This window comes from Lithobates pipiens, unplaced genomic scaffold (assembly GCF_037356315.1).
Source record: "Lithobates pipiens isolate NorthernLeopardFrog02 unplaced genomic scaffold, aLitPip1_a1.2 Scaffold_16, whole genome shotgun sequence".
Lineage (NCBI taxonomy): Eukaryota > Metazoa > Chordata > Amphibia > Anura > Ranidae > Lithobates > Lithobates pipiens.
This window is the reverse complement of record NW_027507748.1, coordinates 441,531,176-441,653,071: the sequence shown is the minus strand read 5'-3', so window position 1 is coordinate 441,653,071 and position 121,896 is coordinate 441,531,176. Positions and strand designations below refer to the sequence as shown.

Genomic DNA, 121,896 nt, shown 5'->3' with positions numbered 1-121,896 from the left:
AACTCCAACCCCACCCCTGAAAACCTAGACAAGGTGAAACTACAGTCCAGCATTGTAATGCAACTATGCACTGAAAAGCTTCTTTGAATACTTTTGGCACCAGCTATCTTCTTCAGGGAAGGGAGACCGTGCTACTCTGTACAGAAACCTGCATGAAAGGAACCTCTGCTTGTTAAAAGTAGGTAAATCCTAAATGTGTGATGGAATAGAAATACAAACTATACGAAGCTAAGCCTAGGGTTATCTTTGCACCCCTTGTTTGTCGTGTATAGAAGTTTCCACCATTTAGATAGTAAATACTGCTGTCAATACCTACTGATACTTTCTCAGCAAAAGTCTTATCATATGTTTGGTGGATACTTTTAAATACCGCATGCACTTTGCGGTGTAGTTGAGCATCATGGAAAATGTAGTTCCAAAACTTCTGGGGCGTCAAGGCTCGCCATCACTGGAGTGATGTAACTGTTCTTTTAGTTGTAAAAAGCTGCTTACCCTGAACTCTTTGAAGTAAGCATAGTTGCCAAGTTTCCATAATGTCCCAGGTTTTGAAGGTTTGTCTCTGAGATTGTTTCTGATATTGTATTTGTTTTGTGTGTTTGTTTTTTTGCATTCTTTATTATATTCAATTGTAAATTGAAAGCAGGATCAATAAACAGTATATTAATAAACATTTTACACAGTGGAATGAACAGAAACATACCACATTAGTGGATTGGGTCAGATGTGGATTATATTAGATGCCCTAAAAGAGTGTACATAAAATGTCAGCAGTGGATGCCTGCCAGGTTTATAGGCGCCACTTGAGGATTTGTGGATGAAAAGTATGTGTCCTTGTCTAGGACATACAGCCTGGTCCTGTATACAGGAGGTTAAAGGAAGTAAAGGCAAATATTTTTTATTTTTTTTTAAAAGCACACCCTGTAAGGCAAAGGCATAATGAGCTAGTATGCATAGCATACTAGCTCATTATGAATAACTTACCTGAGAATGAAGCCCCCGAAGCGGTCCTCCATCTTCCTCTTCGCCGCTGCCATGTATCCCGGAGCGACTTCCGGGTCTTACTGCTCCGGCGCTGTGATTCGCTGGAGACGTGATGACGTCACTCCCGCGCATGCGCATGGGAGCCGACACTCGCGGCATATCGCCTCGATCTGCGGCCTACCCCAGTGCACCGCAGACAGCGGTGGCTGTCTTCAGGTAAATATCTCCTAAACTATATAGGTTTAGGAGATATTTCTTGGACCTACAGGTAAGCCTTAATCTAGGCTTACCTGTAGGTCAAAGTTGGTTGTAAGGGTTTACAACCACTTTAAAGTGATTGCAAAGCCTTAGGGATTTTATGCAGAAAAACTTCTGTGCTGCTGTTCAACCAATTAATGCCTTTTTTTTTTGTGTATTTAACCCAAAATTCAGTTTTCCATGTCATCACTGTATAGTTTTTTTAAACAAATATTTTTTGTAAATCTCTGTGCTTGTTGCAAAGTTGTTTACCTTGAGATCCTGCCACTATACTGCAAGCTATAAAAAAAAAAAATGGGAACCACCCCAATTTATTAAAGTATGCATGGAATGGCCTTGCTCATCAAAAACAAACAAACGAAAAAAATCAAACCAAAACATTTTCCAGTACACTTACCAGTAGTGTCCCTGTGCATTTAGGGAGGGTTGGTTTCCCTCCAGGTATGCCTGCCCTTAATTTATCTACTTCTATATTTGCTCCAACTTGGAGACTCTCAAAAATATAGTTCGGACCACACTATGCAGAGGGGCCTTGTTGAGGCAGTGCGTATTCCATATATATCTGCAAATGTTTGCAACTAAACCCCCTGCTTTTAACATGAATTGTTAGGACCAATATGGGTTTTTGACTACCTATGTAACAGTGATACCCGGGTAATCGATATAGGGAAAGCCACCTTATGAAACAACGTAAACAAAAGAATTTTCCTGATCGGTTTAAAGGGAAGCTTCTGAAGTGCCGAAAGGACCAAATTCAGATCCCATGGTTCAGCAAGGTAAGTGACTCCCTGGACCAAAGTACGAACCAAGGAATGGCTAGCCAGATGCTACTTGAAGAGACTAAATACTGCACAGCATTGGTAGAGGGTAACACAGTGAGATATTATAAAGAAGAAGCTAAAGTATTTAGGTACAAAGAGGCTAATAGTCCATTAGGGTTAAACAATAAGAATGAATTAAATGATTTTCCATAGTAGAAATTGTACCCCTTTACCTAACAAATTAAACAGATATGAACCAAGTTGTGAGCTATCCAAACACCTTTAGAAAGCATCATAGGTGAGAGCAGGGGGTATGCCAGGTGTGCCTAGGCATACCCAAATCGCTCTGTATGGTGCCAATTCCCCCTAATGCCCTGGCTTCCTCCCATGTTGACCCCTCCCCCTGCCCTCCAGTGCTGCTGATTTCCCTCCTTTCCCCCCGACTGCTGTGGGGGGGATGTTTCAGAATGGAGAGTGGGGAAAGGGCTAGTCAATATGTCATGTAAGTGAACACACTCACTGTGTTCATTCATAACGGAAGCATAGTAACAGCCGCTCGGCATAGATCGCTTCCCATTCGTTCCCTGTCCAGTGCAGAGAAAGGCATGTGTGTGTGAGCTTTGGAGTGCACACACCTATGGAAAGCATACTAACTGCCCCATAATCAGTCATTGGCCAGGTAGATTTTAAATGTTTTTAGAATATGTATGCTGCCAATGAAGAGAGTGAAATGCTCACAGTGTTCCTGGATTCTACCATTACTTGGATAACTGGCCACTGAAAAGAAATAGTCAAGGCCTAAGGCTAAATTCACACTAATGTGTTTTTTCATGCTTTTTACAGAAACGCAGGACATTATTTTTTAACATTGGTTCCTATGGACCACACATCAATGCATATTGTGCCTCTGAGTTCATGGAAAGGGTCAGTGACTTTTTTCCCCACAGCATGCAGCATTTTTCATGTAAAAGACTTCAATGGACCTGCATCAAAATGCAAGTACTTAGTTTTTACTGAGATTTTGCCACGTTTTGTGTTTTTTTGTTTTTTCTTTACATGCACTATAGGCGGTCTCTAAGGAGTGGGCCAGGAAGCTGGCCACCACTGTCAGGACTCCCCACTGACAGCTGAATGTAAAAAATAAAAAGAATTTAAAAAAAATGTGAAAAAAACTATGTGTGGTCTCCCCCAGGTCAATACCAGGCCCTTAGGGTCTGGTATGGATTTGGAGGGGACATCCCCACTCCAAATTTTTTCAAAAAAATAGTGTGGGCCCCCCCAAAATCCATACCAGACAATATCTGAGCATGCAGCCCAGCAGGTAGGAAAGGGAGGAGACAAGTAGCGCCCCTCATCCCACCCCAAAGCATCTTTTCCCTGGTTGATGGGGACAAGGGCCTCTTCCCGACAACCCTGGGCGGTGGTTGTGGGGGTCTGCAAACAGGGGGCTTATCAGAATCTGGAAGCCCCCTTTAACAAGGAAACCCCCAGATCCCCCCCCCCCCCCCATGTAAATGAGTATGGAGTACATTATACTCCTATCCATTCACCAAAAAAAACAAGTATAGTGTTACAAAACACGAGATGGTTTTTGACAAGTCCTTTATTAAAAATTGTGTTTTCTTCCTTCTTCTTCTGCCTCTTCTATGGGTGACATCACCAAATGGCTATATAAGAAATGGCAGAGAGAGGGAGCCAGCCAGCGTCGGAGGAAGACCGTGCTTTTTATTTTTAGCGGGCAGAGGCGGCAGAGGAGCAAGACATCACCGGAGAGCTAAGAGGGAGAAGAAACCACCGGAGAGGTTAGAGGGAGAAGAAACACTGGAGAGGTTAGAGGGAGAAGAAACACTGGAGGAAGAAGACAGCGTAGGGAGAAGAAACCACTGGAGAAAGAAGTGGGGGAAGAAACACTGGCGGAAGAAGACAGTGTAGGGAGAAGAAACCACTGGAGGGAGAAGTGTGAACCAGGCCTGACAGGTCTTCCATCTTCTCCCGGTCTTCCTCAGGCTCTGGCCATTTAACTGGCGATGACGTCACGCCTGCACATGCGCACAGGAGTCATGGCCCCAGCACAGGGCTCTGAACAGACAGTACACTTGAGATTGCCATCCATACAGGGCACATGCGCCAGTGACATCACTGGCTGCTACAGATACGAATATCCTAAACGGTGTACATTTAAGATATATTCACTGTACTTACAGGTAAGCCTTATTATTGGCTTACCTGTAGGTACTACTGAAAAAGCAGAGTTTACTATTACTTTAAGCACTTGCTGACTGTCCTGGGGCGAAATCCCGTACAGGTACATCCTGTTCCACTCTGAGCACTGCTGTCTCTCTGTACGCCAGCTCATACTTGATCTCAATTACCTCCAGTTTCCTAATCTATGAACTGGGGGTAATTCTTTAGGAACCTGTTGCAACCCGGGAGACTGACAACAGGGAACGGTGGGGTGGGTTTATTCCGCCGGCTGACCAATCCCGGGGTTAGGGTGTTTTTTTGCCAAAAAAGACACCAGCCGCCACTGGATATGTCTACAGAAAGTAGAAACGATTGAGGGGAGGTTAAAAAAAAACCCAGCAGTAATCAAATACCACCAAACGAAAGCTCTATTTGTGTGAAAAAATGATCTACATTTGTGTGTAGTGTTGCATGACTGCGCAGTTTCCAGTTGGAGTAGTGCAGTGCTTAATAGCAAAGAATACCCTGGTCATGAACGGGGGTAAAATCTTCTGGAGCTGAAGTGGTTGAATCTCCACTTTAACCACTTCCCGCCCGCAATATAAGAGAATGATGGTGGGAAAGTGGTTGCGATATCCTCACCGGACGTCATACGACGTCATCAGGATGATGCAGCCGGCGCGGGGGGCATGCAGCGCGGCGGTCAGAAGTGTTGTGTGTCAGTCTGACACACCGCAACTCCAATCATGGTTTGAAGCCTCTGACAGATCATGTGATCAGCTGTGACCAATCACAGCTGATCATCGCGTGAACCAGGAAATGCCGGTAAACGGCTTTTTTCAGGCTTCACGCTGACAGGGAGAGACGATCGACGGCTTTCCCTGTGGGGGGGGGGGGGGGGGAGTCTGTGCTGATAATCAGCACATTGATTATCAGCACAGCCCCCATCAAAAGGTGCCCATCACCTGCCAATCAGTGCCCAAGACCTGCCAGCCTGTCCCCATAATAAACGCTTGTCAGTGCCAATCAATGCCCAAAAAAGTGCCCCATCAAAATGCCACTCAGTAATGCCTGTCAGTAGCTGCTCATCAGTGCTGCCTATCCAGTGCCACCTATCAGTGCCCATTTTTTCATTTATAGCGCAAAAATTAAAAACCGCAGAGGTTATCAAATACCACCAAAAGAAAGCTCTATTTGTGGGAAGAAAATGATGAAAATGTAGTTGGGTTCAGTGTTGCATGACCTCACAATCAAAGTGTGAAAGCTAAAAATTGCCCTGGGCAGGAGGGGGGCGAAGTGCCTGGTATGGAAGTGGTTAAGAAAACGATTGCAATGACAATAAGTTAGTAAAGCTTCTAAGAGATTGTGTTGCTTTGGTGTTCCATGGAGAGAATTTCAGGGTCCTTGCCATAGGAAGTGAAGGGGTACTGGAGATCCCCTCCCCCATACAGGGGGTTCTCGGATCAGTGCACCTCACTTCTATCACAGAAGTATGAGGGAGCGCGCACCGGCGGCTACACGGGAGCGCGCACAAGCTTGTCACACGGAGACGCGCACCGGGACAGCAGCCGCAGCATCTCTCGTTGTCGGCAGATGATGGGGATTTCGCTGGCGTAGACGGGGGCCCCTTTTACATGAGTGTGAACAGCAGATACCACAACGGGCAGCCGGTCGCAAACTAGGGGGGGTCGCATCCCGAATATGAGGAGCGAGCGGGAAACGCCGCCGTCCGTACTGAGGGGCAACCGGGAGAACCGGAGCAGTGACCGGAAGAGCAGGGAGGGGGAAGTGAGCGCCATGAAACAAAGGGAGGAGAGGAAGGCGGCCCTCAGCAAGGTGAGGTGACCGTGTTCATGTGGCCATCATCGCTATCATTGTGTACTACACCGTGCGTGTACACCGAGCCTCGCTGGGTACCAGGCTGTGATTGGACGGGGCGGTCACATGACTTGTCCCCATCTTCCCTCTGTGTGTGTGTGTTGTAGGTGATACATTGGAGTGCTGTGGGTACAGCTGAGGATGAGGGGGGAGCATCACATTCTAGTGATGTACACAAACCACTGTATTTATGTGCATGCAGGTTGGTGATAAGGAGGAGTAAGTGTCCAATTGCTGCTGTGTTTTCCTCAATTCCTTAGACATGAGGCAGCACCATGGACAGCGGCAGTTCATATACAGTAATAGGGCCTCATGTACACTGAGAGAAAAAAATGCTGCTATTATGGCCCGTTCACATCTGAGCGCTCTAGAATCACAGGGTTCTCCTGGAATATTCCAAAATCACTGCAAATGCAACAACCATTTATTATTAATAACACCTGAAACGCGGAAATAAATTAGCATTTTTTTCCCCCCACAAAACGCTCCAACCACGCTTTACAAAAGTGCACCAAAGACCTGTAGGATATATACCCTGTTCAATGATTATTTGTCCTTTACTGGAAAACAAATAAAGTACCTTTAATAAAAATAAAAGACAGCTCCAAAAATGCCACATTAGCTCAGGGGTGTGGACATTTTCTTAAAGAGGAACTGCAGTCTGCCCATATAATTTGTAATAAAACATCTTTGTCATTCTGAAGCTTCCCTCCAACCACTTTGCATATTATTTTATATATACTGTGATTCTGTGCTCGCCAAATATACTGCAGAAATCTCCCTCCACTGAGTCTGGCTGCAGCCATTTTAACTGTGGGCAGCTGAAGCCACTGCCTGTTCACTTCCTGGATTTACACAGAGGCACACCCACAGCTCTGCAACTCTCATTGACCCTCTTATGACTCATCCCCCCTCCCTTCCTGGCAACCTCTCAGGAGAGGAACTGCAGTCTGCTCACATAATTTGTAATAAAATCTTCTTTGCCATTCTGAAGCTTCCCTCCAACCACTTTGCATAGTATTTTATATATACTGTGATTCTGTATTTGCCAAATATACTGCAGAAACCTCCTTCCACTGAGTCTGGCTGCAGCCATTTTAACTGTGGGCAGCTGAAGCCACCGCCTGTTCACTTCCTGGATTTACACAGAGGCACACCCCCAGCTCCCTTCCTAGCAACCTCTCGGGAGAGAGAGAGCTGCGCATGATGTCATAATCCTAGGCTAACGACCAGACAAGAAACAGGAAGTGGGCTGTATAAGGAATTTACTGGGAGAAAAAAAATGTTTTACTATCCAAAGTTAAAACAACAAGGGGAGAAGATCTAATAGATGGAAAGATTAAATAAATGACTGAAGGTCCGCTTTAAAAATTACTTGTCAAAGGAACTAAATTGGAGTTCTAATCTACTTGTCCCTCATGACAATCTACTTGTTTTGATGAATTTTTTTTTTTTTTTTAACCATAACTGTATTTAAATCTGAGGTGAAGGGTTAAAGAGGAAGTAAACGTCCTCTGCTGACATTTACCTATAGGTAAGCTATAGTAATGCTTACCTATAGGTTGTGTAAATGTCTCCTAAACATGTACTGTGTAGGAGATATTTACATTACATACCTGCCGGTGACATCACTGGTGCATGAGCTCTGAAGGAATGGCCACGTGTGCCGTTCCTTCCAAGCCCTGTGCCATGAATGGCGGCTACCACGCACATTCGCAGGAGTGATGTAATCGCGGCTCTGGCCAATCACAGAGCTGGATCCCACAAACCCAGAAGCAAGACAGGTGAAAATGGAAGCAGCTGCAGTGCTGACATTGCGGCACTGGAACAGCTTAGTTTTAAGGTAGGTTTCACATTATGCTTTTTCCTTAGTCCACAACACAAAGCAAAACACCGCTCATGTCAACGAGGTACAATATCTCTCCAGATGCTCAACCGGCTCACCACCGTTGCTGAAGTGTGTAGAAGAAAGAAAGTGGCCGCACACTGGAACAAGAAGTTTGCTTGACTAAAATCGTTATTGTCACATGCCAGACAGATGACACAGGACCAAGGTTAACGTTTCACAGGGATATATCGTGCTTGTTCCGTGCCTTTACCTTGCAGAAAGAAAAAGAAATGAAAAATTCTAGCGGTATACAACCGCTTTAATGTTTTTTTAATAGGTAGAAGTGCTTTTCCACTTGAAGACCAAGCCTTTTCTGGAACCTTTTGATAAAGTGGTTACTAACCCACTCTGCTAACTTCATATAATCCTCTTTGTCTCTGTGATTTATAAAAAAAATGCAGTTTCCACCTGCTTTTAGAGCGCCAATAGGCAATCACGTGACCTGCCGCCTCTCTGCTCTCCCTGCCTGCCAGATGCAGTGGGCAGGGCTGAGATTCACCCGCCGACTCCAGCTGGGAGAGGAGCTATCTGCTGCCATAACCCCGTTATTTAACAACAAATTAATGACGTATTTTTACTATGGGCCAGTCGTCAAGTGGTTAAAAATTAAAGGGAATTCATGGCGACTTAAATTTTTTAAGTTTTTAACATTGCGCTGTTTATCTCCTACTCCCCTCCCCGCCTGTCTCCAGCACCTCGCCCGGGGACTAGCAGGGAGGGGAAGGATCTTGCAGTGTGACAAGCACCGATTGGGTGCTTGTCAGGAAAGGGGAGTGTCGGGCTTTCTTGACACTCAGCAGAAGCACATCTGAGCAAATAAATTTAGCGCTGGCCCAATGAGAAAAAAAAAACTTTATTCCTTCAGGTTACCCCTGCACACAGAAGCACAGTATCAAGCTCCAGTGTGCGCTCTGTTAAGGGCCAAAAAAGAAAGAGAAAAAAAGTAAACCCTGCTTCTTGCCCACAGTAGGGCTGAATGTAAAAAGAAAACACTTTTTCCGGCGCCCGTAACTGCTTGTCTCAGGTGATTTGATTTGTGCATCCCTGGAGCTACTTTGGCACATGTGTGGAGCAGAGAGCAGCCCACCAAATGTGTTAAAATCATGGTGCTCCTCCATTGCTAGATGTGAACGGGGCATTGGAGGTGCCTGGCATTGCTTTTTTATGTCGCTGAAATCATCTCTAGGTTATGTAATATGCATATGTACATTGTGTTGTTTACAGGTGTATTTTAGGGCAGCATTCAGCCAGTGGGTGCCAGCCACTGATCAGTGAAATTTGACAGTGGAGACTCCCCGATGCTAAAATACAATGTCTCGGAGGGGGGATTCCTCTTTTCACTTCAATTGTGTGGATGGAATACTCCATTCAAAACCGATCCATCTATGGCCAGCTTTAGACCCCCTAAAGCCTAGTACACACTGTTAGTTTTCTTTCATTCAACTCAACGGGCTGAACAAAAAAACTGACAGATCAGGTTGGAGCTGCTGTATTGACAATCCGATATTATTATTATTATTATTTTATTACTATTTCGAATTATATAGCGCCAACAGTATACACAGCGCTTTACAATGTATAAGGGGGACAACACAATTACAGTACAGTTTAATACAAAAGGTATATGAGGGCTCTGCTCGTAGAGCTTACATTCTAAAGGGAGGGGGTGGTACAAAAGGTAATAGATGCAGAGAATGATTTGATTGGGGTGGCTATCAATATTAGTACATCAATCTCCCCTGCTGTGCTTTTGTGTTCTGACAGGGGGGCGGCCCCTATGCCAGAACACTACGGTCAACGCTCTCAGCTATTGGCTGAGACCACTGATTGGGAGCTGGTCACCAGACCTTTTTCGGTCATGCCCCTTTGACAGAAGCTGGCCGAATGGCTGGCTTCTGTCGGACTGGCTGCAGTACACATGGGCCAAATGCCACCCGACATTCAGCCTGTGTGCAGCAGGGTTTAAATCTGGATTTCTGTTTTATGTACTTGTCAATTTTGTACCAATGTGTAAACAAAGAAAAAACTGTGAGTATGAGAGTATTACTGTATAACTATGCAGGCTTACCTGTGAACAATTTATATTTACTTCTTTTTTAGTTTTACATAAAGTGTATGTCCAACTAATTAGAATTTTTTTTTAGTTTTGGATAGAGTGAGAAAGGATAGGAACCCTGCAGTATTTCTCCTTCAATTCGGGACTCTGTAAGATTTCCCCTTACTGTCCCAGTTCAGCAGTGAGGGAAAGTCTCCAACAACCACACACAGAAGCTTGATTAGGTAGACCCTCGTATTACACGGTTTTTAGAAACCTAAAGGAGATTTTGCAGAAATTGCAGACCTCTCACCTCTAACTAATTAAGTTAAACTGAACATTTACTAAAATTTTGCACTGAATATACTTACCTTAAAAAAACGTTGCTGATTATCTTTAAATAAAAAAATACATTTCTTATTATCCCAGTGTCTTTTGTTAATCTTAACATCTCTTTAGGTTTATTGTCAACCCTGTATTTTTATGGTATTTTGTTATTTCAGGTGGTAATTCGTCGCCTTCCTCCCAGCATCAGTAAAGAACAACTAGAAGAACAACTGCATCCTTTGCCTGCACATGATTACTTTGAATTTTGTACTGCTGATCCAAGGTATACATTATATAAATGAAAGTACACTTAGGGGTCTATTTATAAAACATTTATTGCACAAATGTCAGAAACATTCACACAGTATGCATTCTAATATATGAATTCCTGTACCACCAGCTTCATCTAATGGCCAAATGCAGTATAATTTGTTGAAATATCTCAGCGAGAAAATATACCACATTTTGACCACTAGATGCAGCTAATGATACAGAAGTAAATTCTATTTGAAAAAAACTATTTTCATTTAGCCTGTAGAAATGTTTCTGACATTCTGCCAATAAATTTTTTTTTTTTTTTTTATATAGACCCCTTAAACTTTATTTTAAACCCCTGTTAAATTAAGTCATTCTGCTGAGTTGTTTGGGTGGTTCATATTGATTGAATAAAACGGAAATTAGAATGTTTGCTGTACACAATTTTCGGCATGCCGTAATTTCTTTTTTGGTAAGGATTGCTGTTGTAATACCAAACAATGAACTACAAACTGTCTGTCAAAACCTAAAGACCTGCACATGTTAAAGTTATAATCTAGCCTTATCATCAGTCTTGCTCAGTTGTATATAATATGTGTAGTCTCACAGGATACAAAATCATGAAAGCATTTGTTACCCCACAAATTTCATATTCCTGATATGTGCCTGCTGTACCATGTACTTGTATGAGAAAATATCCTGTTCTCTTTGTATTGCTTTCTTTATGTGAAATCCCTGGTGTTCCTGTCATTCCCTCTGCTTTCCTATTAAAAACTGACCATGCTAAGCAGGAGAGCACACCATGGTCAGTTCCCTAGCAATGCTGGGAAATCAGTGTGCTCTCCTACAATAATCAGACTTGTCCTGACTCGCCCCACTGCACAGCCATTCACTGGGAGGCTCAGTGTTCTGCTGCTTCTCCTCCCCCCAACTCCCCCTATGCAGCTGAGAACAGAGGGAATGTAGTCATTTATAAAAAGGTAAAAAAAAAAATTATATATATTTTTTTTATCCATACAAAATGTTTTACCTTTCATTTCAATTTTAAACTGAATGGGTGGTTTTACAAGGTGATCATTTAGACCCCTTTCACACCACACCGCACATTGCGTCGGCGGTAAAACACCGATATTTTTAGCGGCGTTTTACCGCTGGATTTGCGACGCATTTCGGCCGCTAGCAGGGCGCTTTTACCCCCCGCTAGCAGCCGCGAAAGGGTTAAAACCGCCGGCAATACGCCGCAATAGCGGCGTTTTGCAGGCGGCATTACAGTGCTGCCCCATTGGTTTCAATGGGCAGCAGCGGTGGAGGAGCGGTAAACACACCGCTCCTTCACCGCTCCAAAGAAGGTGCTGGCAGGACTTTTTTCTGACGTCCTGCCAGCGCACTGCTGTAGTGTGAAAGCCCTCAGGCTTTCACACTACAAACAATGGTGCAGCTTCTTTAGGGCGGATTGCAGGCGCTATTTCTAACGCTATAGCGCCTGCAAAACGCCCTGGTGTGAAAGTAATCAGTCTTACAGTCACTTTAAGTTTAAACTCTTTCTCCTCACTGGTAGAAACAAAATCTTTTCTTCTTTTCATATCACATTTGTTCACTTTACACTCCCATGCACTTACCACATGCAAAAACTGGGGGGACCCCAGTAGAGGAGGTTTAGGTCTACTTTGTGCAAAACTATTGCACAGAGCAGGTCAGTATGACATGTTGGTTGTTTAACCACTTGATGCCTGGCATATAAATGACGTCGGCAAAGTGGTTGTGTTATCCTGACAAGACGTCATATGATGTGGTCAGGATAACAAGCTGCTACGTGCCCCCGGCGGAGAGCATCATGGCGATCGTTGTTGTGGCATGTCAGTCTTACACACCACTACTCTGATCTAGGTAGAGAGTCTTTGACAGAGACTCTTTACCACGTGATCAGCTGTGTCCAATCACAGCTGATTACAATGTAAACAGGAAAAGCCGGTTATTGGCTTTTCTTCGCTCGCGTCTGACAGAGAGCTGGTTTAGGAGATATTTACCCGAAGACAGCCACCGCTGTCTATGGCGCATGCGCCGTAGACAGGGGCATGCAGGCGCACTGGGCAGGCCGCAGATCGTGGCGATATGCCGCAGGTGTCGGCTCCTGTGCGCATGCGCGGGAGGGACGTCATCGCTGCTCCGGCGAATCACAGCGCTGGAGCAGCAAGACCCACCAAGAAGATGGACGCTCGGAACTACAGGGGACAGAGGTGACTTCACTGGCTCCTGTGTCAGGTAAGTGACACATAATGGACTACTATGCGATGCATAGTAGTCCATTATGCTTTACCTTTGCAGGGAATCAAAGAGGAAGTAAACCCATCAGGGTTTACTTCCTCTTTAAGACCTTTTTTAACCACTACAGATCCGCGCTATTGCCAAATGACGGCATCAGCGCGGACCTACATTTCCGGGACTACGTCTATTGACGTCGTCCCGGATACGAGCGGCCTGCGCGCCCCCTGAGGGGCGCGCGCGGCGCGCTCTGTGATCGGCGAGTCCGTGAGACTCGCCTGATCACCGATCCGTGCAAGGGGTCGATCCCGACCCCTTATCACGTGATCAGCTGTCAGCCAATGACAGCTGATCATGTGATAGAACGGAGCCGGTAATCGGCTATTATTCCTCCTCGCGCTGACAGCGCGAGGAGAGAAAAAAAAAGCCGATCACCGGCGGCCGTGATCGGGACATCAGTCCCGATCACGGCCAGCAATACAGCTGACCACCTGCCCCCTGCCAGTGCCCACCTGCCCACCGCCGTGCCATCCTGAATAAAAGTAAGTGCCCCCCATCAGTGCCCCCCATCAGTGCCCATAGTGCCCACAGTGCCACCTACAGTGCCACCCACAGTGCCATCCAGCAGTGCCACCAACAGTGCCACCCACAGTGCCCACAATCTGCCTCAAAGGTGCTGCGACCCAGTGCCGCCCATCAGTGCCCAGCAGTGCCGCCCATCAGTGCCCAGCAGTGCCGCCCATCAGTGCCCAGCAGTGCCACCTATCAGAGCCACCTATCAGTGCCACCTATCAGTGCCCATCAGTCCCATCTATCAGTGGTACCTATCAGTGCCCATCCGTGCCACCCATCCGTGCCACTTATCCGTGCCACCCATCCATGCCATCTTATCTGTGCCCATCTTTGCCCATCAGTGCCGCCTTATCTGTGCCCATCGGTGCCGCCTTATCTGTGCCTATTAGTGCCGCCTTAACTATGCCTATCAGTGCCCACCAGTGCAGCCCATCAGTGCCCACCAATGCAGCCCATCAGTGCCCACCAATGCAGCCCATCAGTGCCCACCAATGCAGCCATCAGTGCCGCCTAATCAGCGCACTTCAATGAAGGAGAAAAATTACCCGTTTGCAAAATTTTATAACAAACTATTAAAACATGATTTTTTTTTTTTTTTTTTTTTGCATCTTTTTTTGTTTGTTTAGCAAAAAATAAAACTCCGAGCTGTAACTAAATACCACCAAAAGAAAGCTCTATTTGTGGGAAAAAAATGATAAAAATTTCATTTGGGTACAGTGTTGTATGCCCGCGCAATTGTCATTCAAAGTGCATCAGCGCTGAAAGCTGAAAATTGGTCTGGGACTGAGGGGGGTTTAAGTGCCCAGTAAGCAAGTGGTTAAAAATTGAATCCTCTAATTTCTGTACTTCCATGTCGCAATCATATGCACTGCACAGCAATCATAAGTTTAAATCAAGTGGTGAGGAGGTAACATATCGCCTCCTCACCACCTGTCAAACACACGGATTGCTTTTCAAAGGAGCAGCAGTGCCTGCTGCACGTGTGAACGAGCCCTTAGTTACATTTGGCGGCGTTCACATGTAAAGTTGGGGGTGGTAAAACCCTGTGGTTGAGTTGTGGCTTTTAAGACCCCCAATCCCTACCCCCTTTAGCTGCTGAGACAGCACCAAAGGTGTACACATGCTGCAGCAGGAATTAAGCACCCTGTTGCGTTTGATGGGTGCTACCACCTGCCATTCGCTACCCATTTAAGTAAATGGTGCCATTCTGCAAGTGCCCTGCAACTGCATGCTTCTGCAGGGTCCAAGGGCTTAAAGCAGTTGGTGAGAAAGCAACACAATTCTGCTATTATGCCCAGTGGCACCCCTGCCAAGCAGTCGATCTACTGTGTTCAGATTTCAAATAGAATGAATAAAGAAAAATATAAAAATCACTGTGTCATCACCTCAGTTGGAGATATAGAGGAGAGTATCCTATAAAGAATCAGATACCTCAAACTCTGTCTCATACACCATAGCCTCATACAAAGTCAAATCACCCCCATACAATTAATACAGGGAGTGGATGGTAGCCTGATCCTCTAGATATATAACCATATATTTAAGACTACAGGTCCACAAAGAAATCTTCAGAGAGGATCAACCAGTCAATTATAAACAGCTTTATGAAAGTATATTTGGCAAAAATAGAACATGAAAAATTGCAAAAACCTCAGACATAACAAAAAGTTAAAATGACAAAGTTGTCAAAACTAGACAAGAAAGCAGCTGCAGATACCCATACAACCATACATCCACCACACACTCATCCAATTCGATGGTTTAATCAAAGAGGCACTAATGCAAGTGGCTGCAGATGGAGTATGATGTGGATTTTACCCCCGATTGGCCAGTCTATTAATTCAAAGGTAGTACAGGGCCACACGTGATATGGAGTATACAAGAGATGAATAGATGGACCTGCTAAATCAAAGTCAATCAGTAGTGCATTTGCATAGTACAGTTGTAGGTACAGGTAAGGGCTGAATGGAGTCTACACACCAATCTACTGAATGGCTGTGTGAAGCTGGACTATGGGTGGGTGGACATGTGCAGATAGGAGCAGTGTGCGTGCAGTATCTTGTTAGGAGGCCAGCTACATGTGGGTGAGTAGGTGTCCTATGGACAGTATACACAAAGTAAGTCAGTGCGATCTCACCACTCCCCAGCCACTCTGAAGGTTCCTAATGCCTCATGGACAGAATGCACATAGAGGTGGTCCACCAGAGCACTCTTGGTTTGTGCCACTCCGTATGAGCAGTGTCAGTCCACAGGTAGATGACATGGGTGTGGGGGTCTCCAGGGTGTAGTTTAGGAATGGACATCACAAAGGTAATGATGCCATTCTGACATGTTTTGCTCATAGAACACAAGCTTCTGCAGAAGCTTTCAGAAAATACATTTTTACCCATGGACAAACCACAATTTTAAGCACCACGTCCCTTAATTTGAATAGGTACAAGGGGATTTATGTTTTTTTTAATGTGCAAGTATGATACAGTGATCACAATTTTTTTTTTATATAAAATGGTTTTATTAAACAGAGATAAAAAAAATGTCTAAAAACAATTATAGCAGGTACACAAAACATGGTTCTTGTGGATACAGCAGATAGATGGAATTTCCAACATATTTCACCCACATCCTGGGCTTCCTCAGGGGATGCTGTCCACTTGAGGTACAAGTCTTCTAATAAAAAAACTATATACAACAGTCATATACAAAACATATAATTATATAAGAAAAACATTCATTAATTTCATAAAAAGATAGTTATTGACATACATGTGCACATTCAACCCGAGAATATCCTTACCACGGTCTTTAAAGGCAGTGTATACTACAATCAGTAATAATTCAGGGGGTCTGTAGCCGTCACAGAGAACAAAAATCTACAGGTGACCATAGGGGGCATTTAAGGACCAGCTAAGAATAACATAAACAATATGAGTGTAATCGGGTTGTGTATCAAAAAATGGGAATTAATCTCCTATATCTCCTTCATCTACTAGGAAAATGCAACACCGATTGATTATGTTTCGGCAGATCCAGCCATCCACCCCTTGTATACTCCATATCACGTCTGACCCTGTACTACCTTTGAAGTCATAGACTGGCCAACTGGGGATAAAAAACACATTATTTACCAAAAGTGCAGCCACTTGCACTAGTGCCTCTTTGATTTAACCATTGGATTGGATGAGTGTGTGGTGAATGTACTGTTGTATGGGTGTCTGCAGCTGCTTTGTTGTCTAGTTTTGACAACATTGTCATTTTAACTTTTTGTTATTTCTGAGGTTTTTGCAATGTTTCATATTCTATTTTTAGCAAATATACCGTATATACTCGAGTATAAGCCGAGATTTTCAGCCTCTTTTTTGAGGCTGAAAGTGCCCCCTCGGCTTATACTTGAGTCACCGCTGTCTGACTGCTCGATCAGCGTATCGAGCAGACAGACAGCGGCCATTCTAAAATTCAAAAGCCGCGCCTCCGTCTCCGCCTCCGCCTGTGATAGGCGGAACACTGAATTTCCCAGCAGTCAGTGTTCCGCCTATCACGGACATCCGCTCATCCTCGTACTACGGACGAGTATGAGAGGATGTCCGTGATAGGCGGAACACAGGCTGCTGGGAAATTGAGTGTTCCGCCTATCACAGGCAGAGGCGGAGGCGCGGCTTTTGAATTGTAGAATGGCCGCCGAGAAGAGCGGCGATCCATCGGCACGACACGGGACGGAGGAGGCACGGGACGACGGCTCGGGACGACGGCTCGGGACGGAGGAGGCTCGGGACGACGGCTCGGGACGGAGGAGGCTCGGGACGGAGGCTCGGGACACAGGTAGGCTGGACACACACACAAGGCTGCACGGACACACACACAGGGATGGACACACACACACACACACACACACACAGGGATGGATGGATGGACACACACACACACACACACACACACAGGGATGGATGGATGGACACACACACACACACACAGGGATGGATGGATGGATGGACACACACACACACACAGGGATGGATGGATGGATGGATGGACACACACACACACACACAGGGATGGATGGATGGACGGACACACACACACACACACACACACACGCACGGATGGATGGATGGATGGATGGATACACACACACAGGGATGGATGGATGGACACACACACAGGGATGGACAGCCATGTCTCACCCTCGGCTTATACACGAGTCAATAAGTTTTCCCGTTTTTTGGGGGTAAATTGGGGGCCTCGGCTTATATTCGGGTCGGCCTATACTCGAGTATATACGGTACCTTCATACAGCTGTTTATAATTGACCGGTTGATTTTCTCTGAAGATTTCTATCAAGGTATATCCACAAGACTATATTAATTATAGTGACCCTTGGACCACTCACCACAGTCAGGCATTGTCAAAGTAGCCAAGCCAATTTAAGAATACAAAAAGGGACCCTGGTATGAATTACCCGAGAGGAAAGCGGCTACTATAAAGCAACAAAGGCTCATAATAGGGACTAGGTAAAAAGATACAAAAATGTATTGAGTTAAAAAAATAACAGCTAAAAATATGCGCAGTGTGGAAAGCAGTATTGTTGCAAATTCACCTATGCTAGATTAAAAACGAAAACACTACAATAGTGAAGTGAGAAAATAGACAAAAGACAAAAAGGACACACAAAACATTACACATAAACAAAAAGTCCAGATGCCAAATACCATTCATATCAAGGGTAGGCAACCTCGGCCCTTCAGCTGTGTTGAAACTACAAGTCCCATGAGACATTGCAAGACCCTGACAATCACAGATATGACTCCTAGAAGCAGAAGCATGATGGGATTCATAGTTTCACCACAGCTGGAGTGCCGAGGTTGCCTACCTCTGACATAGAGATTGTCATTTGATAATTATATAGTATGAAAAAAATGGTTGATATTTTCTGACAATCGGGATCTGTATGGCCCCCAGGGAAGTGGGCCATTGACCTAGATTTCTTTATGGATCTGTAGTTCTCCTTAAATACACTATGTTACCAAAAGAATTGGGACTCCTGCCTTTACATGCACATGAACTCCCAGTCTTAGCTCATAGGGTTCATTATTGAGTTGGCCCACCCTTTGCAGCTATAACAGCTTCAAGTCTTCTGGGAAGTATGACCATTCTTCCAGAAGCGCATTTCAGGCACTGATGTGGACGAGAAGGCCGGACTCACAGTCTCTGCGTCTAATTCATCCCAAAGGTGTTCTATCAGGTTGAGGTTAGGACTCTGCTCAGGCCAGTCAAGTTCCTCCACCCCAAACTCGCTCATCCATGTCTTTATGGACCTTGTTTGTGCACTGGTGCGCAGTCATGTTGTAACAGGAAGAGACCATATCGAAACTGTTCCCACAAAGTTAGAAGCATTAAATTGTCCAAAATGTCTTGGTACGCTAACATCTTAAGAGTTCCCTTCACTGGAACTAAGGGACCAAGCCCAACTCTTGAAAAACAACCCCTCACAGTGATCCCCCTCCACCAAATGATTTGGACAAGTTCACATACAAAATGGCCATAAAGACGTGGATGAGTGAGTTTGGGGTGGAGGAACCTGACTGGCCTGCACAGTCCTAACCTCAACCCGATAGAACATCTTTGGAATGAATTAGAGCAGAGACTGCAAGCCAGGCCTTTCTGACCCACATCAGTGCCTGACCTCACAAATGCGCTTTTGGAAGAATGGTCAAACATTCCCATAGAAACACTCCTAAATCTTGTGGACAGCCTTCATAGAAAAGCTCAAGCTGTTTTAGCAGCAAAGGGTGGGCCAACTCAATATTAAACCCTATGGACTAAGACTGGGATGCCATTAAAGTTCATGTGCGTGTAAAGGCAGGCATCCCAATACTTTTGGTAATATAGTGTACAGTAAAACCTCAAATTGCGAGTAACATGGTTTACAAGCGTTTCGCAATACAGGCTGTTTTTTTTGTTTAATTCCCGACTCGAATTGCGAGCTTTGTCTCGCAAGACTAGCAGGATTCAAGACTCTAGGGTGTGCAGTACCACATGTGGCCAGAGGTGCGGGGGGCACTCTGAGACACTCGGCGACACCCCCCCCCCCCCCCCCCCCACCTCTGCCCACATGCGGCACTGCATTCACTAGCAGTGACACTGGAACAAATTATATGAGTTTCCATTGATTCCTATGGGGAAACAGGCTTTGATATACAAGTGCTTTGTATTACAAGCATTCTTCTGGAACAGATTATGGTCATAATCCAAGGTACTACTGTATATGCTTGTATATCTTAAATATAGATTTCAAATAGAGCAGGACAAAGGACACATTATATATGTCCCTTGTGCTGTTTTTTTTTATTTATTTTTTATTTTTTTTATTTACTTTCTTTTTACTAAACTTAGACTTAGATGCCAAACCATCAACTTCACATATTATTAAAAAAACATGCAAATTATATTTGACAGCTAAAATTGAACAATTGATATAAAAAAATCCCCAACGTTTGGCATCATACTGTACATGTGTCAATTGATCTAATTTTTTAGATCAATTGCTTTATTTCTAACTATCACATAACATTTGTGTGTTTTTTAAATTAATACATGAGGTTGATTGTTTGGCACCTTAAAAGTCCCCTGGGTGTAGACTACACAATTAAAGTACTTTTCTTAGTAGGGCTGGGATGTGGAGTCACAACCTATTTGTCAGTCCCATGTATCAGTATTCATACTTTTAGGATAAATATCGCATGAGTTTATCTCTGTGAATTGACTCTTGACTTTTTTTCTAATGTTTATGTTTTTCTTTTCCAGTTTATACCCGCATCTCTTTTCTAGAGCCTATATTAATTTTAGAAATCCAGATGACATCTTCCTGTTTAGAGACAGGTTTGATGGATTTATCTTTATTGACAACAAAGGTGAGAATAGTTGTTTAAATTCTTGCTTAGCTTTTAATTACTTTCCTTTTAGTTCTAATTATACAGTAACATGATTATAGATTTTATGTCATACTTATGCAGAAATGCTTGTCACGTTTTATGTTTAAATGGGTTGTTAATTATATTTTAATGTGTATATGGGAATTTTAAAAACAACATTGAAGGGGTTGTCCTTTATACTATTTCTCCAGAAGTTCCTTAGCAAATGCAGGTAATAGGACCAGGACATTTCTACTACATTTACAGATATCCAGACCACATGTGGCTACAAAATCAGCGAAAATGTTTTACCTTACTTTGTACTCAGGTTCAAAGTATGTCTTTAGAATATAGTTTGAGTTATCCACTATCAAGTCTGCCACAATGTAAAACGGTCTAAAGTGAAGCAAATCGTTTTCTGACCCTTAGGCCGCGTACACACGCGGGGATTGTTCGCTCAACTTTGTCCGCTGAACAGTGTTTCGGCGGACAGTCCGCTCGTGTGTGGGCTTCAGCGGACAGTTTCAGCGGACAGTCTGACGAACAAAGTTTTTCGGAAATTCTGAAAAACTGTCCGCTGAAACTTGGTTTGAGCGGACAGTCCGCCCGTGTGTAGGCTTGTTCGTCAAACTAAGTCTCGCGCATGCTCAGAAAGAATTTACACGCCGAAGGTTGCATTGCAGTGTATAGGACGTCGTTTTCTAGTCCCGTCGTACGTGCCGTTCACGTCATCGCGCACGGTTTCAGCGGACTGTTCGTTCGTCGTGTGTGGGCAAGTCCGTCCATGCTAATTTTGAGCGGACTGTCCGCTGAAACTGTTTGACGAACAAAGTTGAGCGAACAGTCCCCGCGTGTGTACGCGGCCTTAGGCTCCATGCTAGTTCTGATGTAGTGAAGGTGAAAGGATTGAATGATGCTAATTAAAAAGCCCAACTGCAGCAACAAAAAAAGTGTTATGTATTGGATAGGATGGAGGAGGGCCATAGCTCTTTTTATTGCTGTCTGCATTCCTACTGAGGAGATTTGCCATAATTTTAAGAGGGGAATTGATAGGAAATCTCTTCTATAAATAAAAGTGCATTTGTATTTTAGCATTGCAGGGTTGGAACTTCTGAAAGTGTTTTTTTTGTTTTTCTTTTTGCTGTTTGTGCCTTCCTGTCCAGGTAACAACTACCCCTTAATTTCTTGTCTTGGTGGCAGAGGGACAGGATAATCTACCCTATTGGGTCACAGGCAGCAGCCTAACAGAAATTTCCACTCTTAACAAAAATTGGTACAGCTTGTGGGAAATGGGCTTTTTAGTGCATTAGCATAGTGAGCATGGGGTGAGTATAGCAGTTGGAGCTGCTTTTGTATTTTTGGGAACTGGGGGGATCCTTCTGTTTAGCTTTTGCCCAAACTGGAATTGAGCTTAAAAATCTGTCTATGCGCTTGTATGTTTTTTTTTTCAGATATGCATGTGAATGTTATTAGCTTAAAGTTTAAAGCTTAAACAAAAACACAAATCTGGAAAATTGCAGTAATCAATGCATGTCAAAACAATAAGTCAATTCAGCTTCCAAACTTTGTATTGGACACTGGGGCTACCAATCATATTAAATAACTGAGTGAAGCACAGTTGGGATGAGGCTGAGAAGGAATTTTACAGGAACAGCATATCTGATCCACTGATCACTTTTGCATGTCATTTTCCCAAAAGTATATAGGCTTAGGCCGTGTACACACGGGCGGATTGTCTGCCCAACTTAGTCCGCTGAACCGTGTTTCAGCGGACAATCCACTCGTGTGTGGGCTTCAGCGGACTTTTTCAGCGGACAGTCTGACGGACTTAGTTTCGAATTTCCGTAATTTTGTCCGCTGAAACACGGTTCAGCGGACAATCCGCTCGTGAGTAGGCTAGTTCGACGGACTAAGTATGGCGCATGCTCAGAAAGGATTTACACGGCCGAAGGTTGCATTGCAGTGTATTGGACGTCGAATTTCTAGTCTTGTCGTACGTGCCGTACACGTCATCGCGCACGCTTTCAGCGGACTGTCTGTTCATCGTGTGTGGTCAAGTCCGTTCATTCGAAAGTTGAACGGACTGTCTGTCGGATTGTCTGACGAACTTAGTTGGGCAGACAATCCGCCCGTGTGTACGCGGCCTTAGTTATATATGTGTGTGTAAAAGCCATATTTGCTTATCACATATACAGATTGTGTTTCAATGCTCTGTGTATTTCCCTTGCAAGTGTATTGGCCCAAGTCACTTTATTCTGCATGCATTACAAGATGAAGTACAATGTTAAATAAAATAATATTTGGAGAACCAATAACTGACCCCCACGTGGGCTCTGTATAAATAGATATGTAGAGACAGTGAAAAACATATATATGTACTGTATATGTACACTTACAGGTGTAAAACCCTAAACTGTTAGAATGAACAATTGTAGCTAGTTTGGATCTCTAATTTGTAAATAATTTAGATTAGTTAGTTGTGGGGAAAAAACAGGCTAGACCACCTTGTTTAGTTTGTATTACATCAAATATAAAAACCTACTAAAAAGCTATACTTATATTTTAGAGAATAAAGACAAATTACATTTACTGACAACTTACATATAGTGAACTTGGTGTTGTAAAACAGGGAAAAAAGATCCTTTAGCATCTAGCTATTCACTCTGAAAATACAGAATCACAAAAGTAAAAAATATGGGAATCAAGATATGGCCCCAGAAAGTCAACCACCACATTAAGCATACGCATACTTGATTCGCAAATCATGTTCATAAGCATGGAATGCCCTAATATACAGGAGATGTGGTATAGGTGTTCTTGGCAATTGGGGGAGGTGAATGCTCCATGAGTACAACTGAATTTCACTCATACAGTTTGGAAACTGTGCAGTCATAAAATGCTGTTGATTATTTTTTTCCTGTTTTTCATCAAAACCAGGAAGTTCTACATATTGTCAGGACATGTCTCTCAGTGAGTGACCCTGTATGCTGCTATGTGAGAACTGTGAAAGGCCAAATGCTGAAAAATCCCAGTCTTTGGAAAGACCTGTTTGAAATAAACTGCAGACAGTTTAGACATGCCACACACAGAATGGCTCCCTACAGTTCTGAATTCTAAATATTGTCATAGCTCTTGATATAATGAGGTCCAGGCTATACTGTTTAGCTCTGTATAGTATGTGCATAACTTCTATATTCAACAAATGTCAAGGGTCAGGTTCTCCCTGAAGACACAAGACACCAGGAGTTACATCCTCAGATGTCTTTGGAGACAGTGAAACTCATCCAAAACACTTTAAAAAAAACTCCACGTTTGTGAGCAGTAAAATCACTTGATTTTCTCAGGAGAAACTGAGCTATCTAATTTTTACACATAAATACCCACTTTAACACCTGAAACGCAAACATGAATCAGTCATAATATGCGTATGAGGTATGTGCAGTTAACGCTTGCTAATTTACAACCTTTGTGGATCCACATTGCGCATACAAAAATAAAGTCCCATTTGCCATCATCAGAGGGCTTAAAAAGTTATGTAAAAATATACCTAAATAAGACATGCAGAAAAATTTCTTCCTTTAGTGAATCAGGCTGTAAAGGTCAAAACAGACTGATTGAAAATATCTAGGTGGCCTGTCCTTAGCAATTGCAATTGCGAGGCTCATACTTGACCTTGTAAGACATATACATTTAAAATACAATCATGAAAATACTGTATGTAACAGCAAGAAAGCAAGTAAACATTTAAAATATATATAAAAGATAATTTGAAGTTAAGTTTAAAACAGTAGATCAAAAAAAGACGTACTGAAAATACAGTTTACCAATAAGGAGACGTCTTTGCAATTGGAAACCTCTTTGGATTGGAGATAAGATGGTACTGACAGTACAGTGCATCTGGAAAGTATTTACAGCACTTCACTTTTTCCACATTTTGTTATGTCACAGCCTTATTCCAAAATTGATACATTTCATTATTCTCCTTAAAATTCTACAAACAATACCCCATAATGACAACGTGAAAGAAGTTTATTTAAAATCTTTGCAAATTTATTAAAAATAAAAAACGAAAAAAATCACATGTACTTAAGTATTCACAGCCTTTGCCATGACACTCAAAATTTAGCTTAGGTGCATCCTATTTCCACTGATCATCCTTGAAGTGTTTCTACAACTTGATTGGAGTCCACCTGTGTTAAATTCAGTTGATTGGACATGATTTGGAAAGGCACACACCTGTTTATATAAGGGCCCACAGTTAACAGTGCATGTCAGAGCACAAGCCACACAATTAAAGAGGAAGTAAACTCTCCCACTCTGATGCTTCTTTTCATTTAGTCCATTATAATAAGCAATTATCAAACTATAGTCATTGTAATCCAGCCCAAATCAAATATTACTTACTGTTTAAAGAAACTTTAAAAAACTTGTTTCCAGGGGTTAGGCAGCGCCATCTTAAGTATTGTTTTCTGAGTCCACAGTGGAGTGTATTTCCGCCTTTACAATGAGCACTTCCTGTACTGTTAACCAAGCCTCCTTCTCAATCCAACGTTTCTATGGCAACCCTGCTTCCATGTTCATAGCTGACTTGTTTTATTTCATAGTATTTACTTGTGCCGATTATGTAGTGTTTGCCTTTGTCAGTCTTATCAGCTTCAGCTGATAAGAATGCAGTAATGCTGTCAGATGCCCTGGTTTACACTGCATGTGATGTCACATGGTCACATGGGGTGTAGGAGGAAGCTCTGAGTGATTATGAAGTCTCCTGGGAATTCAGTGTTGTGTGCCGTAGGAAGTCCTGATAATAGATAGACAAAGTACACAGAGTGTGCCGTAAATCAGGGGAGATCTGGGCATGCTCAGTGACGTCATTCTAAAGAACAAAAAGGATTACAACAATACTAAGCAAGTAAGGAGGTATCTACAAGCAGTGTTCATTAGGGTTTTTTTATGCTGATTTACATGGGACAAAGTTGTGGGGGAGAGTTTACAACCACTTTATGTCCAAGGACATGTTTGTAGACCTCTGAGACAGGATTTTATTGAGGCACATGTTTGGGAAAGGGTACAGAAAAATTTCTGCAGCATTGAAGGTCCCAATGAGCACAGTGGACTCCATTATCCGTAAATGGAAGAAGTTTGGCACCACGAGGACTCTTCCTACAGCAGGCCGCCCAGTCAAACTGAGCGATCGGTGGAGAAGAGCCTTAGTCAGTAAGGTGACCAAGAACCCAATGGTCTCTCTGACAGAGCTCCAGCATTTCTCTGTGGAGAGAGGAGAACCTTCCAGAAGAACAACCATTTCTGCAGCACTTGACCAATCAGGCCTGTATGGTAGAGTGGCCAGACGGAAGCCACTCCTCAGTAAAAGGCATATGACAGCCCACCTGGAGTTTGCCAAAAGGCACCTGAAAGACTCTCAGACCATGAGAAACAAAATTCTCTGGTCTGATGAAACAAAAATTGAACTCTTTGGCCTGAATGGCAAGTGTCATGTCTGGAAGAAACCAGGCACCACTCATCCCCTGGCCAATACCATCCCTACAGTGAAGCGTGGTGGCAGCATCGTGCTGTGGGAATGATTTTCAGCAGCAGGAACTGGGAGACAAGTCAGAATCTAGTGAAAGATGAATGTGGCAATGTACAAAGACATCCTTGATGAAAACCTGCTCCAGAGTGCTCTGGACCTCAGACTGGAGCGAAGAATCATCCTCCAACAGGACAAAAGCACCCTAACCACACAGCCAAGATAACAAAGGAGTGGCTATGGGACAACTCTGTGAATGTCTTTGAGTGGCCCAGCCAAGGCCCAGACTTGAATATGATTTAACATCTCTAGAGAGATCTGAAAATGGCTGTGCACCGACACTCCCCATCCAACTCGATGGAGCTTGAGAGGTCTTGCAAAGAAGAATGGGAGAAACTGCCCAAAAATAGGTGTACCAGGCTTGTCGCATCATACTCAAAAAGACTTAAGGCTGTAATTGGTGCCAAAGGTGCATCAACAAAGTATTGAGCAAAGGCTGTGAATACTTATGTACACGTGATTTTTTTTTTATAAATTTGCAAACATTGTAAACAAATTTCTTTTGGGTTGTCATTATGGGGTTTGTAGAATTTTGAGGAAAATAATTAATTTAACCTATTGTGGAATAAGGCTGTGAATACTTTCCAGATGCACTGTATATTGACAACTTTTTGTTAGTGTTGAGTAGGGATGAGCCGAACACCCCCCTGTTCGGTTCGCACCAGAACCTGCGAACAGACCTAAACTTCGTGTGAACTTTAGAACCCTATTAAAGTCTATGGGACTCGAACGTTCACAATCTAAAGTGCTAATTTTAAAGGGTAATATGCAAGTTACTGTCCTAAAAAGTGTTTGGGGACCCGGGTCCTGCCCCAGGGGACATGGATCAATGCAAAAAAAAGTTTTAAAAACGGCCGTTTTTTCAGGAGCAGTGATTTTAATAATGATTAAAGTGAAACAATAAAAGTGTAATATTCCTTTAAATTTCGTAGCTGGGGGGTATCTATAGTATGCCTGTGAAGGGGCGCATGTTTCTGGTGCTTAGAACTGTCGCTGCACAAAGTGTCATTTGTGCAGGAAAAAAAGTCCTTTAAAATCACTTGCGGCTAAATTGTCGGGTCTCCGTAATACAGAGAACACTCAATGAGTGTTCTCTGTATTAGCCGACAATTCATTCATTCATTGATTAAAAAAAAAAAAAAAAAAAAAAAAAGCGTGGGGGTTCCCCTAAATTCAATTACCAGGCCCTTCAGGTCTGACATGGATATTAAGGGGAACCCAGTGTCAAATTAAAAAAAAAATTGACGTGGGGGTCCCCCCAAATATCCATACCAGACCCTTCAGGTCTGATATGGATATTAAGGGGAACCCCGCATCAAATTTAAAAAAAAAATTGACGTGGGGGTCCCCCTAAAAATCCATATCAGACCCTTTATCCGAGCACGCAACCTGGCAGGCCGCAGGAAAAGAGGGGGGGATGAGAGAGCGGCCCCCCCTCCCTCCTGAACCGTACCAGGCCACATACCCTCAACATTGGGAGGATGCTTTGGGGGTCTGTGACCCCTCAAAGCACCTTGTCCCCATGTTGATAAGGACAAGGGCCTCATCCTCACAACCCTGGCCGTTGGTTGTGAGGGTCTGCGGGCGGGGGGCTTATCAGAATCTGGAAGCCCCCTTTAACAAGGGGACCCCCAGATCCCGGCCCCCCCCTGTTTGAAATGGTAAGGGGGTACAAAAGTACCCCTACCATTTCACAAAGAAAGTGTCAAAATGGTTAAATAAGACAAACACACTTTTGAAAAATTCCTTTATTAAAAATGAAAAAAAAAAAAAAAAGATTCCAGCGGTGCTAATCCACTCTTGCTATCCAGCGACGGATCTCCGGGGTCCAGCGATGGATGATCATATCCAGCGACGGGGGAATCTCTCAGTCCAGCGCTGTCCATACATCCTTCTTCTGTCTCCTCTCCGGAGACACTGCAGAGAGCACAGCGCTGACGTTTCTTATATTGGGAGGGCGGGGCCACCCGTCACCTGACCCCGCCCCTCTGACGCTGCAGAGGGAAGCCAGGGGTTCCCCAGTGACGTGTGGGTGACCCCGCCCCCTCTGATGTAACGCAGGTTTCCGTTACATCAGAGGGGGCGGGGTCACCCACACGTCACTGGGGAACCCCTGGCTTCCCTCTGCAGCGTCAGAGGGGCGGGGTCAGGTGACGGGTGGCCCCGCCCTCCCAATATAAGAAACGTCAGCGCTGTGCTCTCTGCAGTGTCTCCGGAGAGGAGACAGAAGAAGGATGTATGGACAGCGCTGGACTGAGAGATTCCCCCGTCGCTGGATATGATCATCCATCGCTGGACCCCGGAGATCCGTCGCTGGATAGCAAGAGTGGATTAGCACCGCTGGAATCTTTTTTTTTTTTTTTTTTTCATTTTTAATAAAGGAATTTTTCAAAAGTGTGTTTGTCTTATTTAACCATTTTGACACTTTCTTTGTGAAATGGTAGGGGTACTTTTGTACCCCCTTACCATTTCAAACAGGGGGGGGCCGGGATCTGGGGGTCCCCTTGTTAAAGGGGGCTTCCAGATTCTGATAAGCCCCCCGCCCGCAGACCCTCACAACCAACGGCCAGGGTTGTGAGGATGAGGCCCTTGTCCTTATCAACATGGGGACAAGGTGCTTTGAGGGGTCACAGACCCCCAAAGCATCCTCCCAATGTTGAGGGTATGTGGCCTGGTACGGTTCAGGAGGGAGGGGGGGCGCTCTCTCGTCCCCCCCCTCTTTTCCTGCGGCCTGCCAGGTTGCGTGCTCGGATAAAGGGTCTGATATGGATTTTTAGGGGGACCCCCACGTCAATTTTTTTTTTTAATTTGATGCGGGGTTCCCCTTAATATCCATATCAGACCTGAAGGGTCTGGTATGGATATTTGGGGGGACCCCCACGTCAATTTTTTTTTTTAATTTGACACGGGGTTCCCCTTAATATCCATGTCAGACCTGAAGGGCCTGGTAATTGAATTTAGGGGAACCCCCACGCTTTTTTTTTTTTTTTTTTTTTTTTAATCAATGAATGAATGAATTGTCGGCTAATACAGAGAACACTGATTGAGTGTTCTCTGTATTACGGAGACCCGACAATTTAGCCGCAAGTGATTTTAAAGGACTTTTTTTCCTGCACAAATGACACTTTGTGCAGCGACAGTTCTAAGCACCAGAAACATGCGCCCCTTCACAGGCATACTATAGATACCCCCCAGCTACGAAATTTAAAGGAATATTACACTTTTATTGTTTCACTTTAATCATTATTAAAATCACTGCTCCTGAAAAAACGGCCGTTTTTAAAACTTTTTTTTGCATTGATCCATGTCCCCTGGGGCAGGACCCGGGTCCCCAAACACTTTTTAGGACAGTAATCTGCATATTACCCTTTAAAATGAGCACTTTAGATTTCTCCCATAGACTTGTATAGGGTGTTCCGGCTTTTCGAATTTGCTGCGAACAGCCCAAATTGTTCACTGTTCGCTGAACAGGCGAACAGGCAATGTTCGAGTAGAACATGAGTTCGACTCGAACTCGAAGCTCATCCCTAGTGTTGAGGGGTGACGTTCACAAGTTGGAACAGATGTTGGAATATTTTAATGATAATGACCTAAATCTGTATTTTTACTACAAAAAGGAAGACACTCAAATAGATTTTCTGGATTTACCTCTAGTAAGAAATAGTTCTACAATCACATTTTTGCAGGCAATACCTTACTGGGAATTTATTAGGATGAGACAAAACTGCTCTTCTGACAGTTTGTAGAGGAGGCAGAAATTGAGCGGATGAGGTTAAAGAAAGTTGTTGTCCTTAGTTTATTCATAGAGCAAGAAGGATAAATTCTGGTAGATCTAGACACAATTCATTCTCTCAAAAAAAAAAATACAGAAAGAAATCTTGAAGAAAGTGGAAGGATTAACCCCTTTTCTGTGAAGTATCCATATACTATTGATATAATTAGAAGAAATTTGCCCATTCTGTATGTGGACAAGCATTTGCATTAGATCTCTAAAGAGCATGTAATTTTTCCTGAAGCAAAGCATCTACTTTTGGTTCAATATTGTAACCTAGTTATTATGATGTAAAGAAGAGACATAAAACTTGCTTGTCCCTGTCATCAGTATTGCCCTGTTGTATGTGGGATGCAATATTCGCCCACTAATGCCGCATACACGCGATCGGATTTTCCACCAACAAAACCATGGATTTTTGTTCGAAGGTCGTTGGCTCGAACTTGTCTTGCATACACACGGTCACACAAATTTTGACCAACAATTACAAACATGGGAATGCAGTGACGTACGCGACCTACGACGAGCGGAGAAAAAGGTTCAAAAAGTTCAATAGCCTGCATGGCTCCTTCTGCTTGATTCTGAGCATGCGTGAACTTTTGTGCAACGGACTTGTGTACACACGATCGGACTTTCCCGACAACAAAGTTTTGTTGGCGGAAAATTTGAGAACCTGCTATCAAACATTTGTTGGCGGAAAGTCCTACAGCAAATGTTCGATGAAGCATACACACAGTCGGACTTTCCAACAACAAGCTCACATCCAATATTTCCCGTTGGAAAATCTGACCACGTGTACGCATCATTAGAGTCAGAACTGGGGGTAACTATTATGATGGTTTTAACCCAGATGCTTATCAGCTATCTAATGTGTCCAAGCGCTTCATAAAAGTACATAAAGGTGATATCAGTCGCTTTGTGTATTTTGGGATAAAATGGGTGAGTTTATCAGATAGAGGTGGTGACTTGCTCAACAAATTGTCAATTTGTCTAAAATGTTTTGGATGCATTGATTGAGCTTGAGAGCATCGGTTGGCCTCAACCATCATTTCAATATGGATTTCTGTCTAAAGTCCCATACACATTATCAGATTTTATGCTGATTTTTTGTCTTCAGAGTTACCAAAACCATGTAGTGCAAGGACCTGCCTGATTGCATACACATTGAAACTCCTAAGGTTTGACCTCATATTACCGTATATGGTTTCGGTAAATCTAAAGGAAAAAATCAGCAGAAAATCTGATAGTGTGTATGGGGCTTTAGATAGACTTCCCAGTTGCTCTGTTTTGTTTGCATGATACTTTATGTCTTAACTTGTTACATTTGGTTCAATATCTTATAGGCATATTTTATTGCCATGAACATATTAACGGCATTCCTGTTGTAAGAAAGCAGAAGTGCTATACTTGATGAAAAATGTGTCATAATTTAATTTTGTTATGTATTTTTTAGAATGATACGTACAGATGAATTAGGTTCATTTATCGGAGTCCCCCTTCCCCCTCTGTTTTTTGAATGGAGCATACATTTGAGCAACCTTGGATTATTCAAGTAAACTGATTGAGAATGATTAAGGCTATGTGTGGCCGAAATGCATTTGTGTTTTTATTGTTATCCCATGGAAGAGTAAACTTATAAATTTGGAATTTAGGACCGTGTGCACGATTATTCATCTGATACTATGATACAAGGCTTACAGGGCCTTTCTGTGCACTTTTGTTTATGTGGGGTTAAATAGGTAAACATGTATATTTAATTTACCAATAAAGAGCACCTGAACTCTAAAAACTATGCCAAAAAAAGCAGACAGAAGTCAAAGGGTTAGTTACCAGTATTATAGTATCCCTGCAGCTACTAATTTCCCCATTGACTTTCAATGCCTAATTTTGCACTGTGTCTCTGTGTAGAGGAAGCCATCCTGGTAGAGGCAGGGCTTTACGTTCTCATATTAGAACTGATGTGGTAATATTCAAAACAGCAGAAGAGATGGGTAAACACTGATCCACAGAATGAAGGGAGATCCTTGAAGTGGAAGTTCTCAGGTACAGCTTCACCTCCAGCAAGGAGACAGTTATCAGCACAGTAGTGGCATCATACTATATGTTTTGCTGGAGTGTCTAGCAAAATTGAAAAAGGAGGCCACACTACACGAAAGTCCAACTGGTAAGGTTATTGTGTATAGGTGGCTGTTGACACAGTCCCCACTCTTAGGCCAGTAGACTGTTTCAACCGCCAGCTGTACACATAAATTTACCAGTAGGATTTCCGTGGATTGTGGATCTGTTATTAGATTTTTTTTATAAGTATTGAGCTAGACAAGCTCTTGTGACCTGCACCTGGAGCAGTGGACTTTCTGAGAGACTGTTCTAGGAGCTTGTAGAGGTACAGTTTTTCTTTGGCTTTTTGCAGGCATGTCTAGGCACAGTCACATACCAGAAAGTGCCCTGCTACTTTTCAGGAGGAATTCAAGACAAAATGTACCGTAATTTATCGGCGTATAACACGCGCCGTGGTATAACACACACCCCAAGTTTAGGAGGGAAGTTTAAGGAAAAAAACGTTTAGGAGGGAATTTTAAGGAAAAAAAATGTAACATTTTAAATGCCCATCAATGCAGCCTTGCACACTGTCCACCTGCAGCCTTGCACACTGTCCACCTGCAGCCTTCGCCAGTGTCCATCTGCAGCCTTCCCAAAAATTGCAGCATGTTTTGGTTTTAAATTTAGCGCCGCTGCCACCGCCCCAGCCGCGACCCTGACAGCCGAGATCTTCGGCTCCTCTCGCCACCGACATAGACCCAGCTGAGTGTACTCGTGTACTCGGCTACTCGGCTCTGCTCGCAGTAACGCCCCCATCCCACCCCGTAAAGGCTAGGAGGCAGGACTGGGCGTGACTACGAGCGGAGCCGCGTACATGGCACACTCAGCTCGGCTCGGTCAATGTTGGCGGGGCTCCACAGACAGCGGGTATTGGTGTATAACACGCACCCACAATTTTCCCCTGATTATAAGGGGAAAAAAGTAAGTGTTATACGCCGATAAATACAGTAAATCTTATTACGCACAATGAACATTTATAGATATTTCCTCTATGATGGCAGAACTCCACTTTGTAAAACAGTTATCGATATATATTATATCATTTGGCTCTTGCATGAATTGAGGATACATTGCTCTCATAGCTAATCTATTCTGTGTACATGAAGTACAAATTCATATGTCTCTTCTATAACTATAGTTATGACAGTAAACTAGCACAATATAAAAAACTGCCCTAAAAAGGCTGAAATTTGTTCCCTCAGGTCAGGAGTATCCTGCTGTTGTTGAATATGCACCTTTTCAAAAAATTTCCAAAAAGAAACTGAAGAAAAAAGACACAAAGGCTGGAAGTATTTTTGAAGGCAAGTACTATTATAAAAGTGGTTCAGTTTTTTTTTACAAATAAGCAACTATATTTTATAGATTTCCTATAGCAAGCACCATACTTTTCTAACACTAACTTTGCAAACTGGCTCTTCTGCTTGTTTAATGTTTCATTGGGGGGTTATTTACGAAAGGCAAATCCACTTTACACTACAAGTGCACTGCAAGTGCACTTAAAAGTGAAGAGAAGTGAAGACTACAGTCAAGTGTCATGGTCTGGGGCTGCCTGATTGCTGCCGGCACTGGGGAGCTACAGTTAATTGAGGGAACCTGAATGCCAGCATGTACTGTGACATACTGAAGCAGAGCATGATTCCACCCCTTCGGAGACTGGGCTACAGGGCAGTATTTTAACACCCCAAACACACCTCCAAGATGACCACTGCCTTGCTAAAGAAGCTGAGGGTAAAGGTGATGGACTGGTAAAGCACATCTCCAGACCTAAACCCTATTGAGCATCCCAGCAAACCACCACATTCAAAGAGCCCCCTGGCAAGACATGCTCCTAATGTTGAGGGCATGTGGACTGGTATAGTTTGTAAGAACCCAAGCAAGAAATTAAAAAAAATGTGTGGGCCCCCCAAAATCTATACCAGATTTCTTATTAAAAATTACAAGATTCAGTTCCCATAAATTTGAATAGGGTTCAGATTTTTTCAAGTGTTTTTCAAATGTTCAGCAAACATCTAGCAAACCAAAGTTTGCTTGGCTCACTCATCACTGTTGGTGAGATTTCTGTCCTTCATTTCTTAAGTCTACACACCTGTTGGATCTTGTATTCATATTTTTATATAGAGAATACAATATATGATACACAGGTGGGTAGTAAAATTAAGGTGAACAGGAAGGTATAGCAAGTAGGTATCAATGGATGAGAACTAATGATATATACGACACCAGGATTCCACCTGACTCTACCTATAACTAAAATATCATGTTGGGTGAACTGATCATTTAGGTACTGACTTTGAAACAAAGTGTCAGTATTTTTATGGGCTTAATGTTTTATATCTTTAACATAATTCATTTGGTATTTATATATTTCACTGCTTTCTTTCTTTTGTAGACTTGGAGTACAAGAAGTTTTTGGAAAACTATTGTGCAGACGAGGAAAAAATCTGTGCAAACCCAGAGACCCTTTTGGGAGAGATTGAAGCAAAGACAAAGGAACTCATTGGTCTGTTCTGCATGCGTGCAGTAGGCTCTAGCTTCATAGTTAGTTGTGTCGTGTTTGTTAAAAAGGATGGTGTAGCGCTAATAGGAACTGTGTGATAGTCCAACATGAGCTGTATTGAACAGATTATACATCAACTTCACTGAAAAGTCCATAGTAACAGTAAGCCCTTGTACACACGGTTGGAGATTCCGATGGAATGTTTCCTATCAGACCGTTTTGTCGGATATTCCGACTGTGTGTGGTCTGCATCGGACTGTTTCCGTCAGAATATCCCACGGACCAAGTTTTCCAACTTGCCGGTAAAATTTTCCGACAAAATGCTCCTATCGGACATACTCCGATCATGTGTAGCCTACTCCGACGGACAAATCGCCACACATGCTCAGATCAAATTCCTAGACCAAAGCTATTGGCTACTAGCCTGAACGTAGTCCTGTCGTAACGAAATAACGTCATCACGTTATGTACAATTGGATTTTCCGACAACTTAGTCCGACCGTGTGTATGCAACATCATTTCCGGACCTCTTTCGGAATTAATCCGTCGGAATTACTAGGACGGATTTGGTTGTCGGAATCTCCGACCGTGTGTACAAGGGCTAATACATCTTGAAAAATCCACTTGTAAGGACACAGCCACCATCACCCAAACACACTGCTTCTTACCCTTAGGTAGATTAAACAAGCCTAGGTATTTTTTTCAATAACCGCTCCTCAGCAGCATGGAGGATAAAAAACTGCAGCTCCTTCAGATAGATACCAGCAAGCCTAGATTCCTCTCAATATCAGCTCCACAACCTCATGGGAATGAATATAACAGCTCCTCAGCCGCATGCAGTGCCCATATAAGTGCCTTATATAAAGGGGACCGGGTTGTCCTTTCCTTTAAATTATTGTTTATTATTGTCAGGTTTGCAATTCGCTCCTACCTGCAACTGGTAATTGACATTAGAATGAGCATATACTTGTCACATAATGGTCTGTCACATAAATTCTGAGCTCTATTGTGATTAACTAAGTGGAAAATATGGTACACTTTGCACACCTTGGAAAGCACTGTCATGACTTAGTAAAAATAGATATATGTGAATTTATAATTATATATATATTGTTATATGTTTTTACCAACACCAATCTGATTTACAGCAAGAAGAACGACTCCACTTCTTGAGTATATTAAAAATCGAAAGTTGGAAAAACAGGTGAGCCAATCCTTAAGCATGACTTCTAAATCAAGAATTATCTTTTTTGAAGATATAATAGTAATTGATTTAAATTGTGTTTTAGAGGATGAGAGAAGAAAAAAGGGAAGAAAGGAGGAGACGTGAGTTGGAAAAAAAGCGTTTAAGGGAAGAAGAAAAAAGAAAAAGGAGAGAAGAAGAAAGGCGTAAAAGAAAGGAGGCAGACAAGCAAAAGAAGCTGTGTGAAAAAGAAATTAGGATCAAGGTGAACATAACAATACGAACACTATAAGGCCTCATGCACATTACAGCTTAAAAACACCTGTCTTACAGGGAATTAACTTTTTTTTTTTCCTACCTCCTAATACCCATTCAATGTTAGCCTATGAGGATTATTTACTAAAAGAAAATCCACTTTGCACTGCAAGTGCACTTGAAAGTGCACTTGGAAGTAAAGTCGTTGTAGATCCGAGGGGGACATGCAAGGAAAATAAAAAACTGAATTTTAGCTTGCACATGATTGGATGATAAAATCAGCAGAGCTTCCAATCATTTCAGATCTACCCCTTATATTTAGAGAGACTGCACTTTCAAGTGCACTTGGAGTGCAAAGTGGAGTTGCCTTTCATAAATAACCCCCTATGTGTCCATGCACACATAGGCGTTTACAGGCAGGAGCGTTTAGAGGCAGAAAAAAAAAAACCCCATCACTTGAACGTTCAGTAAGGAGCATTTGGGCAGGGAAAAAAAACACGTAACTATGCATAAACCCACATAAACATGCGTGTTTGTGCGTTATTGCAAAATGTGTGCAGGCGCACATAAATGCTTGTAAAAAACATGGCTTTTACCAAGTATTTTTAAGCTGCTTTTCTCCTATCAGGAGAAAAGTTATCCAAAGGAGCACAGTGTGCACAAAGCCCTAAACTACTATTCTACCAATTCTGAAATGTAGTTAAATAATTTAAACACGGAAAACCAAGAACTGTGTTCTAGGAATGCCTGCTGATGAAGAGTAGAAAATTTTGTCCCTAAACCTAAATATCGTTTCTAGCACAATGGTTCCTTTAACAGATCGTATTATGAACTCACCTAAATGATCCCTGTTGATGCTGAATTTTTTTACAATAATATATTTCTGTTTATAGCTTCTAAAGAAACCTGAAAAGGGTGATGATGTCATTGGTGACAAACAAAAAGAGAAAATAGAAGGAATTGAAGTGGAAGAAACAAAATGGGAAAAGTCTACTTCTGGGTCCACTAAGAGTCGAGCCTTTGAAAGCTTTGCCAAGGACTTTAAAGAAAAGTAAGGACTGGTTATCTCGCTATTTAAATATTTACAAAGGTTTGTTGCAGAGAGATGTATTCTAACTATAGAACTTGATTTTGGTTCCATGAAACTGGCCTTTTTTGTTTTGGTTGTAGGAGTAATGGCACACAGGAAATTCTATGTTAGTTTGACACTGATACTGAACATAGTTACTTTCTTGTGATATAAATCAGGGGCATTTCTAGGCCATATGGCAAAACAGTGGCATATCATGCATTGTGCAATTGTATGTGGGACACAGGACCCTGAGGGAAGGAGGACCCACTGTGCCCTTTCACACACTGCACACAAGGAGTGATCAACCGATCCCCTTCATCACTGCCATTGATATCCGTTGAGTGCATGTCCCTGAACTTACACTGTTTGCATTCAGGGCCATGCACTCTCACCCACACGGATGTCAGATTGGGAGCAGTGACTGTGTCCGTGCAGCCGCTGCTTCCCAATTGACATGAATGGAACTGCCTGCACGGTGATGTACAGATCACTTGTGCATCTCCATGCTCATAAACGCAGCCTTCATATAGGTGTAGTATTTAGTATGGCACATGTGAACGAGGCCTTAGTAGGAATTTAACAGGAATTTTCTAAAAAAATTTTTTAGTGAAAACGGTGATTTTATATACATTTGCGCAACTATTCCAGGGCCTGAAAAAATAACTATTGCTGGGATTGTGCTGGGGGTCAGTCTGACTTGGTGGATTGTACTGGGGGACAGACTGGCCTGGGTGAATTATACAGGGGGGGGGCAGATTGACCTAGGGGGATTATACTAGGAAACAGACTGACCTGGGGGTGATTATACTGGGGGGCAGACTGGTTTAGGGGGATTTTATTGGGGATAGATTGACTTGGGGGGGGGGTTAAACTGAGGGACAAACTGACCTGGGAGGCATAATACTGAAAGACATATTGACCTGACCTATAGCCCCCCCTGATACTTACCCGAGCCCCATATTGATCCAGCGATGTTGCACGAGAGGCTTGGCTCCCGCTGCTGTCAGTCAAAGTCAGTGAGCCAATAAGGAGAGAGGGGGCGGGGCTGGGTAAGTGGGTCCATGTCTGAATGAACACACGGAGCTACGGTTCGGCTCAGGGGTCCCCATAGAAAGCTGCTTGCTGAGGAGGCACTCAACAGGAGGGAGGGGCCAGAAGTGCTGAAGAGGGACATGAGAAGAGGAGGATCTGGGCTATTCTGTGCAAAACCACTGCACAGAGCAGTTAAGTTTAACATGTTTGCTATTTTGAAACAAACAAAAAAAATACCTTAGTATCACTTTAGGCTCAGTTCAGACTGGAACCAGCTGTGGATCGCAGAGGAACGCTGCTCATCCCCGTTCTCTGTTTCAGGGATGCCGCCCCGAAGATATGTGAACCGGCTCCATAGAGAGCCGTTCACATTTTACTGCAATGCAAAGTGGATGCATCGAATTTGCATAGGTGTGAACCTAGCCGTAAAATTGATTGTAAAGTCTAGTTAAAAAAAAGAAAAATAAGAGCACAGAGCAGCTCGGATCCCCTTCTTTTTGGATCCCTCTATGCTGCTCCTGGCCGCTCCCTCCTAACAAGTACCCCCTCAGCCAGCAGCTTTCTATGGGGGCACCCGTTCTGAGTTAGAGCTCCGTTTATCCATTTAAAATTGCACTCACTTGTGGAATGGCAACAAACTTAAAAATATCCATTGGTGACATTTAAAAATTTCTACAGGTTATCAGTTTTGAGTTACAGAGGAGGTCGCTCTAACGATTGCGGCGATGCCTCATGTGTGGTTTGAACACCGGTTTCATATGCAGGCACAACTAACGTATGTGTTCGCTTCTGCACGCAACCTCGGCGGGACGATTTTATTTATTTATTTTTCTTATTTATTTTACCTTTATTTTACCTTTTATTTTTACACTGTCCTTTTAAAAAAAAATGTTGGGTCACTTTTATTCCTATTACAAGGAATGTAAACATCCCTTGTAATAGAAGAAAAGCATGAGAGGACCTCTTAAATGTGAGATCTGGGGTCAAAAAAAACTCAGATTTCATATTTACACTAAAATGCAATAAAAAAAACAACAAAAAAAAAGATATGTCATTTAAAAAAATAAAAATAAATTCCCCTTTAAGAGCATTGGGAAATGACGTTTGACGTCACTTCCGCCCTCCAATGCTATGGAGCCAAGTGGGGGCCATCTTTCCCTCACTCAGCATCCAGGCAGTGAAGGGAGCGGGCGCAATCGTCTCTCCCACTACCGACGGCTGCGGTAAGCGCCGGAGAAGACCAAAGCGTGGCGGGAGGGGCCCTCTCCCGCCACCGATAAAAGTGATCTTGCGGTGTCTCCCCCCCCCCCCACAGTTTCCCCGTGTGCTCTCCAACCCCACAGTGTCCCCCTTGTGCTTTCCCCCTCCCCCAGTGTCCCCCTGTGCCCTCTCCCCCTCTCAGGGTCTCCTTGTGTGCTCCCCCCAGTGTCCCCCTGTGTGCTTCCCCCCTCCCCAGTGTCCCATTGTGTGCTCTCCCCCCACAGTGTCCCCCTGTGTGCTGTGCTCCCCCCCCAAATGTCCCCCTGTGCAGGTGTGGCTTGGGACGCAGGGGGCCCCATGATCTTCTATGGCCCGGAGGCCCCATCAGTTGTCAGTCCGCCCCTGCACTTTAATTAATTTTAATGAACACAAACATAATATAATGTTCAAACCAAGATCGGTTTGATTGGCTGATTTACAAGCCGTTAACGGCTTGTAAACAAACAAACAAACAAACAAACCGAAACCGGAAGTGACAAAATCCTTGTTGCCTCCAGTTTCTGATGTCACAGTAGGGGGGAAGAAAATTCTATTCCTTCCAGTGTTTACAGTGCACCTGATGCCACTGATTGCATCAATCCCAGGCTCAACGTTAGGAAAGCAGAGCCCTGAAAAGGCAGCGGGAGGGTGAGATCCTCCTTCCACCACCTGTAAAAGTGGCTTCATAGCCATTTGGATCACTTTTAAAAGAAAGAGAATCGCTGGCTCTAAATATTGGTACCTAGATCATGGTTGTAGCTGTAACTATGATCCTGGTAAAACAAGTTCAATACAAGACCATATACTGTATATGTACCGCGGTATTAAGGTAGTTAACCCCCACCACGCTGGAAGATTACAGGGGGAGGTGGGGCTAAAGAGAGATTTCAAATAAAAGAAGAGGAATCAGCACAGGAGACACATCCTATTGACTGTAAGTTATTTCTCTTGTGCTGATTTTTCTGGTTTAATCTTAGCTACACTTTGGCTTTAAATGATGGGAGCCAGTGTCCCTTTAAAATATTGTTGCTCGGTGGTCATTGTCTTCTACAGCATTAGTGGTCATTGCCCACTATGGCATTGATGGTTAGTGGTTGGTTGTCAGTTTCCCCTTCAGTATTGGTGGTCAGTGTCCTCTGCAGCATTTGTGGTTTGTGTCCTCTGCAACACTGGTGGTCAATTCCCTATGTAGCATTGGTGGTCAGTGCTCACTGCCCTTCTCTATCAGAGCTCCTTTGGTGATCAGTGGGAGTTTAAAAATAATGCTCAGTGTTTACTTACCTGAGAGAAGCTGCAGGGGTGGATCACCACTGGCTCCCTGCTCATGTGGCTTTTCTGAGTGCCACATTTATGCAAGCAGTGCTGGGAGGAGTATAACTCCTCCTGGCGTGCATACATTTGACTAACTGTGCTCCTCAGCTCTATTTCACAATGTTTTTTACAGATTGTTAAAAAACAATCTGTGAAAAATATTATAGTATAGAGGCAGAGAGCACAGCTAGTGCCATGAACACAGTGCAGCCAGAATGAATCTGCGGAATCGGGCAGTAGGCAGGTGAATCTGAGCTTACACTCCAGGTTCTGTGGTCTACAGGGCCAATCCTGGGCAGGTGTGGGGGGTGCAACGCACCCGGGTGCCGCAGAGGTGGGGGCGCCGAAGTGCCAGAGTGATCCCCTCCCTCCTCCTTTCCTTGTCTGTGTCCAGAGGCAGCTCTCTCTGTCGGCAACTGACAGGAGCAGATCAGAAGAGGGGAGACTGTGCCGCCACCGCCACGGTTAGCAACGGGAAGAGGGCTCTCTGCCCAAGCCCATCCCCCCTCCCTCCTCCTGTCAGTAGAGGAGAGCAAGGCAGCCAGAGAACGGAGTGGCTGTCTCTGTGTGGAGAGAGACCAGCCGGCAGCTCTTCTCTCCCCCCCCCCCCTCCCTTGCGTTTCTGTACTAGTGAGCAGTGTTTGCCAGAACAGCTGCCCACTATGTTTCTTCCCCTGCCTTCATATCGGCCAGGGAAGAAATAGAATAAAAAAAAGGAGAAGAGAAGAGGATTGTAGGACATATAGTCCCGAGGTCCGCGGCCCCACTGTAACATGGAAACTGCAGCCCACACAGCATGCTCAGTTGATTGGGAGAGAGAGAGAGAGAGAAAAAGAGAGAGTGAGAGCCATGGGCCTGGGAAAGCTTTCAGGGAAGTGCACCCAGGACTCCAGAGGGAGAGCACAGTGCTGAGGGAACACCATAAGAGAGGGAACCCTGCTGCCCTGTGCCACCAGAGGGAAAGCCACACAGCCTAGTGCCATCCCTGGTGGAGAAAGGAATGGAGTCATTGCCAGAATACAGATCTGGGCGCTACCCAGCAGAGTCACCACAGGCAATTCAGAGTCCAAAGGAACTGCAGTCTCTAACCATCTCTTGTATCATATCTACAGTCTCTGACTATCTTTTGTATCATGTCTGCAGTCTCTGACCATCTCTTGTATAATGACTGCAGTCTCTGACCATCTCTTGTATCATGTCTGCAGTCTCTGACCATCACTTGTATAATGACTGCAGTCTCTGACCATCTTCTGTATCATGTCTGCAGTCTCTGACTATCTCCTGTACTATGTCTGGGGGCTCTTTCTAACAGACTAACAGAAGTCCATTCTGTGTGCATCAGAGAGACTCCCCTCCAGGTCTCATTAGTGTACGCTCTTCCTGTATTTTCTTTATTGCTAAAAGATCATGCGAGGATCCCAGGGTAACAAGGACTTCTTAGGGGAGCATCTCTGTGTTTGAGTCGTTGCTATAGAGGAGGGAGGAGTTGGTAAGATGACCAAGCCCATGTGAGGCCGCCAGACATATTTCTGCACCCAGGCGTCTGTGACCCTAGGATTGGCCCTGGTGGTCTAGCATTGCCTATGGTATTAATATTACTTTCACAATGGAAATTCTTTGCCAATCCTTAAAGATTTTCTTAAGTACTGTGGTAAAATTATTACTTTCACAGAAAAAAAACTGCTGCTGTTTTACTTTTGTTACCCATTGTCTGCTTGGTTGTACAAAGTTAGTTTCACTTTTAAAAGGTTTAAATGGTTTACAGTAATATTTCGTGCCACTTTTCCAAACCCAGTCAACATAAATAATACTTTAACTAATAACTGCTGCACTACCATATGGACTAAACTCCAAAACAACACAATGTCTATGCAGCTCTCTAACCCTGTAATACTGGGGTTGATTTACTAAAACTGGAGAGTGCAAGATCTAATGCACCTCTGCATAGAAATCAGCTTACAGTTTTGTTTTGTTTTTGTCAAAGTTTATTTGCACAAGCTGAAGTTAGAAGCTGATTGGCTATGCAGCACAACGATACCAGATTTTGCACTTTTTAGTTTTAGTAAATAAACCCTGATGTGACTAAATGTAGCAAATAGTTGTGTAAAAATAGATGTAACAAAATGTCATAAATTCTGTTAACAGTGTGCAGTTATTTCAGTTTTTTTATGCATTCAATTTACAAGTTTCCTTTCTTTCATGTCGCTCCACATCAGTGCATTTTCCAATTTATTCAACTACTGTGCTCTAATTGGCATTTTTTAGCAAATGTGCCTTTAGTGAGCCAGTCAGAATTGGACATTTGAAAGAATCATGAGTCTCAGTTTTCATTTACAGTGTAGCTTTACCTCTCAGGAATATGTATTTTCCTTGTTTTAAATTGTATTCTCTCCCTATAGATGCAGAAATCTCTGTATCTGACTGGTCATCCATCCCTTGCTGTAGCTCAGGGCTGATAACTGACACACTGGGCTTGATTTGCTAAAACTGGAGAGTGCAGAATCTGGTGCAGATGTACATGGTAGCCAATAAGCTTCTAACTTTAGCTTGTTCAATTAAGCTTTGACAAAAAACCTAGAAGATTCTATGCAGAGCTGCACCAAATTTTGCACTCCAGTTTTAGTAAATCAACCCCACTCTCTTTGCTGCTGGACCAAGGTAAAACTGTCAGTTTTCCTTCATGCAATCCTGACAACATCTTTGTTGTGTTTTAATAGGGGTCTGTTATCAGCACTGAGCTCAGGACAGCTTCTGTGTGGATCTTACAGATCAATATTTATGCTCTGATAGGAAAAGAGTACAAATATAGAAAGCAATCAGCCCCCCCCCCCCCTATAAAATAATCACATTTTGTTTCTTTGCAGTCTGAAATGAAGACAGACACAAAAAACTGTAGCTGTTAACTCTTAATAAACAGACACTGACCTGTCCCAAGATCCAGCTATGTGTTCACCGAGCTGTCCCTCCCTTCCCTCTGACTTCTGTCCCCGGCGCCGGCATCTGAACTGTGGCACCTGGCTGTGACAGCTTACAGCATCACAGCCAGGTACCCACTGCGTATTTACGAGCCAGGCTTTGCCTTGTGAATGGCCCCTCAGTCTTCTGGGACCTGTGATGTGTTCCAGAGGACTGTGGGCAGGGAGAGGGAGAGAAGAACTTCATATTAAACAGCATATCAATCCTGGAGTTATAACTGTGCTAAACCTAAAAAAAGCTTTCCTTTTTTTATTTTTTATTCTTTATTTGGAAAGAATCAGCATGACATTGCAAGAGTCAAATACATACATTCACAACAGAAAATACAATAAACGGGGCACTACATGACGCAACAAATAAGCGTAAGTATGATAAGGATCTGTGGGCCTATTGAACACCAAGTACGGTAGTTGGCCATACAGTGTATCTCTTCTACATACCAGGTTAATGTAATATTCCCTGCTTTTTGGGTATATGCACATGTAGAAGGGGGAAAGTGTCGAACCCCAAGTCAGTTCGGAAAAAAGAAAGATGTGGGGGGGAAAGGGGAAGGAGGGGAGGGGAGAGGGAGGAAGAGTAGAAAGTCCCTCCCAACCCACTGGGCCACACACCTCTACAATGAGGTGTTCACCAGAGACAAGAGGTTCTACTTTATTGCTGTTGGGAGGCAAGAGGTGTTTGATTTTTATAGAAGAAGTAATGAGTCCAGATTTAACAATATTTTCCAATATTTCTCCTCCTATTCTTCTAGTATCATAGTTAGGTTCTCCATTTGCTGGATCTCTATAATCTGGGCGAGCCATTTTTTTTATATCGCAGCAGAAAAGCAGCTGGATTTCCCCCAAGACAACCCTGTGAACATCTTAATCGTCTGCTCCACCATGGTCCAGAACTCTTTCAATTTGGGACATTAACAAAAAATATGAAACAGGGTCCCCTTGGATTTCATACATCTCCAACAGGAATTCAAAACCTGGGGAAACATCCAGTGTAGTGTCACAGGCATCTGGTACCAACGTGTAAGGAGTTTATATCCCCCCTCCTAAAATTTGCTGGTAGGAGAGGTCTTGTGGGCAAATAGTAGTATTCTATATTTCTGTTTAGGAGAAAAAGTTGTGTTCAAGTAGGAAAGAAAGTGCATGAGCGCTTAAGGTAGTATAGAATTATGACAACGAGTGTCGGATGGGTTCTCCTGTTAAACAAGCTTGCTCAAAAGAGGAGGGTTCCCTTACGGAGCAAAACTAATTAGGTAGTGAACGCTTAACTGAATGTTAGACGCTTAACTGATTGTGACAGAAGATGGCCAAGTCTTGTGAAGAGGTAAAATCCAGATCATGGGCTGACATGAGGCAATGATTAGTGGAAAAATGAAGGAGTCGTGAAGACCCTCCGCTGTTGCAGTGCCGAGAAACGCAGGTCCCTAATGCTTGGTTGAAAGAAAGTTGTACGATCCCAAAATAGGTGTCATGGGGCTTCGATGTGGGGATATATTAGTATGTTTAAACACCTGCTGTATGGTCCGTATAGTGGCTCCCACTAGTGAATGGTATTTAATAGTGAGAGGAAGCGTCTTATCCGATTGCCAGGGTAATCCCTCCAGGGAGGTTGATTTTTGCCTGTTCTAAGTGTACCCATAGCTTCTTGCCAGGTGGGTGGCTTCATGGTACTTCACCGGGTCGGGAAATCCCACACCTCCTTGTGCCTTGGGTAAGGAAAGAATGGGTCTCTGAAGCTGTGCAGGCTTACCTGACCAGATGAAGCACAAAAAGCTTTCGCTTTCAATTTTCCTTTGCTGCTCCTTTACATTTTATAACAAAGGAGGGTAAAAAAGTGTGCAAAAAAAAAAGCTACATGGTGCAGTCAGGGCCGGCGCTACCATTAGGCAAACTAGGCAGCTGCCAAGGACACACTAATGCCTGGGATGCAGTCCTAACAACACAGAGGTATGTACAGAAACCAATCCCCTGTAGCTGCTGATCGCTGACTTCTACTCCTCGCCCTCCCGCAGGCATTCAGCAGCTGCAGGAGGGAAATGGAGGGGATCGGTTTCTCTATACTATATACCGTCCCTCCTATCCAAGTCCTGCTGCCCCGCTGTGATCTCCCAGCCCTACTGTTTCCTCTCTCCCAGTCCCGCTGTACTCTCTTCTTGCCCCGCTGTCCTCTCTCCTGGCCCCACTTTGATTTCTTCTGGCCCCTCTGTACAGGGTTATTCCTGTTCATTCATTCTGTGCTGCTGAGGCTCCAGGCATGGAGATTGAGGGTCTCTGTCTCAAAGGTGAAACATCAGAGGTCTGTTTGGACCCCTGATATTTCATCAAAGCACCCCAACAGGGGTCCTAAGTAAATAATAAAAAATAAAATTGTAAACAAAATAAAAATAAAACAGCTGCCAATGTTTCCCAGATCTCCAGATCGAAGATGTGTATCCGCTCTCCAACTGTAAAGCCCCATACACACCATTAGATTTACTGATGATTTTTTCCTTCAGATTTACCAAAACCATATAATATGATATAATATGTCAAACCTTAGGAGTTTCAATGTGTATGCAATCAGGCAGGCCCTTGCACTACATGGTTTTGGTAAATCTGAAGACAAAAATCTGCAGAAAATCTGATAGTGTGTATGGGGCTGAAGTGAGATAAATACTGTATTTCTCCTATTCTCATTTGTTCACAAACTTTTTAAGCTGAGAGCATGCCTGTCCCTGCCACCAGCATGTGATCCACATAACCCAGCCAAAGGGTTACATGTGCACTGAATGCCTTCATATGTAACACCACCTTCTCCTCCAGCCATTCCGGTACATCCATAAACTGGTGCACATGCTGCCACCACTGCCAAGTCAAAACTTAATTATCAAACAAAAATTAATTATTTCTCAACACAAATTCAATCATCTTTACTGTAATCATTATGTTCTGCCAAATCCTTGTATTACTTCTTCAACATGTGCTTGCAGGCATCCAATCTCACCCTACATGAGATGGGCGTATACAAGGATTTCTATGCCCAATCCCACAAGGATAAAATCTCCTTCAGTTTCAACAAACTGCAATCTTTCTCATACTTGCTTCCAAATCTAAGTGACAACAGGCCGCAACTTCAAATACAGATACTTACAGTGCCTTGAAAAAGCATTCATACCCCTTGAAATGTTCCACATTTTGTCATGTTACAAGAAAAAATGCAAATTAATTTTATTGGGATTTTATGTAATAGACTTGTGCTCTGTACACACGATAGGATTTTCCGACAACAAAATCCATGTTTTTTTTCTGACGGATGTAGGCTCAAACTTGTCTTGCATACACACAGTCACTCAAAGTTGGTTGGAAATTCTGAATGTCAAGAACGCGGTGACGTACAACGAGCCCAGAAAAATGAAGTTCAATAGCCAGTGCTCTTCTGCTTGATTCCGAGCATGCATGAAACTTTGTGCTTCAGAATTGTGTACACACGATCAGAATTTACAACAAAGGATTTTGTTGTCGGAAAATTTGAGAACCACCTCTCAAATTTTGTATGGCGGAAATTACGATGGAAAATGTCCGATGGAGCCTACACACGGTCGGAATTTCCGACAACAAGCTCCAATCAAACATTTTTCTGTCGGAAAATCCTATCGTGTGTACGGGGCATAACACAAAGTGGCACATAATTGGGAAGTGGAAGGAAAATGATAAATGGTTTCAAAATATTTTACAAATAAATATGTGAAAAGTGTGGCATGCATTTGTATTCAGCCCCCTTTACTCTGATACCCCTAACTAAAATCTAGTGGAACCTAATTAGTAAATAGAGTCCACATGTGTGTAATTGAATCTCAGTATAAATACAGCTGTTCTGTGAAGCCCCCAGAGATTTGTTAGAGAACCTTAGTGAACAAGCAGCATCATGAAGGTCAAGGACCACACCAGACAGATCAGGGATAAAGTCGTGGAGAAGTTTAAAGCAGGATTAGGTTATAGAAAAAATATCCCCAGCTTTGAATATCTTATGAAGCACTATTCAATCCATCATCCAAAAATGGAAAGAGTATGGCACAATTGCAAACCTACCAAGACATGGCTGTCCATCTAAACTGACATGCAAGTAGAGCATTAATCAGAGAAGCAGCCAAGAGGCCCATGGGAATTCTGGAGGAGCTGCAGAGATCCACAGCTCAGGTGGGAGAATCTGTCCACAGGTCAACTGTTAGTCGTGCACTCCACAAATCTGGCCTTTATGGAAGAGGGGCAAGAAGAAAGCCATTGCTGAAAGAAAGCCATAAGAAGTCACCGTTTGCAGTTTCCGAGAATCCATGTGGGGGACACAGCAAACATGTGGAATAAGGTTCTCTGGTCAGATGAGACCAAAATTTTACTTTTTGGCCAAAAAGTAAAACGCTGTGTGTGGCAGAAAAATAACACCCTGAACACACCATCCTCACCATGAAACGTGATGGCAGCATCATGCTGTGGGGATGCTTTTCTTCAGCAGGGACAGGGAAGCTGGTCAGAGTTGATGGGAAGATGGATGGAGCCAAATACAGGGCAATCTTAGAAGAAAACCTGTTAGAGTCTGCAAAAAATTGAGACTGGGGTGGAGGTTCACCTTCTAGCATGACCACAGCCCTAAACATACAGCAAGAACTACAATGGAATGGTTTAGATCAAAACATATTCATGTGTTAGAATGGCCCAGTCAAAATCCAGACCCAAATCCAATTGAGAATCTGTGGTAAGACTTGAAAAATGTGGGTTGTATATAGAATAAGGGGGCGCTAAGCGAATAATCACAACATATTAAGAAAAAACTTGCTGCTTATAGTGATAGACTATACTCACTTTTGATTATCATATATGCACTTTGTTAATTTATTAAGCACTTTAATATTGTTGATTGCACAGCACTATTGCACTTTATGTTATGCTATTTAATCTTAATATGTTGTGATTATTCGCTTAGCGCCCCCTCATTCTATATACAACCTACATGTCACAAAGTCAGTTAAATTTGAGGGGAGCAGCTGACACTTGTATTTTTATTTAATTATTGCGTGGGCTTTTTTTTCTTCATTTTTTCAAGACTTGAAAATTGTTGTTCACAGACGCTCTCCATCCAATCTGACAGAGCTTGAGCTAGTTTTCAAAGAAAAATGGGAAAAAATGTCACTCTCTAGATATGCAAAGCTGGTAGAGCGATGTTTCTTGGAGCACTTATGAGCCGGCCACCTGCTCTCCTCTCTCTTCCCCTCGCTGATCGCTGGGAGAAGGGCTCTCATTCATCCCCGTCTACTGGCGGTGCTCGCCCCACCACTGTGAGGTAGCCCACGTTCGCCAGCCCTCGTTTTACCCTTAGGCGAGTGGAAAATTTGAGGGCTGGTTTAATATATGTTCCTTATTTACCTTGTGTTTTGTATATATTTTTCAAGATATTTAATTTCTCAATTTATACATGCTAGTAGATTTGCGTATTGAGTTTTCCAATATAATCATCAAATGGTGGTAAGTACAGACAGGTGGTGAGTTGAATATCACACGTTACTCATGTGTGTATTCACGGCGCTTTATGTGCTTGCCTATGAATATGTCTCCCTTATGCAGGCAGTTGGCTGCCCCTGCTGTGCCTCATTTTATCGGCTGAGGACATCCAAGTCTACTCTCTCCCACCCCTTTATTACATCATGCAAGGCTACCATCATTGGTCGAGACGGTATCCGCCCGCTCCTCTCTAGGCAAACTTTTGTGCTCAGCCCGGATTAGACAGCAATCTTTTTGACTTGATGCCATGGTGCCTACTATAGTGCCTGCTCTCCCCCCTGATGTTTTTGAGAATTATGTATGTAGTTCTTAGTGGGATTCTAAGTTATATGCTATCTGGATAGGTGGTGGAAGATTCTCCTTTTTAGATATAGAGTTTTGGAATACAAGTTTTTCTTCCCTCTCTTTATTTTGTACTTCCACCCTGTTGCACCTTATTTATGTATATACACTCCCTTTTTACTGAATAATAATGGCAATTTGTACATTTTTTTTTAGCTTTATGTGCATATTAAACTACGTGAGGTTTTAGACCATCTGGCTTATCCTGCTACTCTGGTGCCTGTCTGGGGAGATTCTATTTGTATGCATGTGTATTCACATTCAGGCAAGAATATATATCCAGCTGACTATACCACCTGTAATATATAGACTACACACCTCCCATATGTGATAAAAAATTACATTGAAATATGATTCATATGTTTGTTCCAATACAGTGAGACCTGTCTCCCTTTACATCATCCCTTTGTGTGTCCTGATGAAGCGAACCAGCGAAACGCATTGACGCACAGGGACTCACTCATCTAATACGGTGTAACACACATTTAACAGACCATTGTGGCCCATATCTTATCTTATATCATATCTCATATCTTAGCTTTGTGTTTTTCTTTTGCAAGTTTTTATGTATGTACAAATAAAATATATATTTTTCGATGAAATTCATGTGGTCCAAACTGCCTTTAAAGTCCGAATATCTAGTTATTTTCTTTCTGCTGTCAAAATTATGGAGTTGCAGTAGTCATAGTAGTGATATAGCCAAGGAGTGAATAAGTTATTTTGTGGTGTCGTTAGTTAGGAAAGGGTGAATTCTGGAAATATTGCAGATGTTAAGGTGGCAAGATTTAGCCAGTGATTGGATGTGGGGCCTGAAGGAGAGGTCCAAGTCTAGGAGGCAGTGGTGTGACATCCATACTGATATGTCACTTAGTAATTTTGTAAAACATGATCAGACCGAGGGGGTGAGCTGGGGAGTAGAGAGATAGATCTGGGCATCGTTGGCATAGAGGTTACATTCGATCCTATGAGAGGCTATTACTGGCCCAGGGAATAGGTGTAGAGAGAGAATAGGAGGGGCCCAAGGACAGAGCTCTGGGGCACCCCAACAGAAAGAGGAGCGGAAGAGGTGGTGTTGTATGTGACACTGAAAGTGCGCTGAGATAGGTAAGAGGACAACCAGGAAAGAAGAGAGTCATGGAGGCCAAGAATGTGGAGCTTTCTGAGGGCAGAGGAGGATGTCCGTGATAGGCGGAACACTAAACACTGAATCACTGCTGGAAAAGTGAGTGTTCCGCCTATCACGGACGAGGACAAGGAAGAGGCATGGCTTTTGTACACTGGATGGCCGCTGTCTGACTGCATGACATGGGCTGATCAGGTATGCAGATCGGCACAGTGAGGCTGCAATGGACACAGTGAGGCGTGCAATGGGCACAGTGAGGCGTGCAATGGGCACAGTGAGGCGTGCAATGGACACAGTGAGGTGTGCAATGGGCACAGTGAGGCATGCAATGGGCACAGTGAGGCATGCAATGGGCACCGTGAGGCTGCAGTGGGCACAGTGGGGCTGCAAATGGGCACAGTGAGACTGCAAATGGGCATTGTTGACCCTCTTTTCCACTTACAGTAGCTGCTGCATTTCCTACCCTAGGCTTATACTCGAGTTAATATGTTTTCCCAGTTTTTTGTGGTAAAATTAGGTGCCCCAGCTTATAGTCGAGTCGGCTTATACTGGAGTATATATATATATGGAACTTCTTGGGCTTCTCCTGTGTTCATTTTCTTTCTTCCTTGCTTTCCTGTTTTTCACTTTTTTTTTCTGTCTTGTGATCTGTCTCTTTCACTTCCTTAATCTAAAGAATTAGGCTACTTTCACACTGGGGCGGGAGCGGCGTCGGCGGTAAAGCGCCGCTATTTTTAGCGGCGCTTTACCGTCGTTTTAGCGGCGGTCTGCGGGCGCTAGCGGGGTGGTTTTAACCCCCGCTAGCGGCCGAAAAAGGGTTAAACCCGCCCGCAAAGCGCCGCTGCAGCGGCTCTTTGCCGGCGGTATTGCCGCGGTGTCCCATTGATTTCAATGGGTAGGAGCGGTATAGGAGCGGTGAATACACCGCTCCTTCACCGCTCCAAAGATGCGGCTAGCAGGACTTTTTTCACCGTCCTGCCAGCGCATTGCTCCAGTGTGAAAGCCCTCCGGCTTTCACACTGGAGGGAAAGGGGCCGTTTTTTTTCAGGCGCTACACAGGCGCTATTTTTAGCGCTGTAACGCCTGAATACCGCGTGAAAGTGGTAAAGCAGCTGTGAAAGCAGCCTTACAGAGTTGCTCCTTAAAGATCTTTTTAATATATATACATTATCCTGTTCCATTATTAACAGAATTATTTTATTACCATGTTCAGTTTCCTCTTCTTTCCATTTTTGCACAAATCGTTCACATCTTAACTGCTCGGCTGGAATTATGTTTCCACATAAACAATGCTGTATTGAACCTGCTTTTACATACTGCTGTAGACTCCCTATGTCCTATTTCTATCTTAGTTGTTTTATCACAAAATTTGTATGTTTCATAAACAAACTCTTTACATTTGGCTTAAAGCAGAACTTCAGTAATTGTTTTCATCATTCCATCTATTAAGGGCCGGTTCACACAGCGAGGCGCGGCGAGGCGTCTCCGACTTGCCTCGCCGCGACCTGCGGGGACCTCAGCGGCGACTTGCAGAGGACTTCTGTATAGAAGTCAATGCAAGTCGCCCCCGAAGTCGCCCAGAAGTAGTACAGGAACCTTTTTTCTGAGTCGGAGCGACTCGAGTCGCTCCTCTCAGAACGGTTCCATTGTACAGAACGGGGGCGACTTGCGGGAGCGAGGCGAGGCGAGCCGTGTCGCCTCGCATCGCCTCGCTGTGTGAACCGGCCCTAAATCTTCTGCCCTTGTTGTTTTAACTTTGGATAGTAAAACATTTTTTTTTTCTGCCAGTAAATACCTTATACAGCCCACTTCCTGTTTCTTGTCTGGTAAAAAGCCTAGGCTTATGACATCATGTACAGCTCTCTCTCTCACTCTTGTGAGAGTTTGCCAGGAAGGGAGGGAGGATGAGTCATACAACCATCAATGAGAGCTGCAGAGCTGGAGGTATGCCCCTGTGTGTCTGTGTAAATCCAGGAAGTGAACAGGCAGCAGCTTTAACTGCCCACAGTTAAAATGGATGCAGGGAGCCAGGAGATTTCTGCAGCATATTTGGCAATTGCAGTATCACAGTATATATAAAATAATATGCAAAGTGGTTAGAGGGAAGCTTCAGAATGGCAGATATTTTTATTACAAATTATGTGAGCAGACTGCAGTTCCTCTTTAACCTATCCAAATTTTTTATAGTAAAATTGTGGGAAATATAATTTTGTAAAATGTACATACTGCATGTTTCTAGGGTGTATCACTGAAGGGTTCCACAGCAAGAGGAAAGAGGTCTTGATTTCCCTATATACATCTTTAGTTAGACCTCAGTTAGAATAGTGGGGGAGATTTACTAAAACAAACTCTGGTGCACCTCTGCATAGAAACCAATCAGCTTCCAGGTTTTATTGTCAAAGCTTAACTTAACAAGCTGAAGTTAGAAGCTGATTGGCTACAATGCGCAGCTGCACCAGATTCTGTGTTGTCCTGTTTTAGTCAATCTCCCCAGTTTGTCCAGTTCTTGAGATCTTACTTTCAAAAAATATATTGATAAGCTGGAAAGAGTTCAGAGACGAGTAACAAAAATGGTGAAAGGTCTGAGGTAATAAACATATCAGGAGAGACTTCAGGAACATAATATGTACAGCCTTGCAGAAAGAGGGAAAAAAGTAGACGTGACTAAAACCTTTAATTAAACTAATTACAAAGTACTTACAGTACACGTTGGTACTTAGTCCCTACCATAATTGCAAAATTTGCTCCCAATTAGTCCTCATCTTGCTTTCGAGGCTGTACTGAACTTGGATTACATCTTAATATCTAGTGGACTATCCCAATTGTCAACAGATTTTGGAAAAATATATTCCACATGATTTCGACATTAATTGCAGTGTCAATCTTTCCTGATCCTTTGATAGCACTTTTGAATTTAAAACCGACAACTCTCTCCGGTAATCAGTTCAAACTCTTATTAACCACTTGCTGACCAGCGCACGACGATGTACGTCGACAGAATGGCACGGGCAGGCAAATGGGCGTACATGTACGTCCCTTTAAATTTGCCGCCCTCCCATCGGGAGCGCGCCGCCTGGTCGGGACCTCCGTGAGTCCGGTCGCGGGACCCGCGGACTCGATCGCCGCGGGCATCCCCGCGATCGTCTCACGGATAAACAACATTTCTCCATTCTGCCTAGCAACTAGTGATGCTGATCTCTGCTCCATGTGATTGGAGCAGAGATCAGTGTTCACTAAATGAAAGCCCAACCCCCCCACAGTTAGTAACACACCCCTAGGAACACTTAACCCCTACACTGCCACCCACTGGTTAACCCCTTCACTGCCAGTGTCATTTACACAGGAATCACTGCATTTATATAGCAGTGATTATGGTTTAAATGACAATGGTCCCAAAAATGTGTCAAAAATGTCCGATGGGTCCCCCACAATGTCGCAGTCACAATAAAAATCGCTGATCGCCGCCATTACTAGTAAAAAAAAAAATAATAAAAAATTATTAATAAAAATGCTATAAAACTATCCCTATTTTGTAAACGCTATAACTTTTGCGCAAACCAATCAATAATCGCTTATTGCGATTTTTTTTACCAAAAATATGTAGAAGAATACGTATCGGCCTAAACTGAGGGGAAAAAATGTTTTTTTATATATTTTTGGGGGATATTTATTATAACAAAAAGTAAAAAATAATGCGTTTTTTTCAAAATTGTCGCTCTATTTTTGTTTATAGCGCAAAAAATAAAAACCGCAGGGGTGATCAAATACCACCAAAAGAAAGCTCTATTTGTGGGAAAAAAAGGACGTCAATTTTGTTTGGGAGCCACGTCGCACGACCGCGCAATTGTCAGTTAAAGCGACGCAGTGCCGAATCGCAAAAAGTGGTCTGGTCTTTGACCAGCAAATTGGTCCGGTCTGAAAGTGGTTAAAGATTACTACAGCCACAAAACAAACAATCGCTAAATCCTGGAAATGCCCTACCCTGCTATTAACTGAAACTAAACATAGAATTAATCAAGCTATGATTCACGCCAAAATAGAGGCTAAAACCCAAGAAAAAATATCTAAATTTAAGAAAATATGGCTTCCTTGGATGACACACTATTTGCCTTCTAATTTCGATGAATCCTTGTTGTTGCCTTGGTACATTTTTCCTACATTTTCATTTTTTCCATGCCATTCCAATTCACACATTGCCCCGGAGATCCCTTCTCTTCCATTTCCTTTCTTCTCTTCTCCTTTCTAACTCCTTCTTTACTTTACCTTTCTTTTACCTTTTTCTTGTACCTCTTTTATCCCTTCATCAGGTTAAAGTAGTGTTACTTTTAATTTCATTCCTTGTTTCCTATGATACTACAAAATTACTGATATTTGCTCCTGCTTGAATTATAAGAGTGATAATCCTTTAACGCCTCCTTTAGTAAATACTCTAGATAATCTCAATTTATTGTTAACTTGAGACTTAGTTATGTTAACATTGTAAATGTTTACAATTTTTCTCTCTTGAATAGGAAATTGTCTGTTTTATCAATCTTTTGACTAAAGTATGAGACAAATTTTATCTTTAGTTATATTAAGAAATTATAATCTTCTATGGTATCCTAACATATTATATTCCTGTATCGCTTTGATATTTGTTTCCTGGATTATTAAATTTCTATAAAAAAAATTGCCAAGAAAAAAAAACTTTAATTACATGGTTGTGAATAAGGTCCAGTAGGTCAGTATTTTCAATATGAAGCCCTGACCTAAAACACAGAGACATGACCTTAAATTAGCAGGAAGAAAGTTCAAAACTAACCTTAGAATCTACCAAATATTATATCAAAAGAGAATAGACTTCCAGCAGAAGTAATGAGTCAGTCAAAAGTAACTGGATTTAAACATGCTTGAAAAAAACATAGATTTATATTGCCCAACCTCTTGCATGTCACTGTTACCCAGTCTTGATGAAAAGAAGTAGTAGAAGGTCAGTCAGAGCTGGTGATCACAGCAGCTGATTGGTATTTGCATATTAGAGCTCCCTTATGTCGCGTACACAGGGGTGGAATGTCTGACAGAAAAAGTTGAAAGGAGCATTTCATATATGTATATTCCGATCGTGTGTATGCCCCTTCTGACTTTTTACGTTGAAAATTCTGATGGACATAGAAAGAGAACATCTTCTACATATTTCTGACGGAACCAATTCCTATCTGGAAAACCGTTATGTCCGCCATAATGTCGCAGTCACAATAAAAATCGTAGATCCCCGCCATTACTAGTAAAAAAAAAATATGAATAAAAATGCCATAAAACGATCCCCTATTTTGTAAACACTATAACTTTTGCACAAATCAATCAATAAATGCTTATTGTGATTTTTTTTTTTACCAAAAATATGTAGAAGAATACGTATCGGCTTAAACTGAGGAAAAAAAATGTTTTTTTTATATATTTTTGGGGGATATTTATTGTAGCAAAATGTAAAAAATAATGCGTTTTTTTGTTTATAGCGCAAAAAATAAAAAACGAAACAAGTAGAGCGGCGCCTCTGGGTGCAGTAGTTAAAATACCAAATTTATTAGGCAACAAAATGTGCACTCACATGTAAAAGGAAATAGCAGGCATTGTATACAAGTTTCATGGACGTTTTCCCCCAAATGGAATCTAGCCATCTGATCAAGCTGGTCGTTAGTTGTTGTGCTTCCAAACGTTGGAAATGCCGGCTTGCGGAAGAACGGCCTCAGAATGAGGCTTGGGACACAGTGTTCAGTCGACTCCAGGGGATGTCATCATCAGTGAAGGACGCGTTTTGTGCCAGCTATTCTCCTTTTACATGTGAGTGCACATTTTGTTGCCTAATAAATTTGGTATTTTAACTACTGCACCCAGAGGCGCTTCTCTACTTGTTTAATTTTGCAGTTTCTCTGGAAACATGGTTTCATTCCTAATTTTACGGCTGCCCTGTCTGCATACCTCTGGATTCTAGTTCCGATTGGACTAAATCATTTATTATCAGAGACTTTTTATTCTATATTGTATTGGTCAATATATTGGAAGATATTTACAGTGTCGTTTCAGAATTGTGCGCCTATACTTGCTATGTTGCCACAAAATAAAAAACGCAGGGGTGATCAAATACCACCAAAATAAAGCTCTATTTGTGGGGAAAAAAGGGCGTCAATTTTGTTTGGTAGCCACGTCGCACTACCGCGCAATTGTCATACGTGTTGTACGTCACTTCTTTCTTGACGCTCGGACTTTGTCAGAGTTTATTCCGATGGGAAAACCGGTCGTGTGTACAGGGCATACGTTTGCAGGTCCCAAGGTGCTTTGAAGGAATCTGAAACGGACACGCAGGCACTTCTAGGTGACTATTCTATTGACTTAAATGTTCATTTGGTTTACTTTGAGATAAGGCAGCTGTCAGTAACCCAATGCATAGTGTACACAGGTTGCAAAGTGAGACTTGTTAGCCATATTGTTGTAATGCACTGTATTGCTGCACATTGCCAGTTGTAATGTTTTTTTATGTCTGTTAAAAGAACTTTACCTTTTTTTTACTTTTTTTTCTATTTGCTTTTTTGATTTTCAAAAAAATTATATGTGCATGCCATCTGTTTTGAGAAAGCAGTTCTGCACTGTTCTGAGACAAAATTTGAATGCATAATATTGTTTGTCTCTACTAGGACACAGAATGACAGTGACAAAGAACAAAGGGATATTGAACGCAGATTCCGGGATAAAGAACAAGAACGACAAAGGTATCATCGCATTGATGATAACAGAAAACCAAGGAACCATTATGAGTTTGAAAAGTATCTGAGGAGGAATGAAGAAGACCAGAAATGGGGAAAAGGATACAACCAAGATCGTGCAAAGAAAGGAGGCCACAACAACAGTTATACAGCGGATGCAGTAGACAAACTGGGTAAAGAGGACAAGTGTGATGACATGGCATCCAAAAAGGAGCGCATAAGAAATAAGGTTCTTTTATTCTTTTAGGATCATTTCTCATTTGCCAAAATGCCCCAGTAAAAATTACTGTTCTTTATGCGTTCACAAATAAAAAGGCATAAAGAAGCTCATTAGACATACTGTATATAAAACACTATGTATTTACTCAATATATTTTTTTCCCGAGTAGCATCTTTTCTGGATGTTGGTACTGTTATTTTAAATTGTGTTTGATATTGCTAAACACAATCAGCATAGCAATACATATGCATCAAAGCATTATCCTGCCATTGGAAGCAAATGATCCTAACTTGTACAATATTTGTAGGGGACCAAAACTTCCATTCAAAAGCATACATGCAGTATAATGAACTTATAGCACTTTTTAATTTAATACGTGCTCACAGTTTACAACTGCATGCTACCAGTGAGTCCCATGATACAGTAAGAGGTATTAATTCTGTACTGTGACATGGCCAGAAATTCTGTTAGGGAAATCTTTCAGCACAGACTCTAAGATATATGGATGACATCCAGTATATGAGTCACCATAGTGACAGAAAGCACATCTAGTATCAGTTAAAGTAGATTTAAAGCCAAATTGGTTTTTTTTATGTTGTATATAATAAATGATTAAAACCCCTGTCCATTTTTTTTTGTTCTCTGTCCCAGTGGGGAGGTTTCCCTTAATTTTATGTACACAACAGGTAATCAGAGGAAATCTTGCCAAAAATCCCATCCCCCTTTCACACATTGTTAATTTCATCAGTTCAGTCATGTTTTTTCAAAGAAAAGTTTATATCAGTTTCTGATCAGCATTTCATCAGTTTTTACATCAGTTTTTTAACATCCTCTACCAATGCAAAAACTGATGCAAAACTGACTGTCTATTTATATCAGTTTTTCCTCCAATACGTTTCTTTTAACGGAAGAAAAATAGGCCTTTGATCGGTTTCAAAAAATGGATGTTGAAGGAGGTGGACGTTAGCATATACAAATAGATGATCATCCATTTACATATGTTTTTTCCTAGAAATGCATTGTCCGTTTTTCATCTGTCAACAGATGGATGAAAAATTGACAAATGTTCCATATGTGTGAAAGGGGCCTAACAGTTGTAACTATAACAAATGCCCCCAGTAGAAAATTTTCCATCTGTTCCTGATTTGGGTCAGCCTCAACATTTTGGATTTTTCCTCACTTTTAATCCCTGTGACAACTGTCACCAACACAAATAGATTGAGTGCATCTCTACAGCAGTAACTCAGAAAGCAGTAAAAACCTGAATGGGGTTGTGGGTTGTAACCTTTCCATAATCTATGGTGTATAAACTACAAAAAGTTTGGGTTTTAGACACATTTTGTTTTTTTATTACTTATGTTAAAACTTTTACTTAGCACTTTAAATTTCACTGCAACAATAAATTGTAGTGCATTTTATATTTAAAGGAACTTATGTAAGAATCTGAATATTCAGTCTTGATTATACTTGTGAACTTATGCAAATATATATTTCTTCCTTTGATTTACTGTAACTTTACTTGTTTTGTCTGAATCGGGGATCAGAGATCACCTAAGTTCTGACAGTTGTTGCTGTTTACTGACATATCTTACAGCAAAACTTCATTAAAATTGAAGTACCGCTTCTCTCCCCCCAGCCTGTAACTGAAGTTCATATTTTGTGGGGAAGGATGAGAGAGTACTGTTTTTTGTTGGTACCAGCTTCCACTTCCTCAATCCTTGCCTAGGTAAGGATTGCTTCCCCCCGCCCCTGACACCCTGCAATCTAGCACATGCACAGTGGGGATCCAGCTGTGATTCATCAAGAAGTCACAGCTGGCTGCCAAATACAAGATTGCAGTGCTGGGAACCTGCAGCATTAAAAGAAATAGATAAAGAAAGACAGCACTGGAATGCATGGACTGGTAAGTACCTGCTGACTGTTAATTAAAAAAAAAAAAATGGGTGAAGTTCCTCTTTAAATACTATCTCTCAATTTTGATGTGCGCATAACAGTTTTAAACAGAGCCCTGTGGTTGTTTTGATTCATTTTAATCCCTTCCTCCCTGCCCTTTAAGAGCTTCTAAATGCCGGGTCATGTGACTGCTGTGATTGGCTGTCACAGCGGGCATGTTATTGGAAAGCTCCCGATCACAAGTATGCATTGATAGCTTTCCGATCCCCGTCAGCAACTGTGCAGCGAGAGTGCTCTCGGCAAAGAAAAGTGTTTTCATAGGGCCGCATATATGGGGCCTCTTGCTGTTAAAGCCCAACCCCCGAGAGGCGGCATATTTGCGTATCATCGGCGAGAAGAGGTTAACCATACATCTTTGTTATATGCCACTTATACACTGTTTTGGATAGGGAGACTTTTATGCTGGTTTACTAAAGTACTTTAAAATGTTCACTCAAAAAAAGTGAAGATTCACTTCAACTTATCCAATCATGTGGAAAGCAGATAACTGTTTTTTTTAAATCTGTATATGATTGGATAATAACGTAAATATTCACTTTTTTTGAGTGAACATTTTCAACTCCTTTAGTAAACCAACCTTGTGTATAAGTTTGGACAATTGATAGGGCAGCGAATTTCAAGCCTCTAATTCCCAACTACTCTTGAGCTAAAGTTTTTACACAATATGTAACGCTAAATGGGGGCATATGTAAATGCACAGTTTTAATTTAAAGTGTATATAATCCTTAACAAGTGACTTTCACTCGATTTCTTCCTCTTGGTCTGTATATATATATATATATATTGCACTTGTACGATAAGTACAAAAAGGAAAAAAAATTGTTAATCGTGCCAGAAATCATGTGAGCTAATAACTATCTGGGGAAGGTGTTCTGTAGTCCTACCACGTTACTGGTAGCTTCAGCAGGTAAAGAAGAAGGAGTAAAAATAGAAGCCTGGAAAAAAAGGTTTACATACATTTTAATATTGGGTATTGAGATTCTTGTAAACATTTGTACACAAGACGAATGCTACTTTGAAATCGTGCTACTGCACTTGAAGTGACACGATTTTAAAGTAGCAGGTCAGTGCGATTGCAGGTGCTACTTGGCTGACATCTGTGCCACTTCATGCACAGATGTCTATGCAAGCCACACCTGAAATTGCAAAAAATAGTGCAGGAACCTTTTTTCAAATTGGTGCGACACCACAGAGTTGGAGTTGCACCAATTTGAACGGTTTTATTGCAGACAATAGGGTGCGACTTGCCATGCTATTTGGAACTGTCAAATCACATGATAAGTTGCATCAGAGTGAACGGGGGCATGGCTGAAAAACATAGCAGTTGTGTTCTCCTGTTAACGTAAATACCTCAGTTTTTTTTAAGTAAAGCCAGTTTCATTTGCTCATTAGCAATAGTTGGCTGTTAGTAGTACTGGTTGTGGACCCTAATTGATTATCTTTGGCATACTAATGTTATGGCCACACCTGCAATTTATAATATACAGCAAGCAGAGTTTGATTTTATTTCCTTATACTGAGGATAAACAGTTAGTGTTAAATGTATATATAGGAAACAGTAGGTCATTCATCTAATATACAGTTATATAAATCTATATTCACAATACACTTTCCTGTGTGATTAGTAAGAATGAGCTCAGGCATGTTCGCAACTGGTACGTGCAGAGCCCCCAGGAAGTCGGCACTGCACAGCGCTAATCACAAGCAGTGAGACATTTCCCCGTTCTGCAGCTGCAGAGATCGAGAAATGTTTCACTGCCTGTGATTAGCGCTATGTAGTGCCGACTTCCTGGCGGGCTCTGCACGTGCAGGTTATGAACACGCCTGAGCTCATCCTTAGTGATGAGTATGTAGTTTGCTGCATGGCACTAACTCTGACTTCATCTGGCTAATTTATGAAATATTATAACCTTTAGTGAATAACTATTTATGTGGTCCTGAATGCCAAATGTCCAAAAATTGGCCTTGATAATGCCATGGTGTGCTTACGTTCAGGTACAACTGAAAGCATACAAATCATCTAGTGACCTTTCAAACCGCTTAGAAAATGCAGCCCAAAATAAATACACAAGTAAATTTAGTGTGAGCATACCTTCACACATTGTATCCAGACTCGGGGCTTCTCCTAATAGAATATACAACCCTAGATTCAGAGGTGATTTCTGAAACCAGTGGGCTAGTGTGCAAAATCATAAGTTGGGCATTTCTGCTGAGAAAAAGTAAGCGTGGAATGCACAGCACGCTGCAGCAAGAATTAGTTGTGGTTGTCATTGTGCTGAATATTGGGAGTGGCCTAAAAGGACACAGAGTGCAGGGGGCCAGTAGTAAGTGATGCAAAGGTTTGGTAGTAAGTGATGCAGAGCGCAGGGGTCAGTTGTACGTGAAACACAGGGGTTGATTTACTAAAGGCAAATAGACAGTTTGCTCCAGAGCTTAGTAAATGAGGTAAAGCTTCACTTTGTAAAGAGTACTCAATGACATGCAAGGAAAATAAAAAATAAAACAGCATTTTTGCTTGCACATGATTGGATAATGGAAGTCAGCAGAGCTTCTGCTCATTTACTGAGCTCTGGAGCTACTGCTCTTGTAGAGTGCAACTGTACTTTGCAAAGTGCACAGTCTATTTGCCTTTAGGAAATCAACTGTATATGTCAGAAGTAAGTGAGACGGAGTTCAGGGGTCAGTAGTAAGCATAGGTGTGCCCAGCCCATTGCTTTAGGGTATGTACCCCAAACCTCAAACACACTTGCCTTTCGCTGCAGCCTCAGCTGCACTGGACAGTGAATGAATGGAAAGTGCTCTGCACTGAGCGGCTTCCTGTTCATTCACAAACTGAAGCATAGTTCTGAATGGACACATTTAGAAAAGGAAAAGACTGGTAAATGACATATTTACTACCTCCTTCCCCCAATCTCCATTCTGAAACAATCCCTGCAGCATCTGGGAGGAGGTAAGCCAGCAGCACTGTGGCGAGGGTGGGGGCAACATGGGGAAGGAGGATAGCCCAGGATTAGGGGGAATCTGCACCACATGTAGTGATTAGGGTGTGCCCAAGCACACCTGGCACACCCCCTGCGCACACCTATGGTAGTAGGTGATGCATAGTTCAGGGCTCGGGTGTAAGTGACGCACAGTTCAGGGTTGGAAGAAAGCGATGCAGGGGTGAGTAGTAACTGACGCAGCATTTAGGAGTAAGTGGCGAAGAGTTCAGGGTCAGGAGTAAGGGATGCAGAGTTCAGGAGTAAGTGATGCAGAGTTCAGGGGTCAGGAGTAAGTGACGCAGCGTTCAGGGGTCAGGAGTAGGTGACGCAGCGTTTAGGGGTCAGGAGAAGGTGATGCAGAGTTCAGGGGTCGGGAGTAAATGATGCATAGTTCAGGGGTCAGGAGTAAGTGACACAGCATTCAGGGGTCAGGAGTATGTGGCGCAGAGTTCAGGGGTCAGGAGAAGGTGACACAGAGTTCAGGGGTCAGGAGAAGGTGACGCAGAGTTCAGGGGTCGGGAGTAAATGATGCAGAGTTCAGGGGTCGGGAGTAAATGATGCAGAGTTCAGACCTCAAAACTAAGTGACCCTCTACCCCACAATACAGCAAACTTTCCCTGCACAGCTTACAACCATTCTCCATGGACTTATAGTGGTTCCTTCTGTCTTCAGTGCAGGCTCTCATCCTCTTATGGCCAGGTTCTTAGCAATGACCAATCATAGTCCTCTCCCCAAAAAACAGCAATCTCTCTCTCCCCCAGAATTGGACCAGCACCCGATCTCCTCCCCATACACAGGCCCTGGATGGGTCTTTCCTGCAGCTGCGATTAACAATCGCAGCTGCAGCAAGGACACAGAACGGAACAGAATTTCCCCACACTTATTGCTGTGCAAAGTGTGATCAAACAGTGGGCCCCACCCCCATTGAGTCCGTGTGCCATGCACACATGCACCCATGGAGGATACACCACTGCTAAGACTGCTTTCTTTTATAAGAACTGGCTGTGACTCTACTACAGTTTTGTATTTATTTAATTCTTATTTTAGTATAAATAATTCAGCAACATTCATATAGTAAAGCTAAACACAGAGTACAATACAGTAAGAAACTAAGAAATATATTATTACACTGAGTACTGTGACAGTCTTTAGGAACCTCTTGATCTGTTTGAAAAAAAACAGAGCTAGAAAGAGTGTCATTGAGCATAGTCTATGATCCCCTAGTGCAGTGATGGCGAACCTTGGCACCCCAGATGTTTTGGAACTACATTTCCCATGATGCTCAACTACACTGCACAGTGCATGAGCATCATGGGAAATGTAGTTCCAAAACATCTGGAGTGCCAAGGTTCACCATCGCTGCCCTAGTGCTCTCAGACAGACATCTGATAATGCAGTCCTGCAAATAGTGATTGTTTGTTGAGCTAAATATATTCCCAGTGAACACAACAATCCCCACTTGAACATCAAATTGGTTCCCCATATCAGTACAAAGTTTGAGTTATTTATCCAAAATCGTGTATCTCATATGTACAATGTGCCGGTAATTCTCTGCATTATCATGGAGTAGTGCCAATTTCCTGATGTACATATGTCTGTGGAAATCTCCATTAAACTATGGCTTCTATTGCCTTTGGGATGTCATCTAACCTGTGACAGTTCAGGTTGTCTAGCTGTAGAAGTGCTATGGTATATTATATTTCAGAAACTGCCATGTTTTATGTCATCTTCATTCTGTTAACAGCTGGTTGTGGCTTACCTTGCGCAGGATCGCCCGGCCATGCAGCTGTACCAACCAGGAGCTCGCAGTCGCATAACTACAGGATTTACAAGTAAATATGTAGAAGAGGCTTATTGCAGAAAGAATGATGCAGACAATATATCAGGACGAAGCTCAGAGAAGAGTGAAGGTGCTGGGTAAAACATACATGCTAAGAAGAAACTTCTGTGTTCTAGTGCTCTGTCCTATATAAGACAGTGGGGGCCTTAAACTATGGACGATTCAAGCTTAAGCCAAACCACATCTTGCCTGCCTCATTCTTTCCCCAGAAAGAAAAGTGGAATAATCTTCCTTACAGTTTTGTTCACCCTCTTAGTGCCAAAGAGCTCCTAATAAATGTTACCACATACAATTTGTGAAGTCTGTGTTCTTTTCAGAGGTTTAAAATGTAACTTGGTTCAATTAAACTATTTTTTTATCAACATTATGTTATTTTACCCTAATCATAATTAGGACAATTCCCCTTGAGACTTTAGAGTGTAATTTCCTTTGAGGTCTGGGATTGAAGTGGGTGGTGCTATGTTGCCTGCCAAAGTGTTGTGGAATGTGTACAGCATTGGTGTGCACAGCCTACTGCATTAGTGTGCACCCCAGAATCCAAACGCACATGTGTGTATATCAACAGAGCAGTGGACGGTGTCAGTAGGTCAGAGATTGGTATCAGTAGGGCAGTGAACAGTGTCAGTAGTTTTTTATATTTTGTTTTTTAAATAATTTTTTTACAATTGTATTTTTTAATAATTGTTTACAATATTATTTTATATTACTTTTTTTTTTAATTAGGAGCTCCATTGGGGGGGGGGGGGCTTTGGTGAAAAATCAAGGGTCTACACAAACCCCTGATGTCTCACTTTTGAGACAGAGAAAGGGACTGAGGACAGAGATTCCCCAGACCTTTTCTCTGCAGCCTCAGCTGCACTGGGCAGTGAACGAATGGGAAATGCTCCACGCTGAGCCACTTCTTGTTCATTCACAAACTGAAGCATACTAAACATAGTTTAGTATGCTTCAGTTAAGACTGAACACAGGAGCAATCAGTACAGATCACTCACTGTGTTCATTCAGAAAAGTAAGGGGCCAGTAAATTAAACATTTACTGCCCCCATTTCCTGCTCTCCATCCTAAAACATCCCTGCAGCAGCTGGCCGTAGAGGAGAAAAGCTGGCAGCACTACAAGGGGGAGACAGGGGGTGCTAGAAAGCAGGGGGAATTGGCACCGTGTGAGGTGATTAGGGTATGTCCAGGCATATGGTGTACAGTAAGTGCAATATAAACCAGTAAAGTAAACACTAATCTTTGTGCTATTAATTGTTCTACTAATTGCACTTACAGAAAGTGAAGACATCTTTTACATGAACAGACTGATGCGGACAAGGGGCCCCACTGTGCACTGTGCTGTTGGTACAAATGTTGTTTAATACAAATGCCATACTTGTAGGTCTTATCTGTTACCCAGGAAGCCTGTCCCAATTACCCCTAGTGTTTATATCCCTATGACCTGGCTTATTTACCAGTTTAAACCTTTTTCTCACAGTATGTCTAAAATTTTACACAACACTTCATGCCTGCTGCATTGGGAGCTGACAATACATTGATGTATTCATAAGCAAACTTTATCCATCAATTCCTGGCTAGTTGACCATCATCAGTATAGTTTATAGAAACTATGGCTTCTTTGGATTAGGGCTGGTGGACCACCAGGTAGATTTATATGGCGTTGGACTTGGCATGGAGAAACCAAAGAGCCCTGCACTGAACCAGTGGAAGGAACAGCCATCATAAAGTGCACATTTGTCAACAGCAAGAAAAGAAAGGAAGTTTCCCTGAGCTTAGTGAATGCGGTGACATTTTACTTTGTAAAGAATACCCAATCACGTGCAAGCAAAGATTTTTTGTTATATTTTTATTTTCCTTTATTTCCCTAAGCTCAGGGAAAATCCCTTTCTTTTCTTACTATTGACATGGATACTAGGGAGTAAAGTGTTTTATGCTGATCGCACAGGTAGCATGGACACCGGAGAGTGGGAAGTGTGTGCTAGTATTCAAATCTCATTGTTGGCAATAGATAGAGCAACATTGTCCCAATGTTGGGAGCAACATTGGGATCATGCACAACTCCTGCTGGATATATCAATATGCGCTTTATGACTACCTGTAATAGGGGTCATGGAAATCTGGTGAGTAGGATGTGTGACAGGTGATGGTGGTGGAAGATATTTCAGTCAAATTTACCTACTGTCCAGCAGGGATTTGAAGATTGTGTACACTATCTGAAAAATTTGATACGTTGTTTGAAGACTTTGATACATTGCTTGAATATTCACTGTTTGCACTACTGAACTTATTTGGTGTTTGGACTTTTTACACACATATTATTATGATAGCATCATGTAGGTGCTCAGTTGAAATCACTTTTGCATGTTTGCACTTTATTATATTATCATGTTGGTGCTCAGTTGAATTTCCTTTAGCATGTTTGCACTTAATTAGGGAAGGAGCGCGATTTAATCAATTTAGTATTGATTTTTACTTATCCAGTTAAATATCTGTGACTTGGTAATGTAACTGTTGGTGCAGAATCAAAGGGTAGTCAGAAATTCCAAAAGGTCTCCTGCTCACTGGAAAGCCAAGACACATTACCTGCAGAATATCATTACAGAAAGTGATCATTTTCAATAACTTTTCCACATAAATATTTGATTTTAGCTGGTAATCCCAGATGAACAATATTTTTAGATTGATCTGAATGGCTGACTTGCATATTCCAATTGAGCTTTACACACAAATAGCAGTGTACAATACCACAAAAATAATGAAAAAGAACAAAAATACAAAAAAGGAAAATGAGCTTTCAGTGTCCACATTATGAATGTCAAACCCTAGGTGGATGAGGTGGCTGCACTACCAGTTCATACAGACTCAACATGGTATATGCATTGTAGGTAAGTAGTCTTCTAATTATATGTTTTTATAAGCTACATTTGCATACATATAGAGTCTTTTCCAATATAATTCATAATATTAGCTTTGCTTGGTCTTCTAAAACAAAGTGTTCCTCCTTCTGTGCATCCAGACAGGACGTCCAGTTTTCGGATTTACTTTGCTGGTCTTCACTGAAGCTGAACCACCTTTTCTTCTAACGGCACTAATATTTATCTCCGGCATTGGTTTGATTTTTTCCCAGAATTCCTCGCTGCTGCATAGCTGCATTAGAAATGTTTATACAAAACAATAAGCATTGTGCAGGAATCCCTACTGTGTATAAAATGATGTAAACGCTGCATTAAAAAGCTTTTCTGTTTCTGCATGTGTATAATGAACTAAGAAGCCTATAAAAAGTGACTATTTAGTAACAACGTATGATTGTTAAGATATTTGAAAATAAATAACATTCATTTGTATTAATTTGGTCAACACTTAGGGGCCTATAGATAACAGTTTTCAGTACCAATGTGACACACATCCACTCTGCTACAACAAAGGTATTTTATGTTATACATAATATAGAAGCGCCATCTAGTGGCTAAAATTCCTTTTTATCCAGACAGATTCTTAAAGCGGAGTTCCAGTCACCTGCGAAAAAAATAAGAGTCAGAAGCTATAAAAAAAACTGTAGCTGCTGGCTTTTAAAAAATAGCCACTCACCTGTCCCACAATCCAGCGGTGTGCTCACCCCAGTCAGTCTCATCCACTGTCTTCGGTCCTCAGTGCCGGCATCTGCACTATGGGCAACTGGCTGTGACAGCTTGTGGGTTCACAGTTATGTGTTGCCCATCATGAATGGTGGATATAGTCTTCTGGGATCTGTCAGTGTCCCAGAAGATTGCAGGGGGGAGGCAGGGAGGAGAACTTCAGTATGTGGCAGTCAGAACAGTAGTGGGAAGCGGGTACCTGTCACAGCCGGGCTCCCACAGTTACAATGCTGGCACCACCGAGTGGAGGGGGAGATGAGCGGGGCTTCGATCCCCCGCATCACTGGACCCTGGGGCAGGTAAGTGTCCGATTATTAAAAGTCAGCAGCTGCAGTATTTGTAGCTGCTGACTTTAATTTTTTTGTTTTTTGGCGGAACTCCGCTTTAAGTAACTCTATTACACCAGAAGGAGCTATTTAAAATAATGCATATATTGGTAAATTTGGGGGAATAAAGGCAAAATATTATAAATCCCATCAATATAGCTGTGTAGAGTTATTACATATGGGAAATAGACTGTTTGCCAGTAACTAGAATTTTAGTAATGTTTTACTTTTACCAGAAAATATAATAGGGTGAAAGTGGCTGTAAACCCTCACATACTGTTTATCCAGTAAAGTGAATAGCCCCAGATGATACACAGAGATGAAACAAATCTCCCTAGATACGTTTTACAGTGCCTTGAAAACGTATTCACACCCCTTGAAATTTTTCCACATTTTGCCATGTAATGCCGCGTACACACGATCAAATTGTCCGGCGCACTTAGTCCGCTGGACCACATTTCACCGGACAATCCGATCGTGTGTGGGCTTCAGCGGACTTTTTCAGTGTAAAGTCCAGCGGACTTAGAAAGTAGTTTTGCAGCCCAATCTTTCCGCTGGACTTGGGTTTCAGCAGACAATACGTTCGTGAGTATGCTAGTCCGGCGGACTAAGAATGACGCATGCTCAGAAGCAAGTACGAAAAGGAAGCTATTGGCTACTGGCTATTGAACTTCCCTTTTCTAGTCCCGTCGTACGTGCTGTACGTCATCGCGCTAGCAATCGCCAGACTTTCCGTGTGTCCGTGTGTGGCCAAGTCCGTTCGGTAGAAAGTCCGCTGGACTATCCGCCGGATTGTTTGCCGGACTAAGTACGCCGGACAGTTCGATCATGTGTATGCGGCATTACAAACAAAAACTTAAATGTATTTTATTGGGATTTTATGTGAGAGACAAATGCCATTTTTTTTTACAAATAAATATGTGAAAATTGTGGTGTGCATTTGTATTCAGGCCCCCTGAGTCAATACTTTGTAGAACCACCTTTCGCTGCAATTACAGCTGCAAGTCTTTTTGGGTATGTCTCTACCAGCTTTGCACATCTAGAGAGTGACATTTTTACCCATTCTTCTTTGTGAAATAGCTCAAGCTCTGTCAGATTGGACAGAGAGCGTTTGTGAAAAATAGGATTTTTTTACTTACCTTTAAAATCCGTTTCTCTGAGTTCATTGACAGACACAGCCTTATTTATTCAGAATGGTAGGGTTATATCATCTCCTCAGGAGTAGGACTAGGCAGAACAAAAAAACGACCCCTGGCTATGCCCATGGGCTGTCCTCCGTCAGTATATAACCCCCTCCCTGCTCTAGGTATTCAGTTTAGTAGCAAGCAGTAATAGAAGTATCAAAAAACTCCATAGAAGGGTGGGGGCTGTGTCTGTCAAAAGTAAAAAATCTTATTTTCCCATTCGTTCATTGACAGACACAGCCTTCTTTATTCAGAACGGTAGGGATGTCCCAAAGCAGTGCTGAACATGAGGGGTGGGACAGCGAAAAATCCCAAGGCTAACACAAAAGCCAACCAGGTAACAGGAACTTCACACAGGACAAGCTGGAACCCAACCTGAACGATACCCCTTCAAGGAGTGATTAGACCCTCTTAGCAGCCTGCAAAAATCTTGTGGCCAAAAAAGGTACCCGCAGATGCCAAGCCATCCGCTTTGTAGAACTTGTGAAAAATGCTCTACAGACGGCTGAAGACAGAAGGCCCAAGATGCACTAGAAGAAGAAGAATGTGCTGTACCAGGGAAAGCAGGAACCCGATTCCTGACAGAAGAGTCAGCCCGGAGTCATCATCTCAAGGGCCCAAGCAGATTTCAGATAGTATAGATGCCTACTGAAATCAGTCAAGGTCTGTATAGAAACTACATTGCCCCAGTAGCCGAGGAGTGGCAGATGAAGATTGTCCAGGCAGCCAGGACTGGAAACCCCCACACATGCAACCACGTCCGATCCGGGGCAAACACCTTGCGAATACCCGAGGAGTGGTGGCCAGACTATGCGCTGATCATGCACCACACCTACAGCAAAACGAAGGAAGTGCTGGAGTCGGGCACATAACGGAATGCGTAAACAAGCATTTGTGATGTTGATAGAAACCAGAAGGTCCTCATTAGGGATGAGCTTCGTGTTCGAGGCGAACCCATGTTCGACTCGAACATTGTCTGTTTGCCTGTTCGGCGAATTTCGAACATTATGGGCCGTTTGCGCCACATTCGAATGGCGCGTTGCGGCCCATAATTCATTGCAGCATCACAGTGCATTCCTGGCTGATGATTGGCCAAGTATGCACTATGACCCGTATGCTTGGATAATCACAGCGCCGTCTGTAGCCAGGGTGGCTTTGGCCAATTATGACTCAGGGGGTTTAGTACACGCCCCACACTATATAAGGCCACCTGCGTGTTGATAGAGAGAGAGATAGGCAGTTTCATTTCATTTCATTTGAGTTAGATAGAGCAGTCAGGAGGCGAGTCAGTTAGCTACAGCAAGTGTATTGTGTATATATATGCATCCTAGGTGTTGTATATATTTATATATACATATATATTTATATAAACACTGTATTCAGTTTAGCTAGATTCTTTCCTGTGTACGGTGTCCTTTGTACAGTGTGCACTTAAAGCTACCCCAATTGCTGGTGTTCTTCTGATCCTATACCACAGGCAGGCAGCTGCAGTAATTAAAGTTGGTGTACTGTGTACCCTGCACAGTGTGCACTTAAAGCTACCCCAATTGCTGGTGTTCTTCTGATCCTATACCACAGGCAGCTGCAGTAATTACAGTTGGTGTACTGTGTACTCTGCAAGCTTTTATCTTGTGTGACAGAGAGCTTGTCAGAAGTTATCATGCTGATAACAGGAACGGAGCAGCAGAAAGATACAGCACTTAGAGCTTTGGAGAGAGATAAGTAAACACTACAAATATATGTGCCCAGGTCGGATTTCATGAATGGGGTTTACAACCACTCTTATATAAGCAGTGGGGACTTCCCCTAAATAAGCCTGGAAACTTCATGTAATATTCAGATGCATTTGTATAGCATGCCTAGATTCACAATAGAGATGTATAATCGATAACGTTATTCATGGGGAACAAACAGCAAGCACAATACAATGCTAGTGCAACAAGCACACATATTAGTGCATTCAATCAGTGTTCATGTACTCGGTTTTAAAATAAGGTGTGTTTTTGGGTACCTTTCAGGAAAACTTTAGAGAGTAAACTCAATATGTGGCTGATCACTAGAACATGATCTTTAAAAAGGACTATACCTAATACACAACAGCGGAGTATTGCTTACCTTCTGGTATGTCTTGCATGTCTCTGACAGCTGCTTAATGTCTTGTGTATCAAGAAAGGATAAGATACGAATCTTAAGGCTATCAGGTATCCGAACAATGAAATCAAATTGCCCTCTGCACAAATTCAATACATATTCCATTGTGGCTTTGCCAAAGATCTTTTCTAATGGCTCTAGATGTTTGAGAAAGCAAAGTGGTTAATAATTTATTGTGAAACGGAGCAATGTTTTATAGTCTGAGACACAGGAAAATAATTCCATGAGATTCTGGAGGAAAGTTTCAATAGATTGAAAAATGCCTTCAGTAAACTATACCTAGCTAACGTACTGTAATTAAGTGAAAAAAATGCTAAGCTCTGTTTATATCTAAAATGATCATATAATTAATATTGTACTTTTAGTGAACTGACAACCTTCCTTGTAAATAACGTACCTTTGTTGGTGCCCCTTGGTTATGACAGACTATGTAAAAGTTCATTGCTTCTTATCAAGATCTCATATTTAAGTGAATATGTGCCCTTTCATACAAGCTCAATTCCACATTTCAGTGAAAGGTTTCAATGCGTTTGCTGTTATTTAAGTTGTATTTTTAATCTGTATGTATGTTTATGCTGGAAGAAGTAGTCAGAAGTACTCATCAATGTGTGCACTGTATATTGGTCTTGTATCTTGAACACATGTATTACTTTAAAAGAATTCGACAAAAATCAACTGCATTACATGTAGAATACATTTGCTAGATATTGTATCCAACCAGATAGAGGTTTATAAAGGCAGATGGTGGTATTTAATAAACAGAATTAGTCACCAGCTGAGCCTATACAAGAACAAGAATATTCAGACTAAAATGAGTTTAATTGTGCAAGCTTCTCTAATAAAGGTTTAAAGTGCATCGTTATTTAGCTTTACCTCTTCTGCCTGGGCCTGACTCTGAAAGTTATTGGTAATTGGCTGATGTAATGATCTGTGTCCTATCAGCTGCAGTAGGGTACAGGGGAGACATCTGAGGTATAATAGAAAAAGCAGGCAGGTAAAAGTGGTGAGGAGTAGGGGAAGGGTAGGGAGAGGAGCTGGGTAGGGTCAAGACCATTGTCATCTTCTGCCTCCAAACGCTCCACACAAATTATGTAAGGCTATTCTAGTACGCCATCAGCTGTGATTGGGGGGATTTGCTTGTGCCAATGATGAGAAATTACAGTTCTGACCACAATAATGAAATGATGCAAGACATATTTTTTGGCTCAGCTATTAGAGCTGGGTACCATTGAAAGTAAAGGTGACAGAAAAAGTATAGGGGATTGTCACTCAGTTCAGTTTATAAGGATATATGATATGGATATGGGTAGGATAGAGCTTGGGTATTGTAAGGACTCCCTACCATATGTTAGAAATTGTGCCTATGAGTGAAGCACCTCCACTTTTCTGTAGGGTAGGAGATGAAATTAGTGATCAATGTAGGGCAGCGATATCATTGGGTAAGGATTTTAATATTTTCTCCTGTGCTTTGTGGGTAAGAGATTACTTATGTGCAAGAAAAATGATTTTTCTAAATCTTTCCAGATGATTATGTTGCGTTCCCTTTACCAGTGTTTTTTTTTTTTTACTTTGGCATTTGTGGATGTTTATTAAGCAGGATCAAATTATACAGATATCAGACGACATGAGGTGGGTGGGTACCTTGGAAAAAGAGTTCTTCTAATGGAGTTTACGTTTTGTGGCGGACCTAGGTGGTAATAAAGAAATAAATGTGTGCATCTGACAGTATTCAAACTGTGAAAGAAAGTCAGTTGGATGTGCCTTTTATTAGGTGGGCAGGGAAGGCAAGTGGCTGTTTATCAATATTGTGGTGAGTCTAGGGTGGTCCATGTTGTTCCATGATAAGAATTGGTGTCTACCGAGGGTTGGGAAGTAAAGCAGGGTTGTCAAATAGTGGGGTCATAGGACTGGGCCAAGAGGAGATGTCACAATGCGTTAGCAGATTTTCCCATGTTGGCAGATGTTAAGAAGAGGGTAAGTGGACAGGGCATTTCTGCAGTTTTGATTCACTCAGATTAAAGCAAATAAGGGCTTTCTCAATGGACACCCAATGATTCACTTTTTCATTATGGAACCTGTCTACCAATCTGGTATGGAGGCTCTATGGTTTAGGATGATATCTGGAGATCCTACACCCCCTTTTTGGTTTTGGTAGGGTAAGAGTACAGTGGAATAGTTTGCAGAGTTTATACCAAAGCTCCAACCCCAGTTTTTGGTAGAATTGAGAACCAAGGGCATATTGATGATCGCAAACAATGACAATCTGATTATCAAAGCCTCATCAGCTCAGTGCCTACTACACACAGACTGTACTGCATCTCCTCGGATTGCTAATAAAATACCAGAAATTCTCCATTTGCATACAATGTCTAAAGCTTCTAATGGTATTACGTCAAAGGGGGGGCACACCTGAAGCAGATCTCATGGTGTCACATCACAGTGAAAGTTTTCAACCTTCATAGTCTGAATAAGTGATAGTTAACAGATGCAGCCAATGTTCTGGTAACCCCATGGACATAGTACTCTATAGACATGTGCGCCGTCAATAAATTTGTTTTGTTTTGTCCTGTTTCGTATTAGCCGTTAATTCTTATTTCGTAATTCGTGTCGGAAATTCTATTTGAATTCGTATGGTTTGTTAACTTTTCATAACAATTATGAACGTTCGTTATGATGATATTTAAAAAGCAAAAAATACCTTTCTCAATATGGCAGTCGGCGACTCATGCTCATTATGATGGGCTCCCACCATCCCTGTGCTGTGCTGACTTCCTCCTGGGGCTGTACCCCTGCTGTGCTCATTATGAGGGGCTCACACTACCCCTGTGCTGTGCTGACTTCCTAGGTTTGTACCCCTGATGTGCTCATTATGAGGGGCTCCCACCATCCCTGTGCTGTGCTGACTTCCTGGGTTTTTAACTTCATCATAAACGAATAATCGTAATTATTATGACAATAATAAAACGATAATGACCATTCTTATTTTGTCCGAATTCTGAATCTCTTATCGACTACCCGTACCAGTCTCCCACTCCTATATTAAAAAAGGTAATTTCCCCAACCCTCACTCAGCAGCAATAGAAAACCTCAACAAAACACCAGTCATGTTTCCGTTGTAATGGAATTTGGATCCGAAATTCGTCAACGGAATTTCGTATCTCGTATACAATTCGGAAGCATAGAAATTCGTATTTCTGATGCTTCCGAATGTACAAATTTTTGGAAATTCGTACGAATATTCAATTTGTACGAAACAAACCGCACATGTCTAGTATTCTATGATCTATGTGTTTTCCTTACTAAGGCTTGACTGCCCAAGAGAAGTCTGGTACTTACATATAGTTCAGAATCAGTTCATCTAGTTGTGAATTTTCCATGATTTCTTCCCAGTGGGCAAAACCTTCTGTTTCTAGGACCAGTATTCCTTCCTTGACTCTGGATTTAGTAGCACAGTTACAGTGATCTATCGAAAGTGGTAATCTCTACCATACTCTGGGATCATTAGCTCTTATCTCTCTGGGTGTGTCTCTGCACCTGGAAGGCCTTTTTCAGATGGTGTGAAGCTTTTCATTTTCCTTAAGTCTGGCATGGATCAGCTTGATGAAGACCATCAAGACCCAGGCATTGACTGTGCTAATTTCATTTCAAAGATTGGCTTCTAATTCCTTGGTTCACACCTTTGTCCAAGGTATCATTGACATTGTTCCACTTGTCAAAGCTTTCTTGTCCCCATGGGACCATGGCCTTGTGCATTCTGCACTTCACGGCCCTACTTTTAAATCACTGCATGAAGTCTCTTCTGTGACCTCATCCCAGATAGTTGGTATCCTCATTGCCATCATTACTAAGAGCATACTGGAACTGGCGACTTTGTTTTGTAAATATTTGCCAAAGGGAGAGTCTTCCTTCTACCTTAATGATAACAAGGTGATAGGCAGACATCTATTTTCCAAATGTGCAAGGAACCTACCTGGTCCTCTGTCTGCATTCACCAGGTTCTGTCCTGTGCACAGTACAACATTGGCTGGTGCCAGCTTTAGACGCAAGTTCCTTGATTCTGTAGAAGGTTTTCCTTTGAAAGTGCTGTTTTTTTTTTACTGCTTTACAACTGCCTAGAAGCAGCATCATATATTCAGAGGTTAAAGACTATGTCCCCAATGAACTACGGATAAAATTACGATGTATAAATTATTGTTTTTTGCTTTGATGTATCCTCTAGGACGTTGGGACCACTCAGTGTTCTACACCGGATGCTCTTCAGTATGCAAATGTTATTATAATCCCCATTATGTATTTATATAGTGGTTAACGCCATATTATTATTTTTGTTTCTTTAATTCAAGTACTCAGTCTGCTGGGCATTGTAGTCCCACATTACTCTCTCTATAAATTGAGGCTCTAGTTTCTTATTGGGCATCAGTTTGAAAAAGGGGCACATGCTCCAAAACGAATTACAGCCCTAACAATGTGATGCCACTTCCACTACTGTGCTTCTGGAAGCCAAGCCGCCATCTTCTCTGTGACAGGTCCCACAGCTGGTGGTTAGCTTGGATTATTGAGAACACAGCCAAGCCACTGACACTGAGCACACAGAGGGGTTTTACTTGATGATGAGCCTGTTGTCTCTACAAATATTGTGAGTATTTTTAACTCTTTCTCCACGCAATAAAATCAATACTGCACTTAGAGGCACTTTCTCTATTTGTTTTCTGTCATTCAGTAGTGCTGGCAGCAACAAAAAAAAGTGCACCAAGGCCAAAAACTAAATTCCCATGGGTAGGAATGTGTTAAGACCCAGTTCCCCTGCTGCTTGCACTGTTCTTCCCGGAGCGGAATGCTGTAGTTCTGGTGTCCACCAGCAGGTGTTTCCCAGCAGCCAGCAGATCTCATTATTCAGTTTCCACCTGAGCCTGACTGGTGGGAGAGTATTTAGTTCCTACTGTACATTTCCCTCTCACTCCAGTGTTTTGCTTTGCTGCCAGATACTAATAACTGTTTATCCTGTTCCTGCTTTTGATTGTGCACTTTGCCTTGTACCTATACCCGACTGTTGCTGACTGTAGGCGGGGTAGTAATGTTTGGGACAGGAGAATAAGGTTGATACGTGACAAAGTGTTGTGTGTGGAGGAGAAGCAAGAGTATTGCCTGACTTGGGGGTTAAGATGCCTCCAGGTGTCCGTTAGGTTAAATTAGTAAGAAGTCTGGAGAACCTCGTAGCTGAAGGAACCTCTATCGTTAAGTCTGAGGGCCTAAGTCTATCCATACTGGGATTAAGTGTTTCATTAAAGTCCCCCAACCATATCGCTTGGACCGCTGGGTACCTACACATAAACGTAAATCCCTCTACTATGATTGTAGTGAAAAAAGGAGGCGGGACGTAGGAGGCCAAGATCAAAAATGGTTCTCCATATAGTTTAACATGCAAAAAAATGTAACGCCCCTGTATATCTGATACAACATTGCAAACCTCAAATTGCAGTGCTTTGGATACCAAGATCAAGACTCCCTGGGCATGTGACGTATGGGTGGAGTGAAAGGTCCATCCAATCCAGGGCCTACAGAGTGCCAGCTGTAGCTGCCCCTCCACGTGTGTCTCAACCAGCACCACAATATCTGCCCCCTGTTTTTTAAGAAAGTGAAGGACTGCCGATCTCTTAACCCTATCATGGAGGCCCCTCACGTTACAAGTTAAAAGCTTTATATTGGCCATAGTCCAGGCATCCTCATATACAATACAGGAGTTTCCACATATCGCACTACTAAAACATACATATATAAGGCAGTGTTCAACATGGATATCTCACCCGCATAGACTGGTAGGTTATTAAAGATAACAGACGTAATAATTTCCCATGCCATTCGTATATGCCTACACATAACATAATATTGCCAAACCAACAAATACAAACACCCACCCCCACCCCCGCCCTGCGCTCTCCCAAACTGCCACGGGCATCAACCCAAAACAACTTGCTTCCATTCAACAGGTGGTAGTAAGGGCTGGAAACAGTTTTCGGTATAGGCAACACAGTCTCTTGCAATGCACATGTCAAGGAAAAAAAAAAAAGATGAGAGTGATAGAGCATGACTGATGTAAAGGGCACCAACGGGGCACCAACGCGCTTACCAGCAACAAACCATCTAGCTAGGTTCCATATCCAGCCCCCTGGGTGCAGTCCTGCGTATTGATGGAAGATCGAGCGAAGTCACGCTGCACTTTGCACTATTCTGGTATTTCTGCAGCAAAATCGGAGCCTCTGAAAAGGAGAGTGAAGGAGCCTTCGTGTGTTTAAGTGGTGGTACACCAAAAATAATAGAAAAATAAAAAAGAAGAGGGGGAAAAAGAGAAAAACATAGGTAACTGGACACTAATGAGTCTAGAGTAAGAGTGTCTTCTGTGAAACAAGAGCACGGTTCAGGAGGGAGTCATATCCCCACGGGATAAATTGCCCAGAGGGGCCGCTTATAAGAAGAATATTTAAGGATCCGCGGTCATGTCACAGAACCGTTGCAACAGTGCGGTACTCACATAAGGTGGCGGTTGACAAGTGACCCCATTTCTCACTCATTTAGTGGAAACTGATCTCAGGAGAGTGAGCGTGCCATTCATCGCTGTGCATCTCTCTGAGCCTCTCGACGTTCCAGTCAGGTAAGTACTTCCTCGGGGTCCTCAAAGAAAACGACGCGGCCATCCACCTCCACCCGCAATTTGGCTGGAAACAACATGGAGTATTTCAGATGTTTGACCCTCAGCCTGCGCTTTGCTTCCATGAAGCTCTGCCTCCGGCGTAGGACATCTGCGGAGAAATCAGGAAAGATAGCCACCTTCCCATTGCCATGGGGGATGTTCCCCTTCTCCCTGGCCAGGCAGAGGGCCACATCCCGATCCTTATAATTTAAGAACTTTGTAATAAATGTACATGGGGGAGCTCCCTGCGGGGGAGCTCTGGCCGGTATACGGTGAGCCCGCTCCACTGCCAGTGTGGCAGAAAACGCCTCCCTGCCATAAGTAGCAATAAGTAGCTGTTCCAAATAGGTGGTCGGGTCCTTACCCTCTGCACCCTCAGGAAGACCTATGAAACGAAGGTTGCATCTGCGCAACCTATTTTCCATATCTTCTTGTTTCATTATTAGCTGGTCTATTTGGCGCTGCATCCGGTTAGATCCCGTCTGCAGGGGCGGGATGGCATCCTCCACCAGGCCCAGCCGGGTCTCCGTCGTCGTGACTCTGTCGCGAAGCTTCTGAAAGTCCTGGCGGATTAATGAAATATCAACTTTGACTTCCTCGATCTGCGCCGTCAGCGATGTCCAGCAAAAGGTAATGGCTTCTAGGAGTGTAGCAGTGTCTCCCCTCACCGAGGGCGGGCTGGCACACGAGGCGCCGCCATCTTCCCTCGCGGTCTCCCCATCCATTCTGCGGAATTGAGACAGTTTAGCTGCGGCTGCCTTCTGAGCTTTAGACTGGGACATAGCATGATAAAACTGTGAGTGTTCCCCAAGTCCGCTGCCAGTGCCCAAGGTATTGTATTTGCGTAGGATAAGCTTGCCAGGATCAATGGACGGAACTCCTACCCAATGCGACCTACTTCATGCTGGTCCAGACCACGCCCCCAACCGTATTTACACAATTATTTTTCCCAGAAGGGGCGATCAAACTTGATACTCTTTGTAAGGCAATAGTTCAAACTTTCTCTCAATACTTCAGCTGGCACTAATCATTACTGTAAAATAAAGTGTTACTCGAGAAGTAAGTGCCCAGGCATGCCTTGACAATGTGAATCGTGCAAGGTGTTAGACCATTTGGATACAATAGACAGTAAACAAGAAGACTCTCATAGTTGTATAAACAATATGTGTCTGCACTTGTAAGTTATGAGCATATTCATTACAGTGCAGGGGTTGAAATACTTTGGAAGTAGCCTGAATCACTGATGTTGTAATGTCCTGCTTTCATTGCTGCACTATGGCAACTGATACATTACAGTTCTGTGGCTAATGTAATATACCAGGCTACATCATTTACGTGTCAAAAAATGCATTGAGAGTCTATCATGTTTGGCAATTAAATCATTATTATAATAGCTCAAACCTTGACAGTGTGGTTTGTAAGCAATATGTGTTAACATTTTCCAAATAACAGAATGACGTTTTAAATTCTGGCATAAAGAGCCAGTATTAAGGACATTTCTAAAAGTGAAGAAATTATGTTTTTTTAGCTAGGTTTAAGATAATTTTGCTATGGGTTCTATGGGGAAAGGGGAGTGGGTGGGGAATCTTTTCTTATACAATTCTGTTTATTTGTAGGGCTAATAGGCAAGCTATTAGCAAACAAAAGGCATGGGAAGCAGAGCACTGCCATGGAAGATATAAAAATGCCAACATTCAATATAAAAACAAAAAATAAAAAACGATATCTCTCCCTACACACAGCTCTCCCCACCAGTCCAAACACACACTGGCAATATGGCTTCCTTGAACCAGCCCTTTATAGAAAGGGGCTGAGTTATCCATTCTTTCAAATTATCTGCTCTTGTCACTCAGCTGACCAGGGGAAAGGCTATGCATTGCATTATAGGCTTTTGTTTATTTCTGGTGTTGAATCTTAAAAGATTTTGGCCAAGCGTTTGCAAACGTTGTGAATCCTGGAGATTCACAATGAACCCGTAATAGCAGTGAACCCAAACCTCATCCATAGTCCTGACTTTCCTTGATTTCATGGCTAGTCCTGCTCACTGCTATTCTGCTTTCCAGTAGAGTGTAGTTATTGGCCACCACAGCTGTCTCAGTGGACAGGGAAATGGCAGTTGTCAGGGCTTATCCAATCCAGAATCCAGACAGTAATAAAGTGAAATTAATAGGAACGGGGATAAAATTAGGCTTTCTGGCTAAAGGTAATATTAGCACACATCTTGTCGTGTCTGCCCTTAGGCAGGATTTTTGAAGTTTGGATTAAAGCACAGCAATATTTTAAGATATTAAAATAGAAATTAAAACATTTGTGTATAGCTATAAAAAACAAAAAACAAAGTGTTTGTAATTTTTTTTTTATAAGTGAGCACATTCCCTCTGTTCTCAGCTGCATAAGAGCTGGGGGAGGAAAATAATCATCACACTGATATTCACAATGAGCCCAGTGAAGAGCTGTGCGGGGGGGGAAGGGTTTCTGGACAAGTCTGATCATTGGAGGAGAGCACGTCGATCTTCCAGCACAGCTAGAGACCTGACCATGATGTGCTTAGTGTGGTCAGTTTTTCATAGGAAAGCAGAGGGACTGACAGGAACACTAGGGATTTCACACAAAAGGAAGAAATACAAAGACAAACAGGATACTTTCATACAAACACATAGTACAGCAGGCACAAATCAAGAATACAACATGTTGGGTTTACATACTCTTTAAAAATCTGCACTTTCTAGTCTTTTTACTTTCAAAACTTGGTGTCAGGCAATACGCAAGTGCTTAAGACTAAAAGGGACTTTCCATGTAATGGTATATGGAAATGAAACTTCCGCTTTCCAGATTCAGCCCCTATCCCCCTCCGGTGTCACATTTGGCACCTTTCAAATGTCCCTGAACATTCAAGTGTCCTTATTTTAAATATCAGCAGCTACAGTATTTGTAGCTGCTGACTTTAAATTTTTATTTTTCAGCCGGAACTCCGCTTTAAATTAATTGTAAAGTCTGTTTTTTTTATAGTTAACAATAACAAACATGTTGTATTTACTTGCCCTGTGTAATGATTTTACACAGAGCAGCCCCAATCCTCATCTTCTCTGGTCCCTCTTCAGTGCTCCTGGCCCCATCCCTTCGGTTGAGTGCCCCCACGGCAAGCAGCTAGCTATGGGCGCACCCGAGCTGAGCCACAGCTTCCTGTGTCCATTCAGACTTTGAGCAGCTGCCCGGCCCGAACCTGCCCCCTCCTTTCTCTCCTCATTTGCTGACTGGCTGATTGATTAACAGCAGTGGGAGCCAATTGCGTTACATGGCTGTCTCAGCCAATAAGGAGGGGAGTTCCCGGCAGCCGTGACACTCCTGCAATAATCGCTGGACCTAGAGGGACCTCAGGTTAGTATTATGCTGCGTACACACGATCGGATTATCCGGCGGACTTGGTCCAGTGGACTCAATCCGTCCGCATGTGGGCTCAGGCGGACTTTGTTCCCAAAAGTCCGGCGGACTTAGAAAGAAGTCTTGACTCAAAATTGTCTGCCAGACTCGCAAGTCCGGTGGACAATCTGCCCGTTTGTGTGCTAGTCTGCCGGACTTTTGAAATGAACGGACTTGCCCACACACCAAGTAAAGTCTGTTCATTTTGAACGTGGCTCCAGGTAGATGGGACTAGCGCAGGAAGTCAATGTTGCCGCCTCCATTGGCGAGATTGACACCTTGCGTTCCCCGTTGCCTTGTATGGATTTAAAGGGGAACCCCTACGCCGAAAAAAAAGGGCGTGGGGGTCTCCCCAAAGTCCATAGCAGACCCTTATCCGAGCACGTAGCCCGGCCGATCAGGAAAGGGGGTGAGGATGAGCACCCCTGTGGCCCCCCACCCCAAAGCACCTTGTCCCCATGTTGATGAGGACAAGGGCCTCTTCCCGACAACCCTGGCCGTTGGTTGTCGGGGTTTGCGGGCGAGGGGGCTTATCAGAATCCGGGAGCCCCCTTTAATAAGGGGGCCCCCGGATCCCGGCTCCCCACCCTATGTGAATGAGTATGGGGTACGATGTATCCCTACTCATTCACCCTGGGGAAAAAAGTGTTAATAAAAAAACACAACACAGGCTTTTAAAATACTTTATTAGACACCTCCGGGGGTCTTCTTCCTTCTTCTGGGGTCTTCTCGCTGGACTCCTCCGCTATCTTCTGCTCTTTTACTAGCTCTTTTACTAGCGGAGGAGCCGGCTTTCTCTTTCGTCGCTGCCGTCGTCCGGGAGTCTTCTTCCGACTTCTGGGGTCTTGTCCCGCTCTTCGGTTCTTCTTGCCAGGCCTCCGCTTTCTTCTTCCAGCTCTTTTACTAGCGTTGGCCCAGTCTTGTTGCTGTCGCCGCCGCTTTCTGCTTCTTCTTCTTCCTGCTTCTCCTTCTTGCTTCTTCTTCCGATGTTGACATGACGCTATCTGGCCGTAATGGCAGAGACGCGTTGTGCGGCGACTTATATATGGATAAGGGGTGGGGCTACCGGATGATGTCACGTGGTGACCCCACCCCTTATGATGTCACAGTTCTGGGGGATGCTGGGCCTGTGACTTCATAATGGGTGGGGTCACCATGTGACCTCACCCGGTGACCCCGCCCCTTATGCCTATATAAGTTGCCGCACAACGCGTCCCTGCCATTAGGCCAGAGAAAGCATCGTGTCAACCTCGGAAGAAGTGAAGAAGGAAGAAGCAAGAAGAAGAAGAAGAAGAAGAAGAAGAAGCAGCAGCAGCAGCAGAAGGCGGCAGCAACAGCGACAAGACCGGGCCAACGCTAGTAAAAGAGCTGGAAGAAGAAAGCGGAGGCCCGGCAAGAAGAACCGAAGAGCAGGACAAAAACCCCGAAGCCAGAAGAAGACCCCCGGACGGCTCCGGCGACGAAGGAGAAAGCCGGGCTCCTCCGCTAGTAAAAGAGCAGAAGATAGCGGAGGAGTCCAGCGAGAAGACCCCCGAAGACGGAAGAAAACCCCCGGAGTTGTCTAATAAAGTATTTTAAAAACCTGTGTTGTGTTTTTTTGTTAACACTTTTTTCCCCCAGGTGAATGGGTAGGGGTACATCATACCCCATACTCATTCACATAGGGTGGGGGTCTGGCATCTTATTAAAGGGGGCTCCTGGATTCTGAAAAGCCCCCCGCCGACAGACCCTGACAACCAATGGCCAGGGTTGTCGGGAAGAGGCCCTTGTCCTCATCAACATAGGGACAAGGTGCTTTGGGGTGGGGGGGGGCCAGGCGTGTGTGGGCCGGTCCGCTCGTTCAGAAAGTCCGGCGGACCTCCGCTGGATAGTCTGATCGTGTGTACTCGGCATTAGGGGGGCTAAGAGGGGTTGCTGCACACAGAAGGCTTTTTAACTTAATGCATAGAATGTATTAAGATAAAAAACCTTCTGACTTTACAACCCCTTTAAAGCATTTGTTATTCCAACACTTCATATTCCTGATATGTGGCTGCTGTACCATGTACCTGTATGAGAAAGTATCCTGCTCTCTTTATATTGCAACATTTGTGTGAAATCCCTGGTGTTTCTGCTAGTCCACTTGCTTTCCCATTAAAAACTGACCACACCAAGCAGGAGAACACACTGCTTGCTGGGAAGCTCTGTGTACTGTTGATTCTCCTCCTCCTCCCAGCTCCTATGCAGCTGAGAACAGAGGGAATGTGATCACTTGTAAAAAAGTATTTATAATTATTTTTTATATCTATACAAAAATGTTTTGCCTTTCATTTTTATTTTAAACTGAATAGATTGTTTTACAAGGTGATCGTTTACAATCACTTTAACCACTAGAGATCTATTGACGTCGTCCCGTGCGCGAGCGTCCTGCGCACCCCCTGAGGGCCGCGTGCGGCGTGCTCTGTGATCGGCGAGTCTATGAGACTCGCCTGATCACGAATCCGAGCAGGGGGTCGATCCCGACCCCTTATCACGTGATCAACTGTCAGCCAATGACAGCTGATCATGTGATACAACGGAGCCGGTAATCGGCTATTATTCCTCCTCGCGCTGACAGCGCAAGGAGAGAAAAAAAAAGCCAAGGAGATCACGGCCAACTTATCAGTGCCCACCTGCCCCCTGCCAGTATCAGCCAGTTATTAATAAAAGTGTCACCCAGCAGTGCCACCCATCAGTGCCATACATCAGTGCCCACAGTGCCATACATCAGTACCCACAGTGCCACCTATGAGTGCCCACAGTGCCACCTATCAGTGCCCACAATCTGCCTCAACAACAGTGCTGCACCTCAGTGCCACATATCCGTGCCCATCAGTGTCATCAACCAGTGCCCATCAGTGCCCATCAGTGACGCCCAGCAGTGCCACCTATCAGAGCCACCTATCAGTGCCACCTATCAGTGCCCATCAGTCCCATATATCAGTGGTACCTATCAGTGCCCCTTAGTGCCACCCATCCACACATCAGTCCCGATCATGGCAAACTTATCAGTGCCCACCTGCCCCCTGCCAGTATCAGCCAGTTATTAATAAAAGTGCCACCCAGCAGTGACACCCATCAGTGCCCACAGTGCCATACATCAGTGCCCACAGTGCCATACATCAGTACCCACAGTGCCACCTATGAGTGCCCACAGTGCCACCTATCAGTGCCCACAATCTGCCTCAACAACAGTGCTGCACCTCAGTGCCACATATCCGTGCCCATCAGTGTCAACTACCAGTGCCCATCAGTGACGCCCATCAGTGCCCAGCAGTGCCACCTATCAGTGCCCATCAGTCCCATCTATCAGTGGTACCTATCAGTGCCCCTTAGTGCCACGCATCCGTGCCACCCATCCGTGCCACCCATCAGTGCCACCTATCAGTGCCATCTTATCTGTGCCCATCTTTGCCCATCAGTGCCGCCTTATCTTTGCCCATCAGTACTGCCTTATCTGTGCCTATCGGTGCCACCTTATCTGTGCCTATTAGTGTCGCCTTAACTGTGCCTATCAGTGCCCACCAGTGCAGCCTATCAGTGCCCACCAATGCCGCCTATCAGTGCCCACCAGTGCCGCCTCATCAGCGCATTTCAATGAAGGAGAAAAATGACCTGTTTGCAAAATGTTATAACAAACTATTAAACATGATTTATTTTTATTTTTTTATTTTGCATCTTTTTTTGTTTGTTTAGCAAAAAATAAAACTCCCAGCTGTAATTAAATACCACCAAAAGAAAGCTCTATTTGTGGGAAAAAAATGATAAAAATTTCATTTGGGTACAGTGTTGTATGACCACGCAATTGTCATTCAAAGTGCATCAGTGCTGAAAGCTGAAAATTGGTCTGGGTAGGAAGGGGGTTTAAGTGCCCAGTAAGCAAGTGGTTAATATTGGAACATACTACAAGTCAATCTAATCTTGTCATGTACATTAGACTGCAATTTGACTCTTAAAGATGTTTATTTTCCAACATACTGTACATGCAGACATATATAGACATGCTGCCAAAAGATAATTTTTAATAGAAAAGTAACTGTAATAATATAAATATATATATGGGACTGTGCACTTTGTATTAGGGCACCTTTCTCCCTTCCAGTTAATGATATATTCAGTATAGTAGCCGTAGATAGGTTCTACATGTTAGCCATTTTATCAAAAGATCTTTATTTTGCCAATATAAATATAGACTTGATTTCTCTTATTTTCTCAGCATGCATGTTTATGTTTATGTAGCTCCATTGTTATTTTGATTGATAAAACCCCAAGAAAATATGACTTTAATGTCTACTGTATATGCAGTGACCTAGGCTAGCACATAAACAGGATGTTTATTGTCTGGTTCTATTACAAGTCCAGATATTGGACCATAGGAAACAGCCTCTATGAATACCATTAATCATAGAACAAATTAAGATTATACATTTCTGGTCACTGTAAAACTGCTACATTCATTTAGCCTTGTCCTTCTATGGCTTACTGTGCATTGTGGTCATTTCTAGGAATTCACTGTGTGTTTTCTTTATTTCCCAAGGCAGCATTTTTCTGTGCTCAGTCCGTGCTGAAATCTTCCAGGATCTTAAAATAATCTAGGAAAAATCAGAACAATTAAATAACAATTAAGAATTTACGTTTGTAGAAGTGAGAAGAGGGTACCCAAACACAATACGATGCTCCTTCTTTCAGAATATAAAATTACATCTCTTGGCAATACAGTTACTGAGCTATTTGCACTAATACCTAAGGACTTCCTTGTAATAATCTATGCACAACCAACTGGTACTCAGCTATAGTTTATGCCCTGTTTAAAATCAGCAGTTCACTATTTCCTCAGGTATCAGGAAGCCGTGGACAATTATGCCCCGTACACACGAGCAGATTTTCCGTCTGAAAAAACTTGGATGGTATTTCCGACGGAATTCCGCTCAAGCTTGCCTTGCATACACACGGTCACACGAAACTTCTCTGAACTTTTGACCATCAAGAACGTGGTGACGTACAACAGAGCCATGAAGATGAAGTTCAATGCTTCCTAGCATGCATAAAAAAAAATTCCAAGCATGCGTAGGAATTTTGCGCGTCGGAATTTGTACAGACGATTGGAATTTCTGGTCGGAACTTTTTCCGACCGAAAAATAGAGAACCTGCTCTTTAATCTTTTGCTGGCTGGAATTCTGCCAGCAAAAGTCAGATGGAGCATACACAAGGTCGGAATTTCTGACCAAAAGCTCACATCCGACTTTTGCTGGCAGAATTTCTGATTGTGTATATGGGGCTTTAGTCCTTAATTGGTCACCATCTGTGGAAATCTTTGACATATGTAGCATAAACCTATTTTTATGACATTCCGTCATCGGTGAACGCTGACAAGTTGGATTTCGAGGTTTTGGACGAGCCTAAAGACCATCTTTGGCCACGACCACACAGTCCTAAGGTGTATCCCCGTGACCAGGATTCCGTCATCATACCTAAAGAGAGCAATCTATGTGCATTTGACTCACTGCCATATGGTATGTGTGTCCACCATTGCTGGTAAGAGTACCTCATTGAGTGTTTTAAGTATCGATGTTCTCCGTGTCAAAAGTATTGGAATTCCCGCGCAGTCACCTATTCTGAGACATTATTGCCGATTTCCATCTGGATTTAAATCTTCCAGGCAGACTCTCACCTACCAGTTTTACACTGGACTCTAATTTGTACACTGTACACTATTGTTTATTTAAGTAGTTTTACTCATTATTGCACATGGTTATCAGATGCCTTAGCGCTATACATTTTTTGTTTATATACAGTATGTAGCATAAACCAGCCCAAAAGGGACAAGTATGCCTCTGTGTTCAGAATAAAATCCACTTACAGACCATTATGGCCCAGATATATAGAAATATATGTGATTCATGTATTATGTGATTATTTTACATGCTTACAGCCATGTCTTGGTTGTCCAATATTTTAGAATGACGATGTTGTCTCTTTAAAGAGGAAGTAAACCCTTCCAAACAACTTGGACCTACAGGTAAGCCTAGATTAAGGCTTACCTGTAGGTCCAAGCAATATCTCCTAAACCTATATGGTTTAGGAGATATTTGCCCGAAAATGGGCACCGCTGTCTACGGCGCATGCGCCGTAGACAGCGGCGCGCAGGCGCACTAAATGCGGCAAATCCATGAATGGATTTGCCTAATTTGTCGACTCCCGTGCGCATGCGCGGGAGTGACGTCATCGCGGCTTCGCCGAGTGGCAGCGGCGGAGCTGCGAGACGCGACTCCCGTGCGCATGCGCGGGAGTGACATCATCGCGGCTTCGCCGCTGTGATTCGTCGGAGCTGCGAGACGCCACCAGCAACATGGATGCGGCGGACTACAGGGATCAGCGGCGACTTCGCTGGCTCCTGTGTCAGGTAAGTGACACATAATGAGCTACTATGCGATGCATAGTAGTCCATTATGCTTTACCTTTGCAGGGAAAAAAAGAGGAAGTAAACCCATCAGGGTTTACTTCCTCTTTAACTGCTTGCTGCCCGCTCACTGTCAAATGACAGCGGGGTGGTGCAGCTCTTGTTCTGGGATGCCGTCATATGATGGCGGGCCAGAGAGGCCGCTCTCGCACGCCCATGGGGGCACGCAGTGCGGCGATTGCAGCCGGGCCATGTTGCTAGGACACGTTGTGACCCCGATCCGCATCTGCGGCCCTATAACCATGTGATCAGCTGTGTCCAATCACAGCCAGTCACATGTAACACAGAGATGCTGGTAATCGGCTCTCCTCGCCTCACACTGACAGAGTGTGAGGAGAGGAGAGCTGATCAGATCTCCTCACAGGGGGACATCTAGGGATGTAATCAGGGCACTGATCATCAGTGCCCTGATTACAACAAACAAATAAAGTGTAACAATACATTGTGCACCAATGCCAGCATACAGTACCCACCCATGGCAGCAATCAGTGCCCACCACTGCCCACAAGTGCCACAAATTAGTGCCTATTAGCCATGCCAGTCAGTGCTGGCAATCAGTGCTGCCCATCAATGCCCATCACTGCTGTCCATCAATGCCCATCAGTGTTGCCCATCAGTGCCACCCATCAATGCCCATCAGTGCCCATCTGTACCACCTATCCATGCCGCCTATCCGTGCCCACCAGTGCCGCCTATCAGTGCCCATAAGTGCTGCATATTAGTGCCTCCTCATCAGTGCCCATAAGTGCCACCTCATCAATGCCCACCAGTTCAGCCTATCAGTGTCCATCGGTGCCGCTTCATCAGTGCACATCATTGAAGGTGAAAAATGACTTTGTTACAAAATTTTCTGACAGAAAAAAGTAAAAAAAAAATTCCCAATATTTTTGGTCTTTTTTTGTAAAAAATAAAAAACCCAGCAGTGATTAAATACCACCAAAAGAAAGCTCTATTTGTGTAAAGAAAATGATAAAAATTTGTTTGGGTACAGTGTAGCATGACCGCACAATTGTCATTCAAAGTGCAACAGCGCTGAAAGCTGAAAAATGACTTGAGCAGGAAGGGGGTGTTAGTGCCTGGTAGGTTAATCTATTTTTAAACATAATTTTATGGTGCTTAGAGGGTATTTTTTCTATCTTTATATTTTTTGTTCTAATAAAGTTTATTTGGCATATGAATACCATGGTTTGGACCTCCATTCAATTACTTGCACCTTTCCCGTTCCTTTTCCCAATTTTTTTGAACGAATTACCTACGTTTTGGGGGTACACTGTCTACACTAGACAAATTGGTTTCTTTTTTGCTCCTTCTTTCAGAATATACAATTATATCTCTTGGCATCGATGGCTACTATGTTACCATGAATGCAATTGGTATACTGCAGTGTTAGTTATCATTTCAGATTGGCACAGGATTAAATGGTATGGTTGTGTGTTAGGCTGAAATCAGGTTTGCAATGGAAGTTGTTCTTCTGTAAACTGTTGAAGGAGAAATCTTTAAGTGGATTTACAGTAGAGAGAGAGTTTAAGGTAGGTATTACCAGTACATTGGTATTCACTAGTGGTCCAAAGAGAAGGTGGGAGGCAGAGCATTACAGAAAGCTATATCATTCATACAACCACATATTCATAAGGATTCATAAAGGCCATAAGTAAAAATTCATTACTTAAAAGTGTTTTTGTAGGCAAAATATTTGTGTTACATATTTATCTGTTCACTCTGCCCTTTAAAAGTTGATGTCAGAAAGCTGCATTAACATTAGTAATTACAAAAGGCAAATAATCTCTAAAGTTAAGTTTGCGTCATCTACCAAAGGACATACGTAGTATAAAACAAATATCTAGTCCTGTCTTAATAAGAACTAGTTTAGACTGTCCTGTACAAGAATATTTGTTGACTTTGCCTGTAAATGACTCTTCAGCTGACCTCACAAACTGTCTTCTACCTCCTGAGTGTACGTTGTGGTCAGCTACCAACCTTTAGATGACCCTCTACTGCCTGAGTAAAATGAATGAGTCAGACAGCAAGTATGGCTAAAGTTAAATATTTTATCATTAAGCCTGCACAGATATAATACATTGAATAAATCAAACATTTTACTTGTGTTATAGCTACAGAATATCTCATTGCCATTATAGGCAGCACTTTGCACCATTTAATTGCATGTTGCAGGTTAATTCAATACTGAGTTTGGCTAATACATATTATAAAATTAAGTAAAGCCCTTACCTCTTTTTTCGTTATGACAAAATGATGGAAATCTTTGCTAGGAGCAGGAGCCTGGCACTGAATTTCATACAAGGTTTCTTGTAGAAGAGATGCCATAGGAATAAATGTGTTATCTGCTGCAAATCTTTGTGGTTTATATAGGCTTGTGCACAATGTGTACTGAGATCTAGTACTTCAGACTGTTCTCTTCACGTGGTCTGGCAAATTGAAGTTGACTTGGGTGCGTTGTCTTCTTGGGTTCTGCCTGCTGAATACAAGTGCTAATCTTTTATTCACTAAGCAAAGCTTACTTTGTTTACAGAGAAACCTGCTCAGTTCCTGGCAAGGGGACAATAAATGGATATCCAGACCTTTATGAAAACCTAAAGACATATTAAACTTTATAATGTAACAGCTTTTAGCTTTATTGTAAATGGAGCATGATCCTTTGTCAAAAAGAACATGAATTTGCATAATGACTTACTAACACATAAGATCAGTCTAGTTTCATGACAGGTGTATTTGTACATGCTTTTACATGATCCCTATACACAAATGAAATTAGAATGATTCTTTATTTAACACATTTATATAGTGCAAATATGTTTTTCCCTAGCACTTTACAAAGAACTTCTGACCATTTACTTTAGTCCCTGCCCACAAAGGAGTTCACAGTTCAGGGTCAATACCAAAGTTATATAAAGGTAGGATCTTGCTAAAGGCAGGGCTCAAGTCCTGCGGGAACGCATGGGAACAGAGTTCCTGTACTTTTTCCACAACAGGAACTCCGTTCCCATTAGCAGCCGCGTCCTGCAAGAATTTGAAGCATGAGAGCTGTGTGGCAGGTGCTACACCAGCAGCCGCTGGCACAGCTCGCAATAGTAAGTGCCGCACACCAGGGGTGGACTGACCATTCAGGCATTTCCAGTAGGGGGCCCCATGACAGCTTCCTTTTCATCTACCTGTCAATCACAGCTAGCTGACGGGTAGACCATGTCCCTGCTGAGATTGTATTTAGTCAGACCTCTTGTGATGCGCTCCTCCCAGCTGGCCCCTCCTGATTTTCTGTCTCCTCACCCCTGTGCTTATTTCTCTCGACTGATGTCTTCAGCCGAGATGAATTATGACATTGGAAACAAGGAGCTGCTGGCAATTAAGGAAGCATTTTCTGAGTGGAGGCATCTGCTGGAAGGAGCTAAGCACCCTGTAACCGTTCTCACAGATCATAAAAAATTAGAATTTATTAGGTCTGCTAAAAGGTTGTCATCTAGACAAGCACGTTGGACCCTTTTCTTTTCCAGGTTTAATTTTGTTATTTCATACCGCCCTTGGTCAAAGAATGGTAAGGCTGATGCCCTATCACGGATGTTGTCTGGGCCTCTCCAGGAAAGCACCTCTGAATGTAGAATCCTGCCTCAAAAGAACTTTCTAGGGGCCATGAGTTCAAAGACATTTCTTAATCTTCTCAAGGAGGGGTATGAGAATGACCCACTTCTTAATAATCCTCCTAAGGACATTAACCTCAAGTACAACAATGGTTTTTGGACTCAAGCGCATTGCCTCTATGTACCTGAATCAGTTCGGGTAGAAGCCCTCAGGTTGGTACATGACTCTAAGCTTGCTGGTCATTTTGGGGTTTCTAAAACAGAAGAACTCTTATCACGTTCCTTTTGGTGGCCTGGGTACAAGAAAGATGTTAAGAGTTATGTGGCTTCATGTCTAACCTGTGCTCGCAATAAGACACCTCGATCTTCTCCTCTGGGGTTACTTCTACCACTACCTGTTCCATCAAGACCATGTGGGTCAATTTCTATGGACTTTTGGTTGACCTTCCTCTTTCAAAAAGGGATGACCACCATTCTGGTAGTCGTTGACCGTCTCACTAAGATGGCTCATTTTATTCCAGTTAAAGGGGTACCCTCCGCCGAACATACTGCTGAGGTAATGGTTAGAGAAGTTTTTAAACTTCATGGAATTCCTGATGATGTGGTGTCTGACAGAGGGGTACAGTTTACCTCAAAATTTTGGAGAAGTTTTTGCTCAGCTTTGGGTGTAACGGTTAATCTGTCCTCGGCTTTTCATCCGCAGTCTAATGGTCAGACCGAGAGGACCAATCAAACTCTGGAGCAATACCTTCGATGCTTCGTGAGTTATCTTCAGGATGACTGGGGGACTACCTTCCTACGGCAGAGTTTGCTTATAATAACTCTAAACATAGTTCCACATCCCAAAGCCCATTTTTCTTAAACACCGGGTATCATCCAGTTTTTATTCCTGATCTCCCCATCTCAACTTCAATTCCTGCTGTTACCAACAGACTAACTTCATTACATGAGATCCAGGAGAAATTGACTGATACATTGAAGGAGGCGCAGGAATATTACAATAAGGCTGCTGACAGACATCGTAGGTCTATTCCCACAAGTAGGTGAGAAAGTTTGGTTATCTACCAAAAATGTTAAAGTTCAAGTTCAATGTGCTAAGTTGGGTCAAAAGTTTATGGGACCTTTTGAGATTTCTGCTCAAATCAACCCGGTCACTTTTCGCCTAAAACTTCCTGACAATATGAAGATTCACCCTGTGTTTCATATATCACTACTCAAATCATTTCATGAAAATACTTTTTCTGGAAGAATTCATCCTCCTCCCCCACCTGTCGAGGTACAGGGTGAAGAAGAATTTGTGGTGGGAAAAATTCTTGACTCCAGGATCTCTAGGAACAAATTGCAATATTTGGTTCAATGGGAAGGATATGGGCCAGAAGAAAATTCTTGGGAGCCTGAGGAGTATGTTCATGCCCCTAGATTAACAAGGGAATTCCACCAGAGGTTTCCTCAGAAACCTGGCCCTAAGACGTCCAGGGGACATCCTGGGAGGAGGGGAGTACTGTTAGGACCTGGGCTTGAACCTGGGACCTCTGGTGTGTCTGGCAGTGACTCTTCTTGCTGAGCCACCCAGAATGCTGGACAGCTCCTTGGACAGCTCCTTGGACAGCTCCTTGGACAATTCCTTTAGTGATCTTGTCTTGAATCTTGTTTGTCTTGAACCTTGAACCCTTTGCTCCTCCCATGAACTTCCTGATATAAGCCATGTCTCTGCACTTCCTCCTTGCCAGAATATTGTGCCTTTACCAGCCAATATCTTGCTTCTATCTCTCCTGCTGCCGACCGTATCCTCGCTACCTTTCGTTACTGACATTTGGCTTGCTCCTGGACTACGCTTCTGCTGAATCCCAACCTGCAACTATTGGTTACCGACTTTTGGCTTGTTTCTCAACTACGCTTCTGCTTGATCTCTACCTGCTATATCTGCTACCAGACCCCGGCTTGCTCACCTCCTGGTGGGGCTATCCTGAGGACCGCGACCTGGCACTAACACGCAGCCAAGCCCATCTCCACCTTTGGGAGCTCTGGTGAATACCGGTTAGTGCTTAGACCCCGCACCTCAGGTGAACCCGTGCCATCAGCCAGGGTGACCTGTGTGAATATCTGCTCTGCTGCTATAGCTACTGGTCTCTGAGCCTGACTCCAGATCGTGACAGAGTGTGTGTTGGAGCTCTGCAGAGTTTGCAGCCCCCCCAAGCTAACATACATCTCCTAAGCAGGAACACATCACTATCTCCCCAAGCATTCTGTCCAGATAATGTGCAGTTAATTTATGACCTTTCCATTTAACCCTGTGTTATCCAAACTTTGTTCAATAAAAAGTGTAAACTCACCACATAAACACTCTATATACAAAATAACATTCCCCAATAAAGATCAGAACATGATGTTCACATTTGCATGGAAGCACAATTGAATGAATGCTGATTATTCAGAGAATTACTATATTTATGTTTATTGAGGATTGTTTTTTTTTTATGTACTAACAGTTAAGTTTCATACACACAATAAGAAAATTGGATGAAAATACCACTTTTGAAGTGTTCGTGCATATGAGCATATCATTTTTTTTTTTTTTTGCTGGGGAATGGATCTTGGGTGGGAGTTCCCACACTTTTTTCCCCAGGACTTGACCCCTGGCTAAAGGCAATGTAAAATTTAAAGATTTCAGATTAAATTAAAGATTTGGACTGCTGCCCAACCTTCCACGGCCATCCTGCCAGGTCCTCGTTGTAGATGTTTCTGCACAGTTCCCTTGGTGGAATAGTGCACTGTATACTTACAGGTTGCTCAGTCTGTGTTAGTTTACCTAGATCTGAGCCGCAGGGAGAATAGGGTGACAGTTTGTCCTGCTAATTAAGGAGCTAGGTGAGTATGAGAACTGTTTTTTTTAAGCCTCTCTCCCTCCAGCTCTGATGTGTAATTTTGGTGACTTTTCATGTTGTAGGTATTATACCAATGCTGGCGGGCTGAATTCAGCCAGTTCAGCAGCCATTCCCACATAGAGAAGTGGATCTAAGGTTCAGCTTCTCTCAAACAGGAATAGTTGACCATTTTCATTTGATCACCACTAATAGCGGAAGAATCCCCACTATCAAAATACAATAGCACAACATTCTTGTCTTTTTTTTTCTTTTTTCAGTAGGCTGGCTGAGAAAAAAAAAAAAAGTAGTTCATCAATGAGTTGTTTGCGGTGGGTGTGCAACAGAAAAGTTGACTTGGTGGATAAAAATTGCAATTTCTACATCACTATATTGAGAATGTGTATGAATCTTGTCAAAAGATTTTATTGAAGATACAATAGAGTATTTCACAATAGGTTAAGTACATAATATACAACAGAAGTAATGAAGCTCAGAGTTATATATTCAATACAATGTAAATGATATATTCAACTATAATTACTACTATAACAATAATGCATATTAATGGTATGGTTTATTAGAGGAATTCACTTCTGAAGTAGGAAAGAGCTTCAAAATCATAATAGGAATAGATAGAGAAGAAAGGAAAGATAGGAAGGGAAAAAACTAGGAAGGGAAGAAGAGAGGGTGTATGAATCTTATGTAGCAAGATCTCCAGCCTCCTTCAGTCTAATGAGAACCTCCAGAGCCAGAGATAGCTGACATCCTTCTGTATATGGTGGGTTGTGGGGCATAGTGTGTATAGTGAGGCTTGCTGCCTGTTCAGACCTCCTTTTATACAGGAGGCTACAGTTTTACTTTCCTACTTACTGGCTGACCATACTTTGATGGTAGTGGTACTTCAATCAATGGGAGTCCTTGCAGTTTAAATTTGGATCGCTCAGCCCCTGTCCTCCAAGCTATTTGTTTGGCTCCACATCATAGCCACATATTTTGTGGGCACTCATGGCAGTCTTGTGCGCTGGCTTTCACTTTCATTTTTTATTTTGACTGGACATATGAACTGCAAACATTGTACATCCAGAATTTTTGTTTTCTCCTTATTTGATTGATCATGTTTTATTCCATATTTTGAACTTTTGGATTATTCAATATCACATGTTTACCTATTTAGTAGCCAATAGCTTTAGTCTCGTAATTTATTCTGAGCATGCGTGGCACTTTGTCGGAATTGTCTACACACGATTGGAATTTAAACGATCAGTTTTTGTTGTCGGAAAATTTTAGATTCCGCTCTCAAACTTTGTCGGAATTTCCAACGGAAAAAGGCAGATGGAGCCCACACATGATCGGATTTTCTGACAACAAGATCCTATCACACATTTTCCATCCGAAAGTCCGACCGTGTGTACAGGGCATAACAGTTCTTTCACCTTCACTACAACTTCTTCTTGTAGTTCTTCAGTAAACTGAGCTTCTGGTCTCTCACTAGACCCCCTTATTCACAGCCAATGAATCCCTTGAGCTCTTCCAATCTTCCCAGTGTTATCTTCCTATTATATAATATATATTATATATATATATATATATATATATATGTGTTAAAAACATTCTGATTTATGAGATAACATAACAAGAGTCCATATTCTTGTAATGAGTTAAGAGGTCCAAGGACCCTATGGAGTGATGATGAGGGGTCCCACACTCAGGGCTGCCATCAGGGGGGAACAAAAACCATATTCCCAAACACTGGAAAGACACAAGGAGAGAGGCGCCCCTGGGTGCAGATATAAAACAAGTTTTAATAACACTTAATACAGGCAATTCACATTTGAGAAGTCATGAGTAGGCATAGATAAGTCCTAAACATGGGGGTAATCTGGTCATCAGTCATAGATTCCTGCAAGGCGCTCTGCTCGGTACAAACACTGCTGGATAATGAAAAAGCCGGCCGCTGTAAAAGTAGAATACTGTATACACCGCCTGCACTGTATTAGCAGCTGTACAACGGCTGCACTGTATTATATACTGTATACACACCAGAAGTTTATTAGAAACTGTACACATTACATTAGATACTGTGTAGTGCACCTGCACTGTATTAGAACCTGTACAATGGCTGCACTGTATTGTGTACTGTGTACACTAGCAGAAGTGTAGTAGAAACTGTACATACTGTATTAGATACCGTGTTCACCACCAGAAAAGTATTAGAAACTGTACACTCTGTATTAGATACTGTGAACACCACCTGCATTTTATTAGAAACTGTACAACGGCTGCACTGTATTTTATACTGTGTACACCACCAGAAGTGTAGTAGAAACTAACACTGTATTAGATACTGTGTAGAGCGCCAGCTCTGTACTGCGGCTGCACTGTATTGTGTGTGTATATATATACACATACATACATGAGACTGTATGGACATGATGAGTGGTGCCTGCTGCCTGACCACCATGATGGGATAAGTGTCGGGCAGACAGCGGCCAGGGGGGCGGGTCACAGTCGGCTGCATTCGCGCGGTACAGTGGCTGCATATGATGGGGCACAGAGGCTGAAATTGATGGGCACAAAAGCTGTATATGATGGGTACAGTGGCTGCAATTGATGTTTTTGTTTCAGTATTTTTCAGAATTTTTCAGTTCATTTGCTCCCCCCAAAGCATTTTGAGCAGCAGCTGCCCCTGAGTGGCGTGCAGTTATATTTCCCTGCCACACATACCGTTTTGCTTTAAGCCAAAAAGTTGAGTACTGTCCGTGATACTTTTTTTATTTGCACTAACATACAATTTTTCAGGACAAGCTTTCGGGTATGTCCCCTTCTTCAAGATCCAAGCAGTACTGATTTACAAATTTTTAAGCAGAATGTAAAAACACGGACATTACTCACAGACATTACTCACGGACAGTACTCAATTTTCTCTGTCACAATTGCACTAATACGGCTACAATCACATTAAGCCAAAAAGTAAAAATTTCGTCATATCTGACCAGAGCATATTCTTCCACATGTTTGCTGTGTCCTCCACATGTCTTCTTTCAAACTGCAAACAGGACTTCTTATGACTTTCTTTCAACAATGGCTTTCTTCTTGCCACTCTACAATAAATTCTGGATTTATGGAGTGCACCACTAATAGTTGTCCTGTGGATAGATTCTCCCACCTGAGCTGTGGATCTCTGCAGAGTCACCATGGGCCTTGCTGCTTCTCTGATTAATGCTCTCGTTCCCCGCCTGTCAATTTAAGTGGATGGCCATGTCTTGGTAAGTTTGCAGTTGTGCCATACTCTTTCCATTTTCAGAAGATGGAATTAAACAGTGCTCCATGAGATGTTCAAAGCTTGGGATATTTTTTTATAACCTAATACTGCTTTAAACTTCTCCCCTATTTTATCCCTGCCCTTTCTGGTGTGTTCCTTTGCCTTCATGGTGCTGTTTGATCGCAAAGGTTCTCTAACAAACCTCTGAGGGCTTTACAGAACAGCTGCATTTATACTGAGATTAAATTACACAAAGGTGGACTATTTAGCAGTTAGGTGACTCCTGAAGGCAATTGGTTCCACTGGATTTTAGTTAGGGTTATCAGGGACTGAATACAAATGGACACCACACTTTTCACATATTTATTTATAAACATTTGTGAAAACATTTTATAATTTTCCTTCCACTTCACAAGTATTTGCCACTTTGTGTAGGTCTATCACAACAAAAAAAAAATTTAAATACAACTACATTTTTGATTTTAACATGACAAAATGCGAACAATTTCAAGGGGTATGAATTATTTTTTCAAGGCACTGTAATTATTAATATAGAATGTATGTTCTTTGATAAAGAACATTATTTTTTAACAAGTTTTCATGGGTAAAGTTCTGCTTTAAGGCTTTAGTACCACTTTGTGCCTAACAATGTTTACTGTGTGTACTGTTTTACTGAGTGATGTAGCGGTGTTTACTCCCAGGGAGAATGAAAATGGCACATTGCTGCTCTCTGTAGAGAGCACTGTGTTGTTTACCTACACAAAGCTCTTTTCTGTCATTTGCACTTCTGTACATTGGCCGGAACCCACTGATTGGCTTGTGCTATAGTGAATGACAGCACAGATGGGGCGGCATGCATGCATATCACCTACCTGGAAGTACATGAACCAGCGCAGTGGGCCTGCTCTGCCTCATTCATTTTTAAGAAAGTGTATTTGGGCACACTATAACATACCTCCCAATGTTCTGAGATGAGAATGAGGGACACCTAGTAGCGAAAGTATGTTGGTGAAGGACACACCCCCCTGCCACACCCCTTTAAAGAGGAATTATAAAAAAAAAAAAAGAAGATTAGTTAAACCAACAAGTGCTTCTTTTTTTATAGCGCTACTATTCCTTTATACTGGCCTTTGACATTTTCAAAAGCAGCAATTTAGAAATTGGATGAAAGGTTTAGCACTGGGAAACCGGAAAATTGTATACTTACCTTTCCGTAATTTTCCTTTCCTGACGCATCTTCGTGGCAGCATACACTCTGGGTTGTGACTCCGCCTCCACAACCTGTTAGGACCACATATCTATAAGATGACGATACGGCCCCCGCCCCAGCATTCTCCGTATATATAAATCACCTCCAATGGGTGGGACGTTGTATGCAGCCATGAAGATGCGACAGGAGAGGAAAATTATGGAAAGGTAAGTATACAATTTTCCGGTTTCCTGTCACATCATGGCAGCATACACTCTGGGGAGTAACTCGCAGACTGGGTGGGAATGCAAGAAAATAAATGTATTAACAAGAAACAGAGGAGTTGGCCTGAATGACGCCCCTTCCAAAATCTACTGTTGAAAGCCGTGCAGAATCCACCCTATAATGTGATATAAAAGGTGTTTCTGGAAGACCAGGTGACCGCCTTACAGATAGTCTCCACTGAGACCCTACAATAGGCTGCCCAAGAAGTTGCCACTGCCCTGGTGGAATGTGCCTTTAAGCCCTCCGGAATTTGTAATTTACTCGGTAAGTAGATTGCCTTTACCAGCCATGAAACAATGGTATAAGCCGATGCCGTCTGACCTTTCCTACAGCCATATGGAACAATTAAGAGGTTCTCTGATCTCCTGATCGACTTGGTTGCTGAGAGATACTTTAGGATGTTGCCCCTGACAGCCAGAGGAGGAGGATCACCCTGATCTGTGATAAGGGCTGGGAGATTAATCTCTTGATTAAAGTGGAATGATGAGGAAACCTTAGGTACAAAACGATCTGTAGGTTTTAGTACTATCCTGTCTGGGTAGACAACCAGGTATGGTTCCTTGGCCATCAAGGCTTGCATCTCCAAGACTCTCTTTGCTGAAGTAATAGCAATCAGGAATGAGACTGAGCGTCAGGTCCCAAAGGGAGATGTTGTTGAGCGGAGAGAATGGTTCTTTAGACAGAATTTCCAGGACAACCGAGAGGTCCCATGCCGGGAATGAAGGTTTCCTAGGTGGCCTTCGTTTAAGGCAGGCTCTCTGAAACTAGATGACCAGAGGATCATGTGCCCATTTGACCCCGGTCAGAGCGGATAAGGCTGATACCTGGTTTTTCAGGGTACTGGAACGAAGCCCTTTCTCTAGGCCTGACTGCAGGAAATCCAGGATTTGAGGGGCTGTCAGAGAAGATATGTCCCAACCTCGAAAAGGTGGTAAACTTCTCCCAGGTCCTTCGGTAGGTGCTGTTGGTAGTCGGCTTCCTAGTCTGAAGTAATGTCTCCACTACCCTCTGAGAACAGCCCTGTTCTAGATACCTAGTCCTCGCAGCCTCCAGGCCATCAGGTTTAACCTTTCCGGGTTCGGATGTAAAAGCAGGTCCTGGGATAGCAGGTCTGCTGACAAGGGGAGAGGAAGCGGATCCGCTGTGTTCAATTGAAGGAAAGTAGTGAACCATGGTCTCCTCGACCAAAAGGGGATCACCGCCACTACTAGTGCTGCCGACCTCTCGAGCCTCAGAAGGAACCTCGCTATTAGGGGAGTCGGAGGGAAGATGTAGCCGAGGTTGAAGTACCAGGGATGTTGAAGACAATCTACTCCCTCCGCTGAAGGAAAGGGGATTCTTGATAGGAACCTCTGACATTTTGCATTTGCTGGTGTAGCTGCCAGATCTATTTCCGGTGAGCCCCAGGTCTGAGTTATGAGCATAAATGCTTGGGGACTTAGAGACCACTCGTTGTTGGAAACAAAACTTCTGCTTAATCGGCTAGGAGATTCTCGGCCCCTGGGATATAGGCCGCTCTCAGATCCAGTAGGTTCAATTGTGCCCACTCCATCACAGGACGAGTGTCATGAAAATCGCATGAAGAGACTGACCTCCAGGTCTTCTGATTTACGATCGTCGCAGGTACGCACGAACGTACGAACACGCATGCGTTCGTACGCAGGTGCGCGGGCACGTGCGCGGTCGCGTGCGTGCGTCCGTGTTGGCGCCAAACGGCCTATTTAAACTAGCCTCTGGCTAATGGTCTCTGCTGTCTGCTCTACAGCGTTATACCTGTGAGACCTGATCCGTAGTGTTTGTTCCTGTTTGACCCGGCCTGCCTGTGACCCATCTGCTATCCGCCTGCACCCGACCCCGGCTTGTTGTGACGATTCTCCTGCCTGTTCCCTTGTACTTCGTTTCCTGTCTGATATCCGACCCGGCTTGCTTTGACCATCCGTCTGCTAAAGGTGAACCTGCTTATATTGAACTGTGTCATCTGCTGCAAGTAACCTGCTTGTATTGAACTGTTCACCTGCTGCAAGTGCCTACTCCATTGAACTGTATTATCTGCTATAAACTACCTGCTGATCCATTCACTGTGATTACCTGCTCCACTGAACTTCACCTACCATCCTACCCATCTGTTGGTACTGCCAGGCACCTGTACCCCTCCTTACTCCTGTGTTCCCTGTTACATTGTCAGGAAACCGGTAGTGGGAGTCGTAAGGGAGGCCTCTCTCCGCAATCCGGGCTCGCTACTAGAAGGTACGTGACAATTGACGGCAACTTTTTTGTCCATCTTCAGAAGGACTCGTTTCCCCCTCAGGTAAGTACTGAAGGCCAGGAGGGCCTGAAAGGCTGCTTTCATCTCCAGCACATTTGAGACTGCATCCTGGATCCTGAATGGCCAGTGGCCCTGGGCTGCATGATGTTGGTAGTGTGCCCCCCCATCCCTCCAGGCTGGCATCTGAGGTTACCGTTTTCTGAGGAATTGGAACTATATGCTTGCATCTCGTCAGACTGCAGGGACGAGTCCACCACTACAAGGATTGTTTGACCTCCTCCGAGATGTAGATCGGTTGGGTCATGGATGAGCCGTCCCATTGAGGCTGAAAGGAAGTTTGAAGGGGTCTCGTGTTTCATTGGGCCCACTGGACCATAGAAATGGTCGCAGACAGAGAGCCTAGAAGACTGAGACATGCTCTGGCCAGCAGGGATGTTGCTGAGAATGCTCTTCTCACCCTCTGAATCAGTAGGGAAATCTTCTCTACCGGTAGTTCCACCGTGTTTGTCCGGGTATCCAACTCCGCACCCAAGAAGATCATCTTCTGGGTGGGATGAGCATTGCTTTTCTTCCAGTTTATCAACCAGCCCAGTCCTTGTAAAATGGCAACTAGGACCTCTGGATGTTGGATAAGGGACTCCTGGCTGCTTGAAAGGAGGAGGATGTCATCCAGGTAGTGATGGACTCTCAATCCCCTCTCCCTTAAGAACGCTATCACTGGTAGCAGGACCTTCGTGAAGGTTCTGGGGGCAGTAGAGATCCCGAACAGGAGATTCTGAAACTGGAAGTGGCCCTGATTCACCGAGAACCAAAGGAACTTCTGAAAGGCGACATGGATCAGGACGTGAAGATAGGCGTCCTGGAGGTCTATGGAAAGCATCTAATCTCCCAGATTTATGGCTTGGAGGATCGATTGTAAACTCTCCATCTTGAATGTCTCCACTTGAATGGAGCAATTGAGGTTTTTCAGATCTAAGACTGGGCGAAGGTCCCCTGATTTATTCTTGACCAGAAACAATGGGGAGTAGAATTCCCGTCCCCTCTGTGATGTAGGTACTTCTATTATTGCTTTCTTCTGGAGAAGCTCTTGAGCGTAACTGGTCAGCAGAAACCATTTTTTCGCTGATGGTGGAAGCCTGGTTGGACAAAAATTATCCCCTGGGGGACGTCTTCTGAAAGACCATCTGTGCCCGAAACAGACAGTAGCCACTGACCATGGGTCCTTTATTGCTTCTGCCCAAGCCAGCTTGAATTTTGAAAGCCTTGCCCCCACTACTGCTGGCTGGGCGGGTGCACCTTCAAAAAGACTTTTGGTCACCGGAAGCGGGAGTCTTGGGTTTCTAGAATTTCATAAAAGATGTTTGGGGTTTCTTCCAGCTCCTCCTGTATTCTTTCCCCGGCCTATAAGCTTTTGCATTCCTGTATCTGTCTGGCAGATTACCCCTAAAGGGAGGAGGTCTCTGCTGCTTCGGTTTCCTGTCTGATGGTATCAGTCCCGATTTCCCACCAGTCACTTTTGAAATTGCTGAATCCAGCTTTGCACCAAAAAGATTCTCGCCGTCATATAGAATGTGGCATCAATAGGATTTAGAGACAGGATCCGCCGACCAGGGTTTCAGCCACAGTGCCTGCCTGGCCATTACAGATGCCAACACAGCCCTTGATGCCGATTTAATCGCATCCACCGATGCCTCTGCCACAAAGACCCCCTGCGAGACTTAGCTCCTGTAGAGCCTTTACTATGCTCTCCTGATCTGTGCCTTCTGAGACCAACTTCTCGGTATTCGCCGACCAGCTGGAGATGGCCCTGCCTACAGCTGCAAGTGCCACTGCCGGTCTGCAAGTGCCTCCTACCGCTAGGTAGGACCTTTACATATCCGATGTCAATCCTTCTATCCAGAACATCCCTGAATGTCACAGCGTCCTCAATCAGCAGTGTCACATGCCTGGCTAATCACATGAGAGATGCGTCCACAATAGGAGGAGAGACGAGAGGACTCACTTTAGGCCCTTTCAGGGGATATCATTTGGTAAGCCTGTTATTCAGGCTCGATTTTTTTCAAAGGGCCTTGCCATTCTTCCTTAATTAAATCGTCCAATTCTTCAATGAACGGAAAAGCCTCTGAATCCCTTTTGAGGTTCGAGAAGTATTTCTTCCATTTCGGTTGAGCCTCCTTGGGTTCCTCCCAGCCAATCGCCTCTTTAACCAATTTGACGAATGGTTCTATTAATGAAAAAATTGAAACCGCCAGACGCATCCAACCCCTCATTGTCAGACGGGGATTCCTGCTCTCTTGATGTACTGGGGGGAGCAGGTGAGGCACTTTGCGTCGACAACTCTGTCTCCGGAGTAAGTATCTGTGGAGCTACAGGCTCTTTAGACTATGGTTCTCTTTCCTTAGTAGCTTCCTCGAAGCACCTACAGCAGGCCAGTTTGTCGGGGAGAACTGCGGCCCCACATATCCAGCATGCATTTCTGGAGGGTCGCACTGTGGATCGCTGTCTATGCACAGGAGATCTAGTATGGTAGGTGCAGCTGTGTCTAGAATATGATCTGGAGCGACTTCTCCTGCGACTCCCTCTATCGCCTGAGCGACTTCTCCTGTGACTTGAGCGGCTCCGTCTGTGGCCAGAATGGCTTCTCCTGCGTGAGGTCTCTCTGTGCCTTGATTCAGATGATTTTGAGAACCTGGTAGGGCTAACCATTTAGGCAGCGTTAGGATTTCTCTCTTTTTTAATCTTCACTACTTACCAAGGTAAATCCTCCCCCCTTACCTAATGGGCTGACGGTGATCTGCTAGGGCAGTGGTCTCCATGGAAAGGAAATAAGGCAAGCCTAAAGAGATACATGGTGTCAAAAATGTGTATAGGGAATGCAGGGAGGAAAGAGCACAGCAGACAGGCAGTAAACATTAGTATAGTAACAGGTGTCCACTCACCTAAGCAGGATGGATGAAAGTTTTGTAAGGAAGGTCAGAATACTGGCAATCCAGAGTCTAGGTATAAGTACACAGACAAATTCAATGAAATCCCTTTTAAATCTGAAGGCGGGCGCGCATCGGGGAAGTTCTGTGTTGGCCGTGTCCCTCGGACACAGCCAATCACAGATCGTGCTAAATGACCAATCACAGCGGCCATTTAGCACTCGATCGGCCTGTCGAATGAGAGGTGATCTCATATGTAAACATATGAGATCATCTCTTATCGCCGGCTCCCCTCCTCACACAGACAGCGTGTGAGGAGGGAGAGCTTCCATGCTGCAGCTGCGGCGTCAGTGAGAACACACAGTAAAACACACACACACAGAGTAAAACACACACACAGTAAAACACACACACAGTGAATCACACACACACACATGCCCACCTGTCCCCAGTGCCACCTATCAGTGCCATCTATCCCCAGTGCAACCTGTCCCTAGTGCCTCCTATCAGTGCCATCTGTTCCCAGTGCCACCTGTTAGTGCCATGTGTCCCCAGTGCCACCTATCAATGCCACCTGTCCCCAGTGCCACCTATCAGTGTCATCTGTCCCCAGTACTACCTGTCCCCAGTGCCACCTATCTGTGCCACCTGTCCCCAGTGCCACCTATCTGTGCCACCTGTCCCCAGTGCCACGTGCCACCTGTCCCCAGTGCCACCTGTCCCCAGCGCCACGTGTCCCTAGTGCCACATGTCCCCAGTGCCACCTGTCAGTGTCACGTGTCATCAGTGCCTGGTATCAGTGCCACCTGTCAGTGTCACGTGTCATCAGTGCCACGTATTAGTGCCATCTGTCATCAGTGTCAGGTGTCATCAGTGCCACGTATTAGTGCCATCTGTCATCAGTGCCACATCAGTGTCACGTGTCATCAGTGCCACATATTAGTTCCATCTGTCATTCGTGTCAAGTGTCATCAGTGCCACGTATTAGTGCCATCAGTGTCACGTGCCATCAGTGCCATCTGCCATCAGTGCCACGTCAGTGTCACGTGTCATTGTCCTGGTGCTCCAGGGCCTTCAAAAGTGTAATAGGTAGTCAACAAGTTAGATGTGTAATTTATTCTCCTAGAACACGTGACAGTGCTCCCTGCATGTTGGGCCTCTCTATGTGGCTAGACTGTGGAAAAGTCCCACACATGTGATATCGTAATACTCAGGAAGAGTAGCAGAATGTATTTTGGGGAATTATTTGTGGTATACAAATAAATAAATAGATGCGGCGCTACCTAAATATACATAAATAATGAATATAACTAATATGTCCAAATAGGACTAAAGTGCAAATGGGATACTAACCCACTATAATATAAATAATGAATTTACAAATAAAATATATATTATGCAAACTTCAGTGCCTCTTATGTGCACCACCTATTTCCCCCAGCCTCTCACCTCCAATATATGGCAAAGAAACTCTGTATGCAATCAGAAATGCCGAGTGTATTCCTGTGCTTTCTTTCATGTAAGTGCGGATAGCTTTTATTTAATAAATTGTTACTTGTTACTACACATGAAAGCCCCCTTGTGTTCTTCCATTCCATATTTACTGGATACCTTGGAGAAATTGGGAGGATGCTAACTGCTTATATACAGCGATACACTAAACAGCGGTAGAACATTGAGACTGGATGAATAAGAATTCAGCAGCATTTCTGATTGCATACAGAGTTTCTTTGCCATATATTGGAGGTGAGAGGCTGGGGGAAATAGGTGGTGCACATAAGAGGCACTGAAGTTTGCAGTGGACTGTCACCTCTGGAAATCACTTTACAATTTTCTGCATGGACTTTGTTTTTTATTAGCTCATAATTATCTGTGCATGTTTTTGTGGACAATCACTTGCTAATATTGCATTTTTGCACACAATCACTGGATTGGTTTATATATGTTCTCACTTATTCACTTATATTTTGAATCTTTTTATGTACTTGGAATATTTATGTAGGTTCTCATTTATTGCATAATATATATTTTATTTGTAAATTCATTATTTATATTATAGTGGGTTAGTATCCCATTTGCACTTTAGTCCTATTTGGACATATTAGTTATATTCATTATTTATGTATATTTAGGTAGCGCCGCATCTATTTATTTATTTTATTCACAACTTTTGGTGTTGAGATCACCGTTTTTTTGCTGGCTGCTTCCTGTGTATATTATATTAATTTATTTATCTAGTCGTATAGTTAACTACTAGGTGTAGCGCATTAGTATTTTTAAAACATTTGTGGTATACACATGCCATGTGAGAGAAATAACCTATTACAATGACAATTTTGTGGGAAAAAAATAAAAAACAAAAAAATCTTCATTTTGCAAAGAATTGTGGGAGAAATGACAACACCAAAAACCACACTATGCCTCTTACTTAATACCTTGGAATGTCTACTTTCCAAAAAGGGGTCATTTGGGGGGTATTTGCACTTTTCTGGCTTGTTCGGGTCACAAGAAATGAGATAGGCCACCAGTACATCAGATGTGATCAATTTTGTATGATTCGTGCCATAGTTTTTAGACTCTCTAACTTTCACAAAGACCAAATAATATCCACTAATTTGGGTTATTTTTACCAAAGATATGTAGCAGTATAAATTGTGGCCAAAATTTATGAAGACAAATTAATAATTTGGATAATTTTATCACAGAAACAAAGAAAAATTCGTTTTTGTTTTCAAAATTTTAGTTTTTTTTCATTTATAGCGCAAAAAATAAAAAACCCAGAGGTGATCAAATACCACCAAAAGAAAGCTCTATTTGTGGGAAAAAACTAACAAAAAATTTATTTGGGTTTTTTTTTTTTAGAAAAATATGTAGATGTTTACATGAGAAGTGTTAGAATTGACCTGGTGCTGAAGTAGTTAAATAATTCTACTAAATGAATACTATGTTGATTAAACCATTAGGCCCCTTTCACACGGGGCGGATCAGTAATGATCCGCCCCGTGATGATCCGCTCGCTCAGCGGGGATCGCTCCGTTGTCCCCGCTGAGCCGGCTGCGGACAGGGCGGTCTCCGCACACTGTGCGGGGACCGCCCTGTCAGCTCTCCGCTCTCCTCTATGGGGATCGGACGAGCACGGACCGTGTGTCCGTGTTCATCCGATCCGCTCTGCAGACGGACAGAAAAATAGGATTTTCCTTCGTCTGCAGAATCGGACATTTGCGGAGGCGGACAATAGCGGGTGTCTGCGGATGCTCATCCGCAGACACCCGCTATCCCATAGGGATGAATGGATGTCTGTATTTCATCCGCAAACGGATGGATGAAATACGGACATACCATCAGCATGTGTGAAAGGGGCCTTACTACATAACCAAAATGTTAGTAAAATGTACAAAAAAAGTATTTGTTTTATTATTTTACTACAAACTTCTTCAAACGTAGTAAATAAAGTGTGAATGAACTCTCTTATTACTGTGACCGAGAACAAACAAACACAATTCAGTCACATGACGAATGTCAGGGCCAGCGTGATGACGTAGCATGGCTGCTTTTGATTTGTCCCGCGTCTCGTCGCCTGCGAAGTGACGTAAGGGGGAGGCGGTGCTTGGCGAATCGTGCTGGTGAGCGCGGTAAGATGTCTCGCAGGGCAGTGTTGTGGGTGATGCCTGCAGGGAGTGTGTGTGTATATAAGATTGCGGGGTGCACAGTGAGTGTGCGCAGTACCTGGGTCACGTGGGTGCAGTGTAACGAGCTGCTCATGTGTGGTCGGGAGCAGTACTGAAGGGTGTACGACATGTGGTGTTCCCGAGCGGCCACTAGCTAATGAATAATGTGTTGGGGTTTGCACCAAGGTCACAGTGTAGGCGTAGAAGTGGGGCCCTGGCTAGTGCGGAGGGGATAGGTGTGTATGGTTTATGGCAGAAAACGCAGCAAAAGTACACAGCGGTGGGCGTGGCCTGTTTGCAGTTGGCGCTCTGGACGTGATGAGTGTGCGGTATAGAGACTCGGCCAGTTCTGTACTCGTATAATCCCAGGTATCCCACACTAATACTGGGGGTAGAGCTTCTCTGTGCTCCTCATGAAGAGATGTGTGGAAGGATTATGTATCGTCTTAAAGAGGAAGTAAACCCTAATGGGTTTTTTTCCCCCTGCAAAGTAAAAGCATAATAGGCTAGTTTGCATTGAATACTAGCCCATTATGTTGCACTTATTTGCAAATGAAGTCCCCACTGGTGGCCGTGTCCATCTTCACCCCTCTTCCTACCAGGGCCGTGGACTCCGGCTCTGTGACTGGCCGGAGTACCGTGACGTTACTCCTCTGCATGCGCGTGAGAGCCAGTGGTCATGGCACGGGACTTTTAAAAACGGCACGATCGTGCCCTTTCTTCGAGGCATGTCTGCCGATGGCGCAAGCATATATATGGTAAATATCTCCTAAACCGTGCAGGTTTAGATGATATTTCTAGTACCTACAGGTAAGCCGTATTATAGAACCACTTTAAGCTGGGGGTGTTTACATGCTGCAGGGGTGATGTCATCTTGTGTCTGCGGGAAAAAACTTCCCAACTTGTGATTGCTGACCAAACGCAACCTGTTAAAGTAATACCAACACCCCAAACAACGGGCGATGCACGATTGTTAATGACAATTGCCTTAAAGCAGAGTTCCATCCATTTAAAAGGCAGCAGCTACAAAAAAAGTGTAACTGCTGACTTTTAATCGGACACTCGCCTGTCCAACGATGCGGATGCACGTAGCCCCGCTTCTCTTCCCCTCCTGCGCGATGCTGGCATTCTAACTGGGCGCCCGGCTGTGGCTTCACATCCGGGCCAGTGCCAGGCTGTGAGTGGCCAGGCAATCTTCTGGGACCTGTGATAAGCCCCAGAAGATTGAAGGGGGGGGAGAGGTGATCTTCCTTAAGGTGCCAGGGGAGGAAGTAGGAGCCTCTAAAAACAGGGTACACGCTCCTCCCAAAAAAAAAAAATTACATGCCAAATGTGGCATGTCAGGAGATCACCAGCACTTAAAGCGGAAGTTCAGTTTTTGGGTGGAACTCAGCTTCAAAATAGGCAGTGAGGAGAGCAAGGGTACATATAGGCTTGCGATCTGCTGAACTTTTTAATTTTGTTTGGGTACAGCATTGCATGACCGCGAAATTGTCAAAGTGACGCAGTGCCGTATCACAAAAAATAGCCTGTTCATTAAGGGTGGGAAATCTTCCGGTCCTTCAGTAGCTAAATGCACTGTGAACACACATATCTGGTTGCTAAGCAGGGGGCCGACAAGCCAGCCACCACACCCTTAACAACCGATGAATCATCAACTGTCAGCGGGCTTCCCCGCTGAAAGTTGAATGTAAAAATAAATGAAATTGTGAAAAATAAAACAGCAGCATGGGGTTCCCCTACAGGTCTATACCAGGCCCTTCAGGTCTAGTATGGATTCAGAGGGGACCCCCCCTCTCCAAAATACAAAATGGCATGGGGTCCCCCTAAAATCCATACCAGACCCTTGTCGGAGCGAGTGCCCCCCCACCTGAACCATACCAGGTCACATGCCCTCTGCACCCCCCACCCCAAAGCACCTTGTCCCCCATGTTGAGGACAAGGGCCTCTTCCCGACAACCCTAGCCGGTGGTTGTCAGGGGTTTGCCAGTGGGGGGCTTATCAGAATCTTTAAGCCCCCATATCCTGGCCCGGACCCCCCCCCCCACCCTTCCTGCCCAGGACAATTTTTAGCTTTCAGCGCTGTCGCACTTTGACAATTGCCTGGTCATGCAACACTACCCAAACTAAATTGTTAGCTTTTTTCTTCCAACAAATAGAGCTTTGTTTTGGTGGTATTTCATCACCTCTGCGGTTAATTATTTTTGTGCTATATAAAACAAAAAAAGACTGACAATTTAAAGAAGCAAACAAAAAACAACTGGCATTATTGGCGGCACTGATGAGGAGCTGATAGGCATTACTGAGTGGCGCTTCGATGGGGCACTGAATGGCACTGTTGTGAGCACTGACATGTGTTTATTATGGGGACAGGCTGGCAGCTGATGGGCACCTTTTGATGGGGACTGTACTGATAATCAATGTGCTAATTATCAGCACAGACACCCCCCCCGCCCCCCCCCCCCCCCCCGACAGGGAGAGCCACTCCATTGTTGCATTGGCTGTGTGTTTTTGGGTCACTGTCATGCCACCCATTTTCAATGCTCTGGCTGAGGGAAAGATGTTCCCACCCCAGATTTGATGGTACATGGCCCCGTCCATTGTTCCTTTGATGCGGTGAAGTTGTCCTGTTCCTTTAGCAGAAAAACACCCCCAAAGCATTACATTTCCACCTGAATGTTTAGCAGTTGGAATGGTGTTCTTGGGGGTCATAGGCAGCAATCCTCTTCCTCCTAAACAGGGCAAGTTAAGCGGATGCCAAAGAGCTTGATTGTGGTCTCATCTGACCACAACACTTTCACCCAGTTCTCTTAATCATTCAGATGTTCATTAGCAAACTTCAGACATGCCTGTACATGTGCTTTCTTTAACCACCTCAATACAGTGCACTTACACCCCCTTCCTGACCAGACCAATTTTCAGCTTTCAGCTCTCTCACACTTTGAATGACAATTACTCAGTCATGCAACACTGTACCCATATGAAACTTGCGTGCTTTTTTCACACAAATAGAGCTTTCTTTTGGTGGTATTTAATCACTAGTGGGTTTTTATTTTTTGTGCTATTAATAAAAAATGCCGTAAATTTTGTGAAAAAAAAAAAAAGCCTTTTTCTTTGTTTCTGTCAAAAATTTTTGCAAATTAGTAATGTTTCTTCATAAATTTTGGCCAAAATTTATACTGCTACATATCTTTGGTAAAAATAACCTAAATTAGTCTAAATTATTTGGTCTTTGTGAAAGTTATAGAGTCTACAAACTATGGTGCCAATCACTGAAAATTGATCACATCTGATCAGGCCTTCAGTATATCAGGTGTATCTCATTTCTTGAGACACTAAGAGCCGGTTCACACAGCGGGCAATGCGAGGCGACACGACTCGCCTCGCTCTCGCAAGTCGCCCCCGTTCTGTACAATGGAACCGTTCTGAGAGGAGCGACTCGAGTCGCTCCGACTCAGAAAAAAGGTTCCTGTACTACTTTTGGGGCGACCTCGGGGCGACTTGCATTGACTTCTATACAGAAGTCATCTGCAAGTTGCTGCTGAGGTCGCGGCGAGGCAAGTCGGAGTCGCCTCGCCTCGCCTGCAGTGTGAACCGGCCCTAACAAGTCAGGAAAGTACAAATACCCCCTAAATGACCCCTTTTTACAAAGTAGACATTCCAAGGTATTAAGTAAGTATCATGATGATTTTTTTTTTAAATGTGGTTATTTATCCCACAATTCTTTGCAAAATGAAGATTTCTTTTTTAATTGTCATATTAACAGGTTATTTCTCTCACAGAGCATATGCATACAACAAATTACATCCCAAAGTACATTCTGCTACTCTTCCCGAGTATGACGACACCATACATATTTGAGACTTTTACACAGCCTGACCACATACAAAGGCCCAACATTGAAGAAGCATCTTCAGGCGTTTTACGAGCATAAATGACACATCTAATTTCTCAACCACATATTACACTTTTGAAGGCCCTGGAGTACCAGGACAATGGAATTGCCCCCAAAATGACCCCATTTTGGAAAGAGGACACCCCAACGTGTAATCTATGAGGCATAATGAGTCTTTTGAACGGTTCATTTTTTTTTCCAGAAGTTTTTGGAAAATGTGGGAAAAAATTAAAACACATTTTTTTTTTTTTTTTTACACAAAGTTATCCATTTATCAGATATTTCCAACACATAGCATGTACATAGCAAAGATGACACCCCAAAATACATTCTGCTACTCCTCCTGAGTATGGAGATACCACTTGTGTGAGACTTTTACACAGCCTGGCCGCATAAAAAGGCCCAACATTGAAGTAGCATCTTCAGGCGTTTTACGGGCATAAATGACACATCTCATTTCTCAACCATCTATTAAAATTTTGAAGGCCCTGGAGCACCAGGACAATGGAATTTCCCCCAAAATTACCCAATTTTGGAAAGCAAACACGTATAGTCTATGAGGCATAATGAGTCTTTTGAACGGTTCTTTTTTTTTTTTCGAGAAGTTTATGGAAAATGTGGGAAAAAATGAAAACGCATTTTTTTTTTTTTTTTACACAAAGTTGTCCATTTATCAGATATTTCCAACACATAGCATGTACATAGCAAAGATGACACCCCAAAATACATTCTGCTACTCCTCCTGAGTATGGCAATACCATGTGTGAAACTTTTACACAGCCTGGCCACATACAAATGCCCAACATCCAAGTAGCACCATCAGACGTTCTAGGAGCATAAATGACATATGGTTTCCTGGCAACTTATCATTTTTGAAGGCCCTTCATATTTCTAACACATAGCATGTACATACCAAGAATTACAATCCAAAATAAATTCTATTGTGGAAAGGGTAAAAAAAAAAAAAAAAAAAAAAAAAAAAAAAAGCATTACCTGTGCTTTTAGTAGTATCCACAGAGAGCACTGGTCCAGGCAGCAGGCAGGGATGTGCTTAGCGACAGCAATAGTAATTATCCAGGCAGCCAGCAGAAATATTTTCTATAGTCAGCACAGCAGTCCATAGAAATTGTCCAGGCAGAGACAGCCAGCACAGCCATAATATTGGTCCTGGTACACTGTTACCTGCAGACACTCGATATCGTACCGCTCTCCAGCCCTTCATAAACATACTGCCTCTTGCTACAGGTAATTATTTGCATAGTCCAGGTAGTGGTGTGGTCCGTTCATGCGGCAGGCAGAGGCATGGTGGCAGTAAGTCAGCAAGAGGCTGAGGGCTGCAATCAGGTAAGACCTGTGCACAGGGGAAGAGGCTTCGACCCACCCAAATCTCTATGAAGCCTCCGGACTCCAGACCCTAATCCGAAAACCGGAAAAAACAATAAAAATTGTTTCCTCCATTCGGGAAAAAGAAATTCTGGTGCCCCTCACATATGTGAGACCCCTGTGTACTAAAGTAGCAGGGCAACAGATCAGTCCAAGCGGTAGGCAAAAGCATAGTCCATAAAACAGGCCAGGGTCAGATGACGTGCAAGCAGTCCAAGCGGTAGGCATAAAGCGTAGTTGATAAAACAGGCCAGGGTCAGTTCACGTGGAAGCAATCCAAAATGTGGGAAAAAATGAAAACTTTTTTTTTTTTTTTTTACACAAAGTTGTCCATTTATCAGATATTTCCAACATATAGCATGTACATAGCAAAGATGACACATCAAAATACATTTTGCTACTCCTGAGTATGGCAATACCATGTGTGAAACTTTTACACAGCCTGGCCACATACAAAGGGCCAACATCCAAATTGGGTGATGTCGTAGTCTGAAAAAAAACAATTACTAATATCTTAAAAATAAAAGCAGCACAAATGTAAATTTTTGTGGCACTAAACAAACACATGTATATATGAGGGCTCCTGCGCTATATGTAAAAAAATTAAAAGGCACAGTTCTATTCCAATAGGTGCAGCAAACACTTTATGAGTTGGCTCTCATTAAAAATAAATAGAATAAAAAGGGTGTTGCGCGTCCTAAAATAAAACTCAGCAGCTACTAAATACTCCATCTATATCTTAAAAGTGTCAAAGATATGATAGTGTGAATAATAATTAAAAACAAAGTGCAAACGTGCTTAATAATATCAGGAAAAAAAGAACAAAGTGCATCTGTGCATAGCATATCAAAAATATTAAAAAACTTAAAAATAATATGCAAGTAATTCAAATATCAGCGACAGTGGTGCTGTGATAAAACATATAATATAGAGTAATAAAGTGCATACAGCGAAAAAATATAAAGAATCCAAAAAAAAACAATTGGGTTTAATCAGAGTGACCCATACATAGTCCAATCGTGAATATTAAGGTGAAATATCACAACCAAATAAGGACGCGCAACACCCTTTTTATTCTACTAAAGAAACACACTTGAGTTTTTAGTTGTGCTGATTGTAGGGGGGCCAGCTTTGCTGAGCAGGGGATCTGCTCTGTACTTTACTTGAATCATGAAAATGGTGGATTAAGATCTTGTGGGGGGGGGGGGGGGGGGATCGAGATTGCGATCTATTAACGATTAATCGTGCAGGTTTGGATTGTACCTATTCAACACAAAAAGTGTCAAAAGGAAATAAAACCGCACAGTTTTGACAAATCCTTTATTAACCACTTGCCGCCCGCCCACTGAACCGCGATGCATCACGATTACCGACGAGCTCCCACTTCCGCTTGGGCCGCCTAGTCTCTTTTTAAACAAACTGAAAAATACTGAACCTCCCCCGTCAAACGCAGCCACCTGTGCCCATCAAATGCAGCCAGCGTGAGGTGTAAGTAGAGTACAAACCCATTTGTACTCTACTTGCTGTTACATTGCATGATGTGCCCCGCTGTATTTATTAAAAAACGAATGTACTTTTTTTAAAAATGTGTCACTATACCGCATTTTACAGTAAATACATCCCGATCATAGGCCGTGCCCGGTGTTGTGACGAGAATGGTTTCCCCGTCAAAATCTGTTCCCCCCTGGCTCTCGGCTCAGATCGGAACTATATGGAAGGAGTAATAATATTGTACCATATATATGTGCCTTGCGAAAGTATTCGGCCCCCTTGAACTTTTCAACCTTTTGCCGAATTTCAGGCTTCAAACATAAAGATGAAAATGTATTTTTTGTGAAGAATCACCAACAAGTGGGACACAATTGTGAAGTGGAACGAAATCTATTGGATTTTTGAAACTTTTTTAACTAATAAAAAAATGAAAAGTGGGGCGTGCAAAATTATTCGGCCCCCTTGCGTTAATACTTTGTAGAGCCACCTTTTGCTGCGATTACAGCTGCAAGTCGCTTGGGGTATGTCTTTATCAGTTTTGCACATCGAGAGACTGAAATTCTTGCCCATTCTTCCTTGCAAAACAGCTCGAGCTCAGTGAGGTTGGATAGAGAGCGTTTGTGAACAGCAGTTTTCAGCTCTTTCCACAGATTCTCGATTGGATTCAGGTCTGGACTTTGACTTGACCAACACCTGGATACGTTTATTTGTGAACCATTCCTTTGTAGATTTTGCTGTATGTTTGGGATCATTGTCTTGTTGGAAGATAAATCTCCATCCCAGTTTCAGGTCTTTTGCAGACTCCAACGGGTTTTCATCCAGAATGGTCCTGTATTTGGCTGCATCCATCTTCCCCTCAATTTTAACCATCTTCCCTGTCCCTGTTGAAGAAAAGCAGGCCCAAACCATGATGCTGCCAGCACCATGTTTGACAGTGGGGATGGTGTGTTGAGGGTGATGAGCTGTGTTGCTTTTACGCCAAACATCGTTTTGCATTGTGGGAAAAAAGTTCGATTTTTGGTTTCATCTGACCAGAGCACCTTCTTCCACATGTTTGGCAAACTTTAGATGAGACTTTTTATGGATATCTTTGAGAAATGGCTTTCTTCTTGCCACTCTTCCATAAAGGCCAGATTTGTGCAGTGTACGACTGATTGTTGTCTGGACAGACTCTCCCACCTCAGCTGTAGTTCTCTGCAGTTCATCCAGAGTGATCATGGGCCTCTTGGCTGCATCTCTGATCAGTCTTCTTGTCTGAGCTGAAAGTTTAGAGGGACGGCCAGGTCTTGGTAGATTTGCAGTTGTCTGATACTCCTTCCATTTCAAAATGATCGCTTGCACAGTGCTCCTTGGGATGTTTAAAGCTTGGGAAATCTTTTTGTATCCAAATCCGGCTTTAAACTTCTCCACAACAGTATTACGGACCTGCCTGGTGTGTTCCTTGGTCTTCATGATGCTCTCTGCTCTTTCAACAGAACCCTGAGACTATCACAGAGCAGGTGCATTTATACAGAGACTTGATTACACACAGGTGGATTCTATTTATCACCTTCACAAAAAATTAAAATTGTATATCTTTATGTTTGAAGCCTGAAATATGGCAAAAGGTTGAAAATTTCAAGGGTGCCGAATACTTTTGCAAGGCACTGTACATAATAAATATATATATATATATATATATATATATATATATATATATATATATATATATATATATGTATGTATATATAATATATAATTTTTTTTTAGACTAATAATATTGTACAGGGGACTGTGGAAATGTGATTTGCATTTGGGGTAGAGGAGGAGATGGAGCTGCAGTGCAGAGGGCTGGACAGGCGGAGTTTCTGTCTGAGCCGAGAGCCAGGGGGAACATATTTTGACGTGGAAACTATTCTCGGCACAACACCGGCTCGCCTCTCTCCTCTCTCGAGTCCTGACGTCAGCGGGGAATTCTCAGCCCTGCCCGCTGACTATAGTTATCATATCAGAAGAGAGGTCGGGGGGGGGGGGGCTAAGAATTCCCTGCTGACGTCAGGACTCGAGAGACGTGAGAGGAAAGAGGAGGGAGGCGACAGGCGGGCCGGACTCAGCACGGCACATGATCGGGATGTATTTACTGTGAATTTCGGGAATCAAGTGACACATTTTTTTATTTTTTTTATGCATATACAGCAGGGCACATCATTCACTGCAAGTCGCCATTTATTTAAAAAAAAAAAAGTCATTTTAAAACTTTGCTCGGAGTGCTTTCCTGGGAGGGGCGGGGCAAGTTTTTATGACGTCGCCCGCAATCGATTTTCCGGTCCGTATGCATCGATGCCGAATCGGGGACACCCGAATCCCGATGCAACGATTAATTTCAGCACCCCTACCATCAATGCCATCTATCAGTGCCGCCTATCTTTGCCCGTTGCCACCCATAAGTGCTGCATATTTGTGTTGCATCATCAGCACCCATCAGTGAAGGAGAAAAATTACTTATTTACAAAATTTACTGACAGAAACTAAGAACAACTTTTTTTTTTTATTATTTTATTTTTTGTTTGGCCTGCGCAGGAAGGGGGTGTAAGTTCCCTGTATTGAGTTGGTTAAAAAGAAAAAGTCCCTCAAATTAGATCCAACGTCAATCACTGTAATTGACTCTGCAATCGACTGTAATATCTACAATCTCCCCCACTATAATATCCACGTCATCTCCCCCAATGTAATTTTGGCTGAGTATGGTTGGGTATTGGCAGGGTATTGCAGAGTATTGTCAGGGCAGGGAATTGCAGGGATGGCTGTGACTGCACTTGTCACAGAGCAGCGCTGTGGGCTCTACAGATGCAGCCCACAGCGCTGCTGCCATCCGATTTCTCCCCTCCACTGTACAGATCAGTACAGAGAGGGTAACCGGCGTCGGCATGATGCCGGTTTGTTTACAGGTGATCGCTCCGTCATTTGACGGAGCGATCACATTGTAAACGCCGACAGGTGCACCAAGATGGCCGCCGCTCCGGAACTAGGCCGAAGCCACGGCCTTTTCTAAGGCCAAGATCTTTTTTTTTTAAATCTACTTTGGGGACCTTTTTTTTTTTTTTTTTTTAATAAAGGAATGGCTAAAAATGTTTTTTTTTTTGGCCCCTTGTTGAAGGGTTTTGTTTCGGGGTGGGGGGGTCGCTCACCCGTCCCCTCCCTTTTCTAACCTGCTGTGCTGCATGCTCGGTATAAGGGTCTGGAATGAATTTTGGGGAGGATCTGCTATTTTTTTTCTTTAACTTTGGCGTGGGGTTCCCCTTAATATCCAGACCAGCAGGGCCTGATATGTTGTTTTTTCTTTAGAGTTTGTAATTGCTGGCATGTTTTCTTAACATTCAGTTGTCGGCAGGGAGCAACTTTTTTAAGAAGGAACAAATAGTTTTCTTCTAGTTTTAAAAAGTTCTCTTTTCCTAGCAAGATTCTAAGTTGTGGCACAAATGTCCCAGATTAGATGCGACCCTGTCCCCTTCTAAAAGCAAACACTTCTCATTTGAGGATATGGGGGTACTAAAGGACCCAGTGGAAAGGAGAAGGAATTTATTTATAAAATAAAGCATGGGAGACAGGTGTAGCCCCATAGCATGTCCTCTGTTTAGAACAGCTAAAATCTCAATTGGAATCAGGAATGCTGAGGAAAAAATTCTGGAATATTCTGGGTATTTTTTTGAGCAGTAGTGGCTTGCAACAAAAGTAAAGGTCCAGGTCAATCCACATAATACCCATTCCAAAAGTCCTTACATTAAGGTGCTTGCCCATCTTGCGACTGAGAGACATACAGTCGGACTGCCCGCACTCTGTAGTCAAGACACTCCACAAATCTTTGAGGAACCACTTATTCAGAACGTTATGAATAAGTACCTCTTAGCGTGAAATATTTCAACAGATCTCCCTTGGATTCTGGTGCGCTGTGATGGTTTTACTCAGATTTTTGGTATAATAAACATTTTTGGAAGGTCCGGACTACAGTGTGTGGCCATACACTTGTCCTATTAAAACAATGGCCTTGGAGGTGGTGTCTCCATAAATGCCTGGAATGGAGCAATTTATCAGTGACCTGCACATGTGTTGTGCCATTCGCTTTCAAAACAAATTTGTGCAGTTAGTAGTAAGCAGACTGTAATAATGGCTGTTTTGGATAAGTGTACCGATCTAGCTGCAGAAATGGGGGTTATTGTCTATAGCCTTGCCCAACACATGGCAACTAGTTTGCAGGATGCCAGACATCAAACATGACATGCTGTCCAGGCCACTGCAAATATAGATCTCTGGTCTGTATTTTCATTGGAAAAATTTAATGAGGAGGACAGGAAAGGGGGGAATAGAGGGTGCCATCAAAGTATATTTTGCCTTTCAATGATACTATAAATGCATGCATGCATGTAACGTCTAAATTTAAGTTTGCACCAAATGTTTTACATTTCTTTTTTTTTTTATTATTATTTAGATGCTAGCAGATTTGTGATATTGCTGGTGACAAGAAATAATGGAGATCCTAGAAAATCAGCTGGACTGTACTCGCTGCAGTTTTCATGGAAGTGACTTCAAGAGTACACAAATTCACATGGGAACCATTCATCCAGAATTCTGCGAGGAAATTGATACTGGTGGCTTAGGAAAACTAGTTTTTTACCAGAAAAGTGCACGATTGTTCCATTGCCATCGATGCTTTTTCACAAGCAAGTTGTTTGCCAATGTTTATTATCATATATTAAGTCAGCATGCAGTGCCAGACAAATGGCGCAAGGAAACCAAGCCTATTGTTGAGCCCAAGTCAGAACCAGCTTCAGAAGTAGACTCTGAGAAGAATGACTCGGAAAGTTTGGAAAGTGAAGATGATAAGTATGTGGATGAGCAAGATCGAAACAAGACAAATGAAGCTGTAAAGAGTGAAGAGAATGATACACTTACATCTTGGCCAGAGAAAGCACCAACTCAGGATTACCCAGATAACTCTGACAGTGATTTTAAAAGCAGCAGCATAGAGAAGGTTAGCGAGATGTCTGCAGAGACTAAAGATAAGGAGTCCTTTAGTGAGCCTGATTTACCAGAGTCTGAATCCAGCAATACTAGCAGTAGTCTAAAAAAAACAAGCTCCGTAAGGGCTAAAGTTGGCATTGAATTTTCGGATGATGCAGCATCTTCTCTATCAAAAGACATACCAGAATTTTCTGATGATGACGATGAACCTGCTTTACCAGGTGGCATACCACATTTTTCAGAAGATGAGGAAACTGCACCTCAGGCAAAGGAGGCTGAGTCCTCTTCAGAAGATGACCTTATACCTGACCATGCAAGAGGGATTGAGGATATTTCTGAGGATGAGATGCCACCTGAAGAAAAGCCTACAGATAACATGTCTGAAGATGAAGCTGCTCCTGTTCCATCAAAGGATCTCCAAAATTCTTCTGAGGAGGAAGAAAATGCATCTGCCACGGGAAAAGAAATGGACTTTTCTGAGGATAATGAAGAGGATGCTCCAGCTCCATCAAAAGAAATAATGGATTTTTCAGAAGAGGATGACGAAGAGTCCACTATTATACCTAAGAATGCTATGGACTTTTCAGATGAAGAAGAAACTGCAAATGCAGCAAAAAATATCATGGAGTTTTCAGAAGGGGAGGAAACCACAAATGTATCAAAACATGTAATGGAATTTTCTGAAGAAGGAACATCAGGTTTGTCAAAAGACATTATGGAGTTTTCAGAAGAAGATGACATCCCAGCAATTTCAAAGGGTATTATGGAGTTTTCTGATGAGGAGGAAGCTTATTCTCCTTCTAAAGATATGCCTAAATATTTGGAGGGCAATACAACTCCTACTCAGGTAAAAGACCCTGAGTATACAGATGATCCTCCTACTTCAGTATTAAAAGGTTCATCCCCATTTTCAGAAGATGATGAAATTCCTGATGAGAGCACACCTATTGAGCAGAAGGACTTTGCAGGTACCTCTACAAATATAAATATTCCTGCACGCTTGCCTGGAGTTCCGCATTTTTCAGAGTACAAAGCTACACCATGGTCTAAGGATAGACTTGAAACTATAAACACCACAGACATTTCTCTAACTGTTCATGAAACCATTGATGCATCAGATGATAAAGATGGTTTTGGTAAAGATGAAGAAATATTGAAACATGTTAAACGTGTAAAGGGCAGGTTTCATTGCTTGCTATGTGATTGCCGACCTTTGAAAAGGGGGCCCATTCTACACCATCTGATTACCAGACATAATATGCCAAGTCCATTTATATGCAAAACCTGCGGGAAAACATTTGTAATGGAGACACACTTGAAGAACCATCTTGCATCTCACACTAAAGGCTTATATAAATGTCACAGATGTAATTTTCAGACTGACCATCCAAGGGGTTTCAAAAAACATCAAACACACTGTGACAATCGCCACAAAGAAGAGGCCGTTAAACCGGTTGAAGACGTTAAACCGGTTGAAGACGTTAAACCGGTTGATGAAGTTAAACCGGTTGATGACGCTAAACCGGTTGACGACGTTAAACCGGTTGACGCCATTACACCGCTTGATGCCATTAAACCACTAGACTTCAATGACATTCACGAGGATGACAATGAGGAAGATTGACTGTAACCTATAACTGACAGAACTCTTTTGATGTAAAAAAAAAAAACTGTGTGAGTTCAAATGGAAGCTGCCATTTTATGACTCCTAGGCTGCATGCTAATTCTGAGGTCCAAACTTTTACCTAAATAGTCTTACTTCTAGTGACAATACTGGCAGGGAGCAGCACAGGCTGAGTATGAACACTTCATAGATATTTGGCTTAACCACAATTCATCTATTCTACACTAGAAACTATAGCTGTATAGTGAATTGTAGGTTAATTGTTTTTTTAGAAAATGTCAAATGGCAGTGATCTAATGCTAAGAAAAGTGTTTGGTTTTGCATTTCTGAGGCATTTTTATTTTGTCTTTTTTTTTTTTTTGTGCTGTTGACCCAGCTGGTAAAGTGCCACTGAAAATAAAAAGGCTTCTATCTTTGTGTTGATGACAATTTTAAGCATTGTGAACATCATCAACTCAAAGCAGTTGTGTAAATAGTGCTGCAGCTCCTAGGCATAGTCTGTATATTGTATTCTGCT

At 43.0% G+C, this 121,896-nt stretch overlaps 3 protein-coding genes across 7 annotated transcripts in view; 2 read left to right on the top strand and 1 right to left on the bottom strand.

Annotated features, from left to right (window-relative positions):
* The first annotated feature begins 5,696 nt into the window (after positions 1 to 5,696).
* Positions 5,697 to 64,350, top strand: UPF3A (UPF3A regulator of nonsense mediated mRNA decay). Of its 4 annotated transcripts, none has more exons than XM_077482693.1 (10): positions 5,697 to 6,020; positions 10,489 to 10,595; positions 20,201 to 20,307; positions 32,969 to 33,067; positions 34,156 to 34,266; positions 35,412 to 35,467; positions 35,553 to 35,711; positions 36,595 to 36,752; positions 56,996 to 57,237; positions 63,963 to 64,350. In XM_077482693.1, the coding sequence occupies exons 1-10, from the start codon at positions 5,886 to 5,888 to the stop codon at positions 64,052 to 64,054; spliced, it is 1,266 nt and encodes a 421-aa protein (XP_077338819.1). In that variant the 5' UTR covers positions 5,697 to 5,885; the 3' UTR covers positions 64,055 to 64,350. The 4 variants fall into 4 exon arrangements, with proteins under 4 accessions (XP_077338819.1, XP_077338818.1, XP_077338817.1 ...); XM_077482692.1 differs by having other exon boundaries at positions 56,996 to 57,293; positions 63,987 to 64,350; XM_077482691.1 differs by having other exon boundaries at positions 56,996 to 57,293.
* Positions 64,351 to 64,363: 13 nt separating this feature from the next.
* LOC143983239 (F-box only protein 36-like) lies at positions 64,364 to 90,398 on the bottom strand. Its single transcript, XM_077482695.1, has 4 exons — positions 90,167 to 90,398; positions 85,961 to 86,069; positions 71,316 to 71,488; positions 64,364 to 67,202 (listed from the first exon to the last, which is right to left on the bottom strand). Exons 1-4 carry the CDS (start codon positions 90,260 to 90,262, stop codon positions 67,038 to 67,040), a joined length of 543 nt encoding a protein of 180 aa, XP_077338821.1. The 5' UTR covers positions 90,263 to 90,398; the 3' UTR covers positions 64,364 to 67,037.
* A 17,493-nt stretch (positions 90,399 to 107,891) lies between these two features.
* CHAMP1 (chromosome alignment maintaining phosphoprotein 1) overlaps positions 107,892 to 121,896 on the top strand; it is a 14,160-nt gene continuing 155 nt past the window's right edge. Inside the window, exons 1-2 of one of the 2 annotated variants that reach the window (XM_077482689.1) lie at positions 107,892 to 107,952; positions 119,223 to 121,896. The exon at positions 119,223 to 121,896 is cut by the window's right edge and continues 155 nt beyond it. In XM_077482689.1, coding sequence (XP_077338815.1) covers positions 119,262 to 121,379 — 2,118 coding nt within the window. In that variant the 5' untranslated portion in view covers positions 107,892 to 107,952; positions 119,223 to 119,261 and the 3' untranslated portion in view covers positions 121,380 to 121,896. The remainder of the gene's footprint in view (positions 107,953 to 119,222) is intronic. The other variant, XM_077482690.1, reaches the window with a different exon arrangement.

What these genes read in the sequence shown, in the direction of transcription:
- UPF3A (XM_077482691.1), top strand. Translation starts at nt 5,886, where the DNA reads ATGAGGAGCGAGCGGGAAACGCCGCCGTCCGTACTGAGGGGCAACCGG. An exon ending in TATCTTTATTGACAACAAAG is followed by an intron (nt 20,308 to 32,968) that starts GTGAGAATAGTT and finishes TTGTTCCCTCAG; the next exon opens with GTCAGGAGTATCCTGCTGTT. An exon ending in AAAGACAAAGGAACTCATTG is followed by an intron (nt 34,267 to 35,411) that starts GTCTGTTCTGCA and finishes TCTGATTTACAG; the next exon opens with CAAGAAGAACGACTCCACTT.
- LOC143983239 (XM_077482695.1), bottom strand. Translation starts at nt 90,262, where the DNA reads ATGGCATCTCTTCTACAAGAAACCTTGTATGAAATTCAGTGCCAGGCT. An exon ending in AGAAATGACCACAATGCACA is followed by an intron (nt 71,489 to 85,960) that starts GTAAGCCATAGA and finishes TCAAACATCTAG; the next exon opens with AGCCATTAGAAAAGATCTTT. An exon ending in CATGCAAGACATACCAGAAG is followed by an intron (nt 67,203 to 71,315) that starts GTAAGCAATACT and finishes TTTCTAATGCAG; the next exon opens with CTATGCAGCAGCGAGGAATT.